The 144,179-nt window shown below is 38.2% G+C and overlaps 4 protein-coding genes across 7 annotated transcripts; 2 read left to right on the forward strand and 2 right to left on the reverse strand.

Annotated features, from left to right (window-relative positions):
* Window positions 1-16,593: 16,593 nt before the first annotated feature.
* On the reverse strand, window positions 16,594-27,517 carry LOC134494239 (DGAT1/2-independent enzyme synthesizing storage lipids-like). 2 transcript variants are annotated; one of them, XM_063299297.1, is made up of 7 exons: window positions 27,302-27,517; window positions 26,183-26,558; window positions 20,846-21,010; window positions 18,771-18,964; window positions 17,750-17,810; window positions 17,188-17,327; window positions 16,594-16,726 (listed from the first exon to the last, which is right to left on the reverse strand). In XM_063299297.1, the coding sequence occupies exons 2-7, from the start codon at window positions 26,490-26,492 to the stop codon at window positions 16,625-16,627; spliced, it is 972 nt and encodes a 323-aa protein (XP_063155367.1). In that variant the 5' UTR covers window positions 26,493-26,558; window positions 27,302-27,517; the 3' UTR covers window positions 16,594-16,624. The 2 variants fall into 2 exon arrangements, with proteins under 2 accessions (XP_063155367.1, XP_063155366.1); XM_063299296.1 differs by lacking the exon at window positions 27,302-27,517 and having other exon boundaries at window positions 26,183-26,854.
* A 3,958-nt stretch (window positions 27,518-31,475) lies between these two features.
* On the forward strand, window positions 31,476-52,042 carry TGS1 (trimethylguanosine synthase 1). Its single transcript, XM_063299323.1, has 13 exons — window positions 31,476-31,682; window positions 33,165-33,229; window positions 34,712-34,896; window positions 35,541-36,366; window positions 37,366-37,468; window positions 38,241-38,327; window positions 39,301-39,475; window positions 40,368-40,659; window positions 41,026-41,214; window positions 41,961-42,104; window positions 42,428-42,644; window positions 44,146-44,224; window positions 51,745-52,042. The coding sequence occupies exons 1-13, from the start codon at window positions 31,567-31,569 to the stop codon at window positions 51,859-51,861; spliced, it is 2,595 nt and encodes an 864-aa protein (XP_063155393.1). The 5' UTR covers window positions 31,476-31,566; the 3' UTR covers window positions 51,862-52,042.
* Window positions 52,043-65,935: 13,893 nt separating this feature from the next.
* Window positions 65,936-113,828, forward strand: LYN (LYN proto-oncogene, Src family tyrosine kinase). 3 transcript variants are annotated; one of them, XM_063299298.1, is made up of 13 exons: window positions 65,936-66,208; window positions 88,895-89,032; window positions 96,264-96,309; window positions 96,404-96,512; window positions 97,775-97,873; window positions 97,984-98,087; window positions 103,248-103,397; window positions 104,248-104,400; window positions 106,903-107,085; window positions 108,924-109,000; window positions 111,540-111,693; window positions 112,175-112,306; window positions 113,125-113,828. In XM_063299298.1, the coding sequence occupies exons 2-13, from the start codon at window positions 88,901-88,903 to the stop codon at window positions 113,325-113,327; spliced, it is 1,542 nt and encodes a 513-aa protein (XP_063155368.1). In that variant the 5' UTR covers window positions 65,936-66,208; window positions 88,895-88,900; the 3' UTR covers window positions 113,328-113,828. The 3 variants fall into 3 exon arrangements, with proteins under 3 accessions (XP_063155368.1, XP_063155370.1, XP_063155369.1); XM_063299300.1 differs by having other exon boundaries at window positions 88,895-88,969; XM_063299299.1 differs by lacking the exon at window positions 65,936-66,208 and adding an exon at window positions 72,333-72,435.
* Window positions 113,829-115,854: 2,026 nt separating this feature from the next.
* LOC134494241 (kinesin-like protein KIF20A) lies at window positions 115,855-141,293 on the reverse strand. Its single transcript, XM_063299302.1, has 18 exons — window positions 141,165-141,293; window positions 139,771-139,848; window positions 138,292-138,414; window positions 137,316-137,454; window positions 137,055-137,239; window positions 135,023-135,110; window positions 134,482-134,676; window positions 127,609-127,720; window positions 125,780-125,851; window positions 124,814-124,960; window positions 123,636-123,801; window positions 122,053-122,229; window positions 120,454-120,593; window positions 119,479-119,644; window positions 118,914-119,019; window positions 118,763-118,830; window positions 117,684-117,803; window positions 115,855-116,729 (listed from the first exon to the last, which is right to left on the reverse strand). Exons 1-18 carry the CDS (start codon window positions 141,261-141,263, stop codon window positions 116,454-116,456), a joined length of 2,457 nt encoding a protein of 818 aa, XP_063155372.1. The 5' UTR covers window positions 141,264-141,293; the 3' UTR covers window positions 115,855-116,453.
* Between the last annotated feature and the right edge of the window lie 2,886 nt (window positions 141,294-144,179).

The following is a 144,179-nucleotide window of genomic DNA, read 5'->3' on the forward strand; positions in this document are numbered from 1 at the left end:
CAATATCAGCTGTGTCCTGCCTTATTCCTTTGTGTCTCCTGACTCCTAGCTCCAGAGTTTTCATACATTTTATCCCCAGGACCATAGTGGCTATTCCTAGGTCCCTGGGGTCTGGTGGTAAAACACATGAAATCATTCTAAAGCTTCAGATCTAATCAACTTTGTCTTAAACTACACTATGTGTAGATCTATGTGTGAACAGTTCCATTCTGTCCAACAAGATTATCAACAACTTCAGGCATCCAAGGAGAGTCCTCATTCTGGAAGTCAGTTCTGCCAGGTTCTGGCCAGTTCCATGTTCTCCACTTTAGCCAATACATGGATATCAAGGAAGGTTCAGTATGTTTTATGCCTTCCCATTTTCCCCAGATCGTCTTCTAGATCTCTGCCAAAATGGAGTCCCATCTCATCCTTTTCCACTGAAGTTTGACCTGTCATGGACTGTCTTACCTGTCTCTGTGAACTGCTGATCAACAAGCTCAGTTACTGGGGGCCCTCGTGCAATGTCCCTGATACTCATATCTCTGTGAATTGTTCACTGCCTCCTTTCATTTCTGGAAAGATTAACACAAAAGAAAGAAAGAAAGAAAAGAACAAAACAAAAACAAAACCATGACAGAAACTAAAAGAGAAGCTAAGTTGTCTTATTTTAAGTCTGACCTGCCCACTTAAGTAACATAACACCTGACCAACAGAAGTAGTAGGGAAAAAAAGTACATGCACCCAGATGTCAAATGTTGTCTCCTCCTGATTTACACTGTTACAAATCTTCCTGAATTTTAACATTAGATATGAAATCTTCCTCCTTTCACATGCATAAAATTATCTATAAAACCTTCTTGGTGGTAGCTTCTACCTTATGGAGTTATCTCTCAAGAGTTCCATAAAAGACTTCATACGTGGCTGCCTTTAAGAAGATTAGAAACAAACTCATTCTCTCTGCTTTCAGTTAAAAGGGTTTTGTGGTATTTGCTGTTGTTAGATATATGAAACTGTGTTTTAATATAACTGGCTTATTCTTTAAATTTAAGGTGATTTATAATTTGCTTCTCAGCTATATGGTCTTGATTCTGAAAACTAGTTTGAATAGCTAAGAAAATCTAAAATTACTAAATCTTATTCACAAAGTTTTGGCAATGATTAATTAGAATGACTTCAGCAAAGGATCGTTACCTTGTCATGGTGCTGGAGCTTGAGCACCTCAATGATGCCATGAGCTAAACCGTGAAGGGCCACCCAAGACGGGAAGGTCATGACAGAGAGGTCAGACTAAATGCGATCCCTGGGGAAGGTAATGGCAACCTACCCCAGTATTCTTGCCGTGAAAACTAAATGGATCAGTACAACCAGAGATATGTCGGTATACCATCGGAAGATGAAACCCCCAGGTCGGAAGATGGTCAAAATGCTACTGGGGAGGAACAGAGGATGAGTTCAACTAGCCCAGACGTGTTGATGCAGCTAGCTCAAAGCCAAAAGGACGGCTAGCGGCCGACAGTGCTGGTGGTGAACGTCGAATCCGATGTTCTAAGGATCAACACACCATTGGAACCTGGAACGTAAGATCTATGAGCCAGGGCAAATTGGATGTGGTTATTGGTGAGATGTCAAGATTAAAGATAGACATTCTGGGCGTCAGTGAACTGAAATGGACTGGAATGGGCCACTTCACATCAAATGACCACCAGATCTACTACTGTGGACAAGAGGACCACAGAAGAAATGGAGTAGCCTTCATAATTAATAGTCAAGTGGCTAAAGCAGTGCTTGGATACAATCCAAAAAATGACAGAATGATCTCAATTCGAATTCAGGGCAAGCCATCTAACATCACAGTGATCCAAATATACGCCCCAACCACAAATGCTGAAGAAGCTGAAGTAGAGCAGGATCTGCAGCACCTACTGGACAGCACGCCTAAAATGAGTAGATGAGGATCTGCAGCACCTACTGGACAGCATGCCTAAAAGAGATGTTTTTTTCATTACAGGAGACTGGAATGCTAAAGTGGGCAGTCAAATGACACCTGGAATTACAGGTAAGCATGGCCTGGGAGAACAAAATGAAGCAGGAAATAGGCTGATAGAATTTTGCCAAGACAATTCACTCTGCATAACAAACACTCTCTTCCAACAACCTAAGAGACAGCTTTATACATGGACTTCACGAGATGGACAACACCGAAATCAGATTGACTACATCCTTTGCAGCCAAAGGTGGCGGACATCTATACAGTCGGTAAAAACAAAACCTGGAGCTGACTGTAGTTCAGATCACGAACTTCTTCTTGCACAATTTAGGATCAGACTAAAGAGATTAGGGAAGACCCACAGATCAGCTAGATATGAGCTCACTAATATTCCTAAGGAATATGCAGTGGAGGTGAAGAATAGATTTAAGGGACTGGACTTAGTAGATAGGGTCCCGGAAGAACTCTGGACAGACATTCGCAACATTGTTCAGGAGGCGGCAACAAAATACATCCCAAAGAAAGAGAAAACCAAGAAGGCAAAATGGCTGTCTGCTGAGACACTAGAAGTAGCCCAAGAAAGAAGGAAAGCAAAAGGCAACAGTGATAGGGGGAGATATGCCCAATTAAATGCAAAATTCCAGAGGTTAGCCAGAAGAGATAAGGAATTATTTTTAAACAAGCAATGCATGGAAGTGGAAGAAGACAAGGGAATAGGAAGGACAAGAGACCTCTTCCAGAAAATTAGAAACATTGGAGGTAAATTCCAGGCAAAAATGGGTATGATCAAAAACAAAGATGGCAAGGACCTAACAGAAGAAGAAGAGATCAAGAAAAGGTGGCAAGAATATACAAAAGACCTGTATAGGAAGGATAACAATATCAGGGATAGCTTTGATGGTGTGGTCAGTGAGCTAGAGCCAGACATCCTGAAGAATGAGGTTGAGTGGGCCTTAAGAAGCATTGCTAATAACAAGGCAGCAGGAGATGACGGCATCCCAGCTGAACTGTTCAAAATCTTGCAAGATTATGCTGTCAAGGTAATGCATGCTATATGCCAGCAAATTTGGAAAACACAAGAATGGCCATCAGATTGGAAAACATCAACTTATATCCCCATACCAAAAAAGGGGAACACTAAAGAATGTTCAAACTATCGAACAGTGGCACTCATTTCACATGCCAGTAAGGTAATGCTCAAGATCCTGCAAGGTAGACGTCACCAATTCATGGAGCGAGAATTGCCAGATGTACAAGCTGGGTTTAGAAAAGGCAGAGGAACTCGGGACCAAATTGCCAATATCCGCTGGATAATGGAAAAAGCCAGTGAGTTTCAGAAAAACATCTATTTCTGTTTTATTGACTATTCTAAAGCCTTTGACTGTGTGGACGATAGCAAATTGTGTCAAGTTCTTAGTGGTATGGGGATACCAAGTCATCTTGTATGCCTCCTGAAGAATTTGTATAACGACCAAGTAGCAACAGTAAGAACAGACCACGGAACAACGGACTGGTTTAAGATTGGGAAAGCAGTACGGCAGGGCTGTATACTCTCACCCTACCTATTCAACTTGTATGCAGAACACATCATGCGACATGCTGGGCTTGAGGAATCCAAGGCTGGAGTTAAAATCGCTGGAAGAAACATTAACAATCTCAGATATGCAGATGATACCTCTTTGATGGCTGAAAGAGAAGAGGAACTGAGGAGCCTTATGATGAAGGTGAAAGAAGAAAGTGCAAAAGCTGGCTTGCAGCTAAACCTCAAAAAAACCAAGATTATGGCAACCAGCTTGATTGATAAATGGCAAATAGAGGGAGAAAATGTAGAAGCAGTGAAAGACTTTGTATTCCTAGGTGCAAAGATTACTGCAGATGCTGACTGCAGTCAGGAAATCAGAAGACGCTTAATCCTTGGGAGAAGAGCAATGACAAATCTCGATAAAATAGTTAAGAGCAGAGACATCACACTGACAACAACGGCCCACATAGTTCAAGCAATGGTGTTCCCTGTAGTAACATATGGCTGCGAGAGCTGGACCATAAGGAAGGCTGAGCGAAGGAAGATCGATGCTTTTGAACTGTGGTGTTGGAGGAAAATTCTGAGAGTGCCTTGGACTGCAAGAAGATCAAACCAATCCATCCTCCAGGAAATAAAGCCAGACTACTCACTTGAGGGAATGATATTAAAGGCAAAACCGAAATACTTTGGTCACATAATGAGAAGACAGGACACCCTGGAGAAGATGCTGATGCTAGGGAGAGTGGAAGGCAAAAGGAAGAGGGGCCAACCAAAGGCAAGCTGGATGGATGATATTCTAGAGGTGACGGACTCGTCCCTGGGGGAGCTGGGGGTGTTGACGACCGACAGGAAGCTCTGGCGTGGGCTGGTCCATGAAGTCACGAAGAGTCGGAAGCGACTAAATGAATAAACAACAACAAATTAGAATGATTCTGAGAAGGCTGGACAAAACAAAGTAATATACTTATTTAGCCATTTATGCCCTGTGCCCTATATGGAAAGGAAGTAGTAGGATTTGATGGGGGTAGAGTTCAGATACAACCCTGGATATTGCATTTACTTGGAGATTAATCACTAGATATTTGCAACATGCCCTGCCCCAACTAGATTTATAAGTTATGCACTGGAAGTATTCACTAGGATGGGAAAAATATCTCTAAAATATAACCATAGGAATCTAGACTGTAGTTTAATCCCTTAAAGAGATCACCTTTTCCTGAATTGGTTTACCTACAGCATGATTTCTGTTCTGTGGATACACTACTGATTAAAGATTCAGTGGTAGAGAAAAAGGAGTACAACTTGCCAATTCTTCAAGCCATACCCAAGCTATCCTGGCTGCTAATATTAGTTGTAGCCTTGAGAAAAGTGATTAACATAATTAGTGCAGCATGAAAGATAGAATTCAGTAAAATGGAATTCAGAGTGCAGAATTAAGCTTAAGTCAAAACTAGGGTAAATGGGAAGGAATATGGACTTTCTTCTGCAATGGTGTACAAAAAAAATGTGTGTTGCTGTGGGTGTCACAACTTTCTACTTCAAGCTAACATCATTTTGAAATATGCATAGCAGGTACTTTAGCTTATCTCTACCTTTGAATGTGGAAAGTTTATCTGTGGAGGTGTCAGATTGATTTAAGGAAGAGCTACTATTACTGGAAGCTCTGAAGTCTTAAGAAATCAATGTTTTCTCATCCTGAGTCTAACAAGGATTTTTCTGTAGTTATTTTAACTACTAAGAGTATCAGGCAATCATTCTGAGACTAGTTATTGCTCTGCAAATCAATCCCTACTGGTTCTCTTTCATGGACTTCTAAAATTTTTAAGCAGTAATTTTCTTCCCACTTCTTTCAAGTTTTAAGAGAGAGAGAGGGAAAATGTCCATCCTTCAAACATATCATTAGTATTGTACAATGAATCTCTCCGTGATGAAATTATCTGACCCTGGGAATAAAAATGGACATTTCCAAAATATTGTGGAACAAGAACACATGAATATTTCATCCTATCAAATAAACTATCTTTCCCATTAAACAAAGACTCTATCAGAAAGAAGATCAAAGCAATAAGAAGGTCATTTGTTGTTTATTCATTCAGTCGCTTCTGACTCTTCATGACTTCATGGACCAGCCCACTCCAGAGCTTCCTGTCAGTCATCAACACCCCCAGCAAGAAGGCCATACCTGAACATATTTACTGATAAATCAGGGCCAAGGTATACATATTCCTTTTCCAACATTCTGCAACCTATGCTGGTGTAGGCTTTCATGGCCGGTATCTGTTGGGCAGTGTTGGCAACAGGGACTGACTGGGCTGGTTTGACAGGGGCAGACACCTTCCCACTGAAGATGTCAGCCACAGCCATCTTCAGCCTCTGAAGATGCCAGACACAGTTGCTGGAGAAATGTGAGGAAATCTGTTGTCTAGATCACAGTCATTAAATCCTGATGTCCAACACTGCCCAATGTCCTGTAACCTAACTCCTTACCCATTGCAATATTGCTGTGTACTCTGAAACTGTGAACATATTGCCTTATGTTGCCTTATAAGTTGCTATAGGAGCTTGACACCATCTGGAGCTCTAAATTTTCTGATTGGTTTGTGCAGGGTCATTTGTATTAATTGGATCTGTAGTTCTGTGGTTGCTTTGTGATGCCCCACTGACCTGCATGATATATTTTTAAGGTGCTTCAATCGCAGTCTCCTTTTCTTCTCTTTTCCCTTCTGCCCCAACAAGAGAACAAAAGGCAAATGGCACTGGGTATGCCTGGAAAAAGAAATGAATCACCAGCTCATACAAGCAGGGAGAGCTATTTCTCATTTTACATGAGCCAATATGACTAAAGCTTCACTTTTTAAAATGGAGAGCTGAATGTGAAGTTTCAAAGGTAGTAAAGCCTTGGAAGTCTGATCATAACCCAAGTTTTGATGTTGCTTATTCAACCACTTATGTCAGGAGATTTTAGGACTATGGATATCACCCAAGCTGTACAGCCCAGGTAAGGAAGTTTGGACTTTTCTGTGAAATGTTTTTTTCTATATTTGCTGTAGAGTTTGGTCTGCTTCTGTTGCTTAATTCTATTTAGAAAGGTCACAATCCTACTACTGTTTTACTTGGAAATCACTAAGGTCAGCTGGACTTATATCTGAACAGACACATATAGGCCTGCAACGAGCAATATAACTCCATCTTCTGAAACACACTTTTTCTTTCTCAATTGTCTAGTGATTTATCGTATCATTCTATGGGGAAACAAGTTTTTTATGGATAGTTTTGTGTTAGACAGGAAAAAAGAAGGGGTAGGTGGGTTTGAAGAATCTGCTGCTGTATTATTTGTATACTGAATTTATTGTATAATTCTTTCTAGTAAGATTGCAATCTTAGGCAATGCTTATGCCACTGAATCTAGTGAGACTCATTTCTAAGTAGGCATGCAGAGAAAGGGATATGAGATTGGTGTTCTTCCTTCATTTTTCGTATTCATCTTGCATCATATCTTGCTTCGCGTTGAAGAGATATTTAAGGGAAAGGTTCCTAGAACATCAGGGCTGAGTGGAACAGAAATTATGATGCACAACACCTATAGTGCATGTGGAAAATTTATCCTTGCCTCAGATCATAATAAGACACACAGAGGTGGTGACTTATTTAGTTGTAATTAAAGTTATTATAATTATGTATTACCTGCAATCAAGCCCAGCTCAATGGCTGAGTAACTAACTTTTAGGAGGAAGGGAAGTAAACAAGCCAAGCAAGAAAAATAGTCTAAGTACATCTTAGGCTAAGAGTGCATTAGCCTAAGATGTACGTGGGAGAATTCAGGGCAAACAATCTTCTCCAGCTGCAACTAGTTTTTCTTGCTTGGCTTGTTTGCTTCCCTCCCTCCTAAAAGTTAGTTACTCAGCCATTGAGCTGGGCTTCATTGCTGGTAAAATGTCATGTGAAGACATGTAGAATACTGGGGTGAGATCACTGAAATAATGTAAAACAAATAGTGCGTGACAGAATTTAAGGAAGGCAGATATCACATCAAGCAAGCAGATTGAAGCCTGTATTGCATAGTCATGAATTCTTTCATCTTGATTTACGGAATAAAATGCAGTTGGCTGAATTTTCTAACCAGAGTGGCCCTACAAGTTCTGATACAGTTTATGTAATATATAAGCCTGGCCACTGTATTTCATGTCTTAAACCGATATTTAGATCACTTTCGACTTCTTTTGGATTTTGGTTTTGTAATAAAGTTAAGGGAACCATAACAACATGTTAGAGCCAGTTTGGTGGAGTGGTGAAGGTGCTGGCCTAGCAAGCAGGAGGCTGTGAGCTCTAGTCCCGCCTGAGGCACGAAAGCCGGCTGGGTGACTTTAGGCCAGTCCCTCTCTCTCAGCCCAACTCTCCTCACAGGGTTGTTGTTGTTGTGGGGAAAATAGGAGGCAGGAATGTTAGGTTTGTTCATTGCTTTGAGTTATATATATAAAAAGGTGGGAATAATAATAATATCTGAACAGTATAATACATGAAATGAATAGAAAAAGAAAAGCAGTTGAGAGAAGACATTTGGGCATCAGTGATACACTAATGGCAAGAATTCCAGGCAGATATCTATGATTTCATTCAGCAGACTTAGGTGGAAGGATCTAAATAATTATGCATTTGCATTATTTATTGTGCTTTAAAAGAATGGCACACTTTGTGTTATCTTCTGCTTCTTTTCTTCCCCTGTGACTGATCACCAGGTTGCCTATTTATGCTTTAATGGATTTGGTGACACAGTTTTAATTCAGAGGTCACCCCCATCAGTGTATTGGAGCAATCTTGGATAAAGGGATACAATGACCCACCTTTTAGTTTCTACAAGCATTGTAGGAAGTCTGGCTTTGCTTCCATCTTCTGAGATGTAATTTCACTACTGCAACTTTTGCAATATAACAAAAGTTATACTATAACAATTTGCAGTTTTAACTTTGAACGTCCACTTCTATTTTTTACTTAAAAGCTTAAAACTTACCATTAATTATAATGTTTTTGATATTTAAAAGCTGGAATAAACAACACGATGCCTGCAGGTACCGGAGTATCTGCAACACCTGAACAAGTTGTCTGCAGAACTTCAAAATCAAATTTTAAAAACTTAAAATTTAAAACTTTTAAATCACCCTTTGGGGGAGATGGGCGGTGACAGAATTTTGAAATATAAATAAATAAGTAAATAAATAAATAAGATGCCCCAAATCTCATGAGTTTGCCATGAGATCCCTGATATTAAAGATGAAAATATACAAGAGCTCATGATGTTTCAGGATTTCATTCTTGAGATTTGGGGCTTTTTTGAAATAGTTTGGCAGATTATATGATGGCACTCAAGCCCAACAAGCTTGCCAACCTCTGCCTTAAATCTTTTAACTTCCCAAGGAAATTTGGTGTTTTTCTGTTTGGCCTTTTTTTTTTCCTTATGTTAAAGTAGAGAGATATATGAGATTCCCTTGAGACAATATTGACGTCATTTCATGTGATATCACTGAAAGGTTGTAGAAAGAAAAATCTACCAAAGAACCAGCAATTGCTTATTAACATAGAACCATGATCATTTCCTATTCAAGATATATTGACCCCCAGGTTGATTCTACTGTTCTGTGATAGATCATCTTCATTTTATTCTACCTCGTTAAAAAACATATTGTAAGATTTGTTATAATTATTTTTAAATTAAAATGACTCCCTAGTTTACAAAGCCCAATGTTTCTTCTTCAAATGCTCAAGTTTTTTAGTTTTTGTAATGATGGAAAAGAAGGTATCTGATTTTTTTTACAAGCAGGACAAAAATATATCTTTCCATCAATTACTTTGGTTATACTTTAAAAGAAAAACTTCAGAAACAAGGGCATCAAATCACATCAAGTGGAATTCAACAGCAAAACTATGGAGATAAGTTACAAAACAATATGGGAAAATGTAAAGAATTTGCTGAAATAATCATAGACCCAAAAGGAGTGAGAAATGTGTCATTGTCACAATTATTTCCCTTATAGCAGTATTGTTCAAACTGGACATAATTTTATACAGATCGCATTCCAGTTTCATGTAATTTATTTGACAGGCTGCTTGCCAACTTATAAAGAATGTGCAACTACAGATCAAGTTTATCAATATCTATAGCATTTGGTCATAGAAAAGCAATTTTTGTTTTCCATTCCTATCTTTCAAATTACTTGAACTGTTCTCAGAAAGATTAGTTGCAGATGCTTCCACGTGACTGCGGATTGCAATAATGATATTTTTTTCTGAATTCATCTTATTCAACATTCCAGCCAGTTATTTTATTTGCATCAGTTTATATGCCATTACAATTCGAAAACTGAATGGTTTACAAAATAACATATACAAAATTAACAACAGCAAAAAACAAAATGAAAACAACTCAATCATATGAAGAAAACACAGCAGTTCAGTATACAAGGACATTTCTTGCACTGCTTGAGTTTTCAGACACAGAAGCCTTGCATATATTATATCTGGAGAGCATTGTTGCAATCTAATTTATGTCTATAAGAACTGATATGGGGTGAGGCCAGTAGGAAAATACCCTGCCCTCAAATTCCACACATCTCCAGAGGTTTCCTGAAAGTCTAGATTGTGTTGCCTGTTGAACTGTAGCTGTGTCCGGGGGAAAAAAAGGTTGAATACACATGAAGTTATTTGATCATTTGAGCAGCAACTGATCTGGTGTCTGTGGTTCAAATACAGTTTACAGTATTGCTTGTATTGTGTAAATGCATTACCACTCATGCTGGACAGCATACAGATCATCCTTAAACATGATCAACTCCTGGACTTCTGGCTACCACTAGATGAGCAGGTGGCAGCTGAGGCTCAGGGTCCTTTGCACAGATTCATCTTGTGTGCCCATTGCAGCCTTTCCTGGACTGAGAAGCCTTGCCCACGGTCACTCACACCTTGATCACATCAAGGTTTGGATTATTGCAATGTGCTCTACATGGGGCTGCCCTTGAATACCACCCAGAAGTTATAACTGGTCCAGAATGCAGCAGCACATGCAGTATTGGATGTCCCTCGGTTTGCCCATTTCACATCCCTGTTGCATGAGCTGGCCTGACTCCCAGTTTCTTTCTAGGTGCAAGTCAAGGTGATGGTTATTACTTTAAAGCCCTACATGACATGGGACCAGGTTATCTGCAGGACCGCCTCTCCCTGAGAACATCTGCCCATCCCACCAAAGCCAATAGGGTAGGCACATCTCAGGTCTCTTCACTTAAACATTGCCATCTTGTGGGTCCTGGGAAGTGTGCCTTTTCCATTGTGGGCCCTGCCCTATGGAATGCCCTCCCTCCCACACCCCAAGAACTGACAGGCCCCACCCTTCTATCCCTCCGGAGAGCACTCAAGAACTGGATCTTCTCGCAGGCATTGGGATAAGGCAAGGTCAGGGTGAGATAAGAATGTGGGTTGCATCAGTGTAATTATAACACCATGCTTTTCTGTTTTTAGTTTTATCGCTGTTGGTTTTATATGGTTTTAATGGTTGTAAGCCACCCAGACTTGTTATAAGATGGGTGGCCATACAAATGTTATAAATAAATAAACTCCAGCCAGTTAAGCAGGAATATCCTAATTTCCTTAACATCCTCACCTAAACTTCAAAATTGCTAGGATCAGAATATGATAGGCTGTCTCTCTTGTCTTTGTGTAAATTGATAGCTCAATCTCCAGGACTTGTTCAGTTCTCTTTTAAAACCATCCAACTTGGTGCTAAACACAAATTTCAACTTAAATATGTGTTGTGTGAAAAAGTCCCAGGGGTAGCTTGCTGGTCATCTGTGTTTCAAGGCAAAAATCTTTCAGAACTTCAACAGATTTCTGCAGAACAGTAGAGAAATACTCAAAACATGCAGTATAGATTTCTGCTCCATATTCTTCATCCTCTAGCTCCCTCTAGTGTCCAATCTTCAAGGTCTCCTTATCTTGAAGAAGCCAAAGCAATCACCATTTTCCCACAAGAAAATATATTCTGATTAGTTCAAAGCTATAATTCCAAATCTCTATGGCCCTTTAATCTGTTCTTAAGTCCATATACTAAGCACCTTTTTTCTGCATAGTCCAAAAAATCATACATTTTCAAAGCTTTGAAAATCAAATTTACACCATCATTCTCTGAGGAGGAGGGAACTCACTTGATGAATATAGTAAAACCTTGCTGGTTCAAAAAGCCAGTAAACAAACAAATCCAAAACAGTGATTAAGAAATGAGACTTGGTTGAGCTTAATGTCCATAAAAAGCTGCCTTGCGAGTGTGAGGTTGATAAAATCCTGACTCCCGGCCACTGCTCATAAGTCAACCGCAAAATAGCAGTTTCCTCAGTCTACTCACAAATAGCGGCTGTCCGGAGTCACGTGGATAATCTCAGCAATCTCTCCTCCTTCCGGAGAGATTTTGCCAGTCCAGATCCCACATCCAGCCATGATTCCCCTGGCAAAGCTGGTGATGACCTTAAGTTTTAATACGGTGTGTGGGAGAGAGAAAAATCTCTCCATGTTATCTATTCCATGCATAATTTTATATATCTCCATGATGTCTTTATCCTCTTTCGGGTTAAAGAACCCCAGTTGCTGTAGTCCCTCCTCCTAGAGGAGTTATTATTTTATTTGCCTGTTTTTATGCTTTTAAAATAACCTCTCATTGTTAAGGTGCAGTGACCTTATTTAGATTTTTTGCAGTCATGCATCACTTCACACTTGTTAACACTGAACATCAGTTGTCATTTTGAAGTATATTCACTAATTTGTACAACTTTATAGGTATGGAGAGCAGGGTTCTAGAGCAATGGGAAAAGTGGGAGGGGATGGAAAACTAGATTACTGAAATCCATAATTGTCAGGCTATGCTCCACCATTCTTACTCTTCTTCTCCCATAGCTATATAATTCAATACAGCACTAGCAATAGACAAAAATGTTAAGGATAGACAAATGTTTCAGGATTGTAATTGGCATAATTTTTCCACAAAGGTTAGTTACAGCCATGTTTGGCAGGGGGCAGGAGTGTTTTCTATATGGTATTTATTACTGGACCCATGTAACCCAGTTTGCATTCATGGTGTGGTTTTCTGTTGTTGTTGTTTTGTTCTGACAGACATCTGGATATAAAGTGGTTAATTTTTTTACAAGATTCCCTGACTGAACATCTTCTGTTTCTTACCTGTTTACCCCCACCTCCACCACCCCTAGAGAAACAACAATCCCCTTTTATGAACCAAGATAAATGAGGGATCACCTACATAGGATAGGTTCACATTTAACTCTAATCTGTAGTCTCACTTACTTGGTTTTGGCTAAGTCTGTTGTGAGAATCCAGATCTTGTAGTTTGTAAAATATTTTTCCTGTCTTAGTATGTTATATAAGTCCAGTGAATTGTGATTTGTCCAATAAATTATGATTAATCACATGCTAAATAAGTTGTAGGCACTTACTGTTGTTTCTTATCTATATACTACTAAAACTCTCATTTGTGTTTATCTGTCTGTTTATACCCTCAAGTTAGCCCAAATGGTGCATTATACTGCAACAATTTTTGAATGAAGGTACCTAAAATCTGCTCACTTAAAGAATGCATAAAAAAATCCAGAACCCATTACTTCTGGGGGACTGAAATTTCCATGATGTTCAGACCAGTTTTATTCACAAAATTGTGGCTGTTGCAGCATCCCCATAGTCACAATTGTGATTTCCGACACTCCCTGCCAGCTTCCCACGAGCAAAGTCAATGGAGAACCCAGCAGGAAGTCGGAAGTCACTCCCACTCCCACTGTTTTGCCCACCTGTGGTCATTCTGTTTCTCTGTTTAGGTAAGTAAATAATGACTTATTGAAGTTTGTTTGTCACTACAATTTTTCTATTTATGATATATACTCTTCTTAGATGATCATGGGACCATCCAGCATTGGAGTAAAAAAAATATGGTCAGCCTAAAATTTAATGTTTAGTCTGGTCACATCAGACTGCACTACCTTTCTCTCAACAGATGACCCAATGGGTCACAAAGCTGTCTAGTTATTTATATTACTATGAGCAGGCAGGGAGCCCAGTCCTGATCATGACCACAGCAGGTAGTGGTTACACTCTGTTCTGGTTATGGTTAGTGCAGTATGGATTGTGATGGTCTCTCATGAAGAATGTAGGAAGAATGCACAGACACAAATTCCTCGGGATGAGAGCCCCGATTCAAGCCTTAAGCCCTCTTTTATTTTCCCCCAGCTAAGCAAGTACACTAAAACAGTAATTCACATAGCAGAAGGCTGATTGGTCTAAATAGTAATGCATACCTCATGTAACCCCCCCCCCCCCCGATAGCCTCCTGGCACAGCTCAGGTTACAGCTTGTGTTGCCTTGTGAGGAAAGTTTTTGCTATAACCTTATCCACTATGGAAGTTCAAGGAAGGTTCAATGAAGATAAGCACAACAATGCCACTGCCGTGGTTTGCCAGCTGGCAGGATGCACACAATGCTCTCTACAATGGATCCAGTCAAAACCACTTGTCCCAATATGATTTCAAACAACATCTATTTTGTTCTCAGATAACAGAAATTATAGCATAATTTTCCTATAGCATAAAGCTCTGCAACTTTGTTGAACAGTAAGCTGAGGGCATGAGGTGATATAATAACAAGGGAACTCAAAATTACTTATGTTTCTGTAAGAAAGTAACTATAAATTTTGGATGCTCTAAGGTTCCTGAAGTAAATTGTCTTACTCTTGGTTCTGGACCCTTGCTCTTTGTTGCACTTCCTTCCTACACAGTTCACAAAAGTATTGATTAATGAAACCTACAGTATATCACACTGAGGCAAACTTACCAGCTTCACTAGAATAAAAGAACCCTAATTCTTGATGAAGTTTATTGAATCACTGACCCATCTATGAAAAGAGTGTCATGCAATTATTTAAAAACTGGTCAGAGTATACAATTAGGATGCTGAGAAGTCTGGAAACCAAAATCCTATGTGGAATGATTGTAAATATTTGATATATCCGCCTGAAAAATAGAAAAAGGCAGCTTTCAAACATCTGAAAGGATATTATGCCGAAGATGGAGCAGAATTTTTTTTTCATTGCTTCAGAGCAGGGAAAGGAACGTTTTGGAATTTTGAAAGTATGTTGTCGTTTGAAAGTAAGTCCAAAAACGTTTTGCATTTTTGTGCAAAATAGACATGCCTGGTCACAAAAACAGTAGTTATCATAACCCGAACTATTTCCCACCAACTCATCTGTTCCTCCATGTTTCCTGCCATCCCAATTTTAGCTGTATTTACTGGGCAGATGGGCACATTTCCAAGGAGAACACTGGGCTATAGGCGCACACCATTTTTTTTCCTATTAATGCTTATGGGGCTTATGTGGGACTTAAAACCATTTAAGGAAACAAACTGGTGCTTTGCAGCAATGGCAGCTTCCTTTTAATTAATTTTATTGAAAATAACCTAAAAACAAAAGTCATAAAGAGAAAGGGAAGCTATTGGATGCCCCAGGTACATTAATGTTCACAGACTCAACTTTGCCTATGCTTGCTTCTTAGAAAGTACTAGAAAACTAATGAATGGAAATAGCAAGGAAGCAAATTTTAGCTAAATATTAGCAATACTGCTATTTGGCATTACAAGAGACTGCTTAAAAATGGTAATACCAGAGGAAGTGTTTAAACCAAGCTGAAGTTTAAGAAACACTGCTCTAAATGAATCTTGCATTGATTAGGTGATCTTTTAATTTACTTTCAACTTTTGTGATCCATCAAGTTAGAATAGGCTTATTCAGTTTGGTATCCTTCAAATATGTTCGCCAGCAGTGACAACTGGATACGCGGATTAGAATTTATAGGATTTTAAACAAAGCATATCCAGTGAGAAGCAGAGTGAGGAAGGCTGAGTTAAAACATTGTCTAGAATCACTAGAAGTCTAAAATTAGAGTCTCCTATGTCTACAGGTAGTCCTTGCTTAACGACCACAGTTGGGACCAGAATTTTGGTTGCTAAGCAAAGTGGTCATTAAGTGAATCTGACCCAATTTACAACCTTTTTACAGCGGTTGAATTGCCACAGTCATTAAGCAAACCAAGTGGTTGTTAAGCAAATCACACTGTTCCCCATTGATTTTGTTTGCCAGAACCCAGCCAGCAAGGTTGAAAATGGTGATCAGGTGACGTGATGCTGCGACAGTCATAAATAATAAACATTTGTCAAGCACCCAAACTGTTATCATGTAACCACGGGGATGCTGGAATGGTTGTAAGAGTGAGGACTGGTTGTAAGTCAGTTTTTTCAGCATTGTCCTAAGTCCGAATCACCACTAAACAAATGATTGTTAGGTGAGGACTACCTGTACTAGATAGAGACCAAGCTTTTATGAGTATATTTGTGAAAGGGTGAAGAAGTATATTTAAGTCTTGGGGTATTTGACAGAATTTAGCAAGTACATAACTGTATAAGTGAGTGTTATACCAATAGCTGAATTACTTTTCTTCATCATGCATTCTATCACACATACATACAGTTTATAGGCTGATCTATAATCAAAATTGTCAGGATGATTTACCAGGACTCAAACCAACTAAATCACTATAAAAACCACAAAACACATTCCATACAAACCATTAAAATTTCTGAAAATTTTTGGAGATAGAAAAAAATTGGAAATATTGCTGATACAAATTAATTTAAAGCTGAGAGAAAAGAATACAATAGGCAGAGATAAAGCAGCATAAAACAAGTAATGCAGTTTAAAATGCATGAGAAAATATAAAGGTTACAGGACATTTATTAAATGATGCAAGTGCTGCAAAAAGATTGGTCATCACTGAAAGAGATTTACCTGAAGAAGTCCAAATCATCAAACCCACATCCCTTTTCTATATGCTAAACAAACACAAGTAGATCTACAGATCTAATCTTGCAAACAAGCATAGGTTAGATATTCTACTTCCATATGTAATACACATATATTAAAATTTAATCACTTACGTGAACTACCTTTTCCAAAAAAAACAACAACCCCAAAGCACTAGCATAATATATTTTGGGGGGGAGAGTGGGGAAAGGATGTCTACATTTTCACAAGTAGTATACCATTATTTCTCTGGGTGTTTCTCAAATCGCTCCAATAGCGCTCTTTGTATGCTACCTGGTATTTCTTGGTGTTTATCTCTGAGACCTTTTATTGCACTTTTGATCTATAAAAGAGCAAAGAACAGAAAAGAATACTTTTACATTATCTTCTTATGTTCTTCCACTAAAAGATATCCGAACTATATTCATATTATACTTTTTAAACACCACTGTTAAGTTATAAACTGAGCTGATGTGAACAATTATCACATTTGTAATTGTTTATTTGCAGTTTTTAAAAAATCACCTTTAAATTATATTTTCCTTTCTTTTTTTAGAAGGCATGATTCCACAAGCAATGAATATAAGCTAGAGGTAAGGATTTCACTAAACATTATTAAGTATAATTTATTGTTTACTATAATATTGTTGAACAAAAAGATTAACAAGGGTCAGTAATCTTTTCAGAAGTTTGGATACCTGCCATCATGAACTTTCTCCCTCAGGAACACACAAAGACTCACAAATAATAATACCAATAACAATAACTGTTACCATGGAGGTTTCTGCAGGTCACTTAAATTACCTTTTCAGCTAATTCTTCAGCTGATATATTTGGATCATAAGGAATGGGATCTCCTACGTATGAACAAAATTTCACAGGGAATCCACCATAAACAGGAACAATCGGCCATCGGGTACGTTCATACAACCATTTGAATGGCCCTGTGTGTAAAATTCAAATTATGCTCATGTTTCAACAACAACATGGTGTGAGTTGAGCAACATCTGAAGTGCCCCGATAGGAAATTAACAAAGCCCATGCAGTTATAACTTAATTGTATAGAAATGCATGCCTCAATTGTCATGCAGAATGAATACTAGGGTCCTAGTTCTATGCATAGTTATCCATTTTGCCCCATTAATTTCAATCAATATAAATACACAAAAATGCACACTAGACTGTAGCTAAAGTAAAGAGATAGGGAAGTAGATAGATATATGAAAACAAAAACTTTGGAACATTTTTTAGTCCAAGATCAACACTCTAAACACTATTAAATAGAAATCCAGTTGAAATCAGCATGATTTTCTTCCATATGATATGCTTTAGCACAAGGAATAGATGCAAGTTGAATCCATCTTACATATTTTCCCAAGTGTTCTGTATCCTTCCCGTAGATTTTTTGTAAATATAGGAATGACAGGCTGAGAAAGGTGGGAGAAAAGTAGCCAGAATTAGGGCAGCATTTCAGCCTTTACAATTTAAAGATCATGCATTAGGATCATACGTTGAATAATTAATATCATAAATAGTATATCCATTCACAAAAAGGACATTATACCTTCCTTAATGCTAGATACTTCACTTTTCAAGCCCGTTTCTAGTAAAACACATAATATCCAATTCACAAAAAAAGAACTGACATTGAGTGATTGATTGCATTCAAGTACAACAATATTCTATGTATAGGAATGGAAAGAGGCTGCAACTGGTCCAGAATGCAGCAGAATGGGCAGTGGTGGGCTGCCCACAAGTTGCACTGGCTGACAATGGGTGCTTGTTATCACCTATGAAGCCCACCTGGCACAGAGCCAGGTTATTTGTGGGACTGTTGTTCCTCATTTCTGCCCATTTAGTAAGATCGGCAAAGTGGGCTGGACACACTCCAGGTCACTTCAAGTTAAGCAATGTTATCTACCAAGTCCTACAAATTGTGCCTTCTCTGTTTTGACACTACCCTCTGGCACACTATCTCCTGAGAGATCCATATGGCTCCCACCATAATGATGTTCCATACGTCTTTGAAAACCTGGCTATACTCCTAGACCTTGCAGCAGGGTGCCTACTGAGCCCCTATAGCTTGTTTTTGTTGTTTGGTTTGGTTTCTATTCTCTTCTGGAGATCTATGATCTGTTTCTCAATTTTTAATGTTCCTTTTAAAATATAAGCTGCCCAGAGTCACAACTACCCTTCAGGTTACTGCTACAAGCCATCCAAGCAACCCACAGATACTTTTGCAGCAAACTTACCGTAGATCAATGGCTGGAATGAAGTAGATGTTATTGAAGAATGAATTAATGATCTGCTAGAATAGAATTCTATTTGATCCAATGTCCATTGTAACATTTATTATGTTTTTAAATGCATAGCAGAAAGCTACTCACCACTTTTGCATCTCTAGCCACATGAGCAAAGCCTGTGCGGCTACCCCATAAAAAGTCATAGTTCTCATCACTAAAGAGTGCTTCTCGGGCTCCACCTGGTAAAACTCCTAATAAGTATCCCCTTTTCAGAATTTCAGTGCATTCTGTTCTTCCATTATGTGTAAGGCCCTCCACGTTATAAAACAGTTTTATACCTGTACAAGATACCATCAAATCATTTTTAGAATATATATTTTTCATAGAAATATTCTGCATAGAAGGTACATATTCACATATTATAGACACATAAATGAAAGCTTTCCTCTCTTGGGTCCACTTTTGTATACCAGATATAAAATTGAATCCTGTGAAAGCAATTCTCTAGAGCAAAGACATGAACATAAAGAAACAAATATTATATATACAAATTGGTAATAATTCTAACATAATCATTAAGGAACAGAGCTGTCTTGTGGTGCTTCTGAATGATCATGCAAATGCCCCATATGATATTGATATACTTTAATTTTTGTCTCGAATACTAATAAGCATAGCTTTCTACTAAAGAGCCAAACTTTGATGTGTTCTTTTGATGCTATATAGAAACATGGAAATGGCCTTGAAAGGAATATTCAAAAGCCGTTACAGAAACAAGGGCAGAAGCATTCCTTAAGTCCTGGGAAGGGAGATAGCATTAGGAAGAGGCTCAGACTGGCTTGCCCCTGACTCAGTGGGGTATAAGAGGGAGGGAAGGGAAGATACAGACAGACTCGCAAGGTTCTGTTACTATGTATCTCAATAAAATACAGTTCTAGTCTTCCTGTGGGGTTGGTTTCTTGATTGGTCTACTTCATAGGGCTGACAGATCCAGAACATAATTTGAAAGTAAATTTCGATTAAACTCATGCAACCTGATAGTCTGCATGTATACTCAGCAACATCTCCAATATAATGTATTGCCCTTTATATTCAGACAGGCTTGTAGGGGCAGATAATAAACAGATTTGGCAGGGCTTATGTAACCTTGCTGACTCTTAAATTTATTAAACTGGAATAGTAGAAAGCTGGACAGGCAGATATCACCTTCTTTCCTTATCTAATATATCTGTAATTAGTTACACATATTCAGATACAACTAATCTCCTGCTACACAAAGGGAAAAAAAGGGCAGTGGAGATTGGCATAGGAGCAGCATCATTCACTGTTCTTCTGTTGTGGTTGGCATTTCCCATCCCTGCTACACAGCCTCCCGCTTCCCTTACTGAACTGAGATTTTAGTCAGTAAATAACAGAAGGTTAAAATCACTGTCAGTAAAATTGATGTTTTACCAACAGTGTTCATTTCTGAATGTTCTGAATGCTCATTTCTAGTAGTGACTAGCTCTTCAGTCAAAGTGTTGGTACAGTATATCTAGACAAAATTGCAAAAAGTCTTTTCCCCAACAGATGAGGAATGAAGAAATCAGGACAAAACTGACAGGAGAAACCCCTTTTATTTCAGGAAGCATTTTGTTAGCTGGTATTTGAATAAGCAATGCAGTATAAGGTCTTTCTTAAGATTAACGTTTCTTATTATATATTGTTCTGGTTCTCAACAACAAAAGACCTTATATCACAAATAGTTCAGAAGAAGGCGTGAAACATTTCCCTTCAAAGGATCCTTTGTCCAAAACTTAATGCTTCCAAGAAAACTAGGAAAATTGTACTTGTTCTGAAGATTTGATCACTTAAACAAAGATATTTTTTCTGATTATATAGGCAAAGAGAAACAGAAGACTTCTTCTGAATTGTTTGCTTGGGCATTTTTCATTCTGAACCCACCAAGAAACATTGTTTTGCCATTTGATCTAAGTTGTCATTAAAAATAAGATGCTTCTAATAAGTTAAACAGACCTAAGCTGCTCCGGCTGAGGCTAGGAAGATTATATTTTTCAGCCATGATCAAAATGTCAAAAGATGCAAGATTTGCTTGATAGTTTAAAAAACCAGATGAACCTGCATTTCAGAAGAACCATGTAATTTATTAATACATTTAATTATGCTGTCAGTGTTGAAGGTTTGCAATGCAGTGTTTGTGCGCAAGCAATATATTTTACCTGGTATTTTGGAAAAATGATAATCAACCACTGAGCAGCAAAATCTGCCGGTTCTTAAATATAATCTAGATACAAAGTACTGATAGTCTAGAGGAAAGGCTCCATGGTAAAATACGATAAGCCCTGGTCCTTCTGGTACTTTATCCATCCCGTGCACCTCATAACCTGTTTAAGGGATAAAATATAAGAGTTTTAGCACTGTTTTAATATAATCAAGATTAAGATTAGCATGGAGTCCAGAAGAAATGGCAGTCAATATAAGCACAATTGTTGAGGTCAAAAACTGACTCAAAATTAAATTCCTTGTTTCGATCATCCTAGGCTTCAGCATCTACACTGTCAAAATACCAAAATTTATGGAACTTATAGATCTCTGCCTCACTACCTACTTCCAATTTGATGGACAAATATAAAAATAGATTAGAGAATGAAGCTTCCAGATATTCTTCAAGCCTATCTTAGGAATAGTCCTCCTAGAGATACAATCCAAAAGATGGATCTGTTATGTGGGTAATACATGTGTTTATGGACAAAAAAGATCAACTCCAGAACACATACAAACACATCAACAACACCTTTCATAGAATCAGATTCACAAGAGAAGAGAACAGCAACAGCAACAAACTACTTTTCCTAGACATAGTCATCAGAATGGAAAATAATGGCAACCTACAAATCCAAGTATATCATAAAACAACATACACCAATTAAGTACTCAATTATCACAGCAAAACTCAACAACACAAAAAGAAGCTATGTAAGAACTGTCTTCAGATGAGCAAAACTGAAGCACAGTACAATAACCCAAAAGTCCAAAAAGCGAAATAGACTACCCACTGTATATTCTGGTCTAATGCAATGAATACCCACACAATTTCATCAAAAAATATCTGTGCAATCAATTACACAACTCATACAAGGATAACTCTACCTTTTATCAAAAACATTTCTGAAACTACCAAGACTACAATACCACCCTAGACATCATGGTAGCCCATAAACTGATATAATCTACCCAAAACATCCTAAGCAATCCCAAAGATCCCTCAGCTAAAGAGGACAAAACAGAAATCATTTGCAACATCAAAAACAAGGACTGTGAAAACCACTATGTGAGGCAAACAGGCAGAAAATTGAGAGAAGATACTCATGAACTTGTAAGGGATGCAGTGGCGCTGCGGGTTAAACCGCTGAGCTGTTGAGCTTGCTGATTGGAAGGTTGGCGGTTCAAATCCGCGTGATGGGGTGAGCTCCCGTTGCTAGTCCCAGCTCCTGCCAACCTAGCAGTTCGAAAACATGCAAATGTGAGTAGATTAATAGGTACCGCTTCGGCGGGCAGGTAACGGCGTTCCGTTTAGTCATGCTGGCCACATGACCACGGAAGTGTCTACGGACAAACGCTGGCTCTTCGGCTTTGAAACGGAGATGAGCGCCGCCCCCTAGAGTCGGACATGACTGGACTTAATGTCAAGGGAAACCTTTACCTTTACCTTACTACTCATGAACTTGCAGTCAGAACACATGATGAAAAGCCCTTAATTTGACAACACACAAACAAGTTCAACAACAATTTTAGTGGGAAACTGCAGACATCTTTTTGTTGTTTATTCGTTTAGTCGCTTCCGACTCTTCGTGACTTCATGGACCAGCCCACGCCAGAGCTTCCTGTCGGTTGTCAACACCCTCAGCTCTCCCAGGGATGAGTCCGTCACCTCTAGAATATCATCCATCCATCTTGCCCTTGGTCGGCCCCTCTTCCTTTTGCCCTCCACTCTCCCTAGCATCAGCATCTTCTCCAGGGTGTCCTGTCTTCTCATTATGTGGCCAAAGTATTTCAGTTTTGCCTTTAATATCATTCCCTCAAGTGAGCAGTCTGGCTTTATTTCCTGGAGGATGGACTGGTTTGATCTTCTTGCAGTCCAAGGCACTCTCAGAATTTTCCTCCAACACCACAGTTCAAAAGCATTGATCTTCCTTCACTCAGCCTTCCTTATGGTCCAGCTCTCACAGCCATATGTTACTACAGGGAACACCATTGCTTTAACTATGCGGGCCTTTGTTGTCAGCGTGCAGACATCTTAGACCAAGCAATATCCAAAAATGCAAGATAATTCCTTGAGGCATAGCACTCTGATGAATCAGCCATTAGCAGACTCACTGAGATAAGCTCCCTCTACCTCACTTCTCTCTCATTCAAGAAAGGAAGCAACTACAGGTAGTCCTTGACTTACGATGGCGGTTGGAACCAGAATTTCTGTCACTAAGCAATACAGTCGTAAAGCACAACTGCACTGCTTAGCAACGGCAATCCCTGCAGTCCCAGTTGATGTCATTAATTGAATCCCATGTTTGTTAGGTGAGGCAACTTTCTGCTGGCTTCCCACAACCAGTCCCAGGCTGGCAGGCAGGTAGGTGGCTGCTGCCCGGCGGGGGAGGCAGTCAGGGGGTGCATAGGGGGGCAGGGAAATGTGTGAGAGAGGGTTGGAGAGGGTTCATGAGGATGCGCAAAAGGCACGGCGCAGGTTGGGGAGAGTATGCAGGGTACGAGAGGGTGCTCAAGAGTTGGGGAGGGTGCAAGGGGGTGCACGTGGGTCAGGGAGGGTCTGCAAGGGTACAAGGGGATGCACAAGGAGTGGCACAGGTTGTGGAAAGTGCACAAGGGTACAAGGGAGTGGGCGAGAGGCGTGGGTCGGGGAGGCTGATTTGGGCTGCAAAGGGAGGCACAGCAAGGGTTGGGGAGGTTGCACAGGGGTACGCAAGTGGCCCATGCGGCACAAATGCAGAGGGGCTGGGGGAGGATGCACAGGTGGGAGAGACTTACTCCAGCGACTTGTGACCTTCCCTGCTGGCTTCCCCATTGATTTTCTGGGGAAGTGGGAGGGAAGGTTGTAAATGACGATCATGTGATCGTAGGTCACTGCAACCAGTTATAAGTGTGAACCGGTTGCCAAATGCCCAGATCACAATCACATGACCGCAGGGGTGCTGGGACAGCCAGAACTCTGAGGACTGGTCGTAACCACCATTCATTCAGCACCATCGTAACTTTGAACAGTCGTAGGTTGAGAACTACCTGTATAGGTGAAGAAAAGGGCAAAAAGCTCTAACATATTTTTCCTTATCACATACCTATTAATCAACAACCAGATAAGAAGAAATCAGCACCAGATAAACAAGATCAAAGAAGAAACAATAGCTGCCCAAAAAGCAATCAAAGCTGGTAAGACAAGCTACCATGTATAAACACCCAGCAAATTATACTCCACCCCCCTGCACTGTTGATATTACCTAGCCTGGTAATGAAGCTTCTGCAGAACAGAACCTAGAAGAGCTAAATATATTCTCTACTACAGCATTACACCATTCAAAACCTTGTTGTTCTGATGAAGACTCTCTATAGTCATTAGTTACATGGACTTCACATAATAGTAGGTTTCTGCCAGAACCAACTCAAACCAATCTGTTGCTAAAGGAAAAGTTGGCAGTCCTCTTCAGCCTATGTATACAAAATGATGGATCAGTAACTGAATGTTATTTCTGCTCTGACAACAAGCATTCTCCACTTCAGTTGACAGCAATGCATGAGATTATACAAGACTATGTACTAGACATCTAATTCTATCCCCCCAAAAAGGAAATTTAATTTGGAGGGCTTAGAAGTAATGTAGTAAAGTAAGTCTCTCTCAACTTTAACTCAACTTCTAGTGAATGCACATACATATGATTCTTTGGCAGTGGTTTGCCATTGCTTTTTCTGGATTTTTAAAAACTTATCTAGTCTATACCCCTGGAATTTCCTAGTGGTCTCTCACTTAGTAATATCATGTAGTTGGCTAACCAGCCTTTTACTTTAATGGATGTCAGAATATTCATAAATTTATCATGCTATCACAGAAAGGCATCTAACTTCTCTATTTATATAACCAAGCAGTAAAACATTATAAAGAAAGGCACTACAGTGGCATTACTGTGGTTTCATAACATTCTGAAATATAATAAGCATTAGTCAGTTATATTTTTTAAATTTTTTTGCAAATTTCTATGCCAGCCACTCAAATTACTCTGGGCAATATATATTCTTAAATATCAATTCACCACACAGAGTCATGTAGACTGGGGTTGTCTATAATTACTGTTAATAAATAAATAACACATTTCAACTTTCCACAGAAATCAATCCAACCTACTTTAAAATAAAACAACAGCAAAACATAATCCACAATGGCTGCCCAATGATCACTGGGTTATGTGTCAAATGCTCATTTCAAAAGAAGTGTCTTCACTGCTTTCGAGACCACCACAAGCAAAGAGGCCAAGTGTACCTCTGTGTGTTCCACCATATTGGGGAAATGGTAGGGGCACTATGTCAGGAAAATATGACTTTGAATTAGGGTGGCAACAATCCCACATAGCACCTTGTTATACCTGCTAGTGTCTCCTTAAGGCAAATGCAGTTTTCCTGGGCTCACAGGTGGGATTGCACAACCACCTGTGAGCCCAGGAAAAGATGCACCTTCTTTAAGGAGGCTCCAACAGTTCTGTATATATACACGTGCCTGTTCCAAAGTTTCTGGTTTCAGATCTGAAGCAATGTGCATTCCTAGAACTCTTTCATAGAAATGTGCACTAGATCGCAGCCAAGAGGTCATCTGTAAATCAATATCTTTGAGGACACATATTTTTCAGGCCAAAGGTAGCACTGACCTTTGAAACACATGCCAAAAAAGAGGTGGATTTGGACAATGAAGAGGACTTACCCAGAGCAAAACGGAATTTGATATCATCTACAAAACACATTTTGGAAAAATAAGCAAGCAGTTTCAGTTGTTTCTATGGAGATGCAGCACTCCCCACTAATGATAAGAGTACTAGTCATTTTTAGCACATAATGACCCATATGCTACAAGTCAACCAAGCAATTTTACCCCAAGCATGTTCATGCTATTCTATCAAGCTAGGAGCTCTAATCTGTTTACCTTGAAAGCCAACATGCTGTTGTCTGCATTCCTCCAATAGGTTACATGCAGCATAGTTTTTATTATTTCTTCCTGCCTTTCTGTGCTTTGCATAACATCTATCACCAGAGGAGATAACATAGTGGGTGTGTATGTATGCAGCTACATTCCCTAGATATTGTAATTTAAATGCGGTGGTATGATAATGTCATAATTAAAAAATGCAACTTGATGGCAATTTATTGAGAGCTCTGAAAAGCACATCAAAAGCTCTTGGTTCCTGCATATTGTACTTCTGTGTCATATAAGGATATTATAATCCACTGTGGTATTGTCAACAAAGCTATATCAACTTGCAGATTTTGCAGGAGATTATACTTACCATGCCACACTGTACCATACATGTCCCAAAGATGAGCCACAGCCCTCCGTCCATTGTCCCATGATTTACTGAGATAATCTTCCTTTAAGTTAAGCTTTCTCTTGTAAATATGCAACAGAAGATTAGAAAGATAAATAAAGCCAAGAATCATTACAACAGGGGAAAAGAGAAGTAGGAATGGTACCAACACCCAGAAAAGGTACGCTGAGTAGTCTGTGAAACTGTTTAGGTAAATATTTGGAGACATCCATTTGTTCAGTAGTTCCATTACCCAGGTCAGATCTTCTTGCCCAACAGAAAATGAATTCATATTAGTTATCTTCTGTTTAAAACTAAAAAAACAACGTGATGGAAAAACAGCTTCTTAAGCTTGGCCCTGGATGCAGAAAATGCACTTCGTTAAATACGCTGTCATTATTGCAATAGGCGTCATCCTATTTCAATACCCTAAGGATTGTCCACTTTCAACAATTTAGTCAAGGAAGACCACTAATAGCATATCCTAGGCATATTTACTCAGAAGCAAGTAATGCTGTATGCCTTTCAGATGTATTGGCCATGAACTCCCATAATCCCCAACCAGGATGACCTTTAATTCTGATTTAAAGTATTTCTAGGCAGGAGATCTTTCAAGGCAACTTACACAGGTAAAATCATGTGCGTGGGAAGCACAATAAAACATAAATAAAACCTGCAAGTATCAACCAATTCCCACCGACTGAAATAAGACAGAGTTTCTGCCAGTAACTGGAAACTGAGCAACGAAAGACTTGAGAGAATAGAGAAGGAAGGGGCTTTCTTAAAAACTGCAATTATGGACTCTTGCAGCCCTTTCCGTAGCTGTAGGGGCCCGGGAGGAAAAAAGCCCTTTTCTCTGCTGAAACTAATGCAATGGCCCCCAAAGAGGGCAAGCGCGGGTGGGCTGCATTCATTCGGCGTTTGCACCTATGAAGCGCTCCTTCTCCACTCCGAGGGCGAGGCGTCATTTCCCACCAGTTCTTCCGGCGTGGTTTCGACTCTTCATCCCTCCGCTCTCCCCGCTACCAGCGGAGCTCCTGCCTCGCTGCTAACGATGCCGGCCAAGCTCCCTTGGAGAACCGCGCCCTCGCCCGGGATCACCTGAATCTCGGCGCTCCATCAAAGGACTCTGCCCTCAGCATCGGGGGACTCCTAACAGCATCCCGGCCGCGAACGAATCTGGGCGGCAGAAATGTCCGGGTCCGGCCCGTTAAGGCCGTTCGATGGAAGAACAACCGGGGAAATTGCGGAGGAGCATGCAACACCGAGAAGCCGCAATGCAGCACGACGTTGCGCGTTGTGTAGATGCGAGAGGAGGAGGAGGAGACCTTCGCCGGCGCCGTCTCTCCCTTCAAAAATAGGAAGCGCTGCCGAGGCGGCGGAGAAAGCCTTGGCTTTTTCTTTCCTTTTCCTGGGCTGCAGGCAGAGGCTCTAAATAAAATACACAGGTCTTGGAATTAAGAAATATAATGTTCCGCGGCATCATTCTATTTTCCATTAAAATAAAAAAAGTTATCGTTAGAGGCATGAAAGCAGTGAAAAATAAAACTCCTCCTGCGGTCTGATGTGGTACGTTCCATCTGACGTCTGACCCCTCGCATGGAAAAACCCCTCGTGTGGGGCCGAAGAACTTCGATAGTCTTCATGTGGAACTGACTTGCCGGGTTGAGAAACGCTGCGTTATACGTTATACTGTTCCAAGCCAAAATGGGCTGTTTCAGGTAATCTGGGAATGGTTGGAATGTTCCACGATGGGATGCATTACAGACCCCTAATACTGTACATTTATATTTTTTGGCATGCACTTAAAAATAGCTTGGGTTGTGCAACTAAATACTGTATATCTTTTATACAAGAATTGACACAGAAATAACCAAGCAGCATGCTTACTTAATTCCTCTTTAAGCATCATTCTCTTATATTTATGTAGTTGAATAGCACACTTACTAGTTCCTGTGTTCAATGGACTAGTGAAAGATTATATTAAAAAGAGGTGGTAGTATAATGGATTTTACTGTGCTGTATTACAGGTTATTACCCATCTTGCTCTCACCCTCTCTCCCTCCCTCTTTCTCTCCAAACAGATAAATACGTAGCGGAGTTATGTGTGCATACAATAAAATTGTGTCTTAAATGCTGCAGGACACTTTCAAGTTAATAGACCCCAAAGCAACTTTTATTAATTTCTTAGAGAATATATTTCACAAGTAAAAGAATTATAATTATTTATTTCAAATATTTCTATACCGTACATGATGGTATACGTTCCCAGTCATGTTCAAAATGTAAAATGCATGGAATGCAAAAATACCCTCAGATAAAAACATATCAGATACATAACTAAGCAAAGTTATAACACAATAGTCTTGGTAATTTCTAACAGGTGACCCAATTAGTTCTAAGATCTGCATTAGTGCATGAATTTGGGTTTTCTCTCAGCAGCTCCCTCCTAGTGAACTTTGAGATGGAGAAGACTCCTGAGAATTTTTCTTGGACAGCAAAGAAAACAATCAAATGGATCATCAAACAAATCAATCCAGAGTTCTCGCTCAAGGAACTATTATCATATTTTTGGACACATTATGCAAAGACCCAACTCCCTTGAGAAATCCATAATGCTGGGAAAGGTGGAAGTAAAGAGAAGAGGATGACCAGCAGCAAGGTTGAGAAACTTCATTAAAGCAGCAATTAATGTACCATTGCAAGACCTGAAGGGCCAGACTGGGGAGAGATCGTCATGAGGAAAATCTATCCCTGTGGTCATTAAGTATTGATAGTGACTTGATGGCACATAATCAGAAGAGTGGTTCTCCACACCCCTGCAGGAGGGATGGCAGGACAGGCAAGGCTGGCATCACCAAGACCCTCTTAGCTGTTAGTTGAGGTGGGAGAGAATGGTGGCTAAAGGATGGCAGAGGTGGGAAACAGCAGTGGTGCGGCATCCCTCAGCATTAAACTTGGCCAGGAAGACAGCTTCCTTCCCCATGCAAAAGATGGTGGTCACTTTACATGCACAACAGCTGTACAGAGTAGGTGAGCCTCAAGGGCTAGTTGGCACAGCCAAGTTGCTCCAACACAAATATAGGTCAGTAATTATTTTGTGAGGACAAGAACACACAAGGTCATCCTCTGTTTGTGCCCAGCCCTCTTAAGAAGGCAACATCTGCCTGTCTTTTCCTGCTTCACATAAAAACAAATGTTTTCCAACCTATGTGGACGCAAGTGGCGCTGTCCAGTTCACCTGTTGCACTTGGTTGTAAGCAAATGCCTCCATGCCAACTGGCTCCTGCCAACTGTAGCAGAACCTCCCCCTCCAATTCCTCTTGCTGTCCTTAATCGCCATTTTGTCCTGGGCTGCAGGGCCACCTGCCCCCTTCTGAAGGGGCCTTGACCAGTGAACCAGGTTTTTGTTGTTGTTGTTCTTTCAATGCATGCTTGAGTACATGCCCCTTCTCCAAGTTCCCCACTTCCTTTTTCCCTGCTTTCTTTGTACCCCTTCCCATCCCGCCCTGCCTGGTTTGACTAAGTGAAGGTGTTGCAGGAAGAAATGAGAAAAAAGCCAGTAGGCCAGGCCTGATCCCTGGCTTGTAGTTGTTTGGGGGGAAAAGGAGCCAAGATCCTAGAGAAAGGGAGCTGCTGGACCGTGAAACAACACAAATATACAGAGCTATACATATGCATTCATCAGTGCAGTGGGGAAAGGCTGGGCTTTTTTTTCTTTCTTTTTTTACAAGTTGACTGATAGACCAGTTGTCCTTCTCTGGTAATTTTTGACAACAGTCTCTGGTAAAAATTGACAACAGTTTTGCCAGTTTTCCCATCCAGCAAAAATGATTACAAGAACAGTAAAAGAGTGGTAATTTTTTTTCCTCTTTTTTACTGGTCCGCTGGAAGAAAGGTATAAAGTTTAAGGGAAATCAGGTTCATAAAAAGGTTTCAAAGAGCCATTCACAAAACAAGGAAAATGAGTGGTACTTGCATGCTCTGCAGTGATGGGAAGGATAAAGAACAGGTAAATCTACCAATCGGGTACCACAGTGAGTACAGTCTGGACCAGGGTTTCTCAACCAGGGTTCCATGGAACCCGAGGGTTCCATGAGAGGTCACTAGGGGTTCCTTGGGAGATCACAATTTATTTTCAAAATTGTTTCAAATTTGGGCAACTTCACATTGAAGAGGTAAGTTTCATTCTTTACTTTAAGAACCCTGTTAATGCATATATACAGGCCTACCCATGAAACAAATATAATAATTTTGTAATTAGTGGCCTATATTTGAGCCTGAATGTGCTGGGGTTCCCTGAGGCCTGAAAAATATTTCAAGGGTTCCTCCAGGGTCAAAAGGTTGAGAAAGGCTGGTCTGGACAGAACACCAGGCCTCACCATAGCCAAAGCAAAGGAAGGGATTTTTTTTTTTTAAGCCAGCTGGATTTTCAACCTTTTTATGCACGGGAGACAAGCAGTTTAAGGCTGCAGAACAGAACTTAGGTTGAAATCTTAAACTTGGATTAGAAATTGCAAACCTCCATGCTTCCCCATTCACTGGAAAACAACAAAGGGAAACTTTTTTTCTGTTGACAAAATGCATTTAATCAATCTTTAGCCTGCTTTCCATTAACAGTAATTTGAAACAAGATTTCCCATAAGAAATGGGAAAGACTCTCAAAGTGGGATGCACTGGACGTATATATATACAGGGTTTTCATGCAAGAAATTGGTCAAAGCAGCACAAAAAAAAAATGCTTGCAAATGCTTGCAGTTATCATAAAAGGCACCGTGACTGCTATACTGGAGAGGGTGTGGCAATTCCTCCCAAAGCTGTGTTTCTCAAACTTGGCAATTCTAAGATGGGTGGACTTCAACTCCCAGAATTCCCTGTCAGCCATGCTATGGATGCTGGCTGGGGAATTCTGGGAGTTGAAATCCACCCATCTTAAAGTTGCCATATTTGGGAAACACTGTTCTACAGTATTCATCTCTCTTTTCTTGGAGGGGATGCGGTAGGCCGATCTCTGAAGGAGATCTGCTCAAATGCTACTTCTTCCATTGTTTCTATGGGAAGCCGTCTTCTCTAGGGCAGGACAAAGCATGAAAAGGCAGAAACAGTCTCTATCCAAAGTTATAGTCAAAGCTTTAATTTCCGCTCAAAACTCAGTCCCGCGCCACAAAAACGAGTGCTTTGCTCCCGCTTGCTTGCAGGCGCCTCCCCTTCCGGACTCCAAGCGGGTAACGGGCGTGGAGATCCGCTTCCGTCGCAAAGGTTGATCCCACGCTTGCTCTCTCGATAGGATCGGAATTTGCGCCTCGAGGCTCGGTGGAGCTTTCTTTGCAAGAGAAGGGCAGGCAGAGCGGCGGCGGCGGGTCGCTATGCGCGAGAGCGCGAGGAGCCTGCTGGTGGCAGAGCTGGTGCTGGTGCTGAGAAGAGGAGAGGGCAGCAGCGGCGTCGGAGACATCTTCTGTTTGTGCACCCGGGCCTTCGTCGAGTGAGTTGGCGCTAGGCGGTCGATGCGTGGCTATTATTTCCGATCGCTTACATCCGTGTTTCTCAACCTCAGCACCTTTAAAATGTGTGGACTTCAACTCCCAGAATTTCGGCTGGAGAATTCTGGGAGTTGAAGTCCACACATCTTAAATTGAAGATTTTGAAAAACACTGGTTTATTGCAGCTGGAGGGGATGCGGGAGGCGAGGCTTGCTTTCGGATTTCTGGTTGGAGTAGTCTGTTAAATCTTTTGCAACAAAAAGAGTCTTGTGCAACTCGGAGGTGTAACAGATGATCGTGTCACCTGTTAGCAAGTTATTCCTAGCCGTAATGTCAGTCGCGTAAGATCTCAATGGAAATTAAGCCCGGCGGAGAGCGAGGAAATTGATAGTTGCCGGGCATGTTTTTCGGGGCAAGTGGGGAGTGGAGCGTGCATTTGTTCATTTGTTCCTCTTTTTTTTTTTTTTTTTTGTAAAAATGCACTTTTACATTTGTAAAGTTGCTGTGCTCATTTTAAACCAGGGCTTGTTGACACAACACAGTGCAACCAGGTGTGTTTGTGTAACAATCTAACCACATTACCGATTAATAAAATAAAACCACGCTGTATTTTAATGTGTTGTATGAATTACGGAAATATTACTATAGTGAATGGTACAGCTGTAGCTTATAACATATTACTGTAAAGTATTAATATCAGTGTTACTGTATATGTTATAATATGTGTTCTAGTCAATGACATGTATAAAGTTTCTTTGATAAAATTAGTAGGATTTAAGATACAGAAGTTTAGGAACTACTGTTATAAGCATAAGAAGGTGTTATACTCTAGTATGGAATATGTCTGCTAAACTGCAAATAGGGATTAGCTTTTATTAACAAAACTGTTCTTATTTGCTTCACTTGTATGTATTTTTTTTCTAACCCAGCTGAAAATTCTAATGTTCCCTTTAAAACTCCTCACAGCTTGAACTCAAGGCTATCTGAAGGATTATTTATCTCAGCACAAACCTACTAATTCTTAGAGATTTCCTCCAGATACCCTCACCCTGTGAGCTAGCTGCCACAAAGAGGCTTTTCAGTGGTGGCTCTCTGATGTTGGAATGATCTATTTGGCACCAAATTAGGGAAGACAGTAAATGGAATACTTGATTATGTGTTTCTAACTACTGAGGAGATCCAGGTGATAACCCTGTTTCTTCATTGCTTATTTTTGAATGTGAGGTGGATCTTTTTTTCCTGCCTAATAATAGTATTCATTCTTTTTTAAAGTTAAGCAGTTGTGTGCTTTCTGTACCGGTTCCAGCAAAATTCAGTTGTGTGCAGTATGCTAAACTTTTGGCTGGCCTGAAATTTTGGTACTGACACACCAAGTTAAGTTTTGAAGCCAGATTAAGCACATGAAATACCTTTTATTCCCATTTGTGTTGTTCCTTGATGCTTAACTTCCATATTTCATTGATGTCCTTGATTTTTTTCTCCAGAGATCGAAAATTATACAAACTAGGCTTAAAAGGATTTTATGTTAAAGATGCAGATGACAGTGTAGGTGAGTTAAGCCTGAAAAGTTTGTTAATTTTGTGCTTTGTAAAATACAGTTTTTGCTACTATATCACCTTGTTATTGTATTGCAGATATGATGCCTGCTTTCACATACCTATTCTTCAAAAACCATGTAAGAGTATATAAAGGTTGGAACAAAGTGAAGGAATTCATTCATTCATTCATTTAGAAGTTATACAAAATGTATTTCTTTGGTATTTTTTCCCAGACCAGTATGGGAATTAATATCTTCAGTTATGTTTAATGGATTAGTACATTTAAAGCTTTTATTGTTAGGCATTACCCTAGCTGGGCTGCAGATGTCTGGCCAACCATAAGACTGCAGCAAGGACTTGGGTTTTCTTTTTATTGCCAGATATATTCCTATTTATTTTATGACTTCTATGTGAAATTAAATTGCACTGAGTTCCATTAGATTTTTATCTGATCCATAATTTATACTAGGACATCAAAGAATGGGAACCCTTCCTGTGAAGAGCTCTTCATGAAAGAAAATGATTTAAAATCTGTAAAAGTTTTTGTGTTGAATCTATATCCTTTTAGGCTGAATGTCAGAGTACTATCATGCACATTCTATCATAACCAATGTTAAGTTGCACCAAGAACTGCTAACTGATACTAAAAGAAAAATCTATTGAATATTTTTCTAAGTAGAAGAACTATTTAAGGATATGTGTTTCTTGATAAGGGTGATATGTTTGACATAGATGAGATGTTATACATACATCCGAAGTTGTCTTCACTTAACAAGATAATTGGGACCGGAATTTCTGTTGCTAAGCGATGCGGTTGTAAAGCGTGATGTCACAAGACTGCCCGCTTAGCAACAGCACTTCCAACAGTCTCCAGGTAACTGTTGTTAAGCAAATCACCGTGGGTTATTAAGTGAGAACATCATGCGACTGCAGCTTCTGACTTCCTGCCGGTTTCCCCGTTGACTTTGCTTGGGGGGAGCCAACTGGGAAGGCCACAAATCATGATCATATGACTGCTGCGGGATGCTGCGATGGTCAAAAACTCTGGCTGGTTGCCAAGTGCCTGGATCTCGACCACGGGAGCACTGCGACAGCTGGAACTTTGAGGACCAGTCGCAAGTACCATTCATTCAGTGCTGTCGTAAGTTTGGTCACTGAACAAGTGGTTGATAACTGAGGACTACCTGTATTTTTTAAAAAAGGTAGATGGCAGTAAAAAGTCATGAGCTTCTAGGAAAGGATTGATTAAGGGAAATATCAAAAACATATGATGACAGAGGGGTTAGGGAATGCTGCAGATGGGAGGAAGAAACAGACACCAGAGAAAGTAGAACCAGGAAGAGAAGAAAAAGTCAGAAGCTCTGTTTGTGTGAGAGGGAGAGAGACACCAAAACCCAAAAACTATATGTAGGCCCAAAACCAGGCCAGTTTTCTTCATCAGAAATCCAAAATTGATGGTCATTTCCTTATAAACTTCTATTGTGTATTAACAGGGGAAGAGGAAGTTACTGAAGATAATGAGAAAGAGGAGAAACATCATACCTTTGAGACTGCTGAAGAATTTAACAGTCTTGCTTTGGGAGTGGATGATACTGAACCAGATTCAGAGACTGAACTCATGAAGAGTATGGGCTTACCTGTACAGTTTGGCAGTTTGGCAGCCAATAAAGCACTAGTGGTAAAACCCAACTCAATTTTGTTTTTTTAATTGTTTGAATTATTGAACTAGAAAATAGATTAAGAAATATGCAGTGGAATTGCATTGCAAATAAAGAGAATAATGATTTTTCATGCTTTTTACTTCCATGTTGGCATTTCAGATCTACTGGACAATTGTAGTTGACATTTTATTTTCTCTGACTGACGGGGAAAGAAGGTTCACTGCAATTCTATCCGAAGGGTTTCAAGTAACAGTAAAGTAGTGTGGCTTCTGGATTTTCAGCTTATTTATTGAGGCAATAAATAAGCTGAAAATCCAGAAGGTCATTATTTTAAGATACAGGTCATTTATAAATTATATGGCTTCAGTGCATGAATCTATGAAGGGACTTTTCATTGATGAAACAAAATAGCCATCCCATGGCTGCAAAAAGAAGCTAGTGCAGTCTTTTTTAAGTTGTTGCTCTTCTGGTAGTTGGGACACAGCTCTCAGAATCTTCACCAGAAGATAGTTTTAATGGCTGAGATTTTCACAGCTATAATCTCAGTCCATCAGAAGAGTGCCAGATTGGAAAAGATTGATGCATGAAATAAACTCAGGACGTTAGATCTGAATTTGCAATCCAGATTTTTCTATTTGCTTGCTTTCATGTTAAATTTTAGGTTCCTGAGAAGACTGGCAAGAGAGTTAACAAAATGATGAAGAAGAAGAAAAGGAAGAAAAAGTTGCTGCAAAGAGATATCCATGAAATAACGCAGCAGTCTTTGGAAGAGGGTAAGGATGATGATGACCACTCTCTTTCTGATGACCAAACCTTAGTTAAAAAGGAGGACATTTACGATGAATGTTGTAAAAATGGAAGCATGCCACTCAATGAATTTCATATGAATGAAGAATGGGAGAAATACTGGCATGAGTTTGGAGAAGGACTTCTGTGGAAAAGCTGGCAAAAGAAACAGGAAGAGGCTAATCCTGAACCTTGGAATAATCCTGAAATGAAGGATAAGTGGGAGCAACACTATAATGAGCTTTACTGGTACTACTGGGAACAGTTTCACTACTGGGCAAGTCAAGGTTGGACTGTTGATGTTACACATGGTGATGATCTAGAAACAAATACAAGAAAGCTGGATACTAAGCAGTCAGGAAAATCATTGAACACAAGCAGCCACAGTGACCATGGAGAAGTGCAGGACTCAGTCTTAGATTCTTATCTCCGTTCCAGAGACATTTGCAAAGAAAATCCTACTGTATACGAAGATCCTAGTGATAATTACATTTTTACCAAAATCAGTGAAATAAATCTAAATGCAGAAGATGCAGAGCACAGCAAATTACAAAATGCAGCTGATACTAGAAGTCATAAGGGACTGAGTTCAAGAAGCAGTGGAAGGCGTTGTCCTTATGATTATGGCCAGACTGAGAAATCAGATAAGGGAACAAGAGAAGGAAGTGTGTCTTCTAAAAATGGATGTTCAAACCAGCCAGGTTGGTATTCCAGTCTTAATCTAGTATTTTTGGGGCTGCAGGAAAGAAATGGGCTAATTGCCTGTCAAGTTTTCAGACCACTTGGTCCAGAATCCTTAGCAGCAGCAAAAACTCCAGAATTTCTATCAGCACTGAAATTTATTTGGATGATTCTATATCTACCATATTTTTAAAAACAAAGAATATTGTTAGTATGAATATTAGTTACTCAGTTCATTGGAATACCCCATATTAGCAAATCAGTAGTTGAATCTCCGAGTATATTAAGTAGGATTGTTATGATTTTAAATTTGAGATTTATTTAGCAATTTTACTACAGCATTTTTTTGCATTTATTGGCTTGGACCTCGTACTTGAAGCCTATCATCCCATTTTGGTTTAATATCCGTAAGTTCATTGATATGGTTTTGAGAATAGTAATGTGGTTTCAAATTGTGAATGTTATTTTGTATTATATACCAGCAATTAGGAATTTGTCATTATATGAAGAACTATGGATTTTGTTTAGGCATAGGGCATAGCAAAAAATACTCTTTTTTTGATGATATGACAATGCCTCCCTAGACAATCTTGGATTAAAAATGTGTTTGCTTTCTGTTTATAAACTGGCTCTTTTTGATGTGATGGAAGGACTGATCAATATTACTTGGCATGGACAAGTTTTAAGGTTGTATTAAAAACTGAGTGTTTTTTAATATGTATTATATACTTTGGGTTTTTTCTCTTTTTCTGATTTTCTTTTTTGCATTTTTTAAACTTCTATAATGCAACCAAATTTGGAAAAAAAATAAACATGTTTTCAAGTACAAAGTATGCGAGTGTTCCTGAGTCTGATGTTTAGAATGCGTTCGTGTGACATCTTTTTCAGGAATTTTAATAACCAGATCAACATATTAATTTACTTAAAGAAAAAAAACCTCTTACATGATTTCTTCCTCAGAGTGTTTAATTTTAAATACATCATGGTGTTATGTTTTGTTTTTCTTTTTTCTACACTAGCCTCACAGCAGGGACTTTTGGATGCCACAGAAGAGGGAAGATCAGATAGTAATGATGGTGATGGGCAACCCCCTGAACGTAAACATGTCAAAATAAAGAGGAGGCAGGTTATCAGCTATGTCAACACATTGCTGTTCTCATGCTATTAAGCTTAGGGGTGGGTACACTTGATAGTTGTGGGGAAGGGCTGCAGCATGGGGCTTCGTTATGCATTTGTTTGTCTTTGGTTGTGTTGAACTTTTTTTTTCTGTTAAGATGTATATCTATTTCAATCGTACACTACTCTTTTCGTATGATTCCTGTTTCAAAATGAGAGGAACCCAAAATTCAGCAGTATAGTCATAGGTGTTTTCAAGAACCACAGACTGCCCATCCTCTAGCTTAAGACGTAATTCAGATATGCTGCAGAATGGAAGGCCATTCTCTCCCATGACATGTCTGTTGTCTCTTGTCTGTTGAAAATAAGTATTTATTTGAGATTTTAAGTGTTAGTTCTACTGTTTATAACTAATTATTCTCAGCTTTGACTCTGCTATAATGCACATACTGTGGAGGTAGGAGAAGAATTTTACTATTATTCATTTTTTTAGCATGTTACAACTATTTAGCTGCTTTTAATTGATATATTTACTGCATAATTAAGGAAAACATGACAAACATTTCAACTAATGTTAAAGACTTCTGACGCAGGGTTTCTGTCACTGCTGATTAGCTGAAAGAAATTATTGTTTTGTCTGAAAAGGATACTAATTTCTATAAAATATTTTTAATTATTTAAAAGATGCTGTATCCTCAATTCAGAAGTCAACACAGATTTACTTTTAATTATTCATCATGCTTTGAATTGTAAAATGGATATTGTGGTTTCTTTCAAGTCATGAACTAGATGTTGAAGAATATCCTCAGGCTGATTCAGATGGAATTTGCTATCAGTTGGGGCTCAAGCATGGCACAGGACAAAAGTAATGTATAGTAAAAAAAAATTTACATCTTTTAGACCAGTGTTTCTCAAACTTAGCAACTTTAAGACGTGGACTTCAACTCCCAGAATTCCCCAGCCAGCATGCCGGCTGGGGAATTCTGGGAGTTGAAATCCTCATGTCTTGAAGTTGCCAAGTTTGAGAAACACTGTTTTAGACTTTTCCTAAAACAGCAATGTCTTTAAGTAAATATTTCCTCCAACCCTCCAGTGCTGCCTAAATACTACTGAGTACACATATTTTTCAATATGTAAAATATTGAAGGATTTCTACTATCGAAGGTAATTAGTAAAAAGTACTGTGCGACTTCAGAGAATAAAACAAAGGTAAATTGCACTAATGATTCCTGTATCTCTTTCAAATTCTTGAGCGAACATGAGAATTGCTGTGTTCTTAAAAGAAAAGGTGCAGAATATGTTAAGGCTTTTCAGTATATTACAACATAACATCTGCAAGCTTGTGTAGACTTACTTATATGGCAACTTTAGCAAGTTTTGGAGGAGGTCCAAAAGCACAGATGGAAAGGCTACAGGCTACTTCGAGCCACCAGCATATCATATTCAAACCTTTTTTCTCCTAGTTTAAGCATGTTTGCATGATAGGTTCCAAGGGACAAAATGTGTGCTTAAATCCTTGAAAAGGCTTAAAATACCGGTTCATCCTTCAAAACCCTGACTCCCCTACCCCAGCTGATTTTTACTGTTTTGGAAATGTTTTAAAGCCAAGACTTAAAGCACCCATTATGTATTTTAAAAATACTGGATTACACCCATTCTGGCCTTATCATGAATAGCTATGTCTTTTGGGTCCCCAGTTAGACTATAGAGATAAATTATGCTTACCCCATCTTAAAGAGTAAAAGACACAATTTTGCTTATATTTCTCCATCACACACACCCAAACAAAAATGTAGGCCATCTTTCTAAATAGTTAACTTTTAACCTCTTCTCTTCAGATACAGAAAAATTCCTGGCTTCAGTGAAAGAAAAGTGATTCGTCTTAATAAAAATATTAAATTTAAATCAGAGTTCTTGGACATGCGCAGAACAATCAAAGCTAAAAACAAGCATACATATTTTACAGATGAACCTGAAACTTTTACGTTGAAGAAGAGTAAGACTTTGAATAAGGTAGATACTGCTTGCATATGGAATACAGTACAATACACAAAGTGTTCTGTTATTTCTTCATTACAGTAGGCTACATTTTCTAATGTTAATGTTTTAATCGTACTACACTGAATAATGTCAAATAATTGAATGACACACAAAATAGTATACATTTTGTGGCATATGTTAACTAACAACTAAAAAGATAGCTGTAGGAAAGTTGTAACTTAAGAAACTGAAGAAGAAATACATACTGTCTCTTTAAAAGATTACAAGGCTGTGTTCTCAATATAGAATGCTTGCAGGCACTTAACCTGCAGCTTTCTAGAGGCATTAAGGGGAAAGGTGGGAAGTGACATGAATTTATCAGAATTATATATCTTAAAAAATGATTTCAGTGTTTGGAAGGAAAAACACTAATGGTGATGTCCTGGGAAGATTATTCTAAGTTGCTAACACGGAGCATCAGAAACGTTTCCTGTTTCTGATAACTAGGCTTAAGTAAACAGTGGAGATTATCAGCACGCTTGGGAGGACCTCAATCTTTTCAACGGTATCAAACCGTTGATACCGGAAAAAAAAACCTTGTAGTGATCTGACACACAACCATATATCAATCCTAAAATTTTAATCTGATTGTTATGGAAAGAGGAGTTCAAACAAACAAAAGGTTTGTTTCTGCCCACTTTTTCACTGCGCTTTTTGAAAGCAAGGTTAACATTGCAGCTAACTGTAAGCAAGATCAGGAAATGGAAAAAAAGATCCAAATGTGGAGAGCAGCTCATGAAGATGAGAACTCCTAATTAACAAAATTCTCTGCTTCTTAAAGGTAGATTTTGTAGCACAATGTTTGCTAAATGTTAAGGTAGAACCTTTTTGTTTAAATTTGGCTTTTATAACATGGTGTTTTTAGGTACAGAAATTCTTGCAAAAAGTGAATGAAGATGTGAAAATTGGAGCTGAAGATAGAGTTTACCATACTTCTACCAGCAGTGATTCAGATGAACAGGAAAAGGGTTCTCACTCAGAAAAGAATTTGAGTCTCCAAAACCGTGACTTGCTATATCCTAGTTCAGATACCCACAAACTTGAAAGTATTGAAGAAAAAGGCAAGGAAAAGCTGATAGTAGAAGGAGAAGAAGCTCCTTTAGGAAGAGAACTCATTCCCCTGAATATTCCAGACTACCTACAAATGGAAACAGAAGGTATGAGATACTAAAAATAATGTGTTTATAGATGTGTATAGTTGAATAGCACAAAGACAGGAATGTTATAAGAAAAAACAAAATAATTGAGGTAGTTTTGTATTCAGGTTTTCCTGAGTAGGATTTTCTGTTCTTTTCCATTTCTGAAGTGTCCTACATACCCTTATCTTACATTTTATACAGTCATTGAATAAATGTCCAATGAATCTCATGCTTGTTTACTGTAATAGATGCAACAGCTTAGCACATCACCGTAACTTCTGTGTTTGGTTCCTGGAATATTATTTCTTGAAGTAGGAAGTGAAATTAGTTGAAGTTTCCCTGGCGTTCTTAAAAGTGTTTTTTTCAATGCTATTTTCAAAAAAGGTGATTTGCTTGGCACAAGTGAAGTAAGTGCAATGAAAAAGAAGAAAAACAAAAAGACGCAGAAAAGGAAAAACAGAAACTTGAAGTGCCTTCCTCACGAAATAGCTGATGATCCTGAGCTGACTAAATACTGGGCACAGCGGTATAGACTGTTCTCTCGTTTTGATGAAGGGATTCAGTTAGACAGAGGTAAGTTTCTAGTGATACCGCATTCTGTGACCTAAAAACTACTTTCAGATAATACCCATGTTTTCTGATGAATCATTCGTATACATAATCGCTGCTTGATGCCATGGTCGCTTTTCAGGTTTGCAGTTAATGAAAAGCTAGGATCCCCACCTTTTTTTGGTTTACTGTGGCTTTACTGTTTACTGTGGTTTACTGCGGCTTACTGTGAACAAGCAGCAAACTGGTACATCCAGCCTGTTCACTTCACATGTGAAAGAAAACTTAACCAAGTACTGTCTTACTGTGATGCTTGACTGAGAATCCTGGTGACAAACATATCAGAAACATAAGCCAGGGGTAGCTTAGAATTGATTTTGAGGTCCAAGACTACTCTGAGAGCAACATACCAGGGTCTTGGATTCAGGCATTACAACAAACTACCATTCTATGGGAAGGAAAAACCAGTAAGAGAGGAGCACATGAGCTGTCTGTGCTTGCAAAATTGTTATTCACAGTTTGTCAGGATAATCCAAGAAGTAACATGTCAGTGTGGCTATTGTATGGAACCTAAGAATTTGCCCCTGGAATTAGGATGCTGAGCAAGGTAGGCCTTTGATGTGATTCCACAGGGCAGTCCTGTACTTGTATCTTTAATTTATACAGTATGTGTGGCTATTCCAAAAATGCATAGCACTAAGATACTTGATCTTGAGGTTCTCCCTTTTTAAGGTCACATCATAAACATGTTAAATGTTCTCTTTTATTAGAGGGATGGTTTTCTGTTACACCTGAGAAGATTGCTGAACACATTGCCGACCGTGTAAGACTGTCCTTTGACTCTGACATAATAGTAGATGCCTTCTGTGGTGTTGGGGGAAATGCTATTCAGTTTGCCTTGGCAGCAAAAAGAGGTAAATTCTTCCACTAGCTTTAACACGTATGAACTTTACTAGATACTTCATAAGAGAGACTGAGAAAAACAGATTGGTAGTTAAGACTAAGTATTGTTCCCCTGTTTTAATTGTTTAAAAAAATCAGATCACCCTTCAAAGTTTTTAAGTTTCTTAATCTATTCTGCTAAATAACTACAGATGTAGGCAATATATCTTTTAGCTACAGCTAGGCTTGTTACTGTTTTTCTTGAAAGAATCTGAAATTTTGCTGTTTCCATAGGTTTTCTTTTTAAGCTGGCTGATCTGATACAATTATATTTAAAATTGTTTGGCCTTTTCAGTAATTGCAGTTGACATTGATCCTGTGAAAATCCACCTTGCTCACAATAATGCCATGGTCTATGGAGTGGCGGATCAGATAGAGTTCATATGTGGTGATTTCATGAAGCTAGCATCCAGCTTGAAAGCAGACGTTGTGTTTTTGAGTCCTCCATGGGGTGGGCCTGAATATGCTACTGCAGAAATCTTTGATATTCAAACAATGATTTCTCCTGATGGATATCCTTTTCTAAACTCACCTTGCTGTGGCCCTCATTCTGTAAAGCTAAAACTAATGTTATTTTCCTTTGTGTGACAAAGCTCTGTATTTTAAGATTAGGGGATTCTTTGCTGCGTCTTGTTTCCAACTGACAGTGATCTCCCTTAATGAAATTCAGGGTATTAAATAGGGATCCTTCTAGCTTGAAGAAAAATTTCTATAATTCTTGTTACTAATCGCAAAGCAGAATAATACTTGTGTATTAGTTGGAAAAGATTTCGAACTACAAGAGAAGTGAATAAGGTAGTGAATAAAAGCCATATAGTTTCTTTTTGTTTGCTTACCACTATATTTGATAACAAAAGAAGTAGCAGAATAAGATTTTCAGAATGGGGTTTATTTCTTAAATTATTTCTCATGGAGGTTTTACATTCATTATATGAACTACAGTATTTGAAGCTGTCTGATTTTGCACAGTTTTGAAAAATGAATTAAGTCATCTGGAAGATTTGTATACATTCGCTTTTTAAATTATCAGGTATGGCAGTTTTTGTTCTTACAAAGTTGCACAGTTAGTTGTACATTAAGTTATATCTAAACTAAAATATTAATAGCAATTAATTAGCTCATTTAATGCTATTAAGCTGAAAGATTTCAGATGTTACACAAATCTTACACTGGGCCATCATCATTATTAGCAGTGCAGTAATACTGTCGGGATTAACATGCTTCAGTTGTTTTAGAATAGGTTCTTTAATACAGTGCCCTCCAGATGTCTTGGTCTACCAATTTCATTGTGCCTAGTTAGGATAATGGAAGCTATAGTTTACACATCTGGAAGTTAGAGATGACTGACTTAGCATAAATTTGTACATAAGTCTCAGAAATTGTGGTCAGTAATTTCTACCAAATTGACTACCTAACACAAGAGAGAGGCTCCCAGATCCCCACATCCATCATTATTCTGCATGCTGGCACAGCCAGTTGTTACACATTTCAGATTTATTGATTGAGGGGGGATATGTTCTGTGTCCTAAGGCTGGTCAGCAGGGTGACTATGCAGCAGAAGAAATGGAAATCAGGCTATAGAAATCTGAATTGGTAGAATGAACTACATCTCTTCAGAAGGCAATAAAATGTTACTGTAAGAAGGAACCTATAGAATGATTATTGATGAACCAATGCAACCATTCCAAGCTGCTCCCCCACCCAATATGTGTTGGTCCATAAGTCCCCATCATCAATTAAAAAGGAGGCATGTTCAAAAACTAGTTTCCCCATTCTGGCACCTCAATTTTCTGTTTCTGTTTTTATTTAACTATTGAGCAGATGAAAAATGTAATAAATCCTCTCTAGGATTATTCAGTAAAAATAATTCCTATTTAGACTATGCCTATGACTAAATAAAAACATCTGGTATTTATTTTTTATATGTGGAAGGATGTGTATTTAAGAAAATGGTCCTACTGAAAGAACCACTGCAGTATAACATTCATTTTTTCTTCCTTAACACAATTTTACATTTGAAATTTTCAATCTGTCGCAAAAGATTACCAACAACATCATTTATTTTCTTCCACGTAATGCTGACATAGATCAGGTGAGTTATAAATGATAGATAAAACTAATACTTACAGTTGAAAATTAAAAGTGTAAATTAGGATCCCTGGTTCCTGCTCGGTATATAAGTTTGTGTAATATTATATGTTTGTCTTCTTTTTCTTGCATTGTTTTTAACACACTTTACAGAGGTTGGGATGTGTGCCACTCAGAATCATTTGCAACTGGAATAGTCTATTTCTTTTTTTTTAATCCATTCAATCATATTTGATTCTTGGAGACTGTCTGGATAAGTCCCTGCACTTTTCTTGGCAACTTTTTTTGGAAGTGGTTTGCCATTGCTTACTTCCTAGGGCTGAGAGAGAGCAAGTGGCCCAAGGTCACCCAGCTAACTTTGTGCCTAAGGTGGGGCTAGAAGTCAGGGTCTCACGGTTTCTAGCCTGGTGCCTTAACCACTACACCAAACTGGCTCTCGGAATAGTCTATAAGCCCACTCAGATAAATAAAATACATTTTAATCTCTTTCTTGGTGGCCATTGGTAAGCTTCTCTCTCTCTGCTACTTCCGACCCTATCCCAAAACTACAGTAGAGAGATGGCGCTGTCCTTCTCTACAGAACTCTTATGAAGTACCAAGAGAACGTAGGTTGCCTAACCCTGGTGTAAAGTATATAATGGGTAATGTAAATATGTATTTTTGGTGCAGAACAAATGCTTATTTTTCACATGTGGCCTGGTCAGGGAACAGACAACACAAGGAGTACTGGAGCTCTCCTTTATTGTTATTATCTCTTTGCCCCCTCTAACACTAAACAGAATCAAGGTGCAGTTATTTTGAGTATCTTTGATTCTCTCTCCTTTCTCAGGACCGGGTTGTTTATTTTCTCTTAAAGGTTCCCTAATGACCCTTGCATTCCTTTTACAAAACTGTCTTCGCACTCCCCTATAGTCAGTAATCTTAGACTTTAGAAAAAGACACAGGAGGAATGGTCAAAGCTGAATGGGCATGGATAGAGTTTTCCCAGTACCGTGTCTTGAGTCTGTTCTCCGTCTGTCATCAACTACCCGTTTGTGACCTAAGTTATGTTGACTTTCTAGTTTTATTACATCATAATTGTAGATGTGTAAATACCCTGCTGGGGGTTGATGAATACAAAATAATCATCATCCAGCATTAAAATATGGCTTAGTATGTATACATCTACTGTTATTTTTCGAAGCTATTAAAACTTCAGTTGTTTGTTTCTTTCTACTCCCTCTAGAGGGAGCAGCAATTCCAAAAACACCTAATGTGAAGATATGTTGTATTTTAAAACTCAGAGAAGAGATGGAGTTTTCAGAGCATGTTAAACATTTTTGGAGCAAAACCAGTTGAGGTTTAGGTAAATGCTAACTATGACAGCATTTGCAGGCACTGCAGTACATGTTTAACATAAATTATTTTGTTTTAAAAGCTCAGAAGTGTAGTGGTTTAGTCGATTATGAGTGAGGGACTTGGGTTCTGTCCTATCCTGAGCCACTGAAACTCACTAAATAACTTTGAGCCAGTCACTCTCTCAGGATTGTTGTTGTGGGAAAAAGTAGGAGAAAGCACTGTGTACACTGTCTTGAGCTCCTGAAATTGTTGCGATAGCTGATAGTGGAGACATAATAGCACTCCATGCTACAAAACTATTATTTAAATGGGAATATATTCACCGTGATACAGCCTATCATATGAAAGTAGTGTCTGATTCATTGCAATCCCAAAATACACAGACAGTAATGGACTTTTATTTCCCCAGGATTTTGAGACATTTTCCAAGATGGTATAAAATTTAGTGAAGCCTGTTGAGATGTAATAACTTCTGTAATTACCAATGCTTCTGACACAAGATCAGCATTTTACTAAGGCTGACCTAGCCAAACACTCAGGAAAGACAACCAGAAGTTCATAAGATATACAGTATATAGCTAAAGTAGTGTTGAGTAATTGCTGTGTTTCCTCTGAGGCATCAATCTTTAGAGCAGAATTCATGCTCTGGCTGAATTTCCTGGATGGTGACGAGACAAATGCCAGAACCATATCAGGCTTGATGTAATAGCTTATTACTAACATGTTAGTACATGGGCTAAATTGGATGTATCCCATTACTTATGGCATTATTGCACAGATGCAAGCAGTAATTACAGCCAGTTCTCTTTTTGCAGAAGTGCAGATGATTGTGAAAATGTTTTATGGAAAGCACCCAGTAAAAAGTTTTACATGGTTCAAGACCTTGAAGTCAGCAACTGTGGGCTTATTAAGAACAAAAAGATCACTTTCATACCTGTTAAATAATACATTTGGTTTTATTTATTTATTAAATTTCTATAGTGCTGCTGCCATAAAATTCTCAGTGGTACACAAAAACAAGCATAAAATATCCACAGTACAAAAAAAGAACCCTAGAAATAAAAACAACCAGTATAAAATCAAAAACAGAGCAACACAGATAAAGAGAATGCACAAGATGGCATCATGTTCATTATGTTAAAAAGGAAGGCCCTTCAGAAGACCATCAGTGTCAGGGCAAGTTGAATTCCCACGGAAAACATGTTCCATAGCATGGGGGCCATATTGGACAAGCAGCTGATCCTGGCCTAGTGCCCCACCCCGCCAGCTTCACATAAGTGAGGAATCAGAAACAATGTGCTCCGGATGTGTGCCTCAGACACATGGATTGTAGTTAGAGGAGGCAGTCCTGAAACCATATAATGCTTTATAGATCAAAAGAAGCACTTAAAATCGTATGTGGAAACCTGCTGGTTACCGATGCAGGGCCTGCAGTGGAACAGTAATATGCTGTTGCCAGTTAACAGGCATGTTGTTGCATTGTGTGCTAATTACCTTTAAAAGCAGCCTGACAAAAAATGCAATAGTCCAATTGCATAGTAATGGAAACATGAATTACTGTTGTGAATTACCTTCCAGGTAGGATGCTGCTTTCACACCCTGGGGCCCCAGATGGTTAAGAGGCTAAAATCCCTGTTGACTCCAGTTGGCATAGCCACCTGATCAGTAATATGATACAGTAATATCCTGAAGAACCTAAAGTAGGAGAGGTCTAACCATATAGCACATGCAGTTATTGCCCACAAACGTATTCAGATTTGGGACTGGAACTCCCTACTAGTTATCTACTTTGTGACTGTAAGAAGTGGATCACTAGTTAATACGTAAATGTGTACAATTAATAACTACAAGTCTAACTGAACTCCTGTATGAGTTAAAGGAAAGAACATAAACTGCTGCTGCAATTCTCACGATCTAAAAGTAAGAATCATATCATTTAAATATAATCAAATTGCCTTGGACAGGGATAGGTAACCTGAGGGTCCTAAATGCTTCTTTGCAGCCCCAACTCCTTTTTGGTAGTCCCCAGGGTCCCCTCTGACCACACTTGTGGAAAATCAGCAGCATGTTTCTGATCATATTAGAAAGAGAATACATTAAAATATTAATGTGAGCCCTAAAAGAGGCTTAATGTAGTAAAACCAAAGCATATATACATATATGCGCACTCTCTCTCCCTCTCCCTCTGCCCTTGCAGCTGGATAGGGATTTTGACTTAAGTCCAGTTTATTCGATGGGAAAAGCTATTAAATAGAATGATTAAAATTTTGTGGACTGAATATACAGGAAGAATTGAATTTATTTATTGAAGAGTCTTCCCCACCAAGAATTGAGTAATACTGTACACAATTTCCCCACCAAGAATTAGTGAAGAATTGTTCCTCACCAAGAATTGTGTAATACAGAATTTCCCCTTACAGTATTAAATGTCAAGGTTTAGTAACCTCTGAAGAACCCTGAATTATATAGATGCAGCCATTCTCTGAATGGAAAACCTTGCAGTTCTCCTGGTGGTACTGTGTGGCCCAAATGTTGAATGGCCAGCTGGCCTGCAGTATATAATCAGGTGGTGCAATTATGTGGCACAGTTGAGATTAAATCAGTTCCATTCATAATGGTCCAATAGTTAGAATGGCTAGGAATTACTCCCTCTGTAATTTTCATAGCTTAACCAGTTCCAGTAAGGAAGCTTTGCTGAATTTGCTCTAAGGTAATGATGTAGAGGTCACTACACTTTTATTGAGAGCAACAACAGCAACAGAATAATTGAATTGAAAAGGTTATGGATTCTGCCAAACTCTCAGCTAAATTAGCTGCTGCTCTTCTTTATCAACGTTCCTGCAACCTTACTAAAAGCATTCAGAAAAAAAAGTAATGGTGGAAGACTGTTTTTTTAATCTCATTTTGTTTTGGAATTTCTCTCTCCAGATTTATTGTGAGTTAGCCTCTGACCATCATGCTGTCCAAAAAAAGATTAGATTGTTTGCCCTTATGACTTTAGGCTCGACCCAGTTTGCCTGCCTACACATAGAGACATATACATGATTTTTAAAAAAATCCTGTATAGTTAGGCATTCTCTATATAGTTAGACAAAACAGCCATCAACAGACACATAGAGGTAAACAACATTTACATACAATTCAAAAGAGACAACAGAAAAGCCAAAAGACCAGAACATCTCGCCAGCAATCAACACCCAGATATGCAAAGATTAACCCCAGATGAACAATCAAACAGTATATTATACCTTAAGGAACTATTAACTCAATCAACCAAGCAGCAAATAACAGCCCAATCAAAGAACTCCCAAGGAGAGAACAACACCCCCACCAACACAAGTAGGGCAAACCACAGTATATAAACTGAGAGCAAGGCCCACTCCCTCTTCGCACTGAAGATGTTGCCTAGTCTGGCAATGAAACGTCTGCAAGAAAACAACAAGGCTCAGAGCACCAAGTTCAACCCTGAGCTACATATATTCTTTTCGATAGGCATTCTCTGTTCAGATTGCTACAACACACGGATAGCAAGATACGTGATACTGCACTGAGATGAGGCCATTAGCATAACCACATCATCCCTTCTGTATGTTGAATTATCTGTAGGGAGCCTAAATTTCTAAACTATACCTTGATTTCATTAGGTTTTGCAATGGGAGCCTTCTAGTCCTAATCAGAAGATTTCTCAAAGTAATACATCCGCATGAGAAAACAATACTGTGGATCCAGGCTCTTGTTTGTGGTTTGCTACAGTATGTGCAAGGAATTACTCCTTAAAGAAAAAGTTTTTTATCATGTGAGTCCCTGCCTATACCTGTGTAGTACATTAGTGGTGTATGCGCTGATCACTATACCCCCACCTCCACCCCCTTAGATAGGAGAAGTGGAAGCTACATATGGAAAAGAACAGGCTCAGGCTCCTCTGTCAGCTTTTCTGCTTAAATCTTAAGGGATACCAACTTTGAAGACAAGAAATTGGGATCAATAGCAGATTTAGTGTCCATCTCGGCAGTGTTCCTAGGAGCACCCATGATTTTCTTCCGTATCAGTAATAGGTTTCATTTCACAGATCTGAAGACTCCAGGATTTGCTCAGTTTTGATTTTCCACTGAAATGCCCTCAGGGATATTTCAAGGGGACTCGAGGTAGTGCAGCATATTTTATGGTCATTTGTGCCTCCAGTAAGCTGAATTCTGGAATGGATGGATCGTCCAGGAGAAGGTCTACGTGGTCGCTAAGAGTCAACACTGATTTGATGGCACATGAGAGACTAAGAACGAGGAGATACTTTCCCAGAACAGTAGTAGTAGTAGACAGTTTCTGATACTGTTTAAACTCTGAATCTGAAATTTTTCTTTTGGGATTTTTTGTTTTGCTTTGTTTTTATTTAGTTTTTATTTTGTTTAAATAAGTTATTTTAGATGGCTGACTTCTTACTCTTGTATCCCAGGGTAAATGTGTGAAAAGAATCACACAATTTCTTTAAAAAATTACTTATCTCTTCCTCACTCTTTACAGTAAGGTTCTATTTTTAAAAATAGTTTAAAAAGAGAGGAAGTTCAGTGCATTTAAACTTGTGTTTAAATCTTGGAAAAATAGAGAACAAAAGTGAAAGTTTCATATAGTTAGGAATTCATTATTATTATGAATTCCTATTAAATGTAATGCTACAGCAAATTGCAAAGAATAAGATTTCTTTGCTCTTTCAGACATTTGACTATAAATAAAATTTGAAAAACTCTTCTAAGTAGGAAATAATACAATGAACATGGGGAATGTATTTTTCATTTTTACTGTTTTTGTGCTAAATAGAAATATTATTAATCTTATGAAAATCAGTAAATGGTCATGGTTAGTTCTCAACCTCAAAACAGTTCAGTAAATCTCTGATTGTGTTGACTGATTAAGTCATCCTTTCCCTCCCTGACAGCAGCCTTTGATAAACCTGATCGTCGTTTATTGGTCTCTTTTAAAGCATTTTAAGTATGCAGCTGTTAAGATATCTTGTACCTGTTAATACCATAAATAATTACATAATGTATACAGAAAGTATTTCTGTACACAGTGTGTAATTAATTTATGATATTCATCAATTCATCCTGTGTTTCCTTAGTAGATTTGGTTTCTAAACTGATGTTTTACCCTCTTTGGGACTGGTGTTTTAAAGTTTTAATGCTTTTGGTTTTACATGTTTCCTAACTCTTTCTTTTCTATCCCTCGCTTCTCTCCAAAATACTTTTGTTGTTTTTAAATAGCCTTCATGGTTTTTGTATGTCCTATTTCAATACATTACTACTTGTTTTTTCTGTTCTTACTGTTCTTACTGACTGGATGTTTAAAAGGCAAATGCTTTTTTTCTCTACAGAAAGACAGAGGTTTGGGAAAATCTCTTTTGATTACAACCTTGGATAAGGAACTTTTGTGAGACAGAGGGAGGTTGATTCTGTGACTGGGAATGGGGATGCCAGGTGCCATTGGAACAAAGTCATATGAAATGCTGAACACATGAGCGCTCTGGATAACCCACTTCCCACTGATAACAGCTTCTGCAGCCATTCACAAGTTGAGCTTAGATATCTGTAGAAGGAAAGTCTACGTATGTAGGCCTTCTCTCTGCAAAGTGCTTGAGAGGAACAAAAATTAACCAAAATACTTTATATGTTGGACTTTTGATGTGATCCAGCAGAACTGCTTTTATATTTTTACAGCAGGTCTGGAAAAGACTAAAATAAGGATTAGGAGTAAACAGAACAAAAAGTAGATGAGGACATCATTTTCTCTTTGGTTTACCTTTACCCCTTTTGACTTTTTTTTCCCCTCTTGCGCTCCCAGTCAGCAGGTTTGGGGAAGGGAAAGATAAGTTTTACCAAGAGAGCAGTGTTATTTCTTGCACAGGATTTTGATATTAGAGATTGCCCACCAGTTTATTATAAGTTTGGGATAAGTTAGTGCTGAAAGAGATCTAGGAGAAAGGCATTATGGAAAGAAACCATTTCCAACCCTAATTCTATAATTAAGTTGGTGGAAGAATACATGATGGGAATATGTTCCACTTGGTAAGCAAGTAAAGTTTAGTAAAGCATTACTGGAAGTTATTTTAATGGGTTTTTCCATTATACATGCAACTTTCTCAAACATGGGGATAAATGTCTAATTTTGTCATATTCTATGTTTTCCTTTTTACAGGTAGCTTCCTTAGCTGGACCAGGAGGAAAAGTTGAAATAGAACAAAATTTTTTGAATAACAGATTGAAGACCATAACTGCTTATTTTGGAGATTTAATCAGACAAGATGTATCCTGACCTTTTTATGAGTAAGCTGTTTATTGGTGCAAAACAGATAATCAGATTTCAGTGTATCATTCCTTTTATTTACTTTTACTGTCAGTGGTTTATTGCAAAATATTCTATGTTCTATTGAACTTGAGAAAATAATGGTTTAGGATGCTTGTTGCAAACACCAATAAAATATTTTATAAAAAGACTTAAAATATCTTTTTGATAGTACAAAGTAAGATAAGAAAGTACTGAAGAGCAAGATTCCGTATTTCCAATCTTGTGTTACCTAAGTTGATCTAGTTGTTTCTATCCTAGTGAAGAGTTCTAGATTTGGCTATGAAAAGGTTAAAAAAGAGAGGAACCTACTTTTTCAGGGAGAGTGGAAGAAAGTTATTTAAGGAACTACTTCATTTCAAATTTCTTTGAAATACTGCATCAATTGCTTTTCATTATTGTCGGCTGAGATCAGTATGGGGTAGTTTTATATGTATTCTGAATGAAAGTTGACTGGGAGAGAAGGGTTTAAGTATGTACTTTTCACCAATATGGAAAAGATTAATAAGGCATTCATTTACAGATTTATTTATTTATTTTTATTTTTATCTCACCTTTTTATTTTTATAAAGAACTCAAGGCAGCGAACATACCTAATGCTCCTTCCTCCTATTTTCCTCACAACAACCACCTTGTGAGGTGAGTTGGAATGAGAGAGACTGGCCCAAGGTCACCCAGCTGGCTTTCATGCCTAAGGCTGGACTAGAATTGATAATACGGTAGTCCTCAATTAACAACCATAATTGGGACAGGCAATTCTGTCACTGAGTGATATGGTCGTAAAGTGAAAAATCATCTGACCGCAGCAACTTACAACAGTTCTGGTTGTGGTCATTAAGTGAATCATATGCAATCGTTAAGCACAACATCACATGACCACAGCTTGTGACTTCCTACCGGTTTCCCCATTCAGTTTGCTTGTCAGATGCTGGCAGTGAAGGTCGCAAATGGCGATCACATGACCGCGGGACGCTGTGACCATCATAATTGCTCCCTGGTTCCCAAGCACCCAAAACAATTATGTGACTATGGGGACACTGCAGCAGCCGTAACTTCAAGAACTAGTCATAAGTCTCCTCGTTCAGTGCTGTCATAACTTCAAATGGTTGCTGACGAGTGGCCACTAAGTGGGGACTACCTGTCATTGTAACAGTAAAGTATGAGAAGTGCCAAAAGCATTATGGATCACAAAGAATAGAAGAAGGGTGTTCTCAGGGTGGTCACAAAGTTTGGAAAAGTAAAGCATATCCTTTCAAAGCAAATATTAAAGGAAAAATATTTAAGCAACCAAATAAGTACTGAGCATGTGCAATAGTTATGGAATACAGAGTAGAAAAAAGAGAAATGGAGTAGGAAAAAAGAAGAAGAAAACACTTTGTTTAAGGAGAATTGCTGGCCAGAACAGAAACACTCCTAGCGGAAAGGATATTCAACATTTTGAGACAGTTCCTAACTGTATGAAACTGATCCAGTTGCAGCCATTTTTACAATTTGTGCAGTTTATTTCCTTTAATGTAGGTCAAATGAATCCAGGGCTTATTAGTAGCATTAATGTTAGGAAAAGAGAAACAACTTTGTGTGACATAACAGCACCGACCCTTGTAAGAACAAGGCAGTGTTATAATGGCTAGTCCTCTGCCCTTCAGACTATAGGGACACTTTAGTGGTGACCTGATAATAGTTGTCATTCTAAGTTAATGAGTATTGAATTCCTTGGTTTTCTTAAATGCTAGATATGATTTACAACTGAATGCACTCTGCTTTATTCCAATGCTCTTTTGAATTAACCTATACCTGTATTTGGGCTCCATTGAACTCTTGTCTTATGATCACCAGCAGTAAAATTTTGTGATTGTGTGTGTGTGTGTAATAAAATTAAGTTGGTGTAAAGCAAAGATGCATATAAGAATCATATGAACCTCCTCAGGGTCTCTCCAGGAATTGTGATTTTAATGGATGAAATGATTAAATCCATGAGAAATGTTTGTATTTAGTGTTTGTATTTAAACTCATTCAAGTTTATTTTAAATTCTTGCCCTGTCCATTTTTCAGAGTGGGCCATTAGTGTGTCACAAGAGCCTTTTGCCACCCCCCTCCAGCCTGAAGGTGGAGAATACCTTATTTTCATAGATACTATATAATCCTTTAACACTTTGGGGGATTTTTTTCAGTGAAGACCAGGATGAAGTTCTTTAAATATTCATGCATTTAAAATGCACATGTTCAGTTACATATGTATGTGTATTTTATCAAAAAAAAAGGGTGGGGGCTGAATTATCCAGTACGGTCTGGTTATTAAACAATTTGGTGAGTCATATATCTGACTATACTTGATAAATACTACAGGATATCCTAGTGTTGCTGACTGTTCTCTAGTTTATTCTTAGCTTTGCTCTCACATCTGATAAACATGGATATAAATGGAGGGGAGAAAGAAAAGGTTTTCAGCTTAAGGCTCCTAGCACATTTTTGGAAGAAAGAATACAATTTTTTTTAAAGTGGAAATTAAAAATTAGCTACAGCGGTAATAATTTTGAGCGCTCAAGATTTGTGGTGGAACAAGAAATCAGTGATCCAAAATATTGGTGATTTAAATGTTTCAATAAATGGCATGTATTAATATTATAATCTCTCCCAGGATTTTCCAGATATACTATGTAGATGTTTTGAGCATCTTTTTGACTATGAATAAGACAATTAAGGCTGGAGATCCTTTGTTAGATTAGAATACTACCCCACGTAAGTCTAACTCTTGTACATGAATAGTATTGCAAGTTTATATGTTAAGAGCTTAATTTTGCAGATATATGGCTACCTTTAAACCCTTTGCAAGTTTTTTTTAAATTCTAGATCACAGTGCTTGACTAAAAATGTTTCTGGTATCTCAATCCTTAACTGAATGGATTGATGTTATATAAATATTATTGCTATAGCAGATCATGATCCAGTAACATTAATTACTTCAAGAAAGGATCAGACCATTTTTTTCTAGATGATATTTAAATATATCTTCATTACTTTTTATAAAGATACAGGTGTGAAGAATTTTTATCTTAAAAGTAGACATTTTGCTATGGTTGCATTGTGTATGCTTCACAGCAAATGAAAGATCAAACAAGAAGTAGGAAGAAAAGGTTAGGGAATTTTTGAGTACATATGCAAGACAAGTCAGATCAGAATTACATAAAGCTTTTACGAGTGCTAAACAGGAACTTCATTCTTGCTGTGCACTTGAAACAGAGTATTAATTGGATCCTGTGAGTAGATCAATAGGTACCGCTTCGGCGGGAAGGTAACAGCGTTCCGAGTCGTCATGCTGGCCACATGACCCGGAAGTGTCTATGACAACGCCGGCTCCAAGGCTTAGAAACGGAGATGAGCACCGCCCCCTAGAGTCGGATTCGACTGGACTTTACGTCAAGGGAAACCTTTTTACCTACAATACAAAGATACGGATATGAGGTGAAGGAAGCATGTTTGCTATCTGCTAAAACAAATTTTAATGGTATAAATATTATCACTATTGTGAAAAAAACATGATTCTGCCTCAATAAATCATTTTTTCTCAACTGTATAATACTGAGTCAAAATTAAAGAAGAAATCAGTTTGTATATAATATAGCCATTATTAAGATCATGTATGATCAAGCTATTTAACTACACCTGGATCTCACCAAGAAATGAGAGATACAATTCTGTGAAAAGAGGAAAAGCTTCCAGAGATAATGGTTACCCCACTATGTGGTATAAGACACCGGGAGTTCTTTCCCCTTTCAGTTGGGCTTATATAACTGATTTTGAAGGCAGATAAAAGTGCTGCTGACTATTTAATCTATTGCCTATTTCCTTATACAATGATGCAAAAATACTAACCGCACCTAATCTACAGACAATAACTATCCTGCGCATAATGTAGTTTTATCAAATTTTCCAGAATAGCTCATGGCCCTTTTACTTCCTGGTGATCTTCCATCCAAGTACTAACTAGGCCCTACCCTGCTTAGCATCTGAGACCAAACACTATTCGGCTTAGTGTTTGGAGAGGAAAGGGAATTGTGTGGATTCCTTCAGCACACTGAAGGAAAATAACATCAGCGTTAAACTCTTACACTAATGGATCTTTGATTTGCAACTAGAAAGTTTAAATAGCCATAGTAAAAGAAGGAAAGTTTTGACAAATGTTAAACAATAAGTTTCTAAGTTGCATTTATTTTGAGTTTTAAGACAAAATCATTCGAGCAGGGATAAAGGTGTAGCCTCTCTTACCCTTTTTTAGGTCCCTAGATGCATCCAAAGTGGTTGTGCCCAGGTTTTTTGTTAGTAAAGTTTAAAATAGAAAAATGGTTGCTTTAGACGCATGTGGTCCATCAAGTTCCTCCCAAATATTGAGCACACTCACCCACCCCCAGATGCTGAGTCTGTTGCATCTTGTGAGGAAAGGAGGTGACAGGTGAGGAAAAGAAATCTTGTCCAGCAGGAGTGATTAAATCAAGGTTCCTAGGCAGAGCTGCTTTGAAGCAATAACTTCTGAAGCAACTGAGCTCTCTTTGCTGTGGCTGGCTTCACTTCCCATTCTCAGCAGGGCACAGAGAGAAAGCACTAGAGGGAGAGCTGGCTTCTCTGGCTTCCTATGACCCTCTCTAGAGGTAACTGGATCAAAAGAAGGTTCTCCCATTTCTGCTTTAGCCATTTCATGTCTGCCTATTCCTATTTTCCTAAACTTACTCTTGGATGTAGCTTTTCACAATGATTGTAGTGCTAAGAATGCTTTCTCCTAGATAGCAAATTAGAAAATCTGGTGTCCTTTCTATGTAGACCCCCTGTGCTTTGCTTTCAGTTTGGCTCTATAAAAATTATGTATAGACATACTGATAGGGGTAATTTATTTTTGCACTGAGTCTGTCTCTGAAAAGGATTTTCCCCTTTGCCCAATTGAGTTTGTTTCTACTGTTGGTGTGTGGATATAGGTTTACTATTTAAAACAGTATTTTAAAGGGTTCTGTAGGTACTTTATAAAGCTATTCTTCCTGCTTCTAGAGAACATAACTTTTAACCTGATTCTTCTCTCATCTTAGGCACATCCTAACTATTTCCTTTGCCCATCACTAATGAAACTAAAGTTGTTTAAAAACTCATTGCCATATATTGTGTTTGGGAAGGTGATTTTTATGCATGTGAAGCAGCAAGTCTGAGCCCATACGATGAAAGGCTGGAGATTTCACATCTCCTTTCACAGAAACCTACCACTTGGCCCCACTTTCCTACCCTGATATAGTTGCTTGGGGGTTACTACTGCCACCACATACCCTTCAGTGGAATACTTTACTTGGCATCATCCCCAATAATCCCAGCATAAGATAAGTATCCTGGACCTTTGCATCTTAATAGCAAAGAAAATAAAGGGGGAAAAAGGCAAATAAAAATCTATAGCACCATCTCCTGGCTCTGGAAGTCTATGACTAGGAAAATTAGCCCTTTCTTCAAGTAGTCATATTTTATATATTTTAGAGGTTTTTGTAACCTGACCCACTATTTGATGCAAAAATAGAGAACTATAAAGCCATAGATACCAACTCTAGAGAATCTCCAACAGAAAAAAGAGAGGCATGCTTGGGATGGCATCTTACTTCAGAAAGATCCTGCATGTGCGATACAAAGGTGATGGTCTAGAGTGTTGTGAAGGCAGATTTGCTTTACAACATGAGTATAATAAAATTGGCAAGTGGTATTTATGTGGGTATTTTGTTTTATGTACAAGCCTTTTGTCTTGATGTGCTGGCTTTCGTTTTATGTATGTCTCATTCTTATTTTGTGTGTCCTTTTTTTTCCCCACTGTAACTTTGAAAAACAGAAATTGGGAAAAACTTGTCATAAGCACTGAAATATATTTTCCATCAAAAGATCATGTATACACACTAGAATTAGTTTATAGCCCTTTTTAAGAGAGTTCTAAAGCAGCAGCATTGGTAAAAGTGACAACTCTTCCAGGCCTGTCAGGTTCACAGAACATGAGGTTTAGAAGCGGAAGGAAATGGCAACAGGCAAATGGGAAAATTAAGAAAAGCAGAATTGAATCCTCTGTCATTATCCATGTCATAGTAGACTTCATGTGATTCTAACTGTACAGTGATATCCAGAGGAAAAGAATAAAGGGTATTTCTTCCTGCACTAAACAGAAGATCAGGAGATGGTGACTTTTAAAGCTAAGAAATGGGATAATATGTATTAAATAGAGTAGGAAAATCTGTACTTGATCATTAAAATGTTTAATGCAATTAAACATTGCAAAAGTTCCAGCCTAACTCAACTAACTCACCCTGTCAATTACCAGTACTCCAGTTTAGAAAGGTGTGGTAGAACACAACAAATTTTCCATCAAAATATTGTAATCAAACTAAGGTTATCTTTCATTAAATGCCTGAAAGCTTTTCGGTTTACTTAGTGAGTTGGCTTCAAATGTTTTTGTTCCTGTAATACTTTCTATTGTTTTCATCACTAACCACTATCTAATAAGGTGCTGTTATTCGTTTACTTATTTCCTTATGAAAGAATTCACCTCAAGAAACCACTCAGGAATGTTTGGTTACAAGAAGTCGCTCGTTTCTTGGTAGCAATGCACAAGTGAAAAAAATAAGTGTACTTCCTTATTTGAGGGGGAAAATCAGTCTGATTTAAAACACAGTGCGTTACAGCATGAAATAACCTGACTAAAAATCAGTTAACATACATTTGTGATGCAAGAGCTAAACATCTACTTTTAAAAAATAGTTTGCACTTGGTGCTATCATGCAGTATTTTTCCTTGTTTAGGTAAATGGAAAATATGCTGAAAATGCCTAGAAGAATGTTGTATCCTGGCTGACGCTCATGATCCTTGTCAGTAAGGGATGGTCTTTCAACCTTTAGCCAACTGCTTTCAAGCAGGCTTTTTTTATCCTTTTCAAATAATGGATTTAATATATGATAAACATACCACACAGGAATCATTTTGTGGTTGCAAGTGATGCAGCAATTGAGATATAAGTAACGGCTTCTTAAGACTGAGAGGCTGAGGAGCAGATGGAATATTTCAGGATCCCCCTCACTTTCCTCTCATTGCATCCTATATCAGTACCTCTTTTTTAATATTTTTTTTGTCCACTGACATCAGTAGTCTTGAGTGAAAAATATTTATCTTTTCAAACAAAGAACCATTGTTTGGATAGTGCTTCCTCCATGGCTGGGACTCAGAGGAATTGTCTTTCCAACCCCCAGCCACACACTGATATGATATGAACTAGAAGTAATCAGTTCATTTGCCAATCAGTTAGAAATGTATGTGATACTTCGCCATGTGAATACAGTCGGTCAATGATATTGGTTCCCCAGGATTTGAGAAAGGAATTTCTCCCAATTCTAAATGGAGACATGAATGTGTCTTCTTTGAGTCACATGTCCAAGATGCATCTCTATTTTCTGTCCCTGATGTGATTATTTCTAGCAGCAGACAGTGGGTCCAATTCAATTTACTATATGCTAGTTTAAATATGTTCTATCTTTAATTATCAGTTTTGTGAGTAAGGTGAGGGCCATTCAGGAGGGAAATTATTTAAATTAGTTTTCTGTGAATGTAAATGAAGGATAGACAACCAGACTTGCAAATTTTAACCTTCCTGTGGAGTTGATTTCAATTGACTGACTGAATTGTTGCTGCTAAACAAGGACTACCTGTAAGCAATATCTACCCAAAACAAATACAGGTAGTCCTCGTTTAGCAACCACAATTGGAACCGGCAACCCGGTTGTTAAGTGAAGTGGTCGCTAAGTGAAATTGCAACTGTGCTTATCTTACTTCAGCATTCCTTTGCTTAACAGACATGTGAAGGTCATAAATGTGAGGATTGGTGGTAAAGTTACTCTTTCATCACTGTTGTAACTGCAAACTGTTGCTAAACAAGGCAATCACTAAACAAGGACTACCTATAGGCAGAAAATAGAATTTATCTTCCTAGGCTCAAAACTTCAGGGATAGTGACTGTAACTATGAAATATAGAAACGTATTCAATATGTAAGAAAGTCTATGATAAAGTTAGAAAAAATATTGCAGTGCAAGGACATCGCACTGACAACGAATTACCCATGATCTTCCTAGCTGTAATGTATGGCTATAAAACTGGACCATCAAAAAGGCTGAATGAAGAAAAAGTGATACCTTTGAATTGTGAGGAAAATACCTTGGATTGCAAGAACAAGCCATTTCATACAAATGAAGTATAATCAGATTGCTACTAGAAACGCCAGTATGAAGCTAATGCTTAAATATTTTGGACATATGTACATAATGCAAAGGCAAGAGCTTAAATATTTTGGACAGGCATACATAATGCAAAGGCAAGAGTTCATGGAGAAGACCATGATGCTTGGAAAAATGAAAGGCAATTGAAAAAGAGGTCAACAATAGGCAAGGTGACTAGGTATCACTGATGAATGAAGTAAGCATGGGTTTATGAGACCTCAAATCCAAACAAATCCAAACAAAATTGACAACAAAATCTAATATCTGAATTTTCTGGACAACTGTAAACTGAAAAAAAAGGATGACTACCTCATCTAATTTGGGATCTTTTGCTTCACCACACCCTACTTTTTTACCATTTCTTCTAATGAAAAGTTCCAAAGGACTTGAACACTTTCTCACACTTTTGTGTCATTTTATCTTGCTTCTCAGCTACAAATAGGGCTACCAGAATTGGAAATGCAAAAATTCTGACAATTAGATAGTCCTAGACCAGTGTTTCTCAACCTTGTCAAGTTTTAAGATGTGTGGACTTCAACTCCCAGAATTCCCCAGCCAGCATGCTGGTTGGAGAAATATGGGAGTTGAAGTCCACACATCTTAAAGTTGGTAAGATTGAGAAACACTGCCCTAGACTTTGCTCCTGTCTAATGGTCATCCAGTATTTTGCTGATCCAACTCTGGTAGACCTAGCTATGCCTTACGAATGCCCATTACACTAAGAAGTACAGAAGAAAAATATTTCTAGCAAGTGGAATTGGGAAAGTAGACCTTCATTTTCTTAACCATTTAGCTATATCTTCATCTATTGGCCATTTTCATGAAGACAAGGCATAAAACTAGTCTGTGTGGCTCTGGGGAGGCCCAATACTACACATACATTAGATTTTGGATCCCAGTTATACAATCCAGTGTGTACAATGTTGGGTCCATACCTCATGTTAAGCTCTGATACGGTGGTTCAGTTTAGCTTAATGAACCAAAAGATAATTAGGTCAACAGATAAAACCTAACCAAGGCTACAGCCTGGGCCTGGCAAGGGTGTATAAATTTATTTAATTTCATTTCTATAGCTGCCCATCTCAAGTGACTCTGGATGGCTTACAATCATAAATTTTGCAGTTGGTGACCTAATCTCTGACCAGTAACCTTTTCCAATGTAGACTTCAACATTAGAACACACTATCATGGCTAACCATCTATTTGCAGGACGAGTAGTCCCCAATTTCTGGAGGGTATAGGCTGGGAAAGGCTGTTGAACTGTGGTTTTATGATTGCTAACAGTAGACATTCAGAGCTATAAGGGCTCAGAACATCATTCTGGGGCAGTTGTGACTTCTTTTATACAAGTTAATATGTATTATTGTGAAACCAAATCTGATCTGTGGGTTTCCATAGCTATCTGTGTTAATGCTGGAATTAAGCCAAGTCTATTTATGTCACTTCAACTGGTACTGCATGAATGAAATATAATGACTTCAACAAAGACAAATATATAACAAATGCTAATAAGGATTTAAAAGTTTACTCTGTTTTGCAATCTATGCAAGACAGTGGAATGGTTAATAGCTAGAAGAATCTCTAGCATTTACTGGCCCAGCTGTGCTCCATGTCTCTACTTTAGGCCCAAGGTCCACAATGAAGTCACTTTGGATGGCAAATAAGTCCTTTAATTCACAGGAAGACAGCAAAACACATAGCATCCAGTACACACCAAACAACAACAAGCACCCCACAGAAATGGAGTCAATGTATATAATATAAATTAGGCTTACTAGGGGTAGCTGCCTAACGTACCCGCTAACAAACAGCTCTCCTTAAAGGCACAATATCTTTATGATACACAGTTTTCAATCCAGGTAAAGATCTGTACTTGTAAAGACTTGGAACACCTATTGCAAGATATGGTCCAACGGCATAACATACAAAATCAACATGCCCTAATTGTTGCTTCGTATCCAAGCTTCCATAACTGGAACACGCTTTGAGCAGTTGAGGGAGGAGGTACTCCTTTTTTAACATAAACCTTTCATACTGTCACCAAAAGTGCAGTATTATGCACAGTTATCCGGAAATCTGAAATGGGATTCAGATGGGATCTACTTTAGAGTAAGCATGCATAGAATTATTTGCATAAAATACAAGGTTGCAATCCTATTTTCACTTTTCAATTCAATGGCACGCTGAGTAAATACAACTACTGTAGGATTGTAGGGTAAGTTCATTTTCCTCAGCATTTATGACCAGCTTTAATAATGGCTTTAATAATGCACAGGACAACAGATGTTCCTTCCACCTATACTTGATTTGATTTATTACAGGCATTTTTAAACTAGCCAGCTCAAAATGAATCCTGGTGTCTATTTTTAATATATGTGTATATATGTATATTACACACACATACACAACAATTAAAAATCTCAGATAGGGAACTTCAAGTAGTTTATTTTTTTGTTTTGTTTTGAAATTATCTCAAATCATAGACAGCAAAAAGCAATGTGCATTAAAAACAAAAGTCAGAGCTAATATATTGCATGGAATAATATTCTGCATTATATAAAATGTACATACATATAATCAGTTTGATATTATAAGTGCCTCCAGTAGTTTAAAAATTAGTTTTCAGTTTGCATTTATGTAACATACTTCATTTGGAATAGCTTGTCTCATTAGTGATACATTAGCAAACTGAGCAGTTCTGTTCAAAAGTTTCTATTGCTCCCATTTTTTAGTAGTGAGAAATGGGGTAACCAACTTTGATCTGAACTAGTATATATAATAACCACTATGCCAAGATTCAGCTTCAGAGCTCCCAAAGTTGGACAACATAGCAGTTTGATAGTTGATTAAGTTTAAGATCTAAACCCAGCTGGGAATTCTGAGTGCTAGAACTTCAAAATAACTGGAGGGAACCAAGCTTAAGAGAGCTTTTTTAAATTATTATTTTATGGCATAGCAGTTCAGTGTTCATGCTGCTTTTCTTGCTGGGAAATCCTTGTGAGGTCCAGCAGCCAGATGTGTAGACCATTTAACCATGACAAGTCACATTGCCTGGGATGCACCAGAGGAGGCTAGTCTACATTGCACTGAGTTGGGCTGAGAGATGGCCTAAGGTCACTCAGTCAGCTTTCATGCCTAAGGCAGGACTAGAACTCACTAAGAGCTTATTCAGCATTATTTAATAAGCAAAGTGAAGAAAACAATCAAAATTGTCAAGATGGATCAGATAAAAGTTCCAATTGATGCACTGATTTTATTCACACATTTTGCTAAACTCTAGTTGGCTCAATAAGCCACAATTTTTTGTTGTTTATTTGTTCAGTCGCTTCCGACTCTTCGTGACTTCATGGACCAGCCCACGCCAGAGCTTCCTGTCAGTCGTCACCCCCAGCTCCCCCAAGGATGAGTCCGACACCTCTAGAATATAATCTATCCATCTTGCCCTTGAACAGGCCCTCTTCCTTTTGCCTTCCATTTTCCCTAGCATCATCATCTTTTCCAGGGTGTCCTGTCTTCTCATTATGTGGCCAAAGTACTTCAGTTTTGCCTTTAATATCATTCCCTCAAGTGAGTAGTCTGGCTTTATTTCCTGGAGGATGGGCTGGTTTGATCTTCTTGCAGTCCAAGGCACTCTCAGTGTTTTCCTCCAACGCCACAGTTCCAAAGCATCTATCTTCCTTCTCTCAGCCTTCCTTATGATCCAGCTCTCGCAGCCATACGTTACCGCTGGGAACACCATTGCTTCAACTATGTGGACCTTTGTTGTCAGTGTGGTATCTCTGCTCTTAACTATTTTATCGAGATTTGTCATTGCTCTTCTTCCAAGGATTAAACGTCTTCTGATTTCCTGACTGCAGTCAGCATCCGCAGTAATCTTCGCACCTAGAAATACAAGGTTCTATGTTTTCTCCCTCTATTTGCCAGTTATCAATCAAGCTGGTTGCCATAATCTTGGTTTTTTTGAGGTTTAGCTTCCTTCTTTCACCTTCATCATAAGGTTCCTCAGTTCCTCTTTGCTTTCAGCCATCAAAGTGGTATCATCTGCATATCTGAGATTGTTTAAGCCACAATTATTGGGAGTCAAACACTATATTAAGCTATAAAGAACTATTTACAAACCACAAAGGTTTAACACAAGACATGATGAAAACATTATGTTTTCAATAAAACAATAAAATTATTGTTTTTAACAATAAAAATATTATGGCTTTGAGAGCAGTGCCCCTGAGATGCAAGTAGCGGGTAACTGAGAGCCATTCTCTGATTATCCCAACTCTGAATACACCTCTGAAAATATACATACACAAATTAATTATCATGGTTAGTAAATAACTATAGGGCCCCAAACACTACAAAGCTCTCTAATCCATTTTAACCATCACCAAGCACCATGGCCTTTCATAGCCACGTGCTGTTTTTTTTTTTTTTGCTTGTTTGTCCTGAAATGATGACCATACCACCTCATCTGCAAAATTTAATACCATTAAATAAAATCCCCAAAGCAAGAAGTCCATTAACAGAAGCTGTGCTGATTCATTCTCAGACTGAATATGGTACTTTCTATTTTACAGAATCTTAATTGCATTTGTCTTCCTTGTAAGACAAATTTCAGTTTTCCCCATTTAAGAGATAACCGGCAAGAAGAGGCCAGAGAACATAATGAACAAAAGAGCCTCTCCCCACCTCCAGACTTGGTTGACCAACTCCCATATTCCCCTGCCAGCATAGCTCTGTAATCAAGCATGTAGACAGGTGCCTACAAAATAAGCTCAGACGCGTAACCAAGGTGCCTTTATGACTGAATTACAAACATGGTCCATAGTTTCCTTCACCCAATCTGAAAGCAAACAAGAAAACAATAAACATTGGTTTTCTGCCCTTTACCCTTGACAAGACACTGATAGGCCAGTAGATAGTTTAGACCATAGTATGTTCACAGTTGACCAACATATTTAGGCCCACTGAAATGCCTCTGGCTTTGATTTCTTATACTTTTTTTCTGAGAATAAGCCTCACTGACCTCCACAGAACTTTCCCCTCCAAATATATTCGAACTCTCCAAATCCTGTTTTACATACTTTACTGCCTGGGAATTTTTTTTTTATCCCACCTTTATTATGTTTATAAATAACTCATGGCAAGGAAAGTACCTCCTCCTCCTCCTCCTCCAATTTTCCCCACGACAACAACAACCCTGTGAGGTGGATTGAGCTGAGACGAAAGTGTCTGGTCCAAAATCACCCCACTGGCTTTCATGCCCAAGGCAGGACTAGAACTCACAGCCTCCTGCTTTCTAGCCTGGTGCCTTAACCACTAGACCAAACTGGCTCTGAGGAGCAGGGGGAGGAATCCTAGGAACTGTAGTCCGAACGCTTCAAGAGGAACCCAGTTTGCGGCGGATTGAGGAGAGAAATCTGAATAAAAGCAGCGAGGAAAGGTGACGTGCAGTCCCTTTGGGTTTGACTCGCTGCGAGCTCACCTACAGTTTCTGCACAATCCGCCCCCTCTCTTACGAAGCGAGGAAGGTCCTTCTACCCATCGGCGTTGCTTCAACGTAAAAAGCGTCCCCCTCCCCCGCGGCCGGTGGCTGGCGTCCATTTGTGAGGACGGTCTTCGGCTGCCTCTAGAGAAAACTTTCTTGCAACTTCGGTTCCGCCCTTTTTGGAAAATGCCCACATTTTCTTTACTTCTCTTTTTACCCACGGCAGCCCCCACCCCTCCCGTGCGCCCTTTCCAGAAAAACTATGCAAATTGCCCACGACCAGGAAGTAAAGCCGTAAAGTCGGAGCGCACAGTAGCCTCCGCAAGGCGCCCGAGGTTCCTCTCTTCAGCGGAGCAGGACTGGCTGAGTCGAGAATGAGCCTCGCCGGTTCTTCTTGGTTAGGTTTTCACTTCCCCTGTTTTTAAGTTCCGAAAACTGGGTGCCTTCATTCTCAGAGACGCTCCTGCTGGGCTGTGGGCTCGCTCTCCTCCTCTCCAGCCTCTGGGCTGCAGAAACGGTGGACTTCATTGGTGGGAGTTCGACTCTCCAGGCTCAGAAAAGTAAGTCGCTCTTTTCCGACCACTTTAACGGGGCTTTTGGCGGTCACTTGCTCCGCTTTTAGTCCTTTCCTGGGAAATAGCTTGGCTTTCCAGGAGTCGCGGAACTTTCTTTAATCCGACCACGGCCGGTACGACTTGGAGCTGCTTGGGTTAGTTGGCTATTGCTTCGTTCAGTGGCAAATTCTCTGTCTTTGTGGAAAGCTGAATCTTAGCGGCGCGTTGCTTCTAATTTCCTTCTCCTGTCGGATGTGAGGCGCTTGGGGAATAGTAAAAGGGAGCTTTGGCCCCCCATGTTGAAAATCGAAGGGGTATCTGGGCCCATTCGCTCTCAGCAAACAAGCATATTGTGAATTCAGCCAGTGCTTGAATCTTGGTATTGTATTCTCGTGCATGCATCATCTCTCCATCTTTTCATTTCATTTCATTTATTTATCACATTTCTTCACCGCCCATCTCGACAAACGACTCTGGGCAGTTATTCAGGAATTTTTGTCCGTATTTGTGCTAGATAGTGAAGACCTCTTGAAATTTGTCCCAAATTAGGCAGAGAAACTGCCCTACAGTTATTTTATAGACATACTATAATAGTATTTATTTATTGTGAAATTAGGTGCAGTGGGTTACAGTGGGTAGATCAGCCTTTCCCAACCAATTTTCTCCAGAATATTAGGTGTTGGGATACAGTATTGTATGAAACACTGACTGAACCTCAAACCAGCCACAGTAATGTGTGGCGTAGTGCAGCCTGCAAACCTAAAAAATTGGGTTAATTCAGAAAACCAGGGACAGGCATGTCATGTCAGCAGGGATTCAATTTGTACCTATTTCTTGGTTAAATTTTTATCTCACCTTTCTTCCAAGACCTCAAGGCAGGTTGCCTAGTTTGCTGTCCTCCAATCTGATCATCTCAAAAATCCCACAAAGTTGGGAGAAATGGCTCTCATAAGTCTCTGAACTGTGCTTCAGGGCAATATGAGGATTTGAATCTGGGTGCAGTAGTCTAGACAATATTATCCCTTAGGGAAGTTTTTGATCCACTCTCATAAGGACCTTAGTCTGCATGGATAGGATAAACAACTTGTTACAGTAGTTTGTCTATAGAACTGAATAATAGTAGCAAAGAGTTATAAACGTATTAAGAAATATTGATTTTTTAAAATCAAGCCCTGAAATCATTTACAAAACAGTGCCATTTCCTGTTTTGTTAATTAAATTCTTTAATCCTCTGCAATTTGAACTTTATACTAAATACACTTCTTTAAAAAAGAGGAAGTGTGATACTAAATGGGCAGTTTGTACAGCTGACCCTTAGAGGAAGTTTTATCTGTACACCAGCTATGTTGCAGTTGCATTCGCTCAAAGGAAGCCAATGGCTCCTCTCTCCCATCAGTTTATGGGGAAGCAAATTTATGCAGTCCAGTTTAATTTTTAGGGACATTCTTCCTCTTGTTTTGAATATTTTGCAAGTGTCACTCATATTTCATTCATATTAAGGGCTGTTTTATGACATGGACAATTCTTTATTTAAAAAAAATATAAACCATGCCAGATGTAGATACTGTTATCTATTTTCCGCCAGATAATACAGTACATGTGAACACTCAACTCTTGACAGTAACTTTTGTTGCTGTCTCTTATGCAGTTCAATAATAATAATAATAATAATAATAATAATAATAATAATAATAGAGTTGCTCTTAGATGTTACTAATATTTTAAACTAAATCATTACAAGATGATGGTTTTATGTTCTTTTTTGTTATTAACATTAACAATAATTATAATTACAGTGGATTTTTAAAAAAACTAGGAGAGCAGTGAAGTTAACTGTCTTTAAGACCACAATCTTATCCTTATTTACCTGTTAGGAAGTTCTGAATACTTGAAGGTTTATTAGGACTGCAGTCTTAATCTTGGTATCTTAACAGTATACTTCTCTTTTGTTCCTCATTAATTTTCTCTTATTTTGCAATCCTAATCTTGCTGTCTGAATAGGAGTCATCTTACTATTTAACCTTCTCATCCATTGTTTTTATAGCTTTTTAAATCAAGCAAAAGTTAATGATTACTCAGAATGGAATGTTAAAGTAAACAACTACTGTATAATGCTAGATAAATAAACTTTTAATTGATTTTATTCCTAAATGGATTTTCTTTGTAACTTGAACACAGGGAAAAATTGCTTCCTGTCTTTTAAGTCATTAAATAAAAAACAAACAAATTTGGAATAGGGTTGTTATTCTTGTGTGCATGTGTTTGAAACATTTGATGCCTCAATGAACAAAGGCAGTAAAGTATTTACTTTGTGTAGTTACCACACACTTGTATCCATTAGAAGGACAGTAGTAGTCTTTAGCACAAATAGTGTTTGGTCACAAATTGCTTAATCAGCCATGATTCCTGATCACTCTCCAACTTTTTTTAATTTACTCCTTAGATACTCTTTAGTATACTTAGTTTACTCCTTACTCCTTAGTTTACTTTCTTAGTTTACTCATTATATACTCCTTAGCCAGTAAAATACTATTGTATAATTCAAAAGTCACATTAATTGTTATATGTTCATACAGAATGTTCTGCAGTAAAGTATCTTCCAGTTTTAAGGAGAAATTAGTTAGAAAAGTTTTATGGTAAAACAGCAATTTGGTATATCTTTGCACATGTGTACATGTGTACATGTGCACATATACATATAAAAAAGGCAGGATGATAAAACAGAAGCAATTGAATCTTGTTTATTGGCTTGCATATGTTCCTACCAAAGAGTAACTATAAAACTTCATCCCCATGCCCATCTGATTCATGCAGATTTAGGTTTAAAGAGGTGTAGATAATTGCTACTACGTTGATTATTCTGAATGTATGTTGGATTATACCCTGGAGAAGATGCTGATGCTAGGGAGAGTGGAAGGCAAAAGGAAGAGGGGCCGACCAAGGGCAAGATGGATGGATGATATTCTAGAGGTGACGGACTCGTCCCTGGGGGAGCTGGGGGTGTTGACGACCGACAGGAAGCTCTGGCGTGGGCTGGTCCATGAAGTCACGAAGAGTCGGAAGCGACTAAACGAATAAACAACAACATGTTGGATTATAGTGTTTTGTTCATTTTGATAGAGTCATAATGGGAAATGACTGCTTTTTTTAAAAGTGTCATAGATTTTCTGCGTGAAAAAGAAGAAAAAATCCATATGATTAAAATATGCAGATTTATTCTACATGGTCAGCGCAATAAAATCATTGGAGAATATAAACAGAATTATTTTCCCGGTGCACTCTGTGAAATAATAGAAATTTCTTCTCCTGTAAGCAAACAGTTAAGAAGACAAGAATATTGAACTATAACTAAAATGAGAATGTTTCTTCTGAATTAAATTTAAATTTTAATGTTAAGCACAAAAAACCCCCCAGCATGTTGTCTTAGGAAGTTCAATAAGCTATCAATGATTTTTTTAAATGAAGAGGCATTCTAACATTTGAATCAGAATAAATAATTATTCAGCTGTATTCCAATTATTTTTTCATTATCTTATTCTGACTTTGGTACTTTTTTCAAAATTCCAAGGACTGACAGTTATGAAGCTTCTGTGCATATATGCACCATAACAACTAATGAGATCTCATTGTAGATGGAAAGCGATAATAAGACATTATATTACATTAATTATATTAATGTAGTTTGTCTTACTATATTAGATAGGCAAAAAATTTGCACATATGGTATGTGAGATCTGAGAATTTCTTAATTTTCAGCAAGATATATTCTATTATACAGAAAACCAAACAGTGTGTGTTATGAAGACATGGATATTATTTCTCAGTAAAAATGCTCAGACACCTGTAACTCTCTTTCACTTGCCAGACCACCTATTATTCATAGTCTGTTTTGGAGAACACAGTTACATGGTTAATTAATTAACCTACTACATGACACATCTCCAAGTCTGTAATTCTCCTGGCACTGTCAAGTTTTTGACAGACATTTTGTGAAAATGCCTATGATGGTGTCCAAACAACCAAAAAGGTTCAGCTGCTAGAGTTTATAGCTAGTCAGGTCACTTTCTGCTAGCACCTTTCACATACATAAGATTGTGTTATGTTTCTTGTTAATAGTTTGAAAAGCGTATACAATAATCAATTTAAACATCTGAATGCTTTGAAATGTCATAAATTATGGTCTGTTACAAACTATGCTGCTAAAAAACTATACTGGCAGGAGGGGCTTGTTACAGGTCCTGTCTGCTAAAGAGTTTCATCTGACGGGACCCAGGAGGCAGGGCTTTTCTGCCATGGCATCCGCCCTCTCGAACATAATTTCCCCCAAAGTGAAATTAGTCCAACCCTGTTGGCAATCTAGAAATCTCTCAAAACCTGTTTTTTCCTCAGGCTTGGGGATCCCATGGAAATAGGGAGTCTGTGAGGTGGTTGTATTGTGTGTAGGATTTGGTCCATTCTCCCGCAGTCTTATTTATGTGTTGAAATGATATTAATGGTTGTTTTAGATTTATTTTTAATCGTTTGTTTTATTGTACACCACCCAGAGTCGTGTTTGTGAGATGGGTGACTATATAAATTTGATAAATGCTTAAGATATTTGACTATAAATTTTAAAAATGGAGTTTTCCCTTAAAAAAAAAAAGAAAAAAATAGGAAAGGTAACTGTTTCAAATAGCTGGACAGTTGCCATATTAGTGTGGATGTTGTGACTGAAAAAGCTACCCAGTTACTAAAGAAAGTGTGTGTGGATAATATTTTTCATAGTTCCTTTTCTTGAAGTTTCATTATTGCATGTTAACACCAGCAGGAAATCCAGTGTTTCAGATAAATTTATTTTAAGTACTTTGGCATTAAAAACATGTAGGCTTGCTAAATATAGATCTTTTAACTATCATAAAATAAATACTTAATCTTTCAAATTTTCCCTTCTTAATATATCCACAAGTTGTTTAGATTATTAACATTTTCTTCTTTGTTCTTTGGGCATGCTATAGCATAGTACTGAAAGCCCAAATGTTTCCTGGATCACAAATATTTGAAGAAACATTTTTCCCATATTGATCTCTAATACCCCACATGAAGTAATGAGACCAGTTATAAATTCCACTCACAAAGGAAGTTAGGTGGCTCTGTGAAATTTCTTTGAGAAAAATGTTCCAGATCTAATCCCTTGGCCCTTGTAAAAGCACAAGTCTTTACAAGTAGTCCTCATTTAGCAACTGCCTCATTTAATGACTATTCACAGATATGATGGTGATGAAAAAATAATTTTGCAACCAATCATTGCATTTATGATCTTCACAGGTCTGTAAAGCAGAGGAAAGCTGAAGTAAGATCATAAGACAGGCACAATTTCACATAGTGACTGCTTCGCTTAATGACCAAGTTACCATTCCCAATTGTGGTCACTAAACGAAGACTACCTGTACAGCTGCTGGTGTATGCTGCATAAAGTTTTACAGTCTGTTCTTTATATCTGTTTTACTCTTTCCTCTGAATAAACCAGTATTGCAGTTGCTTTGGGAAATGTAAACTTTGAAAGCAACTTGTAAGTACAGATAACAAATTAAATATTTGTATACGACATTTAATCTTTCAGTCTTGTCACTCTGGATTCTGACACATTACATCAACAACTTATGCTTTTATATTTTTATGTGAAACAGTTATGTTGCAGTGGGAAGTGTCCTTTCATTTAACAGTGTTCTTTGGAAACTTTAAATTCAGAATTAAGGCATGTTTGGGCTATAGTGAAAATACCACGCATTTGCTTTTTATCACATAGGTCAGAGATAAGCATCCTATTCTGCCCATTCCTCTAAATGTGAGAGCATGTTCCACGTCCTGTCTGCTAAACACTGTCATCTAGGGGGATCCAGGAAGCATGTCTTCTCTGTGGTAGCATCCACCCTCTGGAACACCATACCCCTAGAACAGGGTTTCTCAAACTCTGAGGTGTACCTCCCTTGGTGAGGTGCAGACAGAGTCCAGGGGAGGTGTGAAGATGTTTATGTTTATGTCTTTATTAAAAATAAAGTTTTGTTGTATTGTTTTCATTGTTCATTTGTGTTCATTTTGGTGTTCGGATTTTTAGGGGAGGTGTGTACATTAAGATTACACTAAAGGGAGATCTGATGGCAAAAAGTTCAGGAAGCCCTGCCCTAGAGAGTCACATGGCCCCAACCCTGGTATCATTTTGTAAGTCCTTGAAGACCTCAGCGTGAGGTCTGGAGGTAAGGTGAGCCCATCGGTGTGATTCTATGTTTTCTTATGGTTTGAGCTGGGTTTGTCCTCAAGCATCATTATTATTAATTTTTAGTTTTGTTTTGTGTTGGCTTTTAACCCTATGTTTGCCACCCACAGTCACAATTTCAAGGTTGGTTGCTATGTAAATTGATATAATAAATAAACGATACAGTAAATAATTTTGCTGAAGTCCCCTTTTGATTGCTTACTATTTGTACACATAATTTCTAGACTAGTATTCTCAATAGCATTCAGATTCCCCCCCCCCCCCGAAATACCAGATGAAGCAACTATCAAATACAGCTGGGCAATGACCAGGTTCAGAAGACTAAATATCTTAATAAATAAATAAATAAATAAATAAATAAAAGTCTAAAATATCTTTTAGAGCATATGTGAATGTGCATGTAGCACATGTTAGAAATACTTTAAATGAAACTCATATTTTCCCAAGATTGTGCATCACCTGCAAAGGGTCACTGTATAAAGCTAGGAAAAGAGGTAGTTGCTTTAAGGTGTTCTCAGAGCTGCTACATGCATGGACATTGTTGTTCAGAATCCCATCTTGCTCTTTGAATCCGAATCTCTGCACAGCACTACTATCAAATGCTTCTGATGTTTTTCAAAGAATGTTGAACATTATGTTCAGACATAATGGTTACATTATGGCTAAATATTATGTGTAAACTAGGCATATAAGTGTTTCTTCCTGCAGGTATGGAATCAATCAGTGAAGTCCAGAGATCTTATACTAAACTGAAAAAAAACAGAGATTATAGGGTAGACCCTATAATTGTTGATGAAAATGGAAATTATTGGCTGGATTCCCATGTACATCAGGATTCTTTCACCCATATACTTCTAATTGTTAAATAAGCTTTAGAGTTGCGATTCATGCATAGAGTACATTGTCATCTGCAGGGAGACGTGAACCAAGATGTCGCAATGCAAACTTTCCACACCTTAGGTCAGCCTTTCTCAACTTTTTGATCCTGGAGGAACCCTTGAAGTATTTTTCAGGGAAACCCTGTGCCTCAGGGAACCCCTGCACATTCAGGGTCAAATATAGGCCAGAAGTTACAAAATTATTCATTTCATGTGTAGGTCTGTATATATGCATTAACAGTATTCTTAAACTAAAAGAATGAAACGTACCTCTTTAATTGAAGTTGCCCAAATTTGAAATAATTTTTAAAATAAGTTGTGATTTCCCAGGGAACCCATAGTGACTACTCACAGAACCCTGGTTGAGAAACCCTCCCTTAGGTAGTTGTATGTATGAATGGGGGAGCTAGGGTTATACTGTCACAAAACACATTTTGTTATTTTGGCATCATTATAGTTAGATATGGTATTATGGGTTCAGATGTTACGTTAAGGCAAAAATAAACATCACATTATGGCTTAGAATATTTCCAGTTGTTTCACATGTGTAATCAAAATGCTTCTAATCTGTTATAAAACCAATCAATTTTGTATAGACTTATAACTTTGTGGTACCTCTTAAAGTTGCATTATTATGTTCTATCTACCCTGTTAAACAGGGAATGTTGAAATGTTTGCTGTTCAAACCAACCTATTAATAATGGCTCTTGAGGCTCATCTGCAGATTTTCTCCTCACTGTATTTAAGAACCAATGTATGCTAGAACTGATGAACCTTCATTTATAAAAAGAGGAGCTTCTCCTCCCCATTTATCTATTTGTGTACCGAAAATACAAAATAAAACTCAAAACATTTTGAAAGCTTGTCAAGTGATCAGATGAGTTCTAAAGAGTGAGACAAATATGACTGGATGACCAATTGATTGCATAGACTCCTCAGACACAAACCTAATGGAAGGAATGCCTTCCAAGAAGGGAGAAGGGAAATGAAATGTCCATATGTTTCAACTATGTCAAGAATTAGGCAGAATTCTGAGGACTACCAGATTTTATTAGTGTGGAAAGACACAGGGAAAACACACACACATACTAGGCTATGAATCATCAGAATAACCAATGAATTTTAATTAAATGATGGGTTCTGATGGTCCAACAAAAATAGTTGTATGGAAGATCTTTAAAATATCTAGTCCTACCTTATGTGCTATGAGAGCCAGTTCAGTCTAGTGATTAAGGCACCAGGCTAGAAGCCAGGAAACTCTTGAGTTCTTGTCCTGCCTTAGGCAAAAAGCCAGCTGGGTGACCTTGAGCCAGTCACTGTCTCTGAACCCTAGGAAGAAGGTAATGGCAAGCCACTTATGAAATCTTGCCAAGAAAACTGCAGGGACTTGCCCAGGCAGTCACCAGGAGTCAAGACTGACTTGAAGGCACCCCCCTCCAAAAAGTCTTATGTGCTAAACTTATTAATAGAGGAAAAAAATACATAAAACAATACTAGTAAAGAATATATCTTCAAAATTAACATGATAATAACAAAAGGAGTGTGGAAATTATTTTGTAAACAGAACTGAAAACTAATAAATTTTATTGGTCAAAAATCTTCCTTGCCCTTTTGAAAAAAATAGTAATTCACATATTAACAAATAGCATATATCAACAAATCACTGTGGCAAAACAGGTCCATATTTTTCATCCCAGTGTTATATAATCTTTTAGTCTGCCCCCATGCCTAAAAAATTCTTGATGTCTTGATAGACTCCCTATACCAAGGATGTAGTCAAGAACATATGCATCTTTAATACACAGCAATCAATCCAGAGTCCTTTAACAATCCTGTGGATGTCAATCCAAAATGAGATAATAGGGGAAAAAAAAACTCTATGAGTTAATAGTCCAACTCTTGAGTTATGTATCCAACAACAGTGATTTTAACCAACTTTTATTCAACATTCACTGAGGTATCCAGTATACATAAAGCTAAGTTTTTTGTTATATTACTCTCCAGGTAGTCCTAACTTAACGACTGCCCTGTTTAGCGACCATTTGAAGTTATAACGGTGTTGAAGAAGTAACTTTATGACTGGTCCTCACATTTAACAATTGTTGCAGGATCCCTGTACTCACATGTTCATGTTTTGGGCAATTTGCAACTGGCGGGTGTTTGTGACCATCGCAGCATCACGTGGTCATGTGATTGCCATTTGTGTGCTTCACAGCTGGCTTCTGACAGTCAGACAATGGAGAAGCTGGCAGTAAAATTGCAAGTCATGGTCATGTGATGTCTCATTAAACGACCACATCACTTAGTGGCGAAGTTGCCGGTCCCATTTGTAGTTGTTAAGCGAGTACTAACTGTCCTAACTGCCAGGAAACACACTGAGACAAGGAACTGGTCTCTAATGTTTTATTGCTTGTACATAACAGGAATCCTAACAAACTGAAGAAGCGTGGGAAAAACCCAGCCATATAAACCCCAAAGGTTAAGGCGGTCCCGATCTGTGTCTCTTTGAATGGCTACCTAATTCCTCAGTGCTACGCATGCGCTTAACAGTCTGGATGGGAGCCCCCTGCTCGCCATCCTTACTCATGACACTAACTGTAGTTTTAAGTTTATAGGAAGCATATTTCACATTATTTGAAACAATCCTTTGTTGGTTTATCAGATATTTAGCTATGGCTGTGCCAGAGGAAAAAATCACAACCATTAACAACAATCCAGACGCATTTGGTAGTGGGCTCATATGATATTCTGACCCAGTGCTTGAGGAAAGAGCCAGATCTTCAGGGCTCTTTTAAAGGAGGATTACTGACTTAGGAACCACAATTCATTCCTCCACACCTTTTAATGACAACACAATTCATTCAATAAGTTGTAAATTCATTTAAAAGTATATCATCACAATAAAGGCTCTCAAAATATTAATCAACGTTAGAATCAAGTTTGTTTCTTTATTTATATAGCTGCCCATCTCACTAATGTGACTGTGGATGGCATACAATAAAACAAAATCTTAAACATTAAAACAATAAAATATAATAAGATCATGGAAGAATGCACCAAAAGCTCACATACAATGCATTTTAATCACATTTATCTTTTCACATTATATTCAAACAAATTGTTAGCCATTTTTCTAGATCTTCTGTCATTTGCATTAAAACATGGGAAAAATTCAAATCTACCAGTTGAAACTTTTTCTGGATAAACAAAGATTCATAACATAACTTAAAACCCAAATCCTTATATTGTTGTCTTTTATTACTGTGACCCAGTGACATAAAATTCGATTTATTTCAAGTTAGAGTAAATTAGATCTCAAAGTCTTATATTAATGCAATGAGGTTAGTCAGAGAGATTTCTGGTCTGTTTATAAAATGTAAGTAATATCAGTATATGCAAAAGTCTTATAACCCCTCCTCATATTGTAATTCTGTTAATGTTTTCAAAGTGTCTAATTTTTGCAGGTAAGAAGGTATAAAGCCAAATTAAAATGGAATATAAACTAAGTCAAAGACACAAAAGAATAATAATCAATAGAGCCAGTTTGGTCTAGTGGTTAAGGTTCTGGCCTAGTATCTAGGAGACTGTGAGTTCTAGTCCCACCTTAGGCATGAAAGCCAGCTGGGTGACCTTGGGCCAGTCACACACTCTCAGCCCAGCTCACCTCATGGGGTTGTTGTTGTGGGGAAAATAGAAGGAGGAAGGAGTATTAGGCCACCTTGAGTTATTTATAAAAATAAAGGCAGGATAAAAAAATTATCTAAAAAAAAAAGCACCCATGACTTGAGTACTGAATAAATACTAATCTAAAATATAAAATTTTAGGGAAATCCAAAATTAGTCAAAACCTGTCATGAGTAAGGATGGCGAGCAGGGGGCTCCCACCCAGACTGTCAAGCGCATGCGTAGCACTGAGGAACTGTTCAGCCATTCAAAGAGACACAGATCGGGACCGCCTTAACCTTTGGGGTTTATATGGCTGGGTTTTCCCACGCTTCCTCAGTTTGTTAGGATTCTTGTTAAGTACTAGTAATAAATATTAGAGACCAAGTCATTGTCTCAGTGTGTTTCCTGGTAGTCAGGACAAAACCCATCTCAAAGGTTTCTAAGAAACTACTTCAAAGTTTTTATTATTGTCAAAATAGATATCAGTTAAAATATGATATTGTCAGAAATGAGATGCTCCTGTCTAATTACAGCCTGAGCTGCTTGCACAATAGTTGGAAGGATATTCTGAAATCTGTGGACCAAAGCAGCTGTGAAACTCTTAGTATCCACATTCATCAAGGAAATAGGCCTGTAATTAGAACATGTAGTGGAATCCTTGCTTAGGAATAACTATAATATTTGCCTCATTGGAACTTAAAGGTAGGGATTATTTGAGAAGGTTTTGCCATATACCTCTAGTAAAACAAACAAAAAACTCAATAACTTTTTACACCAAATATGGGAATCTTCCCTAATTTCACAATTTCTTGAAGTGAATGAGGGGAAGTAATATTCATAAACTGGCCTTGTGATAAATATGATAAAACTCTCTGATTAAAAAATGCACCTCATCTTCTTTTTTGAAGAATTGGTACTATACAATTAGGCTGATATTACAATAATGTTCCTTAATAATTCTAGAATCTGTATATACATTATGTTTTGTATCCTGAATAGATTGAACAATATTATTTGCTTAATTTGTTCGAGATATTTCTTCTTTTTCCCAATGTCATTGCTTTAACGTAATAAAAAATGTTTTGGAAGTATAAAGCTTGTTAAATTCAAATTTAGCTGCGACCAAAATTCTGTGCTGATCAGGAGATAGAGGTAATGTGTACGGAGATGATTATTTAATTTTCTCCTCTAGAGCTTTAATGTTAGTTGATTGTAGCTTCTTTGTTTTATGAAGAAAATAAACATAATACAATACACAAAATTATGGTTCATCCACAGATAAAGGCTTTAGCAGTATTCCATATCCAAGACATAATCATCTTAATTTTTTAAAAAACCCTGCTCTTTCCTGTTCCTTCTGCTTAATAAAATCTTTATCATTCAGAAACTATATGTTAAAGGACCAGTTAAAGAGTATATTTAATAGTATTCTCAAGCAAAGCAACAAACTTTACAGAAACATCTGTGATAGGATCTGAAAGCATCTCTACCACAAAGTAAAGATGGGCTATCAGGAAATTATCTATTCAAAAATGTTTTTTGTGTGCCAGATACAAGATATTCTTGTTGGAGAGAATTAACTGCCAGCCACATAGCTGTTAAATTAAATGTAGACATATACACTGCAGTGTGGTGTAATGATTAAGGTGCTGGACTAGCAGCAGGGAGATCCAGGTTCTAGTTTTCCTTTTCGCACAGAAGCCAGCTGGGTGACCCTGAGCCAGTCACTTCCTTTCAGCCCTAATCAGCATCACACTCAGCAACAAACTGTCTGACAAGTGAAACTCCTCATGCCATGCATTGAAAGCTTTGGGATAAGAATTAGGCAAGCACAGCGTGCAAAGAAGTGGACCCTGCAACCGAATATATGTGCTATGTTCTAAAAAGGATCCAAAGTCTGATTCAAACAACCTCCAACCCTTATATGGCCCATTAACCTAGTATATGAGAGACATTTGGTGCAGTGGTTAAAGACACCAGACTAGAAACTAGGAGCCTCTAGTCCTGCCTTAGGCATGAAGCCACCTGGGTGATGGGTCATTCTTTCTTAGTCATAGGAAGAAGGCAATGGCAAGCCACTTCCAAAAATGTTGCTAATAAAACATGTCTGGGTGGTCACCAAGAGTCAAGACTACTCAGAGGCAACAAACAAACCCTTAGTATATAGAGGTTGAAAATAAATATGTATTTGTTCTGAAGAATCTTTAGTTGGATCATACAAATTCAGGACAGCTAAACACAGATCTCACAATACAATCTTCTTCATCCAGTATTTCTTCTTGAGAGCTTAGAAAACCTATTAAATAAAATGCCAATTCCTCTCTCATGTTGAAGTTATTACATACATAAATCTCCCCTGCCCAAGCTTTCTGTAACAGCTTCTTAACTTTAGGAACAATGTTAGTCTGTGTTGAAAAAAGAAGCAATTTCAGTTCCCATCTTTGTATAGTTAGCTAACATTTGTCTGCACTTAACTGGAAACCCCAACCTTTTAAAATGTCATGTTATGAAAGAGATTTCAATTACAAATTATTAAATTAAAACAACCAAAAAAAAAGGCTGTCACAGCCATCCATACTTTATCTGAACCATATAAAAGACAAAGCCACTCTCCCCCAAGTAATAATAGCGTGATTAAAGAAAAAAAAAAGTATAAAACCTGATTGGTAAGTCATGCCAATTTTCCAGTTGCCCTCTACACAAATTAACAATAATGATCAACTAATCACTAATACTATATGAATCAGTAGGGAGGGAAAGGAAGAAAGATTAATAAAGGCAATAATATTTAACAGAGGCTGATTTAGAGAAGGAAAAAAGGGAAGAGACAAGAGGAAGAGAATAATGAAGAGAAACAGCACAGCTATGGAAGAAAAAGATCTTCATAATCTTTTCCTATATCTCTTACTATTCAGCAATAACAACCAAATGAATAATACAGTGACTGACATATAGTAATACAGTTTTACCAGTTTGCATTCGAGTAAGCATAACAACAACAAAAAAAAGAATCTTCCTCCTTCAACAGAGGTTTAATGAAATATTTTTCCATTTCCATATGATTACAAAATGATTTCTAAGTACCATTTGATACTTCAAACAAAAGTAGCCAGAATCCTACTGAAATATTTGAGATGAAGCCATTAAGTTATAGGGCTGGGAAATGGAGGAAGGCTTTGTAGTTCCTTCCCTGTATTTAGAAGTTAATGTGGCCAGCATTTACATAGAGCAAGAGGGTCATGACTCATTAATAATCTCAAAGTGTTCAGGATCTGCATGCAGTCAGGCATTTCCAGATAGAACTGGGAGAGAGAATTTATGGCATTATATTACTAAGAAGGTGTTTTGTTTCATTTTTATACCTCACTTGATTCTGTCCACAGTGGCTCTTCAGAATTTCAGAGAAGGAAGTATCTCTCGCATTCTATCTGGAAATGTCAGACTTCTCGCAGATCCTGAACTCTATGAGATTATTTTAAAATGTCAGAGAAATCAAATAAGGATGCCTTGACCAATTTTAGTCACAAATGACCCTGCCATTAATTCCCTAAATGTCAGGTGTTGGTACTGGGCTTAGTGGCCTCCCAAAGTTTATAGGAGGAAACTACCTTAGTAAGTAAATCTGGGTGGTGTCTTCCACCATTTTGTTTATTCCCAAATGCTTGCCTTGCCTGGCAACATAAATATGATGTGGCAAAAATGTTTCAAAATTATTGCAACCATTATAAAATAATCTTGCCACCAGTTGGAATCTGCTTTATGTCCTACTGTGCTTTGAATTAATTATCCACAGTACTATTACACTAAAGGGAAATAAATTATATCTGGATAGTTATTTATTTTGTAACTTTATAAATGGCTCTTCTTTATGTCTAGAGTGGTGTTCTGAACAACGAACAAAATAAAATTAGAAGTATAGCATTTAGCTATATTAATAATTAGACAATACTTTTTTAAATTTAGGAAGCTTTTTTCCCATGGTCAAAAAAAGAAAGGATTGGTTTGGATTAGGGATTGTAGTTCTGGAAAATATTGCTTCCATAGTCCTTAGGAAAAATTCAGTGCAGGGCTCTGTGAGCCAAAAATCTGACTTGATATAAGGCAATTCAGATATGCTCTTTATTCCTTACCTACTCAATTTAGATATAGGCTTGTATTGTTAATACAGTATCTCTGTAACTCTGGTTTTTAATTTTATTTGCCTGATTATATACTGAGTAAAGTTTCTTATATTCTTTTGTTGAGGAAATACTCTGTTAGCTATTCCTTTCTGCTAAGTTTGAGTGATAATGCTACCAAGCAACCACATCTCCCCCCACCCCTCACAGACAGAAACATTCTTGCACAGTGATGGGTTTCCAGGCATGACTCAGAACCTCCTGACTGGTTAATCTGCTGCTTAAATCTTATAGGAGGACCATTTCCTTTTAAAAGCAAGCTTGCTTTACTCCTTGGGGCATCACCACAGAGAAGGTAGTTACTGCTTAATGCTGAGAGTAAAAAGGGGCTAGTAACCAGCACTGAATGCTTTGCCCTGTCTTGTTAATAACCAGTATTACTTTAATATCAGTGTATTAAGGAGGAAATAAGTTAATTCAATGCTTTTCTTATAGTTCTGGATCTATGTCTTACTTACTTAGAAATAACAATAGTAATAATTGCAGCTGTGGATGTTTTAAGTTATATATGCTGTCCTTATTTTAAAAACTACTGGGAGTCCTTGATTACAGTTGTATGCAAATTTACTAAATAAATGCATTTGATTTTTATCTTTTGGATTCATAACTTTTCTCCTGACATCCACTAATACTGAATTTCTTTTGATTTAAGGCAACATTTTTAAGGAGAGTAGAAGCTGGCATTAGAAAGTCATCTGCATTAAATAAGATATATATTGATTCCATCTTCTGTTTTTGTAGCCGCTTCAGACATAATTCTGGCTACAGTAAATATCTGGAAGGGGGCAATGTTGATTAGGACCTCAGAGCAGAACCTCTGTACATCGCTCAAACATATCTCTACTAAATCAGGGGGTTTTACACTCCCAGCCAGCAGGCCACATCTGGCCTCCAAGTATTTTGTTCTGGCTGTGCTTCACACAGCGGTTGGAAGTGGAGCAGCAGTTGTGGATTTCTGCCAGGCTTCATGGATCTTCCCTAGGGCTATGGAGAAAACCAAGCTCCATGCCTGGGTGGGACAGACTGAGCAGCAGCAGACCCCTCTGAGATGCCCTCCCAGCTGAGGTTGGGGCTGTCAGCTTGCCCCTAATAGCCAAGAGTGGCAGCAGTGGTGGGGATAGGAGGAGCAAGCTTTTCCACTGCCCTGCCACCTTTGACTTTTATATTCCTTTTGCTGACAATTTCCCTCTGCATGTCCCCTGCAGACAGTGAAGCCAGGGTCACTCAGGCCCTCCTTGTGCTCATGTAGCCACTGAGGTAGGAGAGAATGGCTGCCTCATAAATGGAGAGGAGAGGCAGGAAGCAGCAGCAGCAGAGGTGGCATTTCTCAGCAAACTCAGTGAACTTGATCACGAGAGGACGTACCTCTTCATGTGAAGGTGGTGGAATGCCATCTCTGGCCTTCCCGAGGCAGCCTCTGCCAGCTACACTCACTGCCTGGGGCTCAGGTGAGCACAGAGCTCTCCATCCAGGGCTCTTCTTTGCCTGTTCCCTAGGAGCTACACCTGAATGGCCTATCCCACTGCTGGCATTAAGTCCCCCCCCCCCCATGTATACACAGCCCAAAGGACTGGTACTGATTGCTACAAGGCTTAGATTAAAATCTTAAATTTGATTTGAAAGCCCAAGCCTCCATGCTACTCCATGAATTATAATCAGAAAGCCCCAAATGGCAGTTATTTTTTCCTTATGTGATTTTTTTTAATCTGTTCAATTGTGTCAGATTCTCAGAGACTGCCTGGACAAGTCCCTGCAGTTTTCTTGGGAGGTTTTTCAGAAGTGGTTTGCCATTGCCTGCTTCCTAGGGCTGAAAGAAAGTGACTGGCCCAAAGTCACCTAGCTAGCTTCGTACCTATGGTGGGACTAGAACTCACGGTCTCTCGGTTTCTAGCCTGGTGCCTTATCCGTTACACCGAAGTGGATCTTCTTATGTGATAGAGTGTATTTATTTAATCACTTTTTAGTCTGATTTTATTTATAACTAAACTGAATTTGATTAAATTTGCAAGAGTTGCAGCCTCTTATGAGAAGGAGACGTATGCCAAACGGAAGACAAAACATTATTTTTTGTTTTAAAGAGAATTGCCAAATAATAATCTTAATTTTGGGTAGAACTGAACCCAGTTTTCAGAAATAGTTGCTTTTACTGAGGGAATATATCCTGCCAAGTTTCTGGTGTGATTACAGTGTATGTTGTTATTCTGTAACAACCAAAGCAAATAATGGTATTCTGGTTAGTGAAAAATGCTGCCAGATAAGTAGCCAAAGTGAGCTGGTGAAAACAGAGCTCTATTTTACTTGGGGGGGGGGGGTTCAATAAATGTATGTTTAATTCTAATCTTCATTTTTGATTCATTAGAGACTTTTGAATCAGCATATGAAGAGACTTCTATCTAGGAGCCTTTGCACTAATAAACTAGTGCTCATGCAATCATTGTCACAATTTGAGACTGACATAGACAGTATACTAAGAAAAAGTTCCAAGCCTATAGAAATCTATTTCATCCTAGCAGGGTTCACGTGCATTGAGGGACAATGAAGTTTGTTTGATTTCAGTTAGCACAATCAGCAAACCTAAACAATTGTGGCTTACACAAACTACTATAATATGAACCTAGTGTGAATTCAGAGCCATTGATCTATCAGGCTTAGTATTTTCCGCTTTGATTAGCAGCAGCTCTTCCTTTATTTTTATTTTTATTTCCTGTGTTAATATCCAAGACTTTTAAATAATGATGTCAGGAGTAGAACCTAAATTTCTACATACGGTGTATATGCTTTAGCATTAATTTATAACACCTCTTCCCAATTGTTTCATGCTCTTTAACAAGATCACATTGTTTCTTTCCTCTTGTCCGAGATTTATTGCAGAATGCTGGCTTTATATGCAGCGCAACAAAAGTTATATTTCCCATAACAATGAGGTTGCTTTCGAGAGATGTTGCCATAAGAGACTAAAAGTATGTGCAGACCTTTAATTGGCCGAGCATATGCCAAGGGGGAACATTAATCAAAGGAAAAAGAACTAGGTAGCACTCCCCACAGGCATATCTGGTTCATCCCAAAAGATGCATGTCCCTCTAGTGGAGTTGCTCTGTGTTCACTTCATATTTCTCCGGTGTGCAGAGAAACTCCATGGATTGTCTTATGGTGCACTATAAATACTTAAACTTTGTATTCAAATATAGTTGCTATTTTTAAAAAGGTGAAGTAAAGTTGGTCTGTTTTTGTCAGACAAGGTGAGGTTAGGGTTAGCTGATGCTATTCCTGCCTTTTCATTTGTCTGCTGCCCTCATCTACAGGCATCACTATGAAGCCTATCTTTTGGATAGTAAGAAGAATGTGTGGGAAGACTATGCAATACATTTCTGGGCTGCCCTTTTGTTTTTTTCTGAAGATACTTCTTCTTCTGTTGCTGACTTAATTCCAGTATCAGAACTGGAAATAGAGATGTGTGTGGAACAACAGACTGCTGGGAAATAATTAACTGGCCATCCTGTGAATATCATTGGTAGAGCTGTGTCCTATGTAATATCTGTAGCATTAGTTTCTTACCCAACATCATGCTACCTCCTTTTTTCTCTTCCTGTTGCTTTCCCCACAGTTTCTTCATCTGTGTCCTTTGCTGTATTAGCAGTTTCCAGTCTTTGGCAAGTTTTACTTCCCCCATTTAGGAGTGCAAGCTGTTCACAAGCAGACAGTCAAAAGTTCTAAACCTTGGAGGACTGCAATAATTAGTTCACAGAGGCATTAGTAGGAAAAGTGGGAGAGAGACAATAAGATAATTGGTGGTGGTAGAGAAAGGAGAAAGTCTCCAGAAAGGAGATTAATTGAATAAATAAAGATGAAGTGCACAAGGAAGGATTTAGTTACAGTAAGATCAATCTGATGACCTGGAATTGTATATAAAAGAGCCAAATCAAAGAATATTTGGAAAAAATTAAAAGTGAGAATAATTATCTTAATCAATCTTAATTATCATAATTAATCTTAATTACGTTTTCTTGATAAAACCTGCTTTCAAAGCACTGCTGTAGAAACGCTGAGCTAGAGGCATTCTTCAACTCTCATATAGTTAAGTTTAATCCAAAATAAAGTATTTTTGGCTACTGAGTGAAGGCAATATTGGAGTATACTGAACACTTAATTGTAGAAAAATGCTTAGCCCTTGAAGAAATTATGATATTTTCTTTCCTTATTCAGGAAGTCCCTTTTGAGTCTTTAAGACAGACTTTGCATCTAATGGCCTGGCAGAGAGCAAAAAGCAATTGATATTTAGATCTGAGGGCCAAATCCCATACATCAGTAGATGGATCTTGGTCTAATCTTGATTTTGCTTTCTAATCCATACTTTGCATGATTTATTGAGAATAAATTAAATCACTTCCTCTAACTGCTTAAGGTGTTATCTAAAGGTAAAGGTAAAGGTTTCCCTTGACATTAAGTCCAGTCGTGTCCAACTCTAGGGGGCGGTGCTCATCTCCATTTCAAAGCCAAAGAGCCGGTGTTTGTCCATAGACACTTCTGTGGTCATGTGGCCGGCATGACTAAACAGAACGCTATTACCTGCCTGCCAAAGCGGTACCTGTTAATCTACTCACATTTGCATGTTTTCGAACTGCTAGGTTGGCAGGAGCTGGGACTAGCAATGGGAGCTCACCCCGTCATGTGGATTCGAACCGCCAACCTTCCGATCGGCAAGCTCAGCAGCTCAGTGGTTTAACCTGCAGCGCTACTGCGTCCCTAAGGTGTTATCTACATTTAAAAAAAAATAAAAATAAAAGAATCTAAAAATAATCAAGGCAGATAAGCATTAAAGCAATGTCCACCCCAATTTTTAGTTTCTTTTGTCTCAAGCTTCATGTCATTCCACTTCCAAATTTCTAGATCATTCCATAGAAGTATTTGTATTATTCTTTTTGTCTTACTCAGGTGGAAAAAAAAAGAGGTGGGGAAATTTGTCACATATCTCTCAGTACTAAAGAGCAGGGGCCTGGCTATCGTGTTAATATTTCCCAAGTGAGTAAGTAGGGAAGAGAACTCTCCCAGGCAACTTGTGGATCAAAGGTCAGATAGGCAACTGATAAGTCATGAGTACAAATGGCTTATGCATTTATGCAAACTTGCTGTTGCAACAGGATAATTTATATTTGTATCTATGCTTCAGGATAAAACTATACAAAGGGGAATTACACAAGAAATGCTAATTGTTGAAACAGGAAAGTACTTAGCATCTAAAGACAAATGGTTGGGGATGGTCACTGTCAACACAAACATATAAAAAAATGGTAGTCTATGAATGGAACATGCAACAAAATGTAACAGTGTGGAGTGTTGCCTCTATTCAATTCGCCAGGAATTCAAAGCAGCATACAGAGTCAAAATGTCATTAAAAATACAAATATAATGAATGTGAAATACATAGATAAATTGCATTGGGGGAGAAGTACAGATAAATCCCAATCTTTCAGTCAGGATCCTTCCTTCTCTTCTCCCAGCACTGCTAGAGCATGGTCAGTCCTCATTAAGATGGCTTGGGTTCTCTATTCCTGTTCATTAGGATTCTGTTTCTTAAACATTTTGATTGAATTATTGTGATTCTACAGTGCTTAGGATTGCCCTGAACTTGTTGATGCCCCCTTGAGAACTTAGATGGAACTTCATCCACTTCATATGTGTCAGGAATATACTGAGCAACTGTGATGATAATGTTTCTTGCACACAGAACTTTATCAAGCTTCCATTATGTTATGTGAAAGAACTTGATATGAAAAGCAGCTGTGCTGCTTTATGTGGGATCTTTCTTATCATGAATAAGAGGGGCAGTGGACTGAAACTTCCTTTAGTTTCTTGATAGGCTCTTATGGGCTTGGTTCTAGTCTGTTTGCCCTATTTAGTGCTATGCTGAAATGATGGCTAAGGAACATGTGATTAGATTCCTTCATTCTGCCAGGAGCCTCAAAGCAGTGCCCGTGGGTACCAGGCTACCTTCCAGTCCACGAGAGCTCTCTGATCTTTCTAAATAAAACAATAAAAATAATTTCATGAAGTCATGAAATTAGATGTGATTTTGATGATTTTATGAGATCCTGCATGATTGCAGCATTCATTCAGAAGCATTGTATCATAATCTCTCAAGTAATACACACTTTTCCAGCTTCCAACTGGAAAATCCCGAGGGAACTAATCTTGAGGATTTTAAATTTAGAAAGGATGAATACAGGGAATGTAAGTGGAAAAAATAGATGGCAACCCCTTCACTCATCTTTCAACAACACAGTAAGTTCAAAAATATTACCAAAAGACATTAGGAGGGGGGAAAATAGAGCATAAGGTAGAAAAAGAGAAGGCTCTTTCCAAATGGGCAAAAAGCAACAATAGCAAACAAAACAAAACACCCACACCTTTTATAAAGTTAGAAGACAGATTTCAGCATAATTTTATGTTTGTTTGTTTTTTAAAAAATCCAATTCCCCATTTTCCACATTAATTCCTTGTCCTTCTGTTTTGAACATTCTCATTGGAATGAATGAAGAGATTTCATTTGGCACTAAACTATGTGCACCTCTGGCAGTTATATGCTTATCTAAAGCTTGAGTATACTTGTCCATGTATTGCTCTCTCTATAAAAAAAAACCTTATTAAAACTCCCAGGGCAGTTAAAATAGAATAGGAATGAAAATATTTCCATTTATGCATTTGTTCCCAAACCACAAAATATCTAAATACAATATTTTCACAACTATACACATAACTGCAAACATACGGGATATCTGCAATTTTGACAGAAGGCATTGGTCTTTAGTACAAAGTTTTTAAGAACATGGAGCCTGTATATTTAGGAACTATGATGTAGGACTGTGATATTGTCAACTTAGAAAAGTTTTGCCATGGATTTCAGTTCTTAGGCTTTTTCATTTAGACATCCATTATAAGCACTTGCTCACTGATTCCTATTAACAGGCAGATCATTGGAGTATGATTTAGTGGAAATAAACTTTGATATAGGAACTATACTTTTCCCTATATTTAGATATAAATATACCTAAAGGATATTGTAAGAACATTTGGTCCAGTGGTTAAGGCAATAAGCTAGAAACCAGGAATCTGTGAGTTCTAGGCCCGCCTTAGGCATGAAAGCTGGCTGGGTGACCTTGGGCCAGTCGCCCTCTCTCAGACCAACTCACCTCACAGGGTTGTTGTTGGGAAAATATGAGGAAGAAGGAGTATTTGGTATGTTCCCCGCCTTGAGTTACCCTAAAAATAATAGATGTGGGGTAAAAAATAAATAAATAAATAAAATTTATGGAACATCATTGATAATCTTTATGTTTTGAGTGAGATGGGTGGTGACAAAATTTGAAATATAAATCAAATAAAAAAAATCATTTAATATATGTCAACAACTCATCCTGAAGATAAAGTAAAAACCACTTTTATTCAAATATGATAAATGGTGCATATAAATATCAGTTTTCAGGGTTGTATGCAGTAAAAAGTGAAAATAGAAACACCTTATAAAACCTTGGACCAAAGTGTCTAAATGATTTTGTCTGTTTAAAGATGCCTCACAAATCTCTTTGGGGATAATGTTTAATTATGTAGATGATGCTGCCAAGATGGAAAGACCCCTGCAAATTCATATAGCTTTGACTATGTGAATACATATTACAGCATTTTTGTCTAATCTTTCTGTTGTTTTGCTTTGTTCCAACAGGGAAATATGGGATGTATAAAATCCAAACAAAAAGAGAGTCTGCATGGAGATGGGCTAGCTGTGAAGAACAAATCAGTACGTAAAACTGAACGAACTATTTATGTGAGGGATCCAACGTCCAATAAACAGCAAAGGCCAGTAAGTAGATAGTTACAGGGAAGAATTCCAACAGTGAGATTGCAGCTTGACTGGCATAGCTTAAATATTTATTTTTTTAAAAAAATAACCAGAAATTAAAATTAACCTTTTCTTGGTCTGCAGTTTAACTTTGGGGCAGTGGGTTCTTAAGCCCACAAAGAATGTATATGAAATCCAGAATCTTGTGCCTTTGAGTCTTCAATTCCAGCTAAGAGCAGTTTGAATATACAGCCCATCATTTATAAATCGCTAAGCGGTGTTAGTTTCACTGTGGAATCTTGGAGATACATTACTTCATTTTTTTAACAAGTGCCATTTTCTTTTTCTTTTTTTAAATGCTACCACCATGGAAGAAATTGCTTTAGGATTTATTTTCCTTGTTATATTTGCTATTTTCTTTCTTTAAAAGAAAATAACAAAACAGAACTACATTTTAAGGGTACTGTTATTTCCTGGAAAAAAACGCTTTATGAAAATTAGGAACTGCATTATCCCTGTAAGAGATTTGCTACATGATTTTAATAGAAATAAGAGCATGTTGCATACACTAACCCCAACCCTAACCCTAACCCTAACCATCGTCTAAGCTAAGAAGTAAGTAATAGTTCAAATAAAGTGTGCATGTGTGTGTGTGTATAAAATGGGAGAGAGAGGGCATATTTTGTATTTTGTACTAATCAAGTCTTCATATTTCAGCTATATACAGGTAGTCCTCATTTAGCAACTGGCTCGTTTAAGGGCTGTTTGCAGATAGGGTGATGTAACTTTGCAACCAATCTTCGCATTTATGACCTTCGCAGGTCTGTAAAGCAAAGGAAATCTGAAGTAAGATCATAAGCACAGTCATGGTTTCAATTAGCAACCACTTCACCTGATGGCCGAGTTGCCAGTCCCAATTATGGTCACTAAATGAGGGCTACCTGTGCGTATGTATATCACACATTCTATCAGCCAGGGATCTCAATTCTTTCTTGATTATCTGTCTTGTACTACTTTAAAAAAAATAGGCAGACTACTTAAGGAAGCTTCATTGGGAGGGGGCAGGGGACTGAGAAAAAGAGCAAGATTTTAGCAAATATTATAGCTCCCCATACTGTTGGATGCAGTTGTTTAGGCATCCCTTGTCAAACTGTATGTATCAGTTAATACCTGACCTAAACTTTACATTGTAGAAAGAGAAATTCAACATCATTCTACAAAACTGAATGTATGCTTACTGTTTGTGTGCCATTGTTTACAGATTCAAAATAAAATAGTGAATATAACAGGTTCAGAAGTTTGGATACCCTTTTAGTCAGTACTTTGTGAGACCCCCTTTGGTTTCTAACATTTTCTGTGACTAGCTAAGATACTTTTTATTCTTGCCCTTTTTTCCTCACTTTTCCTTGAAGAACTAACCTAGCACAGAAACATTCTTAGGTCTCCTTGCATGCACTGCACGTTTGAGATCTCCCGGTACATTTTCAATAATATTGAAGTCTGGAGATACTCAGGGAGATTCTAAAATCTTTTTCTTTCTTTCATTAAGGACACAATCAATTTGAAGGTATGTTTCAGATTGTTGTCTTGTTGAAATACCTTTTCAGCTTCAACTTTTTCACTGACTGTAGGACATTAGCTTCTAGGATATATTAATACTTAGTTAAATAAGTTTTTCTTCCACCAGCATAGTGTTTCTTGTGCTACAGCCTGCTACACAGCCCAAAGTGCAATAGAACTCCCTCCATACTTTATGGTTGACAAGGGGTCAGGTTCTTTAAATGAGTTCCTTTTTTTTTTTTTGCAAATATAAATTGTGCTGTTATGGCCCAACAATTTTCATCAGTTCAAAACACTTTGTTCTTTTTTCTTCTTATTATTAATTTTTATTTAAGTTTTCACAGAATAAGAACAATACAAACTTTGAATTGAAGAGAAAAAGAATTTAAAAAGTAATAAGAAAGTGAAAAAGAAATAAACCAAAAGGAAGAGAAAAGAAAGAGAAAGTAATAAAGAAGTGGCTTCTGATCTTGTTAACAGCAGTTTTAAGTACATTTATATTTTACCCTCTCTCTCTAAGTTTCAATCATAATTTCCTTCTTTCCATAATCTACCCTTTCTAATCATCAAATCCATTAATCACCAGTTCATTTTTTTTCTTTTTTCAACAAAAAGTCCATAAGGGGTTTCCAATCACTAATAAATGTACTTGTTGATCTTTCTCTAAGCAAACAAATTAATTTTGCCATCTATGCTAATTCCGTCATCTTTACCAACAATTCCTCCACTGTGGGTATTTCAGAGTCTTTCCATTTTTGCACATATAGTAGTCTTGCGGCAATGATCATATATAAAAATAATATTTCATGGCTCAAAGCACTTTGTTCTAAAATGTTTGAGGCTTATCAAGGTTTTCCTCTGCCTGCTTTAGATTATAACTTGAGGGAATAGATTTCTTTGTTACAACTCTCCAATCAATACAGTGTAGTTTACCATTGTATAAGCTACACTGTACTGTGGACTTCTTAACAGCTATTCCAATGTCAGCTAAACTTTTCAGACAGTTATTTGCAGTTTTTTTTTTCAGATTGGCCAGTTTTTGACAGTTCTAGCAAAGATTTTTCTTGTTCTTCCAGTTCCTGCATTGACTACAACAGGTTCATTAACCTGCATTTCTTAACAGTGTTTCTCACAATAGAAATCACTAGCTATAAGCATTTAGAGATTTTTTTATAGCCTTCTCTTGCTTTGTAAGAATAAATCATTTTCAGTTTCAAATGTTCAGCTTAGAAGAGTCTATGGTTGTTGAAAGTGGACAGAACAACAATCACAAGATTAGATTAGAGTATTTGTTCACCTGTTTCATTGTCTTCACATGGCTAGTTATAGGTGTAATGTGTCAGTCACCATTTTTGGTCTTACAGGTAATCTTCACTTAATGACCACAGTTGGGACTGGCAACTATGTTGCTAAGCGACGTGATTGTTAAGCAAGATATTGCATGACTGTGGCTTGCAATTTTATGGCCAGATTCTTCATTAACTCTGCTTGTCAGAAGCCAGCTGTGAAGTACACAAATGGTGATCATGTGACCGCAGGACACTGTGACAGTCATGAACGCACATAGGTTGTGAAGCACCCAAATCTCAATCACATGACTGCAGGGATGTTGTGATGGTCATAAGTGCAAGGACCTGTCATAAAGTTACTTTTTCAGCACCATTGTAACTTTGAACAGTTGCTAAACAGTTGTTAAGCGAGGACTGCCTGTATTAACAACCAAACTGATTAAAAAATAGCTTTGAGTCAACAGGAAGGCTGCCCAAATTGAGTGGCCTAAACTCATTCTAAATTGTCTAAACTTTGCATGCAACTATATATTACAGTTACATATTACTCTAAAATTACATGTCTAGAGTTACTTGAGTAGGCAGCATACAAATGCTGGTATTAATTTAACACAATATATTAAACTGGAGTGTCATGAGGAAGCATAGAACAAACTAATAGATTTAGGGATATTATAAAAACTTCTTTGACTTTTTTCTTTTTGTTTTGTTTTACCTTCTTTAATATGCATAAACAACAAGTAATAATATGGTGGAGATCTTGTATTGAATATTAAGCTTAAGATAGAAATCTTTATTATAAAACAAATAATTCTATGTGCTTTGCAGCTGTTCATGAATGCTACACTTAGCTCTAGATGTTGTAATGGTTGCCTATTCTAAAACACCATCAGACTCATGAGTAGGAATTCAAAGATATCTGATTTATTAAAGAATGCATTAAAGATGCAGGATCACAGAGAAAGCTGAGAATGATGAAAGCGTGCCAAATTCAAACTAAAAACCCTCGGTGCAAATGAAATCCCTCCCCCCGTAGAATCTTCTCAAGTTCACAATCCCAGGTGGTCCTAACGGTTTCTGATGGTCTGCGGGAAAAGTCCTTGAACAGATAACATAACCCAAACACGTTATATTGTAGCTCTGTAGCTCACATACAGAGCTTGGTACAAGGTCTCACAGCAGCTCCCTCCCAAACAGAAACGCGCGTCAGTGCCATGGCATGTGAAACGTTACGATGTATAAACTACATTGAATCAGTGAACATGACAGATGTACAATTTAAGCAACCTTATACTTACGAACATTAATATTTTAGAAATCATAGTTAATATTAATATAAACTTATACATTTATCATATTAATATTAATACAAACCTTTAAAGGTTTAACTAAATATCATAGGGTTAATAATCTCTAATCAATACTGTATAAATACCACTGTAGCCTAATAATACAATAACAACATAAAAAAACAAACTAAATGTAAATGTAATTGTGAAATTTATGATTTAGGTGTATAAAATCATGTCATGGAGTGGGGAGGGAGAAGTTTTCCTTCCTTTCTCAAAACACTATGACCAAGGTAATTCAATGAAGGTGATTTGAAGATTTACAACAGACAAAAAGAACTACTATTTCATACAGTGTGTATAGTAATTAACCTGTGAAATTCATAACCACAGAATGTGGTGGCCAAAAACTTTAACAGCTTTTAAAGAGGATTAGATAAATTCACAGAAGACAGATCTATCTTAAAGACTCTGTGTTACCTTCAGTTTGGGAGTAGAATCCCCCCAATACCAGCTGCAGGGGGGAAATGGATATGGCAGAAGGATATGCCTCCAAACCCTGCTTGCAAGCACCGTAGAGGTATTGGCCACTCTGAGAAACAAACTGCAGAACTAAGATGGCCCTTGGCCTAATCCAGCAGGGCCGTTCTTATATTCTTCCTTTGCAGAGGGCTGTATGCACAGTGTCCATGTAAGGAGCTGTGCAGACTTTTTAATCACATGTAGTCCCATACACATGGGAAAAAATGTTAACTTACACTATCTCTAGTGTCCAGTGTCCAAAATCTTTTAAAACTATGGACATTTTTTAAATCCTACAGATACTGCATTTGTTCCCATAAAACATGCTGTGGGAAAGGTGTGGTTCTCCATTTTCAAGATTGATACCTTCATAAAACACTTTTTTCAATTTTTTTAAAAAAACTGCTGCAGATAAACAAGATAATTTGCAACAGAAACCTAAGTGTAAGAAAGACATGAAGCCAAAAATTCAGTATCATTGTTTTGAATCCACAGTTTAGGACCTGAGTACTAGATTATGCACCTGTCAATTTTATCCATAACAGGATAACTGTTTTTCAGTTATCATACAGTGAGAAAACCAGCTGGTGTTACAGACTGTGCTAAACCCCGCCATGCATGATTTTACTTCTTTGAGATTGATTTTAATGAAAAAGAAAAAGTAGTAGGCCACAAAGCACTGACTTAGGCAAAATCTACATTTAACTGAATGGGGCCTTTAAGCCCTGAGCATAATTGGAAAATGAAATGGTACTTTGTTGCGTTGTTTAGAATTGGGTCTACTGGCCCGGAAAAAAAATGGCAAAGATAAGCTGAGATGTTATACAATGTGAATGTGCAACAATCTGGATTTGAAAGGGGAAAGGAATTTTGGAGTGCATGGAGTTGCTCATTTTGCACTTGCTGGCAACTCCTCAAAGAAGCTGAACTTTTCCTGATCTTGCTTCCAATCCCAGGAAAAGATGCATTTGATTTAAGGAGGTGCCAGCAGGTGAGATGTGTGAGTCCACACTTTCTCTAAATCACCTTTTCTTTCAAATCCCAATTGTTCCATAGTCCTATGGAAAAGCATGTTGGGAAGCTATAGACTAGAGGTGGAGGAAAGCAGCTTGCCATCAGATAAATGGGACTTCTGTGACCAACATGCCCATCACAGCAGCCATTTGGTAAAAGTGCTCAAAATCTGCCTCCATAACTCCAGAAGTGCCCACCAAATACAAAACCACTGCATTAAGCTATATTTAGGTTTTAGATTACTACTATACATAAACTCAGCACTTCCAGGTTATTCAACAAAACATATTTTAGTGTGAATTCAGCCTAGATAACTGTGGACTGATAGTTGTGTTCCGCAACTGATGTATCAGCTGTTCATGTGTACTTCCTTTAACATAATAAGGAGTAGTATTGCTGATGACTAGTATTTCAGTTACTAGCAGCAGGGTTCCGGGATTGGCTGGACTTCAGAAAAAGCAGTGCTGTATGAAACATCAAGGATATGCTCCATTTAATTTTCTTACCGTATTCTGGACTGATGTTCCATCAGGAGCATTATTGAAAATGTGAGACTCTTCTACACTGGATTGCCTACTGCCAGATAAACACAGTTTGAACTCAGTGATCTAGAAAGGGGCCACTGTGGACTCTTTGCCAAGAGCCCCTTAATATTTAAATTTGGCCCTTCTTATTGGACAATTGATAGATCATTTGAAGATTAATCAACAATTGTCTATTGATATGTTAACGAGCTGTGCTCTAAAATGGAAAAACATTTGTTTTTACCAAAAAGTAGGTTAGTTTTGTTTTCAGGAAATCCACAAAAAATGCTGATATTCCAGTCAAGATACTCAATTTTTGCCATAAATGTTCTTTGGCAATGAATTAGCATGGCAGAATTCCCAATGATTTTAAATAATCTAAAAAGGAATGCGTGTTGACTTTAAATAAATCCTATCTCAATAAGCCCAGTAGAACTACTGAGGAAACAAACAATTAAGTAGACAGACAATACCTTAATCAACGAACTATGAAGGAGAAAACCACACCCCCTCCAACAATGGCAAGGCAAGCTACTGTATATAAACAGGGAGCAAACCGCACATTCACCAGCACTGATGATATTAACTAGTTAGGTAATGAAATGTCTGCAAGCAAACCACCAAGCTCAGAGAGCACCAAGGACTCCACAGTTCAACCCTGAACTAAAGATATTGTCTTCTATTGGAACAGAGTAGATTGTATATCAGTTATTGTTAACAAGGAACTCCTTTGTTGTTGTTGTTTTTATAGGCACATTAAATACTTCTGTTGCTCTATAAACATACAGCTGCCTAGTTGGCTCTTGCAAATTTTTTCATGAATCTATATAGCTTGAAGCTTAGAGAAGAGGATTGGTGGTTCAGGTGAAAGGGGAACCAGTTAGTTCCCACAGTGGCTGTATTCCTGATAAATTTGTATGCAGACATTTCAAACTGCAGTGCAGATGCTTAAAACACAGCCCAAAATAATCAACTTAGGAAAAAAACCTATATGATCTGTATTTTAAATTACAATAAGTCTGATGATATCAAATAACTTGTTATTTTGTTTTAGGGAAATGAAGATATTCTTTTGCCAGGTCAAAGGTTCTGTAAGGAAGGTATGTTTATAGAAAGTCATGATTACTACAAGAAATTGCCATTATTTGAGTATAATAAATGATTGAGAATATACTTATTGCATTTCTGCATTAGATGAGGAGAAAGAACATTGGGACATTGTGATAGCCTTATACCCTTATGATGGTGTTCAAGAAGATGACTTGTCTTTCAAAAAAGGAGAAAAAATGAGAGTTCTGGAGGAGTAAGTATAGAAGTCTTGCGTACGCTACTTTTACTTACTTCTAGGTAATTATGAGATTAGGGGTATGCTCAGCAATTAGTCTTAGATTGGCCATTTTAATTCCAGTAGGCCATAGCCGTTAGTCTTATTAAAATAATGCGTATAGCATGTGCCAGGTTAAAACTGGGAAAGTCTGTGTTCATTGGCCATGAAGTTCACAAGCTATCCACTGTTACTCAGGTTAACCTGTCCTGACCAGCTGGCCAATTGGATGGGTATAACAATACGGCCATTGGAATACATATCGCCTTTGTATATTTTCAAATTCAGTCTCTAGATCTCTTGCTGAAGAATCAGTTGATGGGAAAGATCAGAGGCAGAAGTCCTGCAGTATCACTTCTAATCTAAGTGTGTAATTCTGGCTCAGTCCCTTTTTTTTAAAGACAGCTTATGTTCCCATTCTTTCCCATTCAAAATGTTTGTAAACATATTGTCCTAAAACAGACATATATACCTTTATAGCCATATACACCTGTGTAACATTGGTTTCCATTTAAAAGTTTACTGCTTTTCCTCTATCCATAAAGTATTGCTTTAATAAACATATCAATCTCTAGACTATTGGGATTTGTTTTGCTAACAGAAATACTGTTACTTTCCATGGAAATGCAAATGTGGAAGTTAATGTGGATATCAGTATGTTGACCTGTATATTTCCTTAATTAGTCAGTCATCTAAAACTGTGTGATAAGCAATACCTGTTTTGGAAGTGAATGCAAGACCTAATATGCATGAGGTCTCAAACCAGTTTTGATCCCAAACATAATTAACTGATAATATGTTGGGCATATTCAGTAGCATGCTAAACCAAGCTTAATAGCTGTATATGGAAGGTAAGTGCTTGGCTCCACTGGTTTAGCTTTCTAACCAGCCTGTCTGGGAAACAGTTGTTATGTGTTAGTGAAGATCATAGTATGCCTTACAAACAGAGAATGTGGTTACTTTTGTCATTGAAACAGATATTTTTAGTAGTTTGCTTATTGCTGTGTTCTACAGTTAGACGAAGCAAGCAATATATTCTGCATTTGGATGATAAGCCCTAAACAGAGCAACTGTTTCATTGGATGTGATTCATGCTGAACCATTAATCCTCGATTAGTATGATTTCTGAACATAGTTATTGTTTCCTTCAATTGAAATGTAAGCTTATTTGAATGCTGCTGAGGTTGATCAGTGAAGTCTTTTTTACAAAAATAATGGTGTTTATTTTACTCTTTTTTTAGATATGGCGAATGGTGGAGGGCTAAATCCCTTACTACTAAGAAAGAAGGATTTATCCCAAGCAACTATGTTGCAAAAGTCAACACCTTAGAAACAGAAGAGTAGGTTTCTTTTAAAATATTTGATTTTCACTGCTATTTTTTTCCCATGTTCCAATTGTGAAACGATAAAAATATGTAACTTTTTAACTTTTTAAAATAATACTTTTCAGGTGGTTCTTTAAAGACATAACCAGAAAAGATGCAGAAAGGCAACTTCTAGCACCAGGAAATGCACCTGGAGCATTCCTTATCAGAGAGAGTGAAACATTAAAAGGTAGGTTTTCCGGATTTCATTGGAGCTGAAAATAAATTCAATTTTCTGTTTTAGAACTCTTAAACACAACACAAACTTCTCAATAAGCTTCTGTATGATAAAATTTTCTTGCAATATCTTGGGCATTCCATGAAAAGAAAAACTTCTTCCATTCACGGAACCAGAATCTAGCAGAGACATTTCCACTCTTGCTAGATTCCCTCTAAAGAGAATTTATTGATGATGAAACCAGGAATAAGACTTGAGGGTATATGTAGTTATAATATACATTGCTGTTCAAATTGATCCTTCCTTTCCTTTGATTTATATGGCTGCCTAAGTTACAAAAGAGCTTACAGTTGGATAGTAGCATAAAAACAGAGGAATAAAAACATAACACAGCAAACACCAGAACAGAATAACAGAATAATCAAGGCCAATGATTGCATAGTCCATTTAAAAACAAAACAAAACAAAACAAAAAAACCCTTTCATTCTGGACAGATTCATCTTATGCTCTGGTCTAATGCCCAGGGGAAGAGCCAGGTTTTCGGGCCTTAAAGAAGGCCAGTAGTGTTGTGGCCATCTGAATCTTAAGGGGAATGTTGTTCCATGGGGCAGGACTGTGACAGAGAAGGCATGGCACCTGGATTCTGCCAGGTAACATTGTTTCATAGAAGGAACCTGAAACATGCCTACTTGCCAGATATCAAGGGACAAGCAGAGATACAGGTGTCCCACACATAATCTGGCCCTTTATAGGGGTTAAACAGCACCTTGAATTTCACCCAGAAACGTATAGGAAGCCAGTGATGTTACAATGGCACACCAAGTTGTGCCCATAATTGCTCATACTATATTCTAGATTGATTGCAGTGTCCAGGTAGAAGGCAGCTTTGTGTAGAGCATTTAGTAGTCCATATGGATAGTGACTAAGATGTGAGTGACTGTGAGACGGGCCCCCAATCCAGGAATGTGTGGAATTCGATATCTGCAAAGACACTCCTGGCCATGGCTGCTACCTCCTATTTCAGCAGGAGCCAAGAGTATAAGAGGACCCCCAAATTGTGCACCAATTCCATCTGGAGGAATACAACTCTACCCAGAACTAAAGGAGGAGAGTCCCTAGAACTGAGGGATCCCAAAATCCACAGTCTCTGACTATTGCTTGGGTAGAGCCAAGGCCTGTTCTTTCCCATCAGGCCCCCACAGCTTCTAGACATAGGGAAAGAACCTTTACAGCATCACATGGTTGCTCTAGGTTGGACTTGTATAACTGGATATCATCAGTATACTGAGGATACCTGACCTTGTACAAGGAACTGATTTTACACAGTGGTTTCATGTAGCTGTGTTCTGCCAAGTGTCCAGGCAGTGAGGTGCCCAGACAATTGGTTCTTTTATATCCAGAGACAATAAGCACGCTAGTGAATAAAGAGATTTTAAGCTTTATTATTAACTTAAGTGAAGAGATTTAAACAGAAACACAGTTTAGGCAGATTAAACAGAAGCATAAACAGCATAACATAAAGAAAAATCATGCCAAGCAAGTTGATATCCAATCTCCCATAGGCTGTCTGGACTCCCTTAGTAAAGACAGCGGAGATACCCCAGGGCAGCTCAATTTCCACAGCACCCAGCGCTCAGGTCTGGGCAGAAGCTCCCAGCTCAAGAGGCAGTCCTAAGGGTTTTATCAAAGTCTGGCCCTAAAACCTTGTGACCCTGTTTCCATGGTGCAGAGGCTGCAGGATCTGATCTTGACTGGATAGTTCCAGGGTCTGGAGTACCTGTTTATGACATGATCCAAGAGCCTCGGGAGCTATACAGATAAGCTAGTGCTTAACAAAAACAATCTTGGGGTTTCTTTTCTCCCCCCCTTTCAAACAAAAGTAAAAAAAAAACAAGCCAGCTAAACATTACTGTGACTCAGAATAAAGTCTATTTTATTTATTTATTTATTTATTTATCAAATTTTATCACCTCCTATCTCCCCCTCAAAGGAGGGACTCTGGGCAGTTTACAATAAAAACAGAGTTAAAATTCAAAGAATTATAAATACAATAAGAATAAAAATGAGATAGAATCTAGATGGCTGAGAGTTCTCTATCAGTCTGTGAGTATAATGGGCCCTTTTAAAATCATTCTGTGGCACTAGCCATCCCCAGGAATGGCTATTCCCCTTCCCATTCCAGCCTGCTGGCAAAACCAGGTTTTTAGTTTTTTACGGAAGTCCAGGAGCGAGAGGGCCTGTCTCACCTCTGTGGGAAGAATGTTCCAAAGGGCGGGAGCTACTGCAGAGAGGGCATGCTTCTGAGACCCCACCGGATGGAATTCTTTTACGGATGGGGTCCATAACATGCCCTCTCTTTATGACCGAGTGGGACAGGTTGTTGTGATGGGGATGAGACAGTCCCTCAGGTAACCTGGCCCCATGCCATGTAGGGCTTTAAAGATAATAACCAACACCTTGAATTGGACCCGGAAGCAAACTGGCACCCAGTGCAGCTCACGCAGCAAAGGTGTTACATGTGCAAACCTTGGAGCACCCAAGATTGCCCACACGGCTGCATTCTGGACCAGTTGTAGCTTCCGGATATTCTTCAAGGGTAGCCCTATGTAGAGCGCATTACAGTAGTTTATACGGGAGATGACCAGGACGTGAGTGACTGTTTGAAGGACCTCTTGGTCCAGGAACGGGCGTAACTGTGCACAACATGAAGTTGAGCAAAGGCCCTCCTGGCCACGACTGCCACCTGCTCTTCAAGCAGGAGTCATGATTCCAAGAGAACCCCCAAGTTACGCACCGGGTCTGTCTGTGGCAGTGTAACCCCATCCAGAACTAAAGATGACAATTTCCCAGAACCTGAGGTGCATTAATCCACAGCCACTCCATCTTACTAGGGTTCATGGTGACGGATGATCTCACCCAGAGGTTTATGTAAATGTTAAAAAGGAGCGGAGAGAGTACCGAGCCCTGTGGCACCCCACAAAGAAAGGGCCGTGGGCTGGATTTCTCGCACCCTATTAACACCGATTGGGACCGGCCCTGGAGGAAGGAGGTGAACCAGTGTAAAACCACGCCACCTACTCCCAACTCCCTGAGCCAACCCAAAAGCTTTGTGTGGAGGAGAAAATCAAAATATGTCACTTAAACTCCTTGAAATTCCATGGTCTTCCTCATTGCCACTACAAGCTGTTAAACAGGAGTAGAGAGAAAGGACTCCATAGAGAAGTGTTTTTAAGTTAAATCTCCCTCCACCCGCACTTCCTCCAGCCTTGGAGAAAGGGAGAGAACCACTGCAATACCATGCCTTCCACTCCTTGAAGCCAGTCCAGAAGAGTACCACGATCAATGGTATTGAAGGCCACTGAAGAGACTGTGGAGGGCTAGGACAGCTGCACTTTCACCATGCCGATCTTGCCAAAGGTCATCTACAAGTGCAATCAATGCCATCTTGGCACTATATTCCAGTCTGAAATCTAACTAAAAAGTGCCCAGATAATCCATTTCCTTCAGGACTGTTGCAACTGTAAACCAACTGCCTTCTCAACAACCTTCTCTAAATAGAGAAGGTTGGAGACCAGACAAAAATTATCTAGTACCATTGGATCCAGGGCTGGCTTCTTGAAGGCACGACAAATAACCACCTTTTTAAGAGGCAGAGGGAGCATCCCCTGTCTCAAGGATGCATTTACCACTGTCTGGATCCAACCAGATGTTATATGCTGGGAGACCTTAACCAACTGAGAGACTTTCCTCATCCTCAGGATCAGTAGGTTCAAATTCTTCCCCAAATTCTTCAGATACGCTCTGAGGGATCTGCACAGCCAGAGTCTAACTCGGAGTGAGTTGGAGCAATTTTATCCAACAGATGTTTCTCTGGCCTCTCCTTCTCCAGGAAAAATTGGGTTACTCTAAACAAGGTCCCTGGATGGCTCTCTTGCAGGTGTTATAAGAGTAGAAAAATAACCATGCTTTGCCCCTTTTATTACTACAAGGTTACCATTAAGAAAGGATTTTGAAATCTTTATCTCATGTCCTTTCTCTAATGGAAAGAAAAATGCAGTTCTTAATCTATGTGTTTCATTTCAGTATATAGGCATGCCTATTCCTTTTGCCATGATCTGCTCTAGTGATTGATTGTTGATTGATTATGTGCCATCCAGACGTTTTTGACTCCTTGAGACTAGGTAGGTAGGTAGGTAGGTAGGTAGGTAGGTAGATAGATAGATAGATAGATAGATAGATAGATAGATAGATAGAGGAGCTCCAGTAAAGGAATAGGATATGGAAAGTTGCCCTCCAGATGCCAGTTCTGCTATGTGATTATAGTTCCTGGATTTCCATTGTGTGAAGAAAAGGGAAGTGTTTAAGGGAAATAGTTGTAGTAATGTCTATTTCACATCCCTTTGAGACTCTTACTAAACTCAAAATACATTTCTATTCACTTGTAACATAATGTAATTGTTTGTACTTGTAAGAAATGCAGGTGGAATCAGTGGCACAGTGGGAAAAATATTTTATAAGATGATTAACAATAGTGGGAAAACAGAACCAGTGTCCCATGATTATTTCCCTTTGTTCTGAATCATTGTTGGTTCAGAGGAGAGTCAGAATTGTTCACCCAGGAAAGTGTTGCTTTTATTTATTTATTTATTCACTTATTTAAGATGCCATTTTTCAACAAATGGCAAAACTTTTTTCCAGAAGTCTGTTCTTCCTAAAGTAGTAATTTTTTTTTATTGCCAATCCATTTAGAAGACATCAGAAAAATATCAGTTTGATGTACCTAATCTCAGCTGCCTTACTGTAATGATATGTGGGAATGACCTTGGGAGACAGCAGGAGCCGCCACCAGGGGAACGGTCGGATAAGAGGCACTGTAGCCTGCAGCAGGGATGTGGGCATGGCAAACGTCTCAGAAGGGACCCTTCTTGTTCCTTGGACAGTAAAGGCGAGTAGGGAGAAATGTACTTTCAGACTTGCAAGATTCTGTTAATGTAACCTTACAATAAAGATACAGCAAGTTGATCTGGGTGTGTTTCCTGTCTGGACTACCTCACAAGGCTGACACAGTTTAACCTTTTCTTTATTAAAATTGTTTTTCAGCTAACTTCAAAGGTAGCAACCAACTGGCAATTATTTTATGGTGTTGTTTTGTTTGTTCGTTTTGTCCACAGGTAGTTATTCATTATCAATTAGAGACCATGATGGACAAAACAGTGATGTTGTTAAGCACTACAAAATCAGAAGCCTAGACAATGGAGGCTATTACATCTCTCCAAGAATTACTTTTCCTTGTATCAGTGATATGATCAAACATTACCAAAGTAAGTCAGTCACTTTATTGAAGTACTTATCAAATACTAGCCATTACTGAAAACATTTCTGCATTTCAGATTACTTAAAATCAAATAGATTACAAGGTAAATTGTGTCAAGGGTGAACATCAGTGTAAGTCCAGGACAATTCTCAGAAGGGTGGAGATCGAAATAATTCAGTGTGAAACAAAGATAAGCTTAAGTGCAGTCTAAGGAATATCAGCTTGGCTTGAAATGGGACACTTTTGAGATTATCAACAATGTAATTATTTGTATAACACTGTGGCAGTCTTTGAACATATTTGCTGTGGGAAAGAAAAACCACAGTTGATATTTAAGGGAGTGCAATTTCGTTCATTCACAATAAAGTTTTATATAGATATTTTCAGATCTTTCTCTTCCCTTTATGCCTATATTCACCACTTTGTGAAGATATAACTGATGAGTATTCCTTAAATACTATTCCATGTTTCTTTGAATGTATAATGCATGGCAAATATCTATGTTTAGTTAAAAATACAAGCATTAATTTCATATTTCTAAGTTTGAATATCATGGCTGATGTAAGCAAGAAGTTCCTTTTGATCTGTTATAATTAGCAAAATATATTTCGCTGGATATTCACCAAACATAACTTACTGAAATTTATATATGTTTAATGGTTGTCCATAGACACCCTTTCTGACTACTATCAGCCATTAACAAATCTTTCCAGTTCTATGATAACTATGCTGCTGTCATTACAATATCTTCCTGTTAATGGCACAAGGCAGCACTTCATCAAGTAACATTTTAAATTGAAAATCACTGCAAACATGTTTCTGATGATACAAATGTAGGGTGTTTGTTTCTTAAACAGAGCAAGCAGATGGCTTATGCAGAAAGCTGGAGAAAGCATGTATTAGTCCTAAACCACAGAAACCGTGGGATAAAGATGCCTGGGAAATCCCTCGAGATTCAATCAAATTAGTGAAAAAACTTGGAGCGGGGCAGTTTGGAGAAGTTTGGATGGGTAAGGTGCCCATTTTATGTGGATAATTTATCAGAAGCTTGTAACATGTAAATGGCGGAGGGTGGGGAGGAGAGAACTGTGGCTCCTGAGTCTTCCCTTGGTAACATCCAAAGCCTTCTCTGATCATGATTACTAAGAATTGGTGATGCTGTTTTCTGCCATCCTGAGGCAGGAAATACATGACAGCAATACTATAAAGCCCTAACATTGTCTTAACGCTGCTTTAAAATATAAAAGCGGATTTCTAACCCCCTTCCCCAAATTAAAATAAATATCCTGGCTCCACCTACGTGCATAATCACCCCACATAATGCAAATCTTAGAGTACTTCTCCACAATGGTATCTGTTCCTCAACTCTGAAAAGTTTATTGATAAGCATTATTCTATCTATCTATCTATCTATCTATCTAAGTTTTATCACCACCCGTCTCCCCACTCAAAGAGGGACTCTGGGCAGTTATATTCAAAATACGTACTACATTGCTTTGTGTTATATGTTCCTTTTCAGTGATACTGTGCAGGAAATGAACCAAGTCCATGAGTTTGGAAAAAAGAAACATTTTGTCCAAATCTAAGGTTCTGCGTTCAAATCACTGTGTGTAGCCTATGTACCCCATCGACTTCTCTCCACTGCTTACTCGTCATATTTATAAGAAAGCAATTTAATTGTTTCTTAACTGCTAATCATTTTCTCAGGATCATGGGGGTGGGAGGAGAGAGAGAAGGTTAACCTCATCCTTATTGTGATGAACCTTATTAGAGCAGGCAAAGAGTGATCTTGCTGGCTCTTGCTGTAGATGTAACTACTGGTAATGGATTTCTGATAACAGTCACAAAACAATAGTGTTGATCAGGATCACTGAACTGAGTGAGCATACAAGAAGAGAGAGGTGACAGAAGTTGAGAGAGAGTGGGTGTGTCCTTTCCCAACATCCTTCATGTAGCTGTCAAAAAAAGCCAGTATGGTTCCCACCCCCACCCCCCAAATGTTGCAGCTCCTGAGGTCATGAGTGAGTAAAGTGGGCCTTCCAAAAGTTGTTGAACAATTTCCCTGAACATTTCTTGTAATCAGTCATATAGAACATGTGAATACGTACATCTTGCACTCAGCACATGGTATAGCAAGCAAGAATCTCTTGTCTATCTCTGGTGTGATGAGAAAAGGCATTAGGTCAGATAATACAGAAATAGAGCTATATTTTAATAAAGCAGTTCGCTCGTAGCATGAAGCTGTGCTTTTCGCAGTACTTGGAAGATGGGTGGTGCAGAATAAATCTTTGTTGGTGGTATTCTTGAGTTCAGTTGCATTTCTGTTTTCTTTTGCCCACTGAATGTCTCTCTCTGCAGTTTAGTGAACCCATTTCCATATGGCCATGCCTTCCCCCTCCTGTCACAATTTGTTAATTTAACAGAAAATACATCTTCATATAAAATGTCGGTCATATATGCAACTCTGTATAATTTAAAGATGAAATATGCTTCTCAGGCATCATCTTGGGATTTTTGCTATTTAGTACAGCCATACAAGACATTTTGCAAAATGAATTAATATACTGTAGGCTAGTGAAGTGCTGTCATCTGCAGAAGGAAGTACCAATTTCAGGAAGTTATGTTCCTGCATCTTTATGTGAAAAAGAAAGGGGAGGGTGTTTCTGGTTCAAGATGTTTCCTCTTGTTTATGTAGCCACTTTGTCATCTAAATTTGGCATACTGTAGTCCTCTGTGAGTAACTGCTGTACAATGACAAAATTACTGCACTGTGAAGCCAAACTACATGCTTCTGCTGCTAATGTCTGCCATCATGCAAATTAGCTTGTCACTCACCTCATGTAGAAATCTCTGGAACTGAACACCATTAGTCTATAGATTTCCATTGTCTTTGCCTTCCCATAAGGACATGTATTTTGCTTTGTTTGCTCCATAATGCTTTTAGTGTGGCAAAGAAATCCAAGAAAGCTAATGAAAGGGGACATACTAACAAGGCCAGAAGGTCCTGTACAGGTGATCATCGATTTACGACCATTCATTCAGCAACCATTCAAAGTTACAAGGGTGCTGAAAAAATGGACTTAGGACTAGTCCCCAAAGTTACAGCCGTTGCACTGACCCCCCGGTCACACAATCAAAATTTGGGCACTTGGCAGGTCGCCTGCACTTATGACTGCAGGGGCACTTTAACTCCCCCCACCCACCATCTCCCTCCATTTCTGCCCTTTTGGCAGCCATGCACTCTGCCGCATACCCCTGCTGCCCCCCACTGCCGCTTCCAGCTGAAAGCCTGAAAAAAGGCTGCTTTAATGAATAACATACCTTGCATTTAATAAATGCAAGACCCAAATTACTTTTTCCAGATCAATTAATATGTGGGGAACACCAGGTTCAATAAGGCTGGACTCTTGCATATGTACAGCATAGTGCAAAGTGACATGTCTAGATATTTACATTTAAGCTGATTTGTATTAATTTAGCTTTTTGGATTCATTTTATCAATCTCATTCTAGGTTACTATAATAACAATACCAAAGTTGCAGTGAAAACTTTGAAACCTGGCACTATGTCTGTCCAAGCATTCCTGGAAGAAGCCGACCTGATGAAATCACTCCAGCATGACAAGCTGGTGAGACTATATGCTGTTATCACCAAAGAAGAACCTATTTACATAATAACTGAATATATGGCAAAAGGTACGCATTATTGAATGCACTGTCAAAAATACTATTTATTGATAGTCATTCGCTCTGGAGTAGAGAGACTGTCTTCATTAACTTGAATCTGAGCAGGACCGTTGGCCTCTTATCTGGGACATTGGCCTTTTTTTTTGGACGAACTGTTCTCTATAAATTAAAGTACAATGCAGGAATATATTATGCATAGCATTCTTTCCCTGCTTGGTTCCCTCCAGATGTCTCTGAGAGTATAAAGTCCAGAATTCCCAGGATACATGGCTATGATGTGGCAGTTGAAGTCCTAATGTGCTTGAGGAATGCAATAGCAATGTTTACTAATTCACTTGTTGGCTGAGTTCACAGTTTGCACTCAGCATAATGTGGTTTGTTAAGCTTTGGTGTAAATTCAGCCAACTGTGGGTTATTCAGTAGATCATAATATAAAATTCGATACCATCGACCATGGTATCCTTTTGGGACGGCTCAGGGAGTTGGGGGTGGGCAGCGCAGTTCTGCGCTGGTTCACCTCCTTCCTCCAGGGCCGGTCCCAGTCGGTGGTGATAGGAGAGGAGAGATCCGACCCTCAACCCCTCCATTGTGGGGTGCTGCAGGGTTCAGTTCTCTCTCCTCTCTTGTTTAACATCTACATGAAACCACTGGGTGAGATCATCCGTCACCACGGGTTGAGGTATCATCAGTATGCTGATGATACCCAATTATTCATCTCTATCCCGGGTGAGGTAAGTGATGCAGTGACTGCCCTTTCTCAGTGCCTGGGGGCTGTGGGGGTCTGGATGGGGAACAACAGGCTTCAACTGAACCCTGGTAAGACGGAGTGGCTGTGGGTTGATGGGGCTTCATCTTCCAGAAACTGTCATCTTTAGTTCTGGATGGGGTGGCACTGCCCCAGACAGACTCAGTGCATAATCTGGGGGTTCTCCTGGACTCACAACTCCTGCTCGAAGAGCAGGTGGCAGTCGTGGCCAGGAGCGCCTTTGCGCAACTTCGGGTTCTGCACCAGTTATGCCCGTTCCTGGATCGTGAAGCCCTCCGAACAGTCACTCACACCCTGGTTATCTCCCATATAGACTACTGCAATGCGCTTTACATGGGGCTACCCCTGAAGAGTATCCGGAAGCTTCAGCTGGTCCAAAATGCAGCCACGCGGGCTATTTTTGGTGCCCCTAGGTGGGCACATATAACACCGTTGCTGCACGAGCTGCACTGGGTGCCAGTTTGCTTCCAGGTCCAATTCAAGGTGTTGGTTATTACCTTTAAAGCCCTACATGGCACGGGGCCAGGTTACCTGAGGGACCATCTCATCCCCATTACATCGGCCCGCCCCACCCGATCATCCAGAGAGGGCATGTTACGGACCCCGTCCATAAGAGAATTTCATCTGGTGGGATCCAGGAAGCGGGCCTTCTCTGTGGTGGCCCCTGCTCTCTGGAATATCTTGTCCCCAGAGGTGAGGCAGGCCCCTTCTCTCCTGACCTTCCGGAAGGCCCTGAAGACCTGGTTTTGCCATCTCGCCTGGGGTGGGAAAGTGAATAACCATTCTTGGGGGTGGCTCGCACCCTAGAGTCCCTCCCACCAGCCTGGGTTTTACATTTCTCTTGGATTTTATTTATTTATTGGGTTTTATTATAATTGTTTTATGTGATTTTAATGTTTATGTTTTATGGGGAATTTTATTGTAAACCGCCCAGTGTCCCTCTTCTGGGGGAGATGGGCGGTGGCTAAATATGAGTAATAAAATAAATAAATAAATAAAATAGCATAGTTTAGCACAATCTGGAAACCAAGATGATCAGAATACTTCTGCTTTATTTGTATTTCTTGTTTTACCCACACAGGAAGCTTATTGGATTTTCTGAAGAGTACCGAAGGGACAAAAGTACTACTACCAAAGCTCATTGATTTCTCAGCTCAGGTAAACAATATTAGATATTAAATTAAGAAGCAGACTGTTCTTGTTGCTATAGTAAAATAATAGAACTATGTGTCTAGATTGAAGTATATAAATTGTTATCAAACTACATAGTATAGTAGGATGTAACTGGGCTCAACTTGATTAAAGGCATGTAAGAGTATCCCTTGAAACCATAATTACAGCTTATCAACAAAGCTAGCATTATTGTGTAAACTTCAGTTTAATTATGAAGTAGTAATTAATCGTCTTTACAGAGCTGTTGCCTATCAGCCATTCTGAATTATTGTCTGGGCTTCTGTGATGTCATGGAATAAGCATACGTATTCTAAATGCAAGTAACAACATAGCAGGAAAAAAACTATTTTTCTGCTTCAGGAGAACAGTTCTTGCAGTCTTTAGGGGCTTACTATGGCCAATTGGTACTGCAAAGGCCAATACAAGAAATGCCAACTGGGTGTGAGTCTGGCTTCCCAGGAAGACTCATACTTGTTTTGATTATGAACTTTGGAAAAGAGAAGCTCCAGAGCTATAAATGACTAAACTTTGGATTGTTTTGAAAAATCATTAGGAACTGAATTTCTTTATCCATGTAAATGCATTAAGCATGTTATTTCAAGCCAGTTCCGAGGAAGGAACAGAGACTGGGCTCCTTCCAACTAGTTTGAGAAATCTTCAAGATTTCTGTAAGTTTAGAGATGGGTTCATTTGCATTCCTCTTTCTCCAGTGAAAGAGGAAATGACTCTTATATAGGGTGGGCCCCGCTACTATAAGGGAGCAGAACCAGTGAAGCCAAGGGCACAGAAGATAAGAAAGAAGAAGGGGGGAGAAACACACCGCATTTTGTAAATAGTTATTCATCTTCCATCTTCCTCACTTTCCTTCTCATTAAATCAAATAGCAGCTAGTCAGAATACACTAATACCCTATTAGGTATTCACTCCAAAACCTAGCACAGTAGAAAGAAAAATATAAATAGATCTGGATATACATAGCTTCAGTTACGTTGCAGTTAAAAATTATGATTGTATTTACCACAGGACAAAATACTAGATAGCAGTGTGTCTTCTAACATATGCTTTGAACATGAACTTAATTTCCTGTTGTAAAATTTAGCCTTGGCCTGGTTTAGTAGAATCCTCTTGAAAGAATCTCAGTATACCAGGATATATACCTCTATATCCTTTTCATATTGTTTTTTTTTCTTTTTCTAGTGAATTATTTTCTATGAACATTCTGACTTTGTTTTCAAAAACATTATAAATCATATTTTAGATTTAAAATCATCTAAGTTCATTTTTAAAATTAACATTTAAAACATGTTTAATCTAATTAAATATTTCTCATATAAAAAGCATTCAGCAGTTACGATAGTATAGTGAGAAATGCCACAAGTATTTTTCCATTGCCTAACCCTCAAGAAGAGGAACAAGAAGAGGACAGTTTCTCTTTTTATATATGCTTAGCTGCATTTAAAAAACATACAGATAGTCATGATATCTATTTACGGTATTATGGTTTTTGAGTTGCTGAAATTCAGCTTCAAGTTAGGTTAATTGCAACTGACTTCTATCTTTCTATTAATCTTCCAGTGAATTGAGTTGATTTGTTTATTCAAGCTCAAGTTCTGGTCTTAACCTTTCAAAATCTACATGGCTTGACATACTGTAGGTATATGCCACTTTCAGGGAGATTTGGCCTGTCCAGTCTACTTGATGCAGGCTTGGAGTTCCCCACACATATGAGGTGGGAAGAGTGGGGGCCTGAAGGGAATATTTTTCTTTGGTGTCCCAACCTTGTAGAAGTTTTTCACCAGAAGTTCAGATGGCACCTGCCCAGGCATCTTTCAGGAAAACAGAATTCATCCAAAGGGTGTTGAAATCCTAATGAACTCTTTATCAGTGTTGGAATTGTCACTATGGCTTTTATGATTTAACACATTATATTGCCATTATATTGCTTTATCTTTGACTTATGGTTTGTTGTTATCAACCAACATGTTATATATTGATCCTGATTCTGCAGTACATCAGTTTAATAAATAAAATTAAGTGCCCCTTCAAAGATCATCACAGTCCTAATAAATATTGTTATAGAAGCAATTCCCATCAAAATCAAAGGTTAATGTGTATTTTAAAAAATATAACTTAAATACCAGTTATTTAAATAGGACACAACTCAGTGGCCACCTGCTTTGTCTCTATTTTTGTTATCTGGAAAGAAATGGAAAATGTCATACTTAGATTTAAGCCTCTGCCCTCTGGACTGGAAACAGATACACTCCAAATATAACATTTAGACACATTTTGTAATATAGTATAACAATCTGCATTGAACAGCAACCATTGTTTAACAAAAATATTCTTACAATTTTTATTATTCAGATACAGATAAAAGGAGATACTAGGCTTGTATGTAAAATGGGGATATTAAAATAGAATACAAACTATTGTTAGTGAATTATTTTCAGATATTTTTGTGCGTATGAGAGTAGCAAGGCAACACAACAGAAAAATTAAGACCCTTTATTTGTTGTTGCAGATTGCAGAGGGGATGGCATATATTGAAAGAAAAAATTACATACATCGGGATCTGAGAGCAGCAAATGTTCTAGTTTCAGAATCACTTATGTGTAAAATAGCTGATTTTGGCCTTGCAAGAGTAATTGAAGATAATGAATATACAGCCAGGGAAGGTTGGTATTGCTTTTTAATTTTAATGTACTTAAGAATGTTTCCCCCCCCCCAGGGCCGCTTATTTAGATATTCCATGGCCCAGAGCAAAGAGTATGCAGCCCACCCTGAACTTCCTGTTGCTATAGTCACACAAACAGAGGAGACACATTACTTCATTGCACAGTAAAAATATGGACACCTTCTATGACCACTGCTGGAAAAGGGGTTGGAAAGAATTCCAGAAGCCATGATCTGTATGTTTCCCTACCTTGTTCTCTGTTGATTGAAGGGCAATTATAGTAAGACGGGATGAGGAAGAAAACAGGTTTCCATGTTTTTCCTATAGTAAGACGGGATGAGGAAGAAAACAGGTTTCCATGTTTTTCCTAGAAGACATTGTCCAATCACCTCAGAATACTTTCCAATTTCTCAACCATCTCTCACTTTTTGATGTCTATAACATAAATCTAGATTTAAGATGGAATTTTTGTCCTTCCGTAGGTGCAAAGTTCCCTATCAAATGGACAGCACCAGAAGCCATTAACTATGGTTCGTTTACTATTAAATCTGATGTGTGGTCCTTTGGAGTTCTTCTGTATGAAATAATTACTTATGGAAAAATTCCTTATCCAGGTTTGTGCTTCTTCCTATTTATTGCTCTGTTTTGTTTATACTATTTAAAGAAGTATCAGAGTCAATCAAAGGTATGCATTAAACATAGTTATTTGGTGCTATGTTTTAATATTTTGGTGATAAATCAGAGGGGAAAAGGAGGTAGGAAAGTGTGGGTGCAGCTACATCAGTTGGAGCAGTGTTTTATTATCCAAGCCAAAATAAAGCAGCAGTACAACCCACAATTAAGTAACTAAAATTCAACAGTTTAGGTTGTTTCACCAGTTGCATCTCTTCCTAGAAAATGAGAGTCTAAACCTGATTATTCTTGTATAATTGGATATTTTTTTCCTATTGTTGCCAAGGGTTAAAATGTATGCTTTTGGCCAGTATTGCCATGGCCTTTGCTGAACAGGAAGAGGCAAAATGCATGCAGTCCTGGCTAAACCCATTGCAGCATTCAGAGGCCAAAGCAATTGAAGTGTGGTCCTGCCCATTCCTAGGTTACAAGGAACATTTCAGCTGTATTCAACTGAGTATAAAATGTCAAGACTTTTCTTAAAAGCCTAGAAATAAAATTGAGATTAGACTTTTGAATAACAATATGCTCTTTTTGTATTTTGAAGTTTCATGAATTTTCACAAATAATTTATTTAGGTTAAGGAAATCTATTTAATTTCTCTAGTAAGCAAATCCTGCCCATTTTGTGAATACAATGGATATAAGCACATGATTTACACTTAGAAATACATATTTTTCTTTTCTAAACCAGCTCTTCTTGCTCTGATATAATCAGATCAACCAACTTAAAAATACCTTTATTTTACTTTTTATTTCAGGTATGAGTAATTCTGATGTAATGGCAGCCCTTCAACGTGGTTATCGCATGCCATGCATGGAAGCTTGCCCCTCTGAGCTTTATGATATCATGAAAACATGCTGGAAAGACAAAGCAGAAGAGAGACCAACATTTGAATATTTACAGAGTGTCCTTGATGATTTCTACACAGCTACTGAAGGACAATACCAGCAGCAGCCATAGAAAAAAGGCACTTTTGCTCTTACTGCAAAATGGCAGAGACCTTTTAATAAGACAATGTGGTTGAGCCAGTTCTTCTATATTTACGTATGTACATGTGTTGGGATACGCTAAATATTGTGGTTCCTCAAACTGGAAGCTAGAGCTCAAGTGAGCAAGACAAATTATCAACGTCCTGCTGAAGGCTTAGAAGTTTTCTTCTTCAGTGATGCTTTCTTTGTATTTATATTAAGTAAACTACTAGGTAAAAGGAATTTTGATATAACAGAAGACCATCCTCTACAAAATCCTCACCCAAATAATTTTTTTTTAACACATGCAAGCAAAACCAAAACTCCATGAAGGCAATCAAAACATACTCCAAATAGCCATCAGCAACATGCTTCTGGAAAAAGATATTAGTCTGTTTTACGGCCAAGCTGGAAGTTATATGGGAGTTGATCAGCTACTGAGTTTTGTTTATTGAAAATCTGCCAAAGATATTGATCAGAGGGGTCCCTTTATCTTTCTACCATTCTACCATTTCTTTGATATATATATATATATATATATATATATCAATCAATCAATCAATCTGTTCCATCAGTATGGCTGAAAATTTCCTTTTAAAAGCATCCTTCAAAAATGGGTAGTATGAAATATGCGGGAATTGAGAAGGAATGACATCATTTTAGAATGATCTTTTGTGGTTTTCTTTAACAGCTATTTTCCATTCTTAGTTTTTTTTCCCCCTTTGATTATATCATTTTGTCAAATATGTTTGGGGTAAAAGCCAACTAAAAAGTTTAGCTTCAGGAATGCAATTGCATATTACAACTAAAATTATATGTTTTGGCACACACAGACTATACAGTGAAAGGCAATTGCACTTAAAAAAAAATCATATTGATAAGGAGTCCTAGCACACGGTTCACATTAAACTGCAAACAGTATGATAGATTGCCAAAGGTACCTCACAATTCTGTGCATCAGGATTTCTTAGTAGTACCCCCCCACCCCGTTTACTATATTATATACTGGGAGGACAGTGTTTTGGGTGAATCTTCTAAAATGCTTATTCACCATTCTGTTACTATTGGAACACCATGATTACACCTATGCTCAGTAGTGCTGGTCAATACTGTTTCACCCTTTTTTTAATGAATTTATTTGATAGACAGGTAATCAGACTGTCAACTTGTAAATACAATTTCAGTGTTATTGTGATTTTAATAAATAAGCATTTCTGAAAATTTGAACTGGTGCAATGTGAATTTCTTCTACCTTAGTACAATAACGGGACAATATCTTTAACAAATTAATTCTACTGTATTTACTTATTTGTTCCAGAATATGTTGTACTATACTGGAGTTTGCGGACATCAAATAGAAGTTCCCAACATCATTTCCAAAATATTTCTCAGGTTTTCCCAGTCATTCAAGTTTGTGTGCATCTGCTATTTTTCACTAAAACTCTAGTACAAAATAATCAATATATCCAAAGAATATTGTAATGTTTCCTGAACGTCAAAATACTTTCATTTTTTTCACATTCACCTAATAAGTAGAATTTCCAAAATGACTATACATATATAATTTGTTGAAAATGAAACTTTACAGCAGTGTACCCCTTTTTGTTCAGAAGTCTACAATTTTGATATTTTTTTACCATATAAAGAGTTAATAGTTTGACTACGTTCTGTTTCCTATTTTATGACATGTATCTGTGTTAAACATACTTATACTAGCTGATTGACAGCTTCTTAGAAAGTATTCTAGATGGGGCAGGTTTATCATCTTGCAGATATTGCTAAATTACAACTCTCAGCTGTCCTAGCTAGCTGGTCAATGGTGAAGGATGCTAGAAATTGCCCTTGAACAATGTCTGGAATACAAGTTCGCTTTTTTTCCTGTAATGTATCTCCTCTCATGATCATTACAAGATATTTTCAATTACATCTAATTTTTTTATCATCTGTTCAATAATGTCTGATCTTAGAGACTGCGTCGACAAGTCCCTGCAGTTTTCTTGGCAAGCTTTTTCGGCAGAAGTTGGGCTGAGAGGGAGTTACTGTCCCAAGGCCACCCAGCTGGCTTTGTGCCTAAGGTGGGACTAGAACTCACGGTCTGGTTTCTAGCCTGATGCCTTAACTGCTACACCAAACTGGCTCACATCTATTTATTAAATTATCCTAAATATTTTTCATTAAAAAAAATTCTAGCCATTATAGTTCATTTTTCCTTTCCTTGGGATTTTTAAAATACATTCTAGTATGGACCAGTAAATCCAGACTGTTTAGAAACTAATCTACAATTTTGAACAAATAGTAATGTAATAGCATGAAAGCACTTCTCTCTCTCTCTCTCTCTCTCTGTCTCAGACACACACACAGACACACACCATATTCTTTTGCCAGCTTAAATTCTACAAAATGTCAGTCTCCTTTTACTGGTTAAATATATAAAGTTAATATAAAATTTAATGTCTTGGGAATTCCATATGTTTTATTTCATTTATATGAAGAGGGGAAAATTATAGATGTTGAACATATACAAAAGAAAAAGAATAGTTTATTGGTGTCAAACAGCTAGTCATAACAGTCATAACAGTCTCAAAATACCAACAATACCATGTCAATTATTAAAATTTTTGTCCTGTTTGAATTCCTGGGAAGCAAAAGAATAGAGGTAAGGTTGCTTCCTGCACATTTTCACAATCGTTATGAAGCTAAGATGTGTGAATATCAAGATCTAAACATACGCATTTTATAACAGTTTAAAAAAAGTTCTCGAAAGAGAAAGACATAACAATGAAGGAATTTTAGAAGAAGCCATAGCATTCTTGATGGAGATATTATTTAGCCCACTTCCCTCATCTGATGTCCACCAGGTATGTTGGTAGAATAACCCTTCCTGATACACTGGCAAATTCTGTGGATTGTAGTCCAACCATCACAGGGACAGCAAATTTAGCACTAAGATAAAAATTACAATTTACTTCAAGTTAACTCTTGTGAAATATCTACTCCCATATTACAACGATGATAAAATACAGGACATTTTGTTCCCTTCAAAGTAAATACATTTAAGCTTATTATATCCCTGTGATTTCCAAATGTATAAATTTGGTTCAGTGAGTCCTGATCAGCATTATTGTTTTATTTGATGTGCTACTGACACCAGTCTGTGTGATGCAGTAAGGGACTCCTCAGGTTTTTCCAGACCTTTACTTTTCGATATCTTAGGACTATCTGTTGCTGTATATTTCAGACTTGCAAAGAAGCCCTTTTTGGCTTTATTATGTTTATTACTTTCTGCACTTAACAGACTGTTGTTTTCATTTAATTCTTCTTGTATGTGAGATAACGTGGTTTCAGGTTCATGGTCACATTTAGCCAAGTTTTGAAGCCCAATGATTTCTTGTTCCTACAAAAGCAAGATTTATTTAAATAGAATTATAGCATTCTGTGTCTTTAATCCTACTGCCCTAGCTTCTTCTGAAGCTGCACATCCTAACTGAATAGTTACAATTTTTCTTTAAAATGTGGGGAAGGGGCACACCTCTCTGCTCTCACTCTAGCAGCCTAATCATAATATAGTCACAGAAAACATAAAGCAGCTAGAATTTGGATATTCAATCTCAAGTGGTTGTTCTGAGAAGTCACCACAGCCATCTCCAAGTGAAATAAGGGTATGATTAACAACTAGGATTTATTCATATCAGAGTAACTTTAAATATATTGTGTTGCATTCTGAAATTCCATTTAGTGTCTTACATTGCATCTTACATGTCCTCGTTTAACATCCACTCATTCAGCAACTGTTCAAATTTAAGACGGCACTGCATGAGTGGTAGTTAGAACTGGATCTGATACTTAGGGCCATCACAACATCCCCATGGTCATGTGATTGTGATTTGCAACCTTCCCTGCTGGCTTGTCCCAAGAAAGTCAATGGGGAAGCTGGAAGGAAGTTACAAGTCTCAGTCATGTGAGGCCCTCACTTAATGACCACACAGTCCTTACTTAACAATGGCAACCTGCTGCAAGACTGCTAGAACTACCATCTCTAAGTAGTGCAGCCACATGGTTTTTTGACTTTCGACCATGTTGCTTAACAATGGAGTTTCTGGTGCCAGTTAGCTTTGTTAAGCACGGTCAACCTGTATTCACAATTATTTAACTGAGAAATCAAAATCACAGTGAAGAAGCTCAAATAGTTTTAAATAAGGCCAAGAGCACAGAAAACTGGATCTGATACTTAGGGCCATCTATCTTATTCCCCACTACTCAATGGAAGCATATTGTTTCAGTCTTATAGTAGAATAGTGCCAAGTTAACACATAGCTCTAAACACAGATTTAACAGATATATGACCAACCTTAAGCATCACCATCTGCTTTAATATATTATTCTCCTCAACTGTTTTTCTATATTCTTCCTTGGCATCTTGCAGCATTTCATTTAATTTCTGAATTTTCAATTTCAGTGATTTTATTAACTGCAAAACAAAGTGTTTGAACATATTGAGAATGACGCTATAATTGACTGGCAACTGACTGTGGTCTTTCATTTTACATGAAACTATTAGATATATTTTAAAATCTAGATATGTTAGGGATACAACTCCTGATATGCTGGCAAATTTTGTGGGTTGTAGTCCAACCTGCTGGAAACACACCTGGCTGGAGAAAGGCAAATTTAGCACTAAGATTAAAATTACAATTTGCTTCAAGAGAATACTTGACCTTCCTTAGTGTCTTCCACACTTAAAGATTACGAATATCTTAACAGGGCTTTAATATACTTTTCCAGATGTTATTGCTGAAGTATCTGCTTTGCTTTCTTCCCTACTTCTTTGCTTTTCTTTTGTATCAGTCTTTAGATTCTAAGCCCGCAGGCAAGGCAATGACTGCCGAAAGTTATGGAGCTGGCCTCTTGATGTCTCTCCATGTGCCAGAAAGCCTACAGAGCCAATGATCAGCTTGAGTTTCAAGCTGGTCCTCCAATGAACAGCTGAATTATAACATAGCAAATATGTAAAGTCTATGTGCAGTGAGCCAGTTCTCTTCATGCTCAAACCAAGCAACCATGGAAAGGTTGCTGTCATGCAGTGGGCCAAGGGGCATAGTTAATTTTACATTCTTGCAATCATTTCATGTGTTCATGAAATACTCAAATTAATGCTCAAGGTGGCCTGTCCTATCTTTTAAGATATGCATACGTGTTTAATAATACTAAAATAATCCACACTGGAATTGTGTTTTTTAATGTTTTTTTAGAGCTATTAATTTAATTATGTTTTTCTGTTTTAAATATTTTTACAACTTCTAATGTTCTAACTATATTTTAATCTGCATAAAGAACTTTGGTTATTGGATGGATTTAATGATTATGATGATGTGTATTTTAGATTCCAAATTATAATTATCAGTATTTTAAAATAAACTATGAAGCTACCTCATCTCTCTCTTTACACGGTTTCTGTAGAGCATCTGAAGTTTTCTCCACCATCTTGCATTTAGTATCTGTGGACACCAAACAAAAGTAAGAATACTGAACCACATTCTGAAGTGTGGGTAGACTCAGAAACACAGACTTTGCTTCTTACCTAAATTCATCTTCCATTCCAAAGGGTTTAAACAGGGATTTTCTGAAGGCAGGCTATTTTGTTCTCCAAGTTTTAATTTCAGCTCTAGTATTTTCATTTCTCTGTCCTGGGCAACAATACACTATTATAGTTTATGGCTTCATACAAATCATACATTTTTGGAAATGCAGGGAAAATCATTCTGAATGTTGGTTTAACATTATTCTTCTCCCCCCAAAACTTATTTAAATCATAATTCAAAGTCTATTTCCTTAATCAAAATGAAACTTTCTGAAAATCACAAGAAACAGTTTGTGCTTCATGCTTTTTTCTGTTTTGACTTACCTCTATTGAATTTGTAAGGAACTGTATCTCTAAAGCTTTGTATAACATATTCCTATTCATGCAAGCAGAGGTTTTATGAAGTTAGGTGGTCTTATTAATGTGACAAATCAACAAACCAGGCATTCAGTATACTCAGATATATTTTCATATTTTACTTTTGCCAGTTATACCTTGGAAAAGAATTCCTGGAGATATATATACAAAAATGCCAATATTTGTAATAGGTTAAGACTAGATATACCTGAACCTTCTCTTGTTCAGCTATGAACTCTTCTATTGGAACATAGCGCTCTTCAATTTGGTCCATTGCACATGTGTATGCATGCTTCTTTATGGCATCCTTATACATTTCAAATTTATTCTCCAGTTTTTCTTCATAACTTTCTTTTAAATCTTCTAAGCGCTTGCTGGATCAGTAAGGAGAAACAATCAGAACACAAGGTACTTTTTAACATTTAATTATTGCTATATCCAGTTGACTTACACAGTTAGCTTGATTTCAACTGGTAACCATGGAGAATAATCAATATGATTTCAGATCTCTACCACCAGCTGTTTGGCATTTCCTTTACATATGAACTTGCTAAGAAGTGTTTCACCAACTTATCATATCTGGACCAGGATAGGGATGTAAGCTTAAAACCCTGGGTGCATGTTCTTACTCAGCTACATCCCCATCCCCAGATAATGCATCTATCTTATTCCCCACTACTCAGTGGAAAGAGTCTCCATCAGTCACTGTCTTGTCAGGCTATCTTACTTGCCTTGAAATACTTCACTAGAACTTTACCAGTAAAAAGAAAAATCACCTTCAGGTTACACTCAGCTCCTGGTAAGTTACATAAGCAAATCCATGCAGCATCCTTGGTACAATACAGAAGTGGTTTGCCATCCCATCTCCTTTTTCTGAGTGTTGGTTTGTTATTTTTCATTTTTGGCTCTCAGTCTAGCCTGAAAGCCTGGATTTTCCAGGTGGTTCCCCCATTAAATTTAATGAAGGAAAAAGCAAACAAATTTCAAACCAATTCCTTTGAAGTAGCTTAGATAGCGACTACACAAAATTAAATTCAAGGTGGATCAGTGGTCTATCTTTGCTGCAGTTCATATTCATAATTGGATGTCTTTTTACACAACTACCAATTCATTTGGCTGCCCTTGAAAGGGGACAAGCAGATGACTTTTGTCCTTCCTGCCAACATAATTTCCTATGGCTTACCTCCAAGCTTCTTCTGTTTCCATAAGTTGCTGAAACATTGCTTTGGCCATTTCTTTGCGTATTTGGACTTCAAGAAGTAGTTTGCCTTGTCTCTCTGCGATCAGTTTATCTTTTAGCATCTCTGTTCTTTTCAAGAGATCCTACAGTGCCAACATGAACCACATATAGAAACATGAAAATTTTAAAAATGGAAGTTATAGGTCAGGCATAATAAGTCACATCAAACACTAGGATTTCACTAGCCAGAAGACTGATTCTTAGAGTTTTTATCTCAAATTATGCAATACTACTCTTCATTCCGGATATTGAATTTCAGAAAGCAAACACATGGGAAAAGGAGGTCTAAATCTATCACATGCAACCACTGCAATCTGAAGTGCAACCTTGTGTATGGAGTTCAGTCTCCTTTAATTATATTTGGTGGATGGTTCTATGGGAAGGTCCCCAGATAACAGCAAGTGATTGGGTCTTTCATGACGAGACAGGGTCATTGTTCTGAATGCTGAGTAGAAAGAGAGGAATAGAAGAGTATGGCTAGAAGACAAACTTCTAGCTGCAGAAGTAAGGTCTGCAATGTGTGTAAATTCCCATCTATTTTCTCAGAAAAATCAGATTCTTAAAAAAGAGAGGCCTAAATTCAGTGACTTTTATTGCAAGATGATCATCGTCTCCTCTGCCTCCTCCTGGGCTTCATTTCCACTTACACATTTACTGAATTTACTAGTAGGCCAGTAACATGATCAACATGTAGTTTGAGTTTATTTATCAAAGTAAAGAATTTTATTAAGATGCTTATAATATTGTTTTATTGTACGAATTGAAGCAAATATTGGTAGCTCAGGGTTGAACTGTGGAGTCCTTGGTGCTCTCTGAACCTTGTTGTTTTCTTGCAGACGTTTCAGTGCTTGACTAGGCAACATCTTCAGTGCAAAGAGGGAGTGGGCCTTGCTCTCAGTTTATATGCAGTGGCTTGCCCTGCTTGTGTTGGTAGGGGTGTTGTTCTCTCCTTGGGAGTTCTTTGATTGGGCTGTTGTTTGCTGCTTGGTTGATTGCCTGAGTTAATAGTTCCTTGATTAGGGTGTATTGTGCTGTTTGATGGTTCATCTGGTGTTAATCCTAGTGTTGATTCCTAGTGTTTTATTGTATTTTAACTAATGTTTTATTCCTAATTTACGTAAACCACCCAGTGTTACTATCTGAGTGAGATGGGCAGTGAATAAATTTGATATATAAATATCAAATACATATGTACATACATACATGCATATATAAATATATAAATAAAAGTTTCCAGCCCTTAAACCATGACTTTTGTCTTGTCATGACTCTTGCACATGCACAAAACACATATAACTGCTTTGAACTGGAAAAGTTATGGGTTCTCACATCTCACCATGCCATACTGTGGTTTGCTTAGTTTTGGAGTAAATCTAGAATGGTACATGAATTCAACCATTCTGGATTTATAAACTCTGGCTTATGGGTTATAATTATATATGATTTATTCAATAAACCATTGTTAAACAAAACACAATGCATGAACCAGGTACTTTTTTTTTCCTGTACAAACTGTATTGTAAGGAATCAGTTTTGAACTACCTCATGGCTCAGAATAGTGATATCTATTTCCTCATCTTCAGAAGAGGTAGCAACATCAGCATATGCATGAAATTGCTCAATGGATATTTCATCAAAGTGCACTGTAGGTTTATCTTCTCTCCTGGCATACTTTTGAGGAAAATAATCAAAGAGTTTGTGTTGAAATGTTTGAATAACCTAATAAAAAACCACACACACACACAAACACAAACACAGTTTAAGATTAAATTAAAACAATGACTTTTTCATTTTAAATCAATGCTAGTTTTTGTTTACTTTCTTTGGAAGACTAGCAGATAAATTCTATAGATTTAAGGGAATTTTTTTGAGTTCATCATCAAGAGGTAATTTAATGATGGAAGATTGGAGATTCTGCTAGTATAAATAGATGCTTCTAACTATTTTTACATGCATTCAGCACTAAATACCTGTTCACAGAGTATATCTGTGTACCCTGTCATTCAGATTTAAACTTTCAGCACAAATGTATCATTTTCTATTCTGAAGCAAACAACCTATTTACCCAGAATGAGGGAATGTGTGTTCCATCATATCCGGACATTGGACAGGCAGTCTGAGGCTGACAGGAACTGGACCCTGACATCTGGGGAGCTATACACTCCACACCTTTGATGCATATTTTCTTCCGGAAGAATCACTAACAGCTGCTTCAACTGTTGAAATCTGTCCTTCTCACACAAAAGAGAGTCCAGTGTGCAGCATAGAGGTTAATTTTAAGGGTCAAAGAAGAACGTCATGCCCTTCTCACTCTTAAAAATGGATTCTCCTATCCGTCTCAAGTTTATGTGCAACTGGGACAGATCCACTTTTAAAACATACTAGAAAATTCTTTTACCAAGACAAGCCAACAATTAGTATAATTATAAAAAAATAGTTTAGTCATTTCTTTTAAGGGTTATCAATCTTCAATATATATAAAACCATTTTCAAGATACACTAGTTTAAATAAAAGTCACTTGATTTCCAATAATGACTAAACTATTTCAAACACATTTTCCACTGAAATATGGAGTTTTTATTTGAAATTTCCTTTTAATTAAACTGAAAAATTGATTTCAAGCTAGGAATTTCATCCCCCTCCTCAAAATCATGACAGTCTGATACTATATTAAAAATGCGTATTAGCAAAAGTCACCTAGGGGAGCAAAGGCATTTATGAAACCACTTTATTCCAGCATGGAGGGAAATTAATTGAAACCAAATGGAAACAATGTTTCAGCTAAGTCCTCCTCTATTGGAACATCCCTTAAGTCACGTTAACCAACAGAACTTAATAGTTTCAAGAACCCAACACAAAGCAGATAAGGAATTAAACCATCAAAAGACATTTCTGTCTTTTTATCCCCAGCTGCAGTGTGAATGCATACAGATACTTTCATAAAATATTATAATTCTACACATTAAATTATTATGACAAAAAATGAATTCAAACTCTTTCAGCCACAGAAACACTCAAACATGATGAGCTGCCACAGAAAACAAATCAATCAGTATGGCAAAAGTGGTAGCATGAAATATGTGATATGCTCACGGTATTGTGAAGGGTATAGTATCTTTCTTACTTGCTTTGCTACAGCAGAAAACTTCATTACATGCAGTGTTTCATCATACGTGGAAGCACATTGACTAATGTTGACAACCATGCAGGCTTTGCCTTTACCACAGAAGAATGGTTGGAAGAGGCGCGTCAGTTTACTCTCTCGGAAGGGAATATAAGTTGGCCTTAATCTTGGAGTAAAAATGGCATAAGTTAAATTATCAGGATCAGAATCAGGATAATTTGCAAAAGCAAGTGGAGATCCAGAGATGTAAGATGGATAGATAGAGATATATAGATACATTAACAAAACAATTTTAGGATATCAAAGTGGCCATAAGAGCCCCTTGGCCATATGAACCTCTTTTGCAAAGAAAACAATTGGAAATTAATCCTGTAAATGTCTGACAATAATCAAAACTTTGTTTAGCGAAGAGCTTATGGAACCCTATTAAAGTTTCATAAAATCACTTCAAGCTTCCTGTAGATAATACAGCAGTTCTTTTAATCAACCTAGAAGAGCATCAGATTGGGAATGACTGAGAATTATCCCCTTTACATCTTGACCATAGAAATTGTTTGGTTTTGGATTTTGTTAAGTTTACAATAGAACGGAGTGCCTTAAGTTGCCAGAGGTAGTAATGGCTTTTTTCATGTTTGGTATCTATATCTGACATATAAATGGCATCAGCACTGTAATTCTGAAGGGACTAATAATAGCACACACAGAAAGATGTGATCTTTGTGATGCATATCCTAGCATTGTAGAAATCATTATGGATAGATCCAGAATTCTCAGCTGAAGTTGCAGGACTGGATGTTAAGTAAACCTTGTTTCCCTGGTAATTTGGAATCCAATATTTGGAATGCGATATATCATTAAACTCTGATGTGTGATTCTACAAATATGGAAGCAGAATTTGAGAAATGATACTGGCAAGCATAACAAGTTGGGAGTTGTAAATTGTTAAACCCTGGAATAAAGGAACACTTTGAAAATATGATATAGATTCTGTGTTTTTGTTACCTGCTGCAAGAAAGAGTTTTATTATGTCACGCTATCATCACAAATCATTTTAAAGAAACCCTAACTGTCCAATGTTCCTATATCCAAGAAACTATCCTTTCTCACTATCTGAAGATGATTACTATGTTAAACATTTTTAAATAGAAGATGTACCAATCTTAATCTATGTTACTTACTTTGAGTTTTGATTTTGTTTCAGAGCTGCAATACATTTTCCAAGAATAAGAAGAGAATTATTAATATTGCCAGCTTCTTTTAGTCTGTCTCCAAATGTTCGAGCTTTATGGCATCTTTCTGAACCAGCCAGGTCACAGAGGGAAAGTCTGTACAAATCAACATATCCATCTGATTTTTTGATCTTACACTAGCTGAAGCAAATAAAAGCCACTGTTTTCATTAAGATAGCTAAACTGTAAGGCTGTAACTGTGAAAATGAGTTCACTCTCAGCTATTTTACTACAATTCTGCAGCAAACAAATATATACACACAGTGACTCATGCCCTTATCTCCACTTGTCTGAACTATTGCAATGCGGTGTACACGGAACTGCTTTTGAAGAATACCCAGAAACTGCACTAGATTTAAAATACAGCAGTCTGCTCATTGGTAGGTGCTGGTTATCAACAGCATATTAAAGCTGGATTGTGAGTCCTGCATTGGCTGCTGGTAGGTTTCCAGGTACAGGAAAAATGCTGATTGTAACCTATAAAGCTTTGTATTACTTGGTTCTTAGATAGCTGCAGGACTGCCTTCTCCAACTAGATCCAACCTTTCAGAGCATTTTTCCTGGGAAAAACTGCTGGTATCCTCCCATTTTCATGAGGTGAGCAGGGCTGATGCCAGATGTCGGGTTTCTGCCATGGCCCTATACTTCGAAACTGCCTTCATTTGGAAGCCAGATCCTTCTTTGGTTGCTTTCCAGAATTTAGTTAAAACAAAGCTCTTCTGAAGGACAGTGTGGGACTTTTTTGGTTGTTGATCCATAGTTTCATATATTCTAAATTGTTGGCCACGGATGTTTTAATTATGTGTATTGCATGGTTTACTATTGTAGCTGCTGGAAGTCTTGGAGATTTGACAGCATACAGATCCAATCAATCAGTCACACACACTACTGTATCATTAGTGAAGTGACACTTACTCTGAGATCCCAAGAGTGCGTGGCACATCTTCATCACTTAAACTGAGGAGTCGAATAGAAAATATACTGTGGCTAGAAGAAACCAGATACATTGTTTATTTTTGTGTGATATTCTGTGTCAAGCACTTAGATATTTCACTAGCATTTGGATAGCATAACTATTAGTCGTCAGTTCAGAGAAGTATTCGATTAGACTCAGAATTCTTTGAATATATAGCACATAGAGAAAAGAAAGTTAGATGTGTCTCAGTAGAGCTCAAATCGGTTAGACAAGTACTTAGGTTCCATTCTTTCTTAAAGGGCTTGTACCAAACAGAGGAAATATTTGGATGGATGAATTGATAGATGGATAGGAACGCCTAATGCAATCAAACCTTAATTTCTTCCTATGATGGTGACTAAATGGCTATTCTACATTCTCTATTTAGCTTTGCTAAACGTTCCTTTTGAAGATGTATAATTTTGTAATATTTTAGTTGATTCCACTAAAGGTATTGCATCTGAGAACCTTTCTTTTTCCTATGGAGTATTTGAATTTTTATATAATAGTTGAATTTAGCTTTTAACATTTCTAAACCATGAACTGCTGGACACCGAAGTAGACTGTATTGAAACAGACTACCTGACACTTACCTAGGCCTGTTTTTCCATTAAATAAGGTATACATCCACAGGTTTTACAGGAAAATTAAAAATATTCTGCTTGTGAACAGAAAGGCTTCTAACAAGCCAATATTTGTTCAGAGAAATCAGTTCTTTTTTAGCATGCAGAGATAATTTTAGGCATGAAACCTAAGCTAATTTGAAATTTCTCTAACCAGAAGATGATGTTCCAGAAGTCCTTGTAGGAATCAGTTTTGAGATAAGCAGTAGCTCAGAGTAATAGCCGATACAGAAGTGCTTTTTAAAAATTCACATATACAACTTGCAGTACAACACAGAGAATATAAAACTTTTTTTTTCAGGCTGAGACCTCTGTCTTTATATAATAAGCCACACTCCAAAAATTAGGAGGAATCAGGACAAAAATTAAAGATGCTGCACTCTATTTAAAATAATTAAATACAGTTAATGTGATTTTCTTCCCATGTATTTATCAATTTAAGATCTATTGTAAAAGCTTTGGAAGTCTTTCCAAACAAGACTTTCACAGGCTGCCAGGACCCTCAGATTTTAAGCTTGTTTCCTTTAAACAAGGATGCATTAATATGATATTCAATGCACAGCTATCCATAAAGCAGCACAGGATGGCTCTCTGACACACAGGGCCATTTGTTCTACTAGAACAAGCTAGGGTGACAATGCATTCAGGCTTGGCTGTCCAATGGTACAATTAGCTCTCCAGCAGCCCTTCTAGCTTCTGGGAGTAAACTGAGGTTCTCTAGTTCTGTGGTCCACTCTCAGAGCTTAATGGGGGCCATCTGGGGCATGACACTTTCTGCTACTTAGCTCTACCCTTATAATATGAGGCTACTGTTTATCACCCTTCAGTTACTGCAGATAAAGGTCAACTACTTCACAGTGCTAGAAGGAAACTGAACTCGGTCCCAGTCATGGGTGGGTTTTGTTTTTTTTCCTGATCCTGTAGCATAAGCTATGGTCACGCTTTCCCCAATAATCAATCTCATGTGCATGCTTTCTTCCTCCCTTTCCCTTCACACCACCTGTTACACTTTGCATGCAATGCCATTAGGTGCTAAAAGGAAGAGCATAACTAAATCCACCCAGAGTCCCTCTTCTGGGGGAGATGGGCGGTAGCAAAATTTGAATAATAATAATAATAATAATAATAATAATAATAATAATAATAATAAATTAAAGGAAGCAAACCTTCTACTGGATTGCTGGTTCATCTTGGTGCATGCCAAGCTTCTGTTCTTATTTCCTATTTTAAGTATTTTACAAGCTTCTTCTGAGTTTGTTACATTGACCCACTTTAAATCTGAGGAACAAAATAACGTTAGCATGCATTAAAATGAAACTATATTTCTGTTATTCACTGTGCAAATATAACAACTGTTGTATCTTTGCAGTGCAATCCCATACATGACTATTCAGAAAGTAATTCTGCTCAGTGTAATGGTTGCCTATTCTAAAACACTGTCAGACTCATGAACAGGAATTCAAAGATATCTGATTTATTAAAGAATAGTATGCAGGATCACAGAGAAAGCTGAGAATGATGAAAGCACGCCAAATCCAAACTAAAAACCCTCGGTGCAAATGAAATCCCTCCCACCGTAGAATCTTCTCAAGTTCACAATCCCAGGTGCTCCTAACAGTTTCTGATGGTCTGCAGGAAAAGGCCTTGAACAGATAACATAACCCAAACACATTCCATTGTAATGAATTCAGATACAGAGCTTGGTACAAGGTTTCATAGCAGCTCCCTCCCAAACAGAAACGCACGTCAGCGCCATGGCATGTGAAACATTATGATGTATAAACTACATTGAAACAGTGAACATGACATACTGCCCCCCCACAAATAAAGAATACATTAAGCAGCAGGCTTCAAAGGGTAAGCAAGGTGGAAACAGCGAACTAAATCAGGAGCATTAACATGGTGGGCAGACACCCATTCAGGATGAGGAAAGTGTTTCCATCGGACCAGATACTGAAGGGTGCCTCGAAGCTTGCGAGAATCAACGATGTCCTTGACTTCAAAGTGTTGTTGGCCGCCAATCATAATTGGAGTGGGAGGAGGTGGTTGAGGGTGCCAACGTGGTGAGTGGTGCACAGGCTTAAGCAAGCTGCAATGGAAAACAGGGCGCAAGCATTTCAAATTGCGCGGGTGGTCCAATTTAACAGTAACTGGATTGATAAGACCAACAATAGGAAAAGGACCAATGAATTTGGGAGCAAGTTTTTTAGAGGGTTGAGGTGATTTGATAAATTTGGTAGATAGATACACCTGATCCCCAACTTTGAAGTCATGTTGTAAAGAGCGATGCTTATCAGCTTGAGACTTGTAAGCAGCTTGGGCATCAGCCAAAGCTTGCTGAATGACTGGCCAGGAATTAGACAGCTTAACAGCCCAGTCAGATGTAGAACATGTTTGGGAAGGGGGCTGTGGCAGTTCAGGGATGGGAACAAAGTCGTGACCAGAAACCATGCGAAAAGGGGTTTGTCCAGTACTTTGATGCACAGCATTGTTGTAAGCAACTTCAGCAAAAGGTAATAACTCCACCCAATCATCCTGATGGTAGTTAATGTATGCTCTAAGAAACTGTTCAAGAGTGGAGTTCAAAATCTCAGTAGAACCGTCAGTCTCAGGATGGGAAGACATGGATAGTGCTTGTTTGGTGCCAATCAATTTTAAAAATGATTTCCAAAACTGGGAAGTAAACTGTGTCCTGTGGTCACTGACCAAATGGGAGGGGCTACCGTGGAGGTGGTAGATATGGAGGAGAAATAGGCGTGCCAATTGTGGGGCTGATGGGATGGATGCACATGGAATGAAATGCACTTGCTTGGAGAAAAAATCTTTTACAACCCAAATTACAGTTTTCTTCTGACTGGGAGGAAGATCCACAATAAAATCCATAGAAATCTCATCCCAGGGATGGGACGGGCTGGCCACTGGCTGTAGAAGCCCTTGTGGTTTCCCCCCCTTTTGTTTTGACATGGTACAAACAGGACAGGAAGCAACATAGTCTTTTACATCACGTCTCAAGGTTGGCCACCAAAACTGATGATGAACCAAATGCAAGGTTTTGACAAAACCAAAGTGTCCAGCAAGTTTATCATCATGGGAACGCTGCAAAACATCAGCTCTTAAAGTTTCAGGCACATAAAGGCGGTGTTCCACCCACACCAGACCATTTTCAAAAGAAACATTGTCTCTATTAGCTAGCAACCAAGTGTCAGATTTCAGTGCCTGGAGAAAGTCCTTCTGTAACTGACAAGGAACTTGCACTTTCCACTTCCCAGGCTGGGCTGGGGGTGGGGTTGCCTGTGCACGGGTCTGGCTCTGAGTGACAGCAACCAAGCCCAGTTGTGGTTCAGTGAAAACAATCCCAACCACATCTGCCACCTGGTCAAGGTCCTGAGGTAAACATGACAAAGCATTGGCCAGAAAGTTTTTCTTTCCTGAGATAAATTTTAACTGGAAGTTAAAGCAACTGAAAAACTGAGCCTAGCGAATTTGTTTAGGGCTGACACCGGGGGGTGCGGAGAGCTTGCAAATTCCTATGATCGGTCCAAACCTCGAAAGGGCATTTAGTGCTTTCAAGGAGGTGACGCCAGGTTTCCAAAGCGGCTTTTACAGCAAACGCCTCCTTTTCCCAAATGTGCCAACGGCATTCGGTTTCAGAAAATTTCCTGGACAGATAAGCGCAGGGTTTTAAGTGATTTTCAGAATCCCTCTGTAACAAAATAGCCCCAACTGAGGAGTCAGAAGCATCAACTTGGACCACAAAGGGGCACTCAGGATCGGGGTGCTGTAGAATAGGCTCAGCAGTAAAAAGGGGTTTTAATTTCTCAAATGCTGCCTGGCATTCAGGCGTCCAATTCAGCACTGCCCCAGGGTGTTTTATTTTGTGTGTCTCCCCCAAGCCCTTGGTACAGAGTAAATCAGTGAGGGGCAAGGAACTCTCAGCGAACCCCTGGATAAGCTGGTGATAATAATTACTGAACCCGAGGAAACTTTGCAATTGCCTCCGGGTGCGGGGACGTTCCCAACTTAGAATCGCCTGAATTTTTGCAGGGTCTATCTCAATACCCTTGTCAGACACCCAATAGCCCAGATAGTCAAGTTGGGTTTTGTGTAATTCACATTTGGAAAGTTTGGCATAGAGTTTGGCATCTCTAAGTTTGCGCTAACACCTGTTTGAGGAGGCATTCGTGTTCCTCCTCGGTTTCAGTGTAAATGAGATCATCTAAGTAAACCAGGATCCCTTTAAACAAATGTTCATGTAAAACTTGATTAATCAACTGCATGAAGACTCCGAGTGCCCCTGCTAACCCAAAAGGGAGGACTTTGTACTGAAACGATCCTAGTGGGCAATTAAAGGCAGTTTTCCACTCATCCCCAGCTCTTATGCGAATACGGAAATAGGTTTCGCGAAGATCGAACTTGGATAAAATCTTGCCCTTTGACAAATGAGCTAACATGTCCTTCATGAGCAGGAGAGGGTACTTGTTGACAATAGAGATGGAATTTAACCCTCGATACTCTGTACAGAGTCAAAGCGTGCCATCTTTCTTTTCCTGGAATAACACAGGGGCCCCAACTGGGGAAGTAGCAGGTTCAATAAATCCCCTTGACAGATTTTTGTCAATGAAGTCCTGTAATGCCTCAAGCTCCTTCTGAGTCATCGGATAAATTTTAGGCTTGGGCAATTGAGCATTGGGGACCAACTCTATTGCACAGTCAGTTTTCCGGTGGGGGGTAGCTGATCTGCTTCCATCTCCCCAGATACATCTGCAAAGTCTTGGTATTGATCAGGCAAGCCTTCTAAATGTGGCAAATTAGGGTGCAGTGTGGCAATCGCTGCCCTTCCAACCCCAGCATGTGCAATCTCTCTCCGCTGTAGGAGCTTGGTAAAAACCGTCTTTAAAAGTCCAGTTCTGTGCTCCCAGTTTATATAGAAGCTTCGATAGGTCAACCAGGGGATCCCCAGAATTACCAAGGGATTGCCAACAGGTGCTACAATGAATTTCAAAGTCTCACGGTGGCTGCCCATTTGCAGTGCGACAGTTCCAGTGAAATGGGTTGCCGCCGCCCCCCCGCTGTTGAACCATCCAACTGTGTGAAGATCAAAGGCTGCTGGAGGGGGAAGCTAGGCAGGTCCAAAGCAGCAACCAGATCAGGGTGAATTAAACACCTGGAACACCCAGAGTCAACTAAAGCCGAGACCTCTGTAGTTTTTGTGCAGGAACCCAATTTCACTTTTACTGTTAAAGTGGGACAGTCAGCACTCACCACAGCATCTTCGCACCCATCCTCCTCCACCTGCCCGCAGGCGCTCTTCATGGCAGGTGGCTGGCGTTTCCCGCTGGCTCCTTAGAGTCATCTTCAGCCTCTCCTGAGAAGTAGAGTACTTCCTCAGCATCAGCTGTCCCCTTGGCTGCTGTCATCCGCCGCGAGGGGGGGGGGGATTTGGCCAGCGGCTTCCCCGCTCGATCTCCAGCTTTGGCTTTTGGGCAATCAGCTGCTTGGTGGCCCTCCTTTCCACATCGGAGGCACTGACACCTCCTTTCCACATCGGAGGCACTGACCCCTCGCGTAGCACCGGTCTGTCTCCTCATCCCAAGCTCTATAGCTTGGCTGGGCAGCAGTCGTAGCACTTTGGGGTCCCCTCCTGGTGGCGGGTGGTTTTTCAGATTTTCTAGTTTGCATGAAGGTATGCTGAGCATGCTCAGCCTTGCCTGCCAGACAGATCCAGTCATACAATGACTCTGGGTCATCTCTACACAACACCCACTGTAGGACATCCTGGCTGAGTCCCTCGTTAAACCGTTCTATTAGGGTTGACTGAGACCAGTCAGGGATTTTCCCAGCTAGAGCCTTAAACTCTCGGGTGTAATCAGCTATGGACATTTGGCCCTGGGTAAGATCCTTCAGCACCTTCTTAGCTCTTGCCTTGGCCAGAGGATCCTCAAAATGCAGCTTTAATGCCCACATGAAATCATCGAAATAATCAAGTGCAGGGGAGTCAGCATCACTTAACTGAACATACCAGTCAGCCACTCGACCCTTCAACTTGGTAGCAATGGCAGTTATTTTAGCCTCTTCAGAAGGGAAGTATGCTCCAAACTGCCTCATATAACTTTTAGCATTAGAAAGATAACTTTGTTGGATCCCCATCAAACTTGACAGAAAAGTCTCTCACCCCCACTCCAGTTGGAGTGGAATTGGCAGCCACTTGAGTGGTTGGGCCCCAGGTTACAGTAGCTTTCCCTCTTTGGGGTGGGGACACTGGTGATCAAGCCCTGCAGGGTGGAGATTCATCCCAGAGCCATCTCCAGCCCCGCTCCGTCGGCAGTCTGGATGGGAGGATGGGGGATGGTTGTGGGAAGCTGGGGTCTCCTCTGCACCTCCCCTGCCCTTCCAGTGACAGAGACAGGTTTCTTAGCATGTACTCTATCGATTCTATTTTGGCCTCCATCACTCTTAGTCTTTCAAGGGTTTGAGAGTCCTCCCTCCCTCGCGTGTTCAGCTTTCTCTTTGTATAGATTCTTTGTCTGGGGTTAGTGGGAACCAATACTTCCAAGACGCCCCCAACGTCCCTGGCTGGGGTTCCCCTACTTCATCCAAGGTGATCAACTCTGCGAGCAATTCGCTGGGGGCCAGTTGCTCTGGCTCTTCCCCATCATTAGATTCCTCCACCTAAGAATTGGAACTCGATCCATCCCAGGAGTCTGAAGGTTCTGGGGTGAGGTTCAGTTCTCCGCTCTTGACTGTCGACTCGGGCATCAAGCTAGCCGTCTCCTCAAGTCCCCTGGTCATGAGCTTGGACTCAGCCATTGTTAACTATTTTCCCTCGCAAGAAACTGATCTTGGTAGGAGCTAACGGTACAACTTTGGGGATTCTCAGCTTTATGTAATGGTTGCCTATTCTAAAACACTGTCAGACTCATGAACAGGAATTCAAAGATATCTGATTTATTAAAGAATAGTATGCAGGATCACAGAGAAAGCTGAGAATGATGAAAGCACACCAAATTCAAACTAAAAACTCGGTGCAAATGAAATCCCTCCCCCTGTAGAATCTTCTCAAGTTCACAATCCCAGGTGCTCCTAACGGTTTCTGATGGTCTGCGGGAAAAGGCCTTGAACAGATAACATAACCCAAACACATTCCATTGTAATGAATTCAGATAAAGAGCTTGGTACAAGGTTTCACAGCAGCTCCCTCCCAAACAGAAACGCACGTCAGCGCCATGGCATGTGAAACGTTACGATGTATAAACTACATTGAAACAGTGAACATGACACTGAGTTCAAACTAACTCAACTTCTGAACTTCATGAATAAGAAAGTGAACACACACACACAGAATTCCTTCTTGTGCCCAGAAAACAATTCTCAGGGCCTAAAAGAGAATAAAGAGATGGTACAAGATGAATGGTTTGGACTTTTCAGGAAGCTTTGAATCAAGACCTGTACAAAAGACAAGTTTTACTGCCCAGTGTTGTCCCACTGTTTTTTAGCTGGAACTTCACCCTAATTTCTCTGACATAGATTTCTATATACTACAATACTTGGATGCTGGCCTGAGTTACATATACCTAAAAAGAAAGTTACATATTCTATAAAGGTGACGTTAAGATTAATCAACATAATCAGCTATTATTATTAACAAAAATGTAAAATATATTGTGTTATAGGTTATAGAACTACTATGCACTCTGATCCAGTTGTAACTCAGAAACTGACAGACGCTGATACAGGTTTTATCTTCTACTATGAAAAAGGATTTCCATTAGATAAGAGATTCAAGAATAGGTGGTTTTGAAAAAGTAACAAACTTTACATGAAACTGAACTTGGCATTTGTATACCTACAGTATGAATTTTCTGAATTTGCATAAGAGCAGAAATATATTCCACTTGCTATTCTAGAATTTGCTTAGGCATCTAATGCTGGACATTGTCCAAGAACTAACAGCTGGACTATCAAAATAATCATGGAACTTGTTCTTAGACCAAATGATTAATTGTCAAACTAAATGGGTAACAACAAAGTGGCAGGGTTACCTTTGATGTAGAAGTTTCCTCCTTGATCCTCACAGATTCTTAAAACTTTGCGCTTCTGATTTTTCAAGGCTGGTAGTAAGTCCAGTAAGTCATAAATGTACTCGTTATAGATTTCAAAGAAGGAAACCCAAAGTGATGCTAGGGTTTTCTGACCCTTGGTAAAAGCCTCTGAATTTACAAATTCAGGTTTGTAATCTGTTTACAAAAGTTTGAGGGACAGCAAAAAGAATAGAAGGCAACACTTATTCAACAATGTTATGTTATTTTATTCATATTATAACATTAATAGATACATTATTATCCTTGTTAAACATTAGCATTAAGCACCCAATTACATGCCTTAATGCTTCTGTATCTTGGCTTTGAAGCATTGATGGAAGATATATAGCTTTGTTTTGACATTTTCCCTATTACTGTACAGAAATTCTGCATTTTATATAACTAGCTCTCTGGGGCATAGCACTGTTTTCACATTATTCTAACAATATCAACATATATGTGGAGAGAGAGAGAGAGACAGAATATTCACTATTTACTTTACCTAACTGATCCAAAGGAAGGTTTGGTGAGTTACAGCTGCATGACATTGAATCTGATGCGCTTAAAGGACCAAAAGGTTTTTCTGTCTCCTTGAAAAAAAATACTATAAAGATTAATTATATTCTAATGCTTATTCAGATATGAATTTTTATTTTAAATTTATTTAAAAACCCACACATTTCCATCAATTTACTTTTTTTTTTTAAAAAAGCTGGTATAGCTTCTAAAGAATCTAGTATTAAAATGGGTATTCCAATCTTCACATATATATTTTTCTGAGAATACTAAAGGAATGTCAAGATATCACAGAGATTAACATAGTCAAATCAGATTAGAAAGGAATCTTTACCACTTCACCCACACATATATATAAATGTATTTTTAATAGTTCATATGGTTTAATTTGTTGAGGTTTTCCTACTAACGATTAAGACTGCTATTGTACCTAATCATTTTGGCCGGGTGAAGAGGTTGTATTTGATTGTCTCCTTTCACGTGCTTCATGCAAATCGCCTGGGGGGAGGATCCTGCCCAGACTTGTTTCTTACTTCCTCTTTTTTCTCTCTGCCGATATGTAGCAAGCCAGGCTTGCTCTCAATGAGAGCTAAGTCCTTTAAATATGTTTTGCTTTTGTTTTTGCTTTCTGTAAATAAATTATTTTTATAGATATGCCTGGTGTGTGTGACTTTTCTGATCTCTCCTGGGCTAAAGGCTTTCCCAGCATTCTGCCAACATAATTCACAGATAGTAATGTTCCTGTGTATTCTTCTCTTGATCCTTGACAGAAAAACTTTTCCTGAAATTACATTTATTAATATATTCTGAATGAATATTCTACTATTCATATAATCTCTAATATTTTTGTCAGCAATCCTGTAAGATTTTAATCTTTCTTTTTAAATATGTGACTATTTAATACAAGCAATTCCCCTGTGAAGAAAGTTTGAAAACTGGCATGTACCTGTAGCTGGAAATCACTATACCACACGAAGTCTTAGTTATCTGAACACTTTCTGGAAAGCATTTAAACTAATTGAAAAGTCAAATACAGTGAAATACTTCAGCTGACCTACATGTTAGATCAGCAAAATAATTAAAACATTACTTCACACATCCTCCTCAAAGCAAAAATAAGAATAATTTCAATCTAGCATTAGGAATTAATTTAGCAATTGTCTTTCTATTTTTCTTTTTTTCTTTTTCTATTTAATTTTTTTCCAGTAATTTACCTTGTGTATCCTAGGTAGGAATACGGACTATGAATCCAAGACAGAAATACATTTCCAGGCTAATAACAGCACATTTATGGATTTGCTTAACTCTTTCTATGGTTTTTAGTTCTATATAGAAAACACCACCCACTAAACCATTTTTCCATTGCATGTGGACTTATTCCAGTCTCAAAATTCTGGCTAAGGAAAAAGACAGCTGGATCCTATCCTAGAAAAAAGAAATGGTGGGTTCATGTAGGCCTAAGGGACTTATATTATTTCTTTATTCTTCCTGCCAATAATCCATATCCCTCATAAGCACTAGAAGACATAAGGAATATGGAATTCCAAGGAATGTGAAACTATTACTGGAGATGTAATTCCAATATATCCACCCTACATCTTCTCTTCTGTTGACCACTAGGAACAGCAGGAGAGATAGCCAACAAAGAATTTCTTTTTTGTTCCTTTCTTTGTCTCTATGCTGCTTGCTCCTGAGTTGAAGAATGGTCTTTCTCCTTCACCTTGCTTTCTACAGAAAGAACCCAATATTTTTCCCTTTGGCATTAGGACAGAGAGCTCAGAAATGTGAGCTTCCTATCATAGAGGATAATTTCTTTAATAAACTTTGTTATTTTGATCTTAAGGTCTGTCTCTAGGTATGCATAATGGGCTTGGTTATACCTTTACACATATGCCCTGCTAAATATGAACCACAGTGAATGACCTAGAAAATTCCAATCAGGGTTACCTAGAGTTTTGCCTATGAAGTCTTATATGACTTTTAACACATAACAACAACAAACATATTGGTCCACTTACCTCTTTCAAAGAAACAAGAAGTGCAGCTTTCATGGATTCTTCTTGCTTAACCTGCATATCATTTAGCCTCTTGGTAAGATTACTGAAGCAAGGTTTTAAATTCATCTTTGAATACTGCCTTCCTTTTATATGAATAAATATCATATCAAGGGAACGAGGAAGAATGCCACCATCTTTTGGACAACCTAAGGATACAATTAATTTTGTTTCCTTTCATGCTGTAATTAGAAGATGTTCTGAATTTTGAACCTTAAATTATACCTTGGACAGTGAAACTTTTGCCTGCATTAGTAACACCATAAGTAAAAACAAGCCCATTTCTTCCATTAAGGAATGCCTTTACAATGTCTTTCATTGTGCCTCCAAAAAATTCATTTTGAGTTGTATCTGGTCCAAAAACCTACACAGAGAATACAAGTGATTTTCAGAGACAAACCAAACAGGATGCAGGAGATCTTTATACACAATCTTTACAACCTTTCTTTTCCTTTTTTGTAGGAATGTATAGATTATTCTGAAAACACTCTATTAGACTTTTTCCCCCTTTTCATCATGTTTTCTGTTTTTAAAACCACAAGAAAAATCTGCATTTGCTTTGGAACATAATTTATCTAATGTGACTATTGTGTGTGTGTGTGTGTGTGTGTATAACACAGAACACTTCCTTGTGAGTATTAACTGTGTATTGAAAAGAATAACAACTTTTCCCTCTAGATTGCCATTCATCTCATGAAGTAGCATAATACACCTGGGATTTTCCCTTCAAAGGAAATAGCACCTGTGGGAAATGAATTATTTTAACTGGGAAAGTTGAAAAAGTTTAACACTTGACTTCAACTGCTATGGTTCTGATCCAAATTGGACTCTCCAGGAGCTGCTCTTAGAAATGAAAAGATCATATTTACGTATCTTCTAGGTCATGTTGGATTGGACCAGAGTGTGCAGCAGCCAGTCTGATTCTGAAAGCATTGATGCCACTAATGAATACTGTGTACCCAAACAAATTCCCTTAAGGTAACATCATTGGTTACTAATAAAAACTAACCTGTACCTAATTGTATATTTAAGACTGCAGTCTTGTGCAATTTACATGGGAGCATACTGTGTTCAACCTAGCAAACTTATTACTTAAAGATCTGGAAAACTGGGAAGCAAAAAAAAAATGTTTCAACACCATATTTTACATGCACTTTAAAAATCTGAAATTGGGAGTGTGGGGGAGAGAAGGGCAGCTTACCTTTGTGAAAGTGAATTGATGTGCAGCAGATTGTCCAATCTTCTTTTCGTTATTCTTAATTGGGGCCAATTCTTTTGGAGCCTGAAGTGTTACTGTCTTTTGATTTTCAATAATTAAGCAGTCCTTAATACAAAAAGCTTTTTAATATCTTTTACGAGTCCTTTAGCTACAAAATTTCAAATTTAAATGATATGATACAATGTCTAAGACATGCAGTATATGTAGTTCCCTTGTCTAATCCATTTAGTGTTCAGGACTCTTCAGTGGAGCCCAGAGTTGTAGAAATAGCAGAAGATACTCTCTACAGCAGCATTTTGCAAAATCTTAGCAAACTTGACAACTTTAAGCATGCTGGCTGGGGAATTCTGGGAGTTGAAGTCCACACATCTTAAAGTTGCTGAGGTTGAGAAACACTGCTCTATACTGTGCTAAGAGAAGCTATTTCCTGATACACATTCAGGCAGGAACACCAACATATTTAGATTTTAGCATCTAAATACATTGAACTATTGTACCTTTTTAACATACCCAGCTGTTTACTTCATTTATATATTTATTTTAAAAATGCATTAGTTATCCTATAGCTAATAACCTCTTGTGGTGCTGTTCAGTAAAAGCACAAACCCAATCTATATAAGAACAATCCATATAAACACACAATATTAAAAAGAATTTAAAATAGCACAATCTAACACAGAAATTCAGTTTCCTAACTGAAGAGCTCTTGCTAAGAAAGCTGACTGCCAAGTAGCTACCCCTGTATAGGCTTAACAACAGTAATTGGGACCAGCAACTCTGTCACTAAGCAACATGGTCATAAAGCACAATGTCAGAGGACTGTGCTAATTTATGACAGCAGTTGCAGTTCTGGTTGCTGTCATAAAGCGAATTCTGCACAGTTATTAGGCATGACATCATGCGATCACCATTTGCAACCTCCTGCCAGCTTTCCCATTGACTTTGCTTGTCGGAAGCCAGCAGCGAAGCTCACAAATGGAGATCACATGACCCCGGAGTGCTGAGACCATCCTAATTGTGAGCCGGTTGCCAAGGGCCTGAATTGCGATCACGTGACTGTGGGGACACTGTGACAGCCACAACTACAAGGACCAGTCATAAGTCTCCTCATTCAGCGCCATCATAACATAACTTTGAACAGTCACTGAACAAGTGGTTGTTAAATGAGGACTACCTGTAACTCAGCACACGAGGGCCATAATATCAAGCCTACAGCAATGATCTCAGAACTCAGCTAGAAATACATTGGAGGAGACACCCATTAGTGCCAAAACCATTGTTAAGGGAATTATAGGCAAACCAAGGTACTAGCACATTCTAGTAGTTGATAGATGGTTAGACAATGATAAAAAAAAATCTAAGAGCATGTTAAGAAACAAAAACAGTGAAAATAACATTTTCAAAATTCCTCATCCTGAATTGACAAGAAAAAATTAAGTAACAACATGGTCCATAACAAACCTGGTTTTCGTTATTTTCAAGCTCTGCCTTTGAGAAGGGCCGAACTCTCAAGTAAACTTTCAGTGGCTGATACAGTTCCTTAAAGAAGAAATTAATAAAGATATTGTTGGTATTATTTGTTTTCTGCGTGGACTAAGCTGCAGAGAAGGTATCCATGGTAACAAACTGTTTTCTTAAGTGTTTGGCAGAGTCAAAAAGTCAGGCCTCAAGTGGTTAACAAGGTTTAAGTGTCCAAATGACCTTATATGGGAAAGTGAAATCATCCTCCGCTTCCTTGCTTGATTTGCCTTTAAATAACTCAGCTCTGCCAGAGCTCCTCGCCTCTCCTGTTTGCAGCCTCTCTTTCTGCTCAGCACACTTGTGCATGTGTATTTGTAAATCAGCTTTTTTGTATTTAAGGATTTTGCCCATCCAGGGCTCTGGATGAGGAAAGTGTTTATGTTATATGCTTTGTTTGAATACAATTATTTTTGTTGAAATACCTGGTGTCTTCTTTCTGATCTCTCAGGCCAAATGCTTTCCAGCACTCTGCACAAACTCCAACAGATATAGATGTCTATTTTATCCTTCAGAATTACTAGCCTTGAATATCCTACCACTTACTTTCTGACTTACCTCAAATTTCCTCTTGTGTTTAAAAATTTATTTTTACCTTAAAGATTTCCTTTTCTTAAACATTATTTTCAGTAAAACCAGCTCTTTGCATGCTCAGGATATAACTCCATTAGGCATGGGGCTGGGGTGAAAAAGTAGTTCTAGCTTTAAGAGTTCACACTCCGTGACAAGGTCCAAGCATCACATTATGCCATAATGAGATTTGATTATGATTTAGGGGATTGTATGAAGGTGACTGTTGTAGTTTGCAAACCATAATCTATGGATTACCTGTGGTGTGAACATAACCTTTTGTAGTTTATCCAACATATCATGAATTAGCAAACCACCACTTAACACCAATGCATAAATCACACCACACAGTTTAAATTGGTGGGAGTAACTTTCTATCTTTTATGCCCATTAATCTGGTGGCATAGTACATGTTGCTCATCTTAACTGTATTTCATTTTCCTCATATTGTGTTTTCAGTCACTATGAGAGGCAACCATGAAATGAAAACAATACATTGTTCTAACTCTCACTGTACTTACTATGTTCATAATTACTTGGCCCTTTTGTGATGTCATTCAGGATTCATCAGTGGGTTAGCTGCTTCCTCCATGGTATGTTTGCATGGGATTATAGACCTAGCCATTATTCCTTGCAAATCTTAGTCTAATTCTCTCTCTTTTTTTAATTACTTGGGTAAAAGAATTTAGCATTCACACTCAGTATGTTACATTAAACCACAGAAATCTAGGCAAATGTCTTCAGTGGTTAAACAGCAAGTCATCTACCTTCACTTCTTGTTGTTCTTCAGACAATTCTTCATGAGCTATTGCTTCTACCATGCTACACCCCATGAAGGCAGTTCCATGACTTTCTTGGCAGTTCATTCTTCACCATTTAACAAGAGAAAAAGACAAATCCCTGCTTGTACAGAATGCCATTTTTAACAACAAACATCCCATAGAGTTGATCTTATGGACTAGTATTACTTGTTAGACAATGAATTCAATGTGAAATTTTAATTATCATTAAGATCCACTGATTTCAATAAAACATCTGCTTAGTTCAATTATTCAGGATCCAAACCATTGAATCTAAATTTCACCCCAAATGATAAAGTGAGAGTACTAGAAGTTGCAGCAGCTAGCTGACCTTGTCTGGGTTAGAAGCAAAGCAGGATTGGGCCTGGTGACTACCTGAATACTAAGATTCCAGACTAGACTAGGAAGTTGATAAACTTTCTGGAAGAAGAGAATGGCAGACAGCTTATGTATCATTCCCAGCAAAACTGCTTGGATTTGTCCAGGAAATCATCAGCAGGTGAGCCTGACTTGAGGGGTTCTTTACTTTTTTGCTCAGCTAGTTGATTTTGACTGATGAAAAGTGCTTGGATGGGAGATCATCAGGAAATGCCAGGGCTATGGGCTAGATTGGGAAGTTGAAATAACATCCCAGATAAAGATAACAGTAAAGCACTTCCATATTGTTAAGAGAAAACCAGCAGTATAGATGTATACATAAGTCACCAGAATTTGAGCTTGTCTTTATTAAAGATAACTGTTTCTTTGAAATCACAGACAAAAATCACATGTAGCATACCCATGTCTTAAAACCCGCCATCCTGGGCCCAGCATTTGGGAAGCCAGGCTCTGCCTGTCACAAGCCAGGACAAAGGGTGAGTGATGGAGGAGCAACACCTCCTTAAAAAACCTTAGCCCAAAAAAAGTCTTAGCCCAGTTAGAGTTTTAAAGGTAATCAAAAAGAATTTGCAACATGTCACAAAAGAAACTTAATGAGCACTGCAGGGTTGTAAGATCAGTATAAAATTGGATCACTGCTTTGGCAAGAAATGAAAGTTAGTTCTGACTTGGATCCATGTCCTATTTTTGCTTCAACTGATTCACTTCACCACACTTTCAAAACCAAAAAGTAGAAACAACATAAATCCGTCTTGTATTTATGCCCTAGGCTGGTAGTCATAGGAATAGAATTCCAGACCAATGAGTGTCTGTTTGCACTCATAAACTAAGTTTGATTCATTTCCAGTCCTTGCAGGCTTATTTATTAAGCAGAAATGAAAAGTGGCGTCATTATCAAGTCACTTTTAACAATCTCAGATCTTAGCAACTACCTATTCATTTTATGGAAGTAACTCTACAGGTTGAAAGAGTTAAGATCTTTCAAATTGGCACTGACTCCTGAAAGCCTATAGGTGACATAAACTACTCATCCAAACCATTATGAGTACATTATTATTTAAGAAACAGAATCTAAGACCAGAATAAATTCTTGCCCTGTAGCAGTTTTCCAGCATTTTGTAGCCCCAATTACGTTAGTCTGGTATGGTTTTGTGAAAGTACAGAACATGTCTGTTACTAGCAAACCACTTCCTTTTTCCACAATTAGAATTCCAAAGGATGGTAGATAGAGCTTCTGAATCTGTGTAACCTATACGTTGGTTGTCTTTTATGACACAAATAATATAGGACAACTCAAATCCTAGAATATGCTAAAGAGAACCTGGTTCAGAAAATTTACTCCTTAAATTAGTTGTGCACCCAGATACATACTTGACAGTATGTATTTTCCTTATTTCAGGCTTAACCTTTATATTAAAGGTTTGCTTATGTCTTTCACACATATTATACCATAAGGTGTTTTGTTTGGTAATGGCTTAGTATGTTGAGTATGTTATGTTATATTGAGTAAACCCAGCCACTGTAGGTCATTTAACAAACCATGGTTTAAACAAACATAGCTTAGTACAGTGTATCACCACATTCAAATTAGGCTCAAAATTCTACACTTTCTCAGAATAAGCATTATTAAATTGAACAACCACTCTAAATAAGCATACATAAGATTCTTTTTCTCCACACATTCATTTTTGTTATTTCTAGCTGTTACATGTTTTTATCCTGAACTTCTATATCTTACCTGTTGTGATTTCTCTGAAAGTTACAAACATAGAAGCACTGTTTTTTCTATTTAAAGATTTTAAGATTTCTTTCACCAAATTTCCCAGCAAAAATGATTATGTATCTCCACCCAAGTTTTTTTATAAGTGGCTGCTGGCCAATAAGGGGCCAGCAAGAAAATTTACGCTTATTATCCCCCCTCCTCCAAAGTATTGTATTTGTACTTCTAGGAAGTACAGCTGTGCAATCTCATCCACACCTAATTTAATTGAGCAGACTTTCTGTATAAACAAGTGCAGTTATTAGGCTGTCAATACTATATCCATATAAGCAGGGCTGTGTTCCACTGCATTTAGAAATTATCAATGAACAATACAGAAGTTATATGTATGTCCACAGATGTTTTCTGAAAATATTTTATTATTAAAGTAGTGGTTTTAGTAACCTTTAGAACAGGATAGACTGAAGAACAAAGGGATAATTAAGGTTTCTGGTTAATATGAGCAGGTGCATGCATTTAAAATGCTCAGAGTATGCTGCGGTCACTGTCCCAGCAGGGCGGGCCTTGCACATTCCCCAGATGGCTGCCACATGAGGTCATTTACATCTAAGGTAACCTGGGGCAGCTGCTTCCACAAAAGAAAAAAGTATCTAGCATTAGTTGTGCTGAGATGCAGCAGTTCATGCACAGAATTTGGCATCCTTTGCATATTTGGGCTACAGTGCTCACAATTCATTGACACTGGTAAGGAAGGGCATATAAAAGGACTGCAGCTCAGTCTGTTTTACATACAGAAAGTACCAGATTTAATTCCTGACATTTCCAAATACATCTGAAGATTACTGCTCAAAACATGAAAGAACTTTGCTAATCAGTGTTTGCAC

The sequence above is a fragment of the Candoia aspera genome, chromosome 3 (assembly GCF_035149785.1).
Source record: "Candoia aspera isolate rCanAsp1 chromosome 3, rCanAsp1.hap2, whole genome shotgun sequence".
In the NCBI taxonomy this organism is placed as follows: Eukaryota; Metazoa; Chordata; class Lepidosauria; order Squamata; family Boidae; genus Candoia; species Candoia aspera.

Bases quoted from the DNA above. Each gene is read 5' to 3' on its own strand.
- LYN (XM_063299298.1), top strand. From the start codon at position 88,901: ATGGGATGTATAAAATCCAAACAAAAAGAGAGTCTGCATGGAGATGGG. The intron at 96,513-97,774 runs GTAAGTATAGAA...CTCTTTTTTTAG, and splicing joins AAAATGAGAGTTCTGGAGGA to ATATGGCGAATGGTGGAGGG. The intron at 111,694-112,174 runs GTTGGTATTGCT...GTCCTTCCGTAG, and splicing joins TGAATATACAGCCAGGGAAG to GTGCAAAGTTCCCTATCAAA.
- TGS1 (XM_063299323.1), top strand. From the start codon at position 31,567: ATGCGCGAGAGCGCGAGGAGCCTGCTGGTGGCAGAGCTGGTGCTGGTG. The intron at 33,230-34,711 runs GTGAGTTAAGCC...GTGTATTAACAG, and splicing joins AGATGCAGATGACAGTGTAG to GGGAAGAGGAAGTTACTGAA. The intron at 41,215-41,960 runs GTAAGTTTCTAG...CTCTTTTATTAG, and splicing joins AGGGATTCAGTTAGACAGAG to AGGGATGGTTTTCTGTTACA.
- LOC134494239 (XM_063299297.1), bottom strand. From the start codon at position 26,492: ATGAATTCATTTTCTGTTGGGCAAGAAGATCTGACCTGGGTAATGGAA. The intron at 18,965-20,845 runs GTAAAATATATT...TATCTTGTACAG, and splicing joins TCATTTTTCCAAAATACCAG to GTATAAAACTGTTTTATAAC. The intron at 16,727-17,187 runs GTAATTTAAGTG...GCTCTTTTATAG, and splicing joins CTGAAGAATTAGCTGAAAAG to ATCAAAAGTGCAATAAAAGG.
- LOC134494241 (XM_063299302.1), bottom strand. From the start codon at position 141,263: ATGAACTGCCAAGAAAGTCATGGAACTGCCTTCATGGGGTGTAGCATG. The intron at 137,240-137,315 runs GTATAATTTAAG...TTGTATCCTTAG, and splicing joins CAAAAGTTTCACTGTCCAAG to GTTGTCCAAAAGATGGTGGC. The intron at 127,721-134,481 runs GTAACCCTGCCA...TTTGTTCCTCAG, and splicing joins AGGAAACTTCTACATCAAAG to ATTTAAAGTGGGTCAATGTA.